Raw genomic sequence first — 143,200 nt, 5'->3', positions numbered from 1 at the left:
GACGACTAGCCTTAATCGAAAGTTCTCTCTCGTGATTGGGAGGGGTAATTAACTATAGGGGCTTGCGCCTATAGGAAACCTAGAACCAGATCATAAAGTCCTCACAAAATGAGGGCGAAATCTCTGGGTAGTGTCTTATCTACAAACCCATCTGCCTTCCAAAATTTACTCCGGAACTTATTCCGTTAAAACTCTCCTACGCAGGGGAGGCCGGGGCACGAATTTTTGGAGCCCACAGCCGGGTTAGGGTCGACCCGTTTGAACCCGACAGGTCAGTTCTTGGTCCGACCCGAACCCGACCCGTGACCCGAAATTGACACCCCTAAGTTGGATGATGATAGAAAGCTGATGATAAGCAACTTATAGTGGTTGAGTGGTAATAGTTGAGCGATGATTGTCAAGTGATAATAGTCAGATGATGGCATTCGAACAAAATGATGAATTGATTGTCATGGTTACACAATGGGGGTCAAAAGATGACAGTCGGGTGATGATGGTTGGATTACGATAATTAGTTGATGGAAGCAAAACAATGACAGCCACGGAATGGCGATGGCTAGTAGTGATCATTCACATCAAATTTTAATTAGAGCTCTAGAGTTCTTCATATCTCCACACTCTCTACAAACTCAAGTTATTGTCCCCTTCATTTAGAGAACGCTTTTTGATGAATTCGACTGAAATTTCATCCCTTCATTGGAGATTCATATTGAATCATTTAATTTAGCATTTAAGTGTCATTAATGATCTCAAAATTGAGTGATCTCAAGCTTATTTGATTCATCGCATCAATTCGCTCAATACGAAATAAGCATGTAAAATTTAGATAATGTATGATCCTTCAATCATTATTCCAAAGTTTTTAACTTTACTTCAAATGCTTGATTTGTGTTTATTTGGACTTTGATCATATCATTATGGGTGTTGTTAGATTTGTGTAGTCAAAATACTTAATTTGATTATTGATTCACACAATCTAGCCTGTTAAGGTGATGTGCGCTGGCGGTGATCAATGGGGGCTGCAGTATTGGCGAGCAGAACTTCTTGAATCCTTCTTCGGCCTTCAGGCTTCTTATATAGAACCAAGGTAGTTTACAAATTTTCTGATGGGATATTTTTTAAATATTTTTAATCATAAATCGAAATATGTAAAATTTATATATGATCATTTGGTGCCTCAAATGCTCAAGAAAAATTAATTATGCTTTTGAGCATTAAATCCTAGTTTTTGTTAACACAATTAAGACTTTTTTTAGTATTTTTATGTTTGATATATCACAAAAAATTGTTTTGATCGGATACAAATCTTGATGGAAGTATGAATTGAAAACTTTCAAAATTTGAGACCATCTAAATTTTGATTTCAGAAAGCTTATAGTCAAACTAAATGTCTTGACGAGAAGAGGCCAACGACACTAAGGTTTCATTTGGGACGGTTTTCTTAATGCTTCTTAAAGCAGCTTTCTAGAACAATAAATAAATTTTTTATAATAAAAAGTCACTTTAAGAAGAAATAAAAAAGTCGTCCCATACGAAGCCTAAGATCAGTTCATTTTGAGTCCAAATTGATCCAAATCAATGGCTTAAAACATATTTTGAAGTTTTTGAATATTAATAAGATGATCAAATGATATTCAAATATAACATGCTTATAATTGAATCAAACAACTCGACGAGACTAATCAACAAGCACAAGATCACTTAATTCTAACATCATTTAGACACGTAAATGTTGAATGAATGTTTCATGATCAAGGGAATTAGTATGAGTTTTCTGATGGATCACTCCAAAAATTGCTTCCGATCTTTTCCATATTTATAGAGCATGTCAGTTACAAAAATAAATAAATAGGCCCTTACTACCAACATGAAGGGGACATTTGGTTAGAGATTAGAGAGAGCTCTAAAGTTTCATGCATCCTAAAGCTATGCGCGTTCGTTGACTGCAGTCGTACCTTCGCTCGACCACTGACCGTCACCATACCTCCTCCCAGTCGCCAGACCCGCCCAGCCACTAACTGCTACTAGAACTTCTCGAATGTCCACCGCTGTCGAACCTCCTTCCTACCATCGACCACTACCCTGTCATCTGACCACGATCATTACAAACTTCTAAGTACCCATACAAAGTTTAACCGATACTCCAAATTATTGTAATTTCACCATTTCCAAGTTAATGGAGAATTTAACCTACTCAAACTAAGTTGAAACTTCTCATCCAGATAAAGCCCCATGGTTTCTCTTCTCAAGTATTTATCTACCGCCGCAAATGAATTAGCCATTCCATTGAAAGGATTATTTTGATTATACTTTTCCTAATAAAATTCTCAACAGGTAAAAAATTATATACTATTAAACCATCACATACTTTTAGATCAAATAGAAAAAATAATCAGAAAGAACTTCCTTTTGCTTACCAATAATACCCTTCCAATAATCAAACTAAAGACTAGAAAAACACTAAAATTTTGGTTTGTTTTGATAGGGGTGCGCCTGCCTTGGCTTTAGTGCCACGCAAAGGCGACGCCCGAAGACCCCAGCAGCAAGCTGCCGTAATGGGCCCTCCCCCAACAAAAATTAATTTAATATCATAGTGGGCCAATGGCCCACGTATCAGATATTAAACTGATAAGAACAGATACTACACTTGATCTTAGCCAAAAGGCCGAGAAAGGTATGAGTTGCTTTACATTGCTTCGTGTCTTTTATACCATGTAATCGACAACCAAATAAACGTGTAAACGATGTGGGACAAATAACAAGAGAGTTAAGCGGCTATGCCCGGCGTTCCATATGAACTGTAAATTCATCTAGAATAGGAAACTAATGTGAAGGAATGAACTATGTATGCGGTGTAAGCAATAATATGCGTGGATATAAATCATTAAAAAAAGTAATGGTTTTTTATATTTTAAAAATAAGCTTCTTATAAACTCATATTTTATGATAAATAATTCTTTATAAGCTTATTTTAAATTAAAAATAATAATTTGGTTAAAATAATTTCATCTTTTCATAAAATCAACCTCTTAATCATATAATCTATTTTTAAAGGCTAAATAATTTATTTTTTGAACATAGTCTTTATAAATGGGAGTTGTTAAAGATATAAATGCACTTGTCATTTCTCGGATTTGAGTATCAAAATGTGCGAAAAAAAAAGTTGTAAAAGTCAACCAAGTAGATGCATAGCATAATTGGCGAAACTGTTAAGTGAATGAGCTCATATGAACCATTTCAGGTAAGCTTCAAGTGTTTGGTGACTTAAGACTTCAAGTATGGGTAAAGTCGATGGCCTGACTCACATAGTATAATGAGTTGTAGAATTAAAATGCTAGCATAGTAAGTTGTGCATAATAATGTATATTCCAAACACTTAGAAATTTGAAGTAACCACAAATATGCATAAATCAAAACTTTAACATCAATTCTATATACTAAAAAAGTTGGAAGGGGATGGAGCATGAAAAAATGATTACATGTTGGTGTTTAAATATCTTAAGTTTGTTTACGTGATCAAAATCATATTTCTTGGTGATGCAAAGTTCTAAAGTTTTTATTTTTCGTTTTTAAATACATGACTATTTGCTTTGTGTCGCAATTTGAGTTCGAATTTCCATGCATTCTCTTTTGTAAATGTAGTGGATATTTTGAATTATTGCATTATGCACTCTATGTTTAGGTTATTGCATGTATATTAGATTATGTGAAGCTAAAAAATAATCTCGTACCTTCTAGGAATACCATGGCAACATAAATCAAGTAGAATTAGTAGGATAAGCCAATTAATTATTGGTTTGGCTTAGCCCTCCCAATTATATTGGTCAACTTCTTCGAATGAGCCATTCATGAGAAACCAACTTAAAAAGTAAAGGAGTTAATAGTTATAAGTCGCCTAGAAGATATAAAAATATTTCAAGAAGATATATCCACAACAACAAATCACCCACCTATACATGCTTAGAAGTACCAAGATACTAATATTTGGAATACAATGCCCAACATTTGTATTTGCCTACAAATACTTAGTAGTGATACTCAATAACACCATCAAGCTAAGTTGTGTACCTGAGTCTAGCAGACAATGAGCTAGCTCAGACTTGACTCAATAAATAGCTCATAAACCGAGCTTGATGTGCTAGCAAGCTAAGTTTAAGCTAACTCTGACTTGACTTGCATACTAGTGAGCCATCTTGTTTAAAATATTAATTTTAAAACATTTAAAATATTAAAAAATCTAATAATTTTAGTGTACATTTGCTTGAGATACAGAAGTTATATTCCTCTTACTTATTTCAAGTGATTTTTAATTATTTCATATTTAATTTCTTATTCTTTTTATCATGTTTTATAATATAAATATGAGGAATAATGATTTTCTCGTTTTTATGATAAAAGAGCCAATTCAAACTCGTAAATTAAGCTCGAGCTCGAGATTGAATTGAGTGCAAACTCCAACTGAGGGCAATTCGAGCTTGTATTGACTCATTACACCCCTAGTTGCACTCATCCTACTACACTTGTCTCGAGTACTAAGCCTTGCAACTAGTAAAAATAACATTGAATCGAATTCTTCATTAGAAGAGAAGAATGAGTATATATATATATAGTCTCGTATAAAGTTTTGTATAGCTATTCGTATGAAAGTGGTTCATCTTACATGCATAACATCATGGTGGAGGGTGGATACCAAAGGATGGTGGCCACTAGGTTGGGAGCTTCTTCACCTCCTAAGTAATATTAGGAAGGTAGTAGAATGCTTGTTTAAGCTCGGGACTTAAGATACATTTTGCATACATCGAAACTAGATCTAGTTTGGGGAAGTTATATGCAATTATCTAATTAATGTTGCATGAATTCGAGGGTGGATTAAAATTTATTTATTTATTTATTGTTTAAAACTACGTGTGATTAGATAAGGCAATGGAGGGTTATTCTAGAATACATGGGCTTATTTGGTGTGGCCTATGATGGGTTAAAGGGTCAGTTAAGGATGATTAGACTTGAAGCATGCACTGGTGCTATTTTCTTATAATAATAGAGTTACCTAGGGTGGAAGTGTTGAGCCTAGTTTAGTTATTGATTTATATTGCAATGGATGTGATAGACTGTAGAGAATATTTATATTCAACATTCTTACAAAAAGGAGGCTACATAGACTTCCTTATTGCATGAGAAGCTTGACATCATTCCAAACTACCATGTTCACGGTCAATACAAGTAAAACCATAAATACAAGTAAACCTAATTTTGATATTCTTGATCACACAAAAAGAGTTTGCAAACCTAATTTTAATCAATACAAGTAAAACCATAAAATTATTCAAAAACTACATTTTGCTCAAAATTCAAATATGGTATCATGATTTGTTCTTACAAGATAAATAATTTTATCATCTCAATAAAATTCATTATAAACTTAGATTTAATTAAAAATTGATATTAATTTCAACTCTACACATTACATTAATTTTTCTCAAATATAATATGTTAATAATAATATAACTTAAAATGAATATAAATTTAAAATGATCATTTTTAATTTTGATGATCCGGTGCAAATATTATATGATATATATATATATATACTACTTAAGAACCATATAAATAAATGCATAAAAATTCATGAAATCATAAATTTATTATTATTATTTTGAAAAAAAAATACATTAAATATTTAGAAAAATAAAATTATTATATTAAAAGCATATTTTCTTATCTTTAAACAAAACAAATCGGATGAAAGTAGCTGCCTTGGTGCATTGGGCTGCTCTTGGGTCTAGCCCAGAAGAGAGATTGGAGCCCATCGCCAAGCAGAGGGCTTCACAAGGGCACTATATAAATACCCCAGTATCCGGCTTCTAGGGTTTCTCGCGGTTCATCGACGGCAGCGGCGGAGCAATGGGTAAGATCACAATGGCACATCAATTTCAGTTACGGTTTTTGGAAATTTGAACTAGTAAGTGAATTTTTTTCATTTGTGCAGCGAGGATTAAGGTTCACGAACTGCGACAGAAGTCGAAGACGGAGCTTTTGAACCAGCTCAATGATCTGAAGGCAGAACTTGCTCTTCTCCGTGTGGCCAAGGTTACTGGTGGAGCCCCAAACAAGCTCTCCAAGATGTAAATCCGTTGCCTAACATGCGTTTTTCCTGTCCTTTTTCATATATTTTTCAACAATATAATCCATTATGACCATGTTGTGTGACATATGGGAAATCTGACAGCAAAGTGGTGAGGCTTTCGATCGCCCAAGTTCTGACGGTGATATCGCAGAAGCAGAAGGCGGCGCTGAGGGAGGCTTACAGGAAGAAGAAGTTCATCCCGCTTGATCTTAGGCCGAAGAAAACCCGCGCGATAAGGCGCAAGCTTACCAAACACCAGGTTGGAATTTGCAGTCCAAATTTTGTATTATTTCAGATAATTCCTCACCCCCAGCCCAGTTCATGTTTCTTTTTTTACCTAAGTTTTATTTGATTCATTGGTGCCATTAATATCCGGAAGTGTTTATTGTGCTTGAGGATCTATTGCAATGTTTTTGACTTATCAGGGTGTTTTTTTCTGTCTATACAACTTTTAAATCATATTTGCTGTTACAATGCATTAACAAACCTGTAAATCTTGTAGGTTGGTTATGAAGAATGGCTATTAGGTTCTGAACAGTAGACATTGAATTAAATTTTATGTTTCACGGATGCTTGAATGCCTATTTATCCGGAATCGTCTGAATTTTGATGTTCTCCAAATTTTAATCTGTACAGCGTTTCTAATAACTTACTTATACGGTTATTTAAACTATAACTACGAATTTTCACTTTTTAGAATGTAAAATATTCATGAAAACTCGACTGTTACATTAAATTACACGGCCGTAATTCTCGTTATATGAATGTAAACCAAATTCATTTGTATTGTATCCAAATTTAGTCCAAATTCATTTTTCAAAGTGAAGAATTACTTGTCTCTTTTATTTGTTGTGTCATTTCATAGACTGTTATCACTTAGTTTGATTTGCAATGGGTACTTGCTTTTTATATGGTTGAGAGCTTGATTTTTATACTTGAATCTTGGTTGTTATGTAGGCTCTATGATTAATGTGGAATGATTTATATACAACCATTAAATTTATACTGGTTGTTGGTGTTGTATTGTTGTTGTAAGCTCTGGCGTACATATCATTACTTTTGAAGTTAGGTACTTGTATAAAAACAGCTATGCGCTCAGATAAAATCACATTTAAAACAATGTTATACTGAAGTTATATATTTTTTTTGAATTGGCTTGAAAGTAAGTGATTCTTCATGTCCCATGCTGAAATCCTAAATTTCATTTAAAGAAAAAAAAAAACTTATGTTTCCCTCCCAAGTAAGATAATAATCCCAATTTCTTATTTTGTGGCGAAATATATTATTCCTATATGATGAATATTCTTTATTGGCATGTGATATTACCAAAATTAATCTCCCATTTCGGGGTATCATTTTATTAATTTAGAAGGTGTTGTCGACTGCATTAGCTATATTGAAATGTGGAGTTGATGCGTTGGATTCAGGGGTGATTCGATTGGAATAATTCGGAGTATATTCTATTTCATTTTCTTGCATTCATGTTTTTGGTGTTTGGTTTGAAGCAAAATAAACTCAAAATGAAATTTTGAGTGATTTAAATTACTCAAATTTTCTTTTATCTACGTTTAGAAATCACTTAAATCTATTGATTTACAAATTATGCATTGCGGCCACTTGTGGTTCTCGTAGACAATTGCTTGTTGCTGCAGTCGCCATCAGCAAATTCTTTGATGCTAGATTCCTTGGTCAACCATAAAAGTTCAAGATGGTTGTGTTTGCCTTGTGTCCCTAGAATTGGCCTTTTTGAGTTAGAACAATATCGCAATGAATGAAGTGTTTTAGAAAAAAAATTTTGCAACAAACTTTGAGATGAAAGATGATATTGTTCTAACTCAATTTCTTCTTGGGAAATTTGGTATAAGGTCAAAACTAGCATGGAGTGTTTGCCTTATTAAGAGAGATTATCTCTTCATGTACTATACATGTAATCATTTATAAATGCTTTCTACCTTCAAGAGAACAATACAGCAAAGATTAATCATCCTCTCTGCCTCCTCTGTTGACACTTATTTTCTTCCTGGCAGGCGTCATTGAAGACTGAACGGCAGAAGAAAAAGGAGATGTATTTTCCGTTGAGGAAATATGCTATCAAAGCTTAGGAGCAGCCTGGAACTTTGTTCTCATGTGAAGTGGGTGTTATTGATTTGATTCGGCTCAAGAAACACTTATTTAGCAGGAGCTTGCATTTCATTCGTGCTCTGCACATCAATCTTTTTTCAAGGTACTTTTTGTGAACTATAATTACTAGTTTATGGTTAAGACCAATGAATTTGAGACTTGAGATTTGAATTTATACTATTGAGGATAATTTGCTATGGAATTTCTTTTTTGTGCCAATTTTGCTAATTTAATGCAAATTTTGACTGTCATCTGTTTATGATTTGATGCTGTAGTTTTAGCTTTAGTATAAGAATTTGCATTAATAGAAGGAGACTTTTATATTACTAATTCAATCTGCCTTAATAGAAGGAGACTTTTATAAGAATTTGCCTTAATAGAAGGAGACATTTAGGCCAATTAAGGCAGACTCACACACACAATATGAACACAAAACCTCTTAGTTGGTAGCCTAAATTCCAAACCAACATAACATATGCCCCTTTTGCAGACTTTTAGCTGTTTTGTAGGGGTGAAATTCAAATTATTTTTCAGTTTTTTTATGATTTTATGTACATAAGGATGTGTATGTATTTATGTAACAATTATGGTTTCGTTTGGGACGGCTTCTTTACTGTTTTTTAAAACAGCTTTTTAGTAAAAAATTTAAAATTTTTATAGTTAAAAGCTATTTTAAGAAGCAGTAAGAAAGACGTCCCAAACGAACAAAGCCTAAATCTTCTCATCTCAAATCTGCTCTCACCACCCAAACTCTCTATTACTGCAGTATTACTGCTGTGTAGCACTGTAGCCTATATATGATGTAATGAATATAGATCACGTCCAGATCACACACAATATGCTATTCTGAGCAATGAAAGAAACAAATGAGAGAGACGAGAAATGGCAAAATAGCAGGTCATTCTGATACTCATCAAGCATCAAGTCGCCCAAGAATTTTAATGAACTCACCCAATGGAACTTATTCACACCCACACACATTGGCTATGTATCTGAAGCTCGTTAAGACAAATAGAAGTTCTTAACAGAAGAACTACTCAGGAGCACTAGTCTTGATCCCTTTGAAGCTCATTAGAAGGTCTCACCTACTGAAAATAAGTCAGATTTGCGAATACTTTTAAAAAAAATTCTCAGATTGTTGCCATAGCTAACAAAAATACAACTATTTGTAGTGCCATCGTCTTTCTCCACAAACCTTTTCAATCTCGATGTTCTAGTCTCTGAAGAAAGCTGAGGGGTGTCATGTATATTACTCAAGCTATGTTGTGTATTTCTGAGAAATCAGATCACTGAGATTTATGTTTCAGTTGGGGCGATTTTTTTTTTTTTTCTGTTTTGTAAAATAATTTTTTTATTAAAAATAGTTTTAAGAAGTAATAAGAAAGTTATCCCAAATGAAGTTAAGATTTTGTTTGAGATGGTTTTCTTACTGCTTTTTAAGACAGTTTTTTAGTATAAAAATTTTAATTTTTAAATTAGGAAATCATTTAAAAAATAATAAAAAAGTTGTCTCAAATGAAGTCTAATATTTCATTTAAAATGACTTTCTTACTGTTTTATTAAACTATTTTTTAGTGTATTTTTTTTTAATTAGAAATTTTTTTACAAATAAATTTAGTTCAAATTTTTGAAATAAAAAGCTGTTTTAGAAAGTTGTAAAAAAGTCATTCCAAATAAAATCTTAATCTCACCCACAGCTGGTTTAAGCCACTAAGTAATCTCAACAAATGTGAAATTTTGTCTAGTCAAGTACTCGAGTTCCAAAAAGGATTAAAATCAGATCCTTCATCTTTTTTTTTTTGGGAAGAACCGGGGCATAGCTCATTTTATTAAGATAAAAGGAACAAAAACCATACAAGAAAATAAAGGCAAACAAAGACAAAACAGACAAAGACTATTGTTCGACACAAGCAGCGCCCATCACAGAGCTAAACAAAGATTGAAACTAAAACTTTGGAAATCAACAAATACAAAGAAAACTTCTATAACAGCAACAGAAACAACAGGATGAATCAAAACAGCAACTTGAGATTTCCCGCTCCAGCCAGATGAGGCAAGGCCAAGATTTCAGTTGAATTGAAATTTTTCAATGAGGTGATGGTAATGCTTCCAGGTGCAAGTTTTGACCCGAATAGCATTTTTTATAGTAATGATGATGTTCTCCGAATCATTTCATTTGTTGGCAAATTTGTGATTATTCCTTTCTCTCCAAAGATGATACACGGTGCATCCTATAATTAGCCAGCAGAAATTCTTTTCCCATTTGGACATAAGTAGCTGGTTATCCATGTAATCAAAGACCTGAATCAAATTTGGTCTAAGTAAGAAAGAGTTTAATTCAGGAATAAGCTTGTTAATGACATTAAAAGTAAAATCACAGTTAAAGAAAAGATGATTGTGATCTTCCTGGACATTGTTGCAAAAACAGCAAATCGGATTGTCCTGGATAGATTTTTTGATTAACAAATCTGCAACTTTCAGTTTCTGCAGAATAGCCATCCAAATTAGAATAGAATATCTAAGCGAGTAAGATTTATACCACACATATTTGTGCCAGTTCACCTCCTCTAAATGAGCATAATAAGAATTCAAAAAATTTGTAAATTTCGGGTTTAAAGAGCCCTCCCAAGCCAAAGCCGGTTGCTCTTTAATCTCAATGGCGCAAATTACATTTCTCATATTATCGGGAATATAGTCTGGAAGGTCCCAAACATTGTCCTTAATACAACTATTAACAGATAAACCAGTGCACCTTTGATTTATCTGAAAAAATTCAGATAAAGACTTCCCTTTTATCCACGGATCCCAGCATAATGAAAACTTGGAATTAGAATTAACATTTAAAGCTAAATGATCCTTAATTTTATAAGCAGTTGAACAAATAAGTTTCCAAAATTTTGAGGCTTTGGCAGCCGGGGGCTTCCAGGGGGAGTGGTATTTGCTTTTGAACCAAGAATAAATCAAACTATCCCGAGAAAGCATATTCCAAATGAAAGTGCATTGATAACTATAGTAACAAGCATCAATAGAAAATATACCTAAACCGCCTTTTTGCTTTGGTATAACCGTATTCTCCCAAGCAATCATATGGACTTTCTTACCATTAATGCTCCCATGGTATAAAAATTTAGAACAAAGCTTGCTGATAGTCTTACAAATAGCTTTAGGTATGATAGATCCTTTGATCTAGTAGGCCAGAGTATTTGAAATAGTGAATTTAAGAAACTGAACTCTACCAGCTAAAGAAAGAAATCTCACCTTCCAGCCTTCAAGAAGAGAAATGATTTTATCTAAAAGCACTTGGAATTGATTAGCTTTCACCCTTTCAGGAGAAATTGGAATCCCCAGATAAGGAAACTACTCCTTTGCGTAATACCCAAAATGTTACAAAATTGATCTGTATCAGCAGTGTTATTGGAAAAAATAATAGAGCTTTTAGTGGGATTGATGTTGAGACCGGAATAATCAGCAAAATCAGTAAGAATATTCATAAGGTTAGAAGCATTTTGAGTTTTGGCCATCCCGAAAACAAGAAGATCATCAGCGTACATAAGGTGATTAAAATTCTTGCCATTAATATTAAAAACAGGATTATTATTTCCCAAATTTTTCGACGTGAGACTGCAAGAGAGGGCATCCATAACAATACAGAACAAAAGGGGTGATAAAGGACACCCTTAACTCAGGCCAGAGGAGGAGTTAAAAAACCCCTCCAAGGACCCGTTCAGGCAAATAGAGAAATGCACATTAGAAATACAGCATTTAATCCAATTAATAAACACATCAGGAAAACCTTTATGCCTCATCCTATTAATCAGAAAATTACGAGAGACAGTATCAAAAGTCTTCTTGATATCTAGCTTAGCACAAAAAAGATTGCTGTTAAAATTAAATTCTCTAAGCATTTCAGAAGCAAGCAGAATGTTGTCATTGGTGCTTCTGTTATGAATGAACCCCGCTTGGCTCTCGTGAATAATAAAAGGTAAGACCGTCTTCATGCGATTAGCCAAAAGCTTAGCAATAATTTTATAAAAAACATTGCATAACGAAATAGGCCTGTAATCATTAATATTAGAAGCATGCGGTTTTTTAGGAATAAGAGTAATAGCCGAAGCTTTCACCCCTTTAGGAAGGTGACAAGAAGTGAAAAAACTTTTAATAGCTTTGCATAACTTATGCCCAATAATATGCCAAGACTTTTTATAAAAATCAAACGTATACCCATCAGGACCAGGGGCAGAGGAAGAGGAACCGTTAAACACCACATTTTTAATATCTAAATCAGTAAACGGCAAAGTTAAAGAATCAACTAAATTCGAGGGTATAATGTTGCCAACAGGAATATTGAAATCATTCTCATTAACAGGTTTGGGAGAGTTAAAAACTTCTTTAAAATGTTTAATGATAGCATCAGCAATACTAGCCTTGTTATCAAACTTGCCCTCAGAGGTAGAGATCTCTTTGATGACATTAATATTGTTTCTAGATCTTATATGAGCAAATAAAAAACCAAGATCATTCTCACCATTCCTTAGCCAATTAGTCTTAGCTATTTGGGACAACCAAGAGGTCCAAGCATTGCTAAGAATATTCAGATTGTCACAAGACTGTTTATAAAGTAAATTTAAATTCCTGTTCAACGGGTTCTCCTGCAAATCCACAATATATTGTTGTTGCTTATACTTTAAATCATTAATAGCGTCTAAAAGATAGCAGGAAGAAGACCAATTTTTACTCTTAAGAGAAATTTTAAGAATCTGCAGAGATTTATAAAAAGCAGTAATAGAACTACAATTAAAATGTCTATCAAAGGAATTAAGAACAGTCTCCCAAAACCCTTCCATGTTAACCTAGTAGTTTTTAAACATGAATCTAGACGGATTTTTTTCACAGTTAGAAACAGCTAAAATTAAAGGAGAATGATCAGAGTTATGAGTAGGAAGAACTTTATAAAAAGCATCATGAAACCTCTCAAGCATAGCATTGTTCGTAAGCATCCTATCTAGTTTAATATGAATAGGAGAATCAAGTCTTTGGTTATACCAGGTATAAAAAAGTCCAACAGAAGCTAAATCAAGAAGACCACAATCAAAAATGACTTTGTTAAGCTCACCCAACTGACTATTATGGGAATTCTGGCCTCCGGATTTCTCATCCTCAGATCTATAACAGTTAAAATCACCCATGATAACCCAGGCCATAGAGGGATCCGGCACCAGATTTCTCAACTGATCCCATAAAATGTTCCTATCATTAACATTATTAGCAGCATAAATAACAGAAATTAAAACGGGAGGTTGAGTACCAACATTGACAGTGCCATGTATGATTTGTGAAGCAATAAAGAGGGGAGAGAAGGTGATAATAGACGGGTTCCATTTAATCCAGATCCTACCTGGATTAGAATGCTCAAAGTTATTAATACTTTCTTCCGTATTAAAAATCTTATGTGAATTGACAAACCAAAGGTCATTAATCGACTCATTGTTTACTTTAGCTTCTAAAATGCACAATAAACCGAGATTATTAGCCATAACCAGCTCTCTACAAGCTTTAACCTTGTTAGGGTTATTGAAACCCCTAACATTCCAACAGCCAATATTCGGAAAAAACATTAATGTTTAGAGTTTTTCCCCTTCCTGGCCGACTTGGCTCTAGTAGACATAGAGACCGGTGAAGTATGATTTTTGTTTCCAGAAGAGGAGGGAGAAGAGGAAACTTCAGTGACTAAATTAGAATCATGTAAATTACTTTTTTTCTGTTTTATAAAATAATTTTTTTATTAAAAATTGTTTTAAGAAGTAATAAGAAAGTTATCCCAAATGAAGCTTAAGATTTTGTTTGAGATGGTTCTTACTGCTTTTTAAAGCAGTTTTTTAGTATAAAAACTTTAATTTTTAAATTAGGAAATTATTTAAAAAATAATAAAAAAGCTGTCTCAAACGAAGTCTAATATTTCATTTAAAATGACTTTCTTACTGTTTTATTAAACTATTTGTTAGTATATTTTTTTTCAATTAGAAATTTTGTACAAATAAATTTAGTTCAAATTTTGAAATAAAAAGCTGCTTTAGAAAGTTGTAAGAAAGTTATCCCAAATAAAATCTTAATCTCACCCACAACTGGTTTAAGCCACTAAGTAATCTCAACAAATGTGAAATTTTCCCACTGCAGTTTTCTCTAAAATTCTTAAGTGGAAATAGGGTGGTAATTTGATTGACTTGTTGTAAGAAGTTTGGTTATTGTACAGCTGCCTTTGGCTATGCTGTAATGGCGTTTTTTCTTCTCAAGGCTTCAATGGCTGGTATGGTTGGTTTTTCGTGTGAAAATGGGCAATGATGTTAGGATTATCATTTTCTTCTTTGGATGGCAGGAATTTTGGGATTCATTTTTGCAACTAGATTGAGAGAGTGGCAATTCCTGAGCCCGTGGCTTAATTGTCTCCCTCTTCCTTCTTTGCTTTCTTCTGTTCCTGTATATTTCTTTTTGCCGCTGTTTTTCTTAATTTTATTGTTTTTGTTGTGGGTTTTTTGTTTTTTGTTTTTTGCCCCTTTTTGGATCTTGAAAGCTTTGGCAAGATCTTTACTTTTCTTTAATGTTATTTTTTCTTCTTCATTACATGTAACAAGTTTATATTAATGAAAAGGACTAAGATCATAATTTTCTCAAAAAAAAAAAAAAAAGAGTTATGAAGAGGGGGGAATTCGTTCATCTCCATCAGGGAGAGGACTTACCTCTCCCGATCGGAGGAACGAGTCGGCGCGGAGGTCAGAGCGAAGAAACCCTAGGATCGCCAAAATATCCCAGAGCACTCAGCAAATCTCTCTACAGCCAAAAGATCCTTCATCTTACAGAATATTTTTAGACGGCACATCAACACTGGCAATTTCGAATGATTTTCCAAATGAATCTTAAATGATTGAACTTTGAATTTTGGTATTTGCAATCATTCCTTTCAAGCCAAGTGAACCACCAAATGTACAATGGTATAAAAATTCCAGCCTTATATGGAGTTGAAGATTTTCCACATGCTGAACATTTCAGCATCATTCTGAAATTCAGAAATAGCCAAGTTAAAAATATCAACAAATCTCTTCCGCACCATAATCTCAGCAACATTCAAAAACACATGCGGAAAGGATTCAATATTGGAACAGCAAGCACACTTAGAAACCAAGGAAAAAATTGAATTGCTGCATCGCTTCATCCATCGGCACAAACTTTCTTAACAATCTTCAACAGAAAATAGAAATTGAAAAATTGATAGCATTTTAATCTGTTGGTTGAAAATTTTGACTACCAATCAAAAGGTCTTAAATTCGATATATGTCTATGAGTTTGTTTTAATTGGTACGAGGCTTCATTTGGTTATTCTGCACTTTTCCTAAAAGGTAGTTTTAAAACTGTTGTTTGAGAGAACGGATTTTTCTAATGGGGAAGTTAGTACTATAAAGCTTTTGAAAACAATAAAAAAATAATGTTCTCTAACAAGCATTTATGCAAAAGTGGCACATATAAACAACAACAACAATAAATTTCTGCCGTCTCGAAACTGAAAAGGTGAAATTAGATGCTACCTTTGATATGAGAACTTTGAGAAATGCATGCGCAGATTCATGGTGGACGGGACCTGGATTTTGGGGACGTATGGCTTTGATGCTATCAAGTAGCGGCCGTTGATTTGGAGGAGGCTGATGCCTAACGTCCCGAGAAGGCTGAGCGGCAGTCGCCACATCATTGAAGGCTAGCACCAACTCTTGCCACTGCCGCATCATCGGAGAAGAAATTCCCGCGCGAAATACAGCTTTCAGGGGTTGGTTCTGACGGGAGAGAAACGGAGTGTTATATTTGAGGAGGGATAGAGCTTTTAGGTGGTAGAAGAGTAAATATTAAAGTTTAGGTGTTAGATAAGTAAATAGAGAGATTTAAGTGTTATGTATGTAAAAATCCCTAAATTTTAACTTATATGCCCACGAGGAACCCACCCTTTACAGCAATTTTTTTTTTAAGAACGATAAGCACCAAAATAAAGCATAAGATTAGTAAACTGTAAAAGTTAGTGCACCCGAATTTGGGGAAAATTTCCCACCACAAACGACACGGTTTTAACAGCCTTTTCATAGCTATTAAATTAATGGAGAAATCTTTTAAACTGTAAATTACTATATGTGAAGATTATATATAATTAGTAATCCCTAAATCTGTATCGACAACATTCAATATAAATAAATTTCCAATTCAAAAGAAAAAGCTCGACTAATCATAAATCATAAACCCCAATTCTCCATACATACCTTTCATTGCCCTGACAGTCATGGCGCGCTCATCCATCCTCCTCCTCGCCGCCGTCGCCGCCTTGGTACTCCTCTCCGCCACCGAATCTTCGGCTCGCCGGCTATTTCCTGCCGGCGAAGTCGAAGTCGATGACCGCTACCACCTGGCGAGAAGAGTTCCTTCCGGGCCCTCGCTCCCGCCGCCCCATCCATGGAAGCCGGATTCTAGTAGAAATAATGCTACTCCATTTAATTCGACGCCGTGGCCTCCTCCCGAAAGGGCCAAATCCTCTTTCCCATCATTTGGCCGCTAGCGGGCTTTATTAGCCGCAAAAATCATTCGAAAAATATATTATTGGTGTTATAACCTAATGCTGTTAAGGGCAATATTATATTATTATGAATAAATTTGTTGAAATATCATCAATTATGTGTATTGTTATTTGTTGAAGAGTGTCATAATAATAAGTTTTTTTTTTTTCCAAAAAGCATTTGATTAAAATAATTTAAAAAAAATTATTTTTGGCAAAGAAATAAACAAATATTGTGATTTTATTTTGATTTTTAATAATTGAGTATTGACTTTAAAAAATAGCGATATGAAGATGGTATTGTTGGGTCCAAATTTATTCGTGGATGATATCCGACCTTTTTAGTTGGCAAATCGTTAGAGGAGTAACATGGAGCCTGTGTGAAAATGGAGACGAAAAAGAAATACTAGAGAAAATGTATAATTAAAATGCTAAAAAATTTAAACACTCCTAAAATTCATGAGATACCAAAAATCCAAAGATTCAAAATGCACCCCATCATCCCTTATAAAATTTTGAAAATTGCACGAAAAGCTACACCCTAATAGTAAAAAAAAAAAAAAAAACAGACAATGGTACGCAAATGACCTTAGTCCTTAGATATGTATCGGCTCCTAATCATTTAAGGGAGAGCATGCAAAGCTCTAATTATTAGTCTTTGTATGAGTTCAATGGTGCTGAGTATGTAGTAAGTGAGCTCCATAGTGTGGGCAAATTTGGTAGTTGTGAAAGCTCAAACTTTTAACTATCGAGATATTGTCCGCTTTGGCCTAAGAGACTCATAATTTTGCCCTTTTGTTGTAACTTCCCAATAGACCACCAATCCCAGAATTGCTCTGGGATGAGCATGCCTAACTACAGAGTTTATTTCGGAAATTTCAGCCATTACACCAAAAGGCACCTCGATGTTTAAGAGTTGGACTTTCTATTACTTAAGGAGTTTCACAATCTCCCCACTTAAGTAACTAGTGTCCTCGTCAGAATCTGTATCCAGAATCATCCACCAGGAAGATAAGACTCTAGAGGTGGCCCTACAAGCTCAAGTGGTGGCTCCCGTAATGTAGCACTTTGTACCACATAGGGTTCAAGAGGTGGCTCACATGGCGCAGCACTTTACCTTGTACGACACTTAGCTCCTATCTTCTAACTGGTGTATTGCTCTGATATCATTTGTGACAGTTCAAACTCTTAACTATCGAGATATTGTCCGCTTTGGCCTAAGAGCCTCACAATTTTTCCCTTTTGGTGTCAGGTCAAACTCTTAAATTATTTTATGAATTCATGTATCAATGTTTATACTGGTCCTTTTTTTAATTCATGTTTAATGATATATTAAGAAAAATATTTCATAAATTTGAGATAAATATTTTTAGACAACATATTTTATTGTAACTGATCTGTGCATGAATTTATCTTAATTGGTCTAAATGTCCCTAATAAAAGTAATACTTTAGTGCCAGAAAAAAAAAAAAAACCAACAATACAAGAAGCCCTCTTTGCTCTTATTGAATTCCAAACCATCCTAAGATTGAATTTAGAATTATTATTACTTTTAAATAGAGTTTGATCATTGCAAGAAATATCAATATGAATTCTCTTAACAATTTGAATAAAATCAATCAGTATTCAGCAGGTGACCCAACTTGCTAAGAATGAAGAGAATCAAAACAAAATTGAAAAAAAAAATGTACTTCAAAATTTTATTGATTTTCAAATGATTCTGGTACAGTAAAATGCAAATTCCACGAGGAACCCACCCTTTACAGCAATTTTTTTTTTTAAAAGAACGATAAGCACCAAAAATAAAGCATAAGATTACTAAACTGTAAAAGTTAGTGCACCCGAATTTGGGGAAAATTTCCCACCACAATTGACACGGTTTTAACAGCCTTTTCATAGCTATTAAATTAATGGAGAAATCCTTTAAACTGTAAATTACTATAATGTGAAGATTATATATAATTAGTAATCCCTAAATCTGTATCGACAACATCCAATATAAATAAATCTCCAATTCAAAAGAAAAAGCTCGACAAATCATAAATCATAAACCCCAATTCTCCATACATACCTTTCATTGCCCTGACAGTCATGGCGCGCTCATCCATCCTCCTCCTCGCCGCCGTCGCCGCCTTGGTACTCCTCTCCGCCACCGAATCTTCGGCTCGCCTGCTATTTCCCGCCGGCGAAGTCGAAGTCGATGACCGCTACCACCTGGCGAGAAGAGTTCCTTCCGGGCCCTCGCTCCCGCCGCCCCATCCATGGAAGCCGGATTCTAGTAGAAATAATGCTACTCCATTTAATTCGACGCCGTGGCCTCCTCCCGAAAGGGCCTAATCCTCTTTCCCATCATTTGGGCGCTAGCGGGCTTTATTAGCCGCAAAAATCGTTCGAAAAATATATTATTGGTGTTATAAGTTATAACCTAATGCTATTAAGGGCAATATTATATTATTATGAATAAATTTGTTGAAATATCATCAATTATGTGCATTGTTATTTGTTGAAGAGTGTCATAATAATAAGTTTTTTTTTCCAAAAAGCATTTGATTAATTTTTTTTTAAAAAAAATTTATTTTCGGCAAAGAAATAAACAAGCGTTGTGATTTTATTTTTATTTTTAATAATTGAGTATTGACTTAAAAAAATAGCGATATGAAGATGGTATTGTTGGGTCCAAATTTATTCGTGGATGACATCTGACCTTATTAGTTGACAAATCGTTAGAGTAACATGGAGCCTGTGTGAAAATGGAGACGAAAAAGAAATACTAGAGAAAAGGTAAAATAAAAATGCTCAAAAATTTAATCACTCCTAAAATTCATGAGATACCAAAAATCCAAAGATTCAAAATGCACCCCATCATCCCTTATAAAATTTTGAATATTGCGCGAAAAGCTACACCCTAAAAGTAAAAAAAAAAAACAGTACAATGTTACGCAAACGACCTTAGTCCTTAGATATGTATCGACTCCTAATCATTTAAGGGAGAGAGCATGCAAAGCTCTAATTATTAGTCTCCGTATGAGTTCAATGGTGTTGAGTATGTACTAAGTGAGCTCCATAGTGTGGGCAAACTTGGTGGTTGTGACAGCTTAAACTCTTAACTATCGAGATATTGTCCGCTTTGACCTAAGAGACTCACGATTTTGCTCTTTTGGTGTAACTTCCCAGTAGGCCACCAATCCTAGAATTGTTCTGGGACTAGCATGCTTAAATACGGAGTTTCTTTCGGAAATTCCAGCCATTACACCAAAAGTCACCTCGATGTTTAAGAGTTAGACTTTCTATTACTTAAGGGGTTTCACAATCTCCCCACTTAAGTAACTGGTGTCCTCGTCAGAATATGTATCCCAGAATTATCCACCAAGAAGATAAGATTATAAAGGTGGCCCCTACAAGCTCAAGTGGTGGCTCCCATAATGTAGCACTTTGTCCCACATAGGGTTCAAGAGGTGGCTCATATGGCGCAGCACTTTATCTTGTACGACACTTAGCTCCTATCTTCAGACTTGTGTATTGCTCTGATATCATTTGTGACAGTCCAAACTCTTAACTATCGAGATATTGTCCGCTTTGGCCTAAGAGCTTCCCTTTTGGTGTCAGGTCAAACTCTTAAATTATTTTATGAATTCATGTATCAATGTTTATACTGGTCCTTTTTTTAATTCATGTTTAATGATATGTTAAGAAAAATATTTCATAAATCTGAAATAAATATTTTTCACCTGTTGAGCGTTGGCTCATCCTACATTTGAGAAAATCTTTTTCAGGAGAAAATGTTAAGAAGTGATGGCTGCACGACGACCATACACATACCGTCGTAGAGGACCTCATGAAGAGAGGTTTCTTTTATGTTTTATGTTGAGTCTTTATTTTGTATTTGTGTAGTTTGTTGGAGCTTATGTAACTGTTATTGATTTAAAAGTTTTAGTAATTGTGTGAGAAGAACAGTTTAAAACAATTCAGTTGATGTTATTTAGCGGCTCTTTCTTATGATGTTGGATGATGTTTATGTACGGACATTAGAGTTTTAATGAATTTGATTATGTTTTATATGCGTTATTCATACGATCGACTGTTCCCGCTCCGTTATTATCGGGCTAGTCGAGCCGGGTCGTGACAAGTGACACATATAAATAACAACAACAAAAAATTTCCACCGTCTCGAAACTGAAAAGGTGAAATTAATCCATCTCAAACGAGGCCTAAATGTCCCTAAGAAAAAGTAATACTTTAGTGCCAAAGCAAACCAAAAATAGAAGAAGCACTCTTTGCTCTTATTGAATTCCAAATCATGGGAATATTGAATTTACAATTATTAGTACTTTTACCTAGAATTTGATCATTGCAAGAAATATATTCTAATCATTGCAAGAAATATAAATATGAATTCTCTTAACAATTTGAAGAAAATCAATCGTTATTCAGCAGGTGACCCAACTTGCTAAGAATGAAGAAAATCAAAACAAAATTACAATAACAACAACATCAAATCTTTATCCCATTACTTGAGATCTGCTACATGAATCATTTTCCTCCGTTGTGTAAAATTGAAAACAAAAATTTGTACTTCAAAATTTTATTGATTTTCAAATGATTCTGGTACAGTAAAATGCAAATTCCACGAGAAGCCCACCCTTTACAGCATTTTTTTTTTTTTAAGAACGGTAAGCACCCAAAATCTTAAGCATAAGATTAGTAAACTGTAAAAGTTAGTGCACCCGAATTTGGGGAAAATTTCCCACCACAATCGACACGGTTTTAACAGCCTTTTCATAGCTATTAAATTAATGGAGAAATCTTTTAAACTGTAAATTACTATAATTTGAAGATTATATATAATTAGTAATCCCTAAATCTGTATCGACAACATCCAATATAAATAAGGGATTTTTACATGCATACCACTATATTTGTAGTCATTTACATATCTAACACCTAAAAGATTAATATTACTCTTATACCACCAAAAAATTATACTTTACATCACTTATACCCTGACAGTCATGGCGCGATCATCCATCCTCCTCCTCGCCGCCGTCGCCGCCTTGGTCCTCCTCTCCGCCACCGAATCTTCGGCTCGCCGGCTATTTCCCGCCGACGAAGTCGAAGTCGATGACCGCTACCACCTGGCTAGAAGAATAGTTCCTCCTTCCGGGCCCTCGCTCCCGCCGCCGCCTCCATGGAAGCCGGATTCCAGTAGAAATAATGCTACTCCATTAATTGGACGTCGTGGCCTCTTCCCGAAAGAGCCAAATCCTCTTTCCCATCATTTGGCGTCTAGCGGGCTTTATTAGCCGCAAGAATCGTTCGAAAAATGTATTATTGGTGTTATAACCTAATGTTATTAAGGGCAATATTATATTATAATGAATAAATTTGTTGAAATATCATCAATTATGTGTATTGTTATTTGTTGAAGAGTGTCATAATAAGAAAAAAAAAAAACTTTTTTTTTTCTGAAAAGCATTTGAATAAAATTATTTAAAAAATATTTTTATTTTCGGCAAAGAAATAAACAAGTGTTGTAATTTTTTTATTTTTAATAATTGAGTATCTACTTAAAAAATAGCGATAGGAAGATAGTATTGTTGGGTTCAAATTTATTTGTGGATGACACCCGACCTTATTAGTTGGCAAATCATTAGAGTAACAAGGAGCATGTGTGAAAATGGAAACGAAAAGAAATACTAGAAAAAAGCTATAATAAAAATGCTCAAAATTTTATTCACTCCTAAAATTCATGAGACCAAAAATCCAAAGATTCAAAACGCACCTCATCATCCCTTATAAAATTTTGAATATTGCATGAAAAGTTACACCCTAAAAAATAAATAATAAAAAACTATACAATGCTACGCAAATGACCTTAGTCCTTAGATATGTATGGGCTCCTAATCGTTTAAGGGAGAGAGAACGCAAAACTCTAATTATTAGTCTCCGGAAGAGTTCAATGTTGTTTAGTATGCACTAGGTGAGCTCCGTAGTGTGGGCGAACTTGGTAGTGATAAGCAGGAGTTGGCGAGTCAACAAATGAGTTCCGAGCAAAGGGTGCTTAATAAGTGAGGGATGTTTGGGAGTTGCTGGCAACCTATGCTAAGCCTTGAACTTCTTAGAATGAAAGAGGAATGAGTTGAGGTTACGTGAAAGATGCATTCAATGGTTGGCTAATTATGACAGGGTGATTTGAGGACCCTATGAATAAGTGCTTCCTATAGTTGTTCTTGGAGGTGTGGGAAAAATGACACCTACCTAAGATGGGGGCAAATGGTTGTAGTGGATGCCTTCTTTCTATGAGGTTATTTACAAGTTAGTTCATGGCCACCGAAAGGGGTGACCTACCTTCATAGGCCAAGGCGAGTGGAGTATGATGTTCCTTTAACGAGTTCCTCTATGGGGCTCGTCAGACGCAAGTTATCTCCTTGTAACTCGTCATTATCCTGCTAAATACCTATGAAGACATATGCAAGTATTTATGTACTTTTATAAATAGATAATATTTAGATGTTTTGCAAATAATCAACTAAAATAAAATACATACATAACATTCAAATTTTGATTATTCAAAACACTTAACTTGCAATTAAAAGCAAAAAAGTGGCACATTTGATTGTAAATTTCAAAACATAAATGCTAATACCATTATAATTAACTTTTTTTTTCTTTCACAATCTTACAAAAATAATAAGTTTATTTAAAAGCAAACAAAAAATAATTATGTCCTATCAGATCATTCTGAGGTCATTAATTAAAGCTACTCAAACCCAAAGATTACATAATCTTTCATTCATTATTTTGTATATGCGGTATTAAATATATGAATAGTAAATAAATTTATTATTATTTGAGAGTACTAAATTTTATGTTAAATAAGATAAAATGTGATTTGACACAGAAATGAATATCACTAAAACTTTGAAGCTTTTAATAACCAAATATTTTATTTTGATAGCCATACTCAAAATACTAGAAAAACATAATCATTATTTTAATAAATACATTCAAATAATAATAATGAAATTCTTAATTTTGATAATTTTTTCTTTTAAAAAAAATTAAAAATAAATTATTGTCGAAAATAAAGTCTTAAATGATTACATTTTGTGAATTTAAGTATATTTTATACCTCTTATGCTAATCTATTCAACTTCCAAATCTTGACCATCTAATACAAATATGGATTTGGAAGATTCCAAAAAAAAAAATTAAAAATGCCAAATTTTGATATTTATATAAATATGCATTGATTACATTTGGTTGGACACATGAAATAGAGCTAAATATCTATTTCATTGAAGGGCATCCCATTCTCTCTCCTATCAAGAAAAAGAACATTCTTCTACTTGCCCTTAATAGTCTATTATCCAATCCCTCTTCTTCTTTCGAGGAGATGGTCTGATCGAAACAAATCTCTTATTTCTTTACTTTTCAAATCATCACCATAATTTTATTTGACTATTACTTTCTCATTGCTTTGAAGAAATGTTGTGCTAGAGATTAATTTTTCACAATAACCTCCCAAAAACTTACATTTCACACAATAGCTTCACAAAACCATCTTAACAAAAAACTATAACCATCCCAAATAGGCCCCACATATCTCAATCGCCGTGCACGTGCATTAGCACCTCAATATTTTATTCATCGCATCCCTAAGAAGCTTTCACTACAACCTAAGCTAATAATAAAAATTACAAATCTCAACTTTAGGGGGGAGAGCCACTTTATAATTCAAAATTAAAGAATCATAAATCAAAACCAAAATAATAATTTCTCCTTGTATACCATCACTATATTACAACACACAACAATGATCAAACATTCAATTTCCTACCTTTACATATGCTACAATTATAAAGCCTTCAATCCTTTCATACATTTTTATCAAATTACACACTTTAAAGTCACAGCAACTTACATTTGGTTGAAAAATATACAAAGCTGAGAAAATGTTAGTCGAACCTTCTTTGTTAAGTGAGCTCTAACAAGATGCATAATTTGTGTGCATTCCATACAGATTTGTCTGTTGAATCCTCAGTACAAGAACTCCATGCTTGACATGAAGAGGAGAAAGAAAAGCTTTAATTAGACTGGATTCCCACTACAGTTCTTCAGGATGACTATTAGTCTACATATAGATAAGCTCTTTAAGTAGCTGATCGATGAGATGTTCGGACAACATATTCTCCAGTTCTCTACCTACCACTTCTGAGTCATTCCTTACTTCAAACCATCTTTGTTCAATGAGATTCTCTTCTAAAAAGCTGTTACTTACCTCTTTCCTGCACTTGATCACAGCCTGCCATATTTTCTCAACAGGACCTTCATGAGCCATCTTGGACTGCCAGCATAGGCTTGATTTATTCATAAATAACATAGCAGAAATGTCAGCTAATGTAGAATTTATAAGATCAAATAAGAGTTTTCTTTCTGATGTTGACCATGACTCTACTGATTTGTACTTCTTCTCAAGCTTGTTGAAGACATCTACAGAAACTGGAAGTTCAGACAATTGAAGTGCATTGAAAAGCCCGATTTTCTCTGACTTAAGAAATCCAGAATCAATGAGCATGTCAAGAAGGTATGAGTAGTCTCTATCCTCTTCATCTCTGAAGGCTTGGAGTATGTCTCCTAATTGAAAGACGGGATCTCTAGAATCCTCATCAAAGGAGATAAATGCATCAATTTCCTCTGCAAAACTATCCGTCGAGTCGAAATTCAGAAATTGAAGCTGCATCCGAAGCTCTGCGACAAAGGAATGGTTTATGTAACAATTTGAAATAATGCAAGATAATGGGAAGGATTTAATGACAGAAGTCCAGCTACTCTTATTTACCTTGAAGATCGGAGCTAATGTTCTTAAAGCATCCTGAAGTAGACTTGTCCTCTTTAGATGAAAGCTCTAAAACTGAAACTGGACTTGGTTGGTCTGCCTCCTTGTACATATCAGAAGAAATTGATACTGATTTAGTGCAGTAGGAAGGGAAAAGCTCATTCATACCATGATCACTTGATGCTTGCTGCATGGAGATATACCACAAGATTATTGAGGAAAAACTTTTAAGAATTTGCTCGTTAATTTGAAGATTTTCCCAGTCCCGAACCAAATATATATGCAAGCAAGTTTTATACCAAGGTCACAAGACTCCTTGCTAAAAGAAAAATGATCTACAATAAAGCAAAACATACGAGTAAATGTACTGGCGGAAAAAGTCACATACACATACGCATGAAGAATTTTAGCAATAAGTAAAACTCTTAACGCCTTAAACGATAATTATCTGGATGTGTAGAAGTCATTTGTTATATCCTAAGGCCAATTTGGTTTCTCGAGATTAAAATCATATTTGGAAAAATAATGAATTTAATTGGTTGTTGTTATTTGAATGTAGCAAGAAATGATTATTGCTTTTGAACTTAAAAAAAGTTCAAAATAGTCCCTCTCTATTCATAGGTAGATCACGTTTTTCCAATTTAGTCCAACTATACAAAATTGATCTCAAAAGCTCATCTGGTAGAAAATAATAGAAATTGGGATACAAAATTAATCCCATTTTAGTTCATGGACTATATATAAAATTGAACTCCCCAAATACTTTCAAAATCTCTCAATGTAATTAATACTAATTTACACAAAATAAGTAAAACTGAAATCATTACTTCTTAAAATATAATATAATTCTTACCTTCGTGCAATTAAATGAGCACTAAAAATAAATTTAAAAGTTTGCTAAGGATTTAGGTCTTTTCTAATAACTGTATTGTATTCTATAATATAGTTTAGTATGCTATAGCTTAGTATATATAATATATAATATAATATATATTATATATATATATATTAATATTATAATATTATATATATATATAATAAAATAAAGCAGAGTATAATTAATTAGTGTAGTACAATACAATATAGTATTAGTACAATATAATATAATATAATTATATAATAATATACTAAAGTATAGTAGAATATATAGTAGAGTAACAACATTAAGCATTAATAATATATATGTTGTCATGGACTATGGTATAGTAGTACAATTGTACATTCAACTATCTACAAAATCCAATTCAAGCTAAGTCAATTCAATTCAAGATAAATCAAACTAGTTGAAGTCATGATAACCCAATATACTTAATCTAATATTGTTGGCTTACAAGAGAATTTGCCTTAAGTAGGTGATCATAATAAAAAAACTTGTCTCATCGAACAAGCAAAGTTCATTAGTCAACCCTAATGACTACTATCAATATAGTTGGCTGATAGGAAACAGATGCATTTTAAGCAAAATCAACGGAAAAAACACAAAAAATTGAAAGGAAAAATGCATAGGAACAATTTTATTGAAAGAATTATGAAGATAAACTCAAGATATAGCTGGATCTTTAATTGCAGAGAAAGATTCGGCTCTCTCCCAGACGCCGGCTAGAGCCCAAAGCACCCTAAGAACACTACAATCTTAGCAAACAAAACATAACCATAACCTTAACCTATGGAACTAACACTTAAAGCAAACACAAAATAAAAGTAATTCCCAAATAGCCCCTTTCATATTAAATTCCCACCTACTCCACCCCCCCCCCCCCACACAAAAAAAAAACACTCCCTTTTGAAACCTCCCTAGCCCCACTGCAAGGGAGTGGGGATTGCCCCCTCTTTCGCTTGCTAAGGCAAATCCTGTGCAGTACTTTTTCTTTGCCAGACCTGTAGATGAGGGTCTCGCCCAAAAAAAAATCCCTGGAACACGGCTAGAGCCCCAAAGCACCCTTAAAGAACACTAAATTTTAGCAAACAAAACATAACCTTACCCTAGGGCTAAACTACTTAAAGCAAAAAAAATAATGCATCTTGAAATAGCCCCTTTCATATTAAATAGTCAACCTAACGACTACTATCAATATAGTTGGCTGATAGGAAACAAAATTTAAGCAAATTCAACGGATAAAAACACAAAAAATTGAAGAAAAAATGCCTAGGAACAATTTTATTGAAAGAATTATGAAGATAAACTCAAGATATAGCTGGATCTTTAATTGCAGAGAAAGATATGGCTCTCCCAAATCCCTAGACGTCGGCTAGAGCCCAAAGCACCCTAAGAACACTACAATCTTAGCAAACAAAACATAACCATAACCCCAAGGAACTAAACTACTTAAAGCAAAACAAAATAATGCAATTCCCAAATAGCCCCGTATTAAATTCCCCACAAAAAAATCCCTGGACACCGGCTAGAGCCAAAGCACCCAAGAACTAAAATCTTAGCAAACAAAACATACCTTAACCCTAGGGAACTAAACTTACTTAAGCAAAACAAAAATAATGCAATTCTCGAAATAGCCCCTTCATATTAAAGTCACCCTAACGAACTACTATCAATATAGTTGGCTGATAGGAAACAAATGCATTTTAAGCAAAATCAACGGATAAAACACAAAAATTGAAAGGAAAATGCCTAGGAACATTTTATTTGAAATAAATGAAGATAAAACTCAAGATATAGCTGGATCTATTTATGCAAGAAAGATATTGCTCTCCCAAATCTCCTAGACGCGGCTACGACCAAAGCACCCTAAGAACACTACATCTTAGCAACAAAACATACCAAACCCCAAGAACTAAACTACTTAAGCAAAACAAATAATGCAATTCCCAAATAGCCCCTTTCGTATTAAATTCCCACGCTACTCCCCCACCCCCCCCCCCCAGCCAAAAAAAAAACTCCCTTTGAAAACCCTCCCTGGGCCCCATTGCAAGGGAGGTGGGATCTGCCCCCCTCTTTCGCCTGCTGAGGCAAATCCTGTGCAGTACTTTTTCTTTAGCCAACTGTTGAAGGTCGACGGTCTAACAATCTCCCCCCCCCCAAATCCTTAGACGCGGCTAGAGCCCAAGCACCCTAAGAACACTATCTTAGATAACAAAACATAACTACCTAACCTTAACTAGGGAACTAAATACTTAAAGCAAACAAAATAATGCAATTCCGTAATAGCCCCTTTCATATTAAATTCCCCTCCTAATCCCCCCCACAAAAAAAAAATAAAATAAAAAATACTCCCTTTGAAACTCCCTGGCCCCTGCAAGGGAGGCGGGTTGCCCCCTCTTTCGCCTGCTAAGGCAAATCTTGTGCGGTACTTTTTCTGTAGCAATGTTAGATGAGGGTCGCGGTGTAACAATCCCCCCCCCCCAACCAAATCCCTGACGCCGGCTAGAGCCCAGCACCTAAGAACATTACAATCTTGCAACAAAACATTAACCTAAGCTTAACCCTTAACCCTAGGAACTAAATACTTCTAAGCAAAACAAAATAATGCATTCCGAAATAGCCCCTTCAATATAAATTCCTCTCCTAATCCGAACCCCCCCCCCCCCCACCCAAAAAAAAAAAAACAAAAAAAAAAAAAAAACTCCCTTTTGAAAACCCTCCCTGGGCCCCACTGCAAGGGAGGCGGGGTCTGCCCCCTCTTTCGCCTACTAAAGCAAATCCTGTGCGGAACTGTTTCTTTAGCCAACTGTAGATGAGGGTCGACGGTGTAACAATCCCCCCCCAAAGACCCACCTTGTCTGCAAGGTGGAAAGACAACTCCCTCCTCAATTTCCTTATCATCACAAACGGTTAGAACCTTAAGAGATCAATCCTTACATCGGTGCCCTAGTGTATACCTCTCCTCACATCTGAAACAAAGCCCCTTCGCCCTCTTCTTTTATAACTCTATTTTTGTGAGCTTCTTCAAGTTTTCCCCAGGTCTCCCTCTTATAGTCTTCTCCTTTGGGGTCTCCCTAAGAGTACTTGGTGTCGACTCCTTGGGTGCCAAAAAGGTGGTGGTCATCCTGTACAAACCTCCTGAGCTGCTGCCTCCAATCCCTCTCTTTAAGTGCCTTTGATCCTCCACTAATTGAGCTAGCTCCATGAACTATCCCAAATCACGAGGCCTCGTCACTCCAATTGTCGCCTGAATCTCGAGTTTGAGCCCTTTCATAAAGTTCTCCTCCAGTACAATCTCCAAAAGCTTGTCCAATCGTCTAGCCAGATGCTCAAATTGCTCACGGTACTCCACCATTGTCCCTTCCTGTGTCAGGGCGAATAACTGCTCATAAAATTCTTATCCCCTACTAATTGTAAAACACTTCAACAGACAATACTTATAAACTCCCTTGAGGTCCATATGGGTCACCTCGTATCCCTCAATCGATACCATGCCAATGCTTTCCTTTCCAAGCACATCTTGACTGCATTCAGTCTTCTCCTCCTCCGTCAACCTATTGACGGTAAAATACATTTCCAACTTGTATATCCACCTATGTGCCCTCTACCTAAAAAATAGACATCTTCAGCTTCCTCACCCTAGGATCGCCTCTGTTCCCCTTATTTTCTTCATAATTTCTCATTCCCCAAGAGGGTGGTTCCCCTCAAGTGCCCCAATCATCTCTTATACGCTCGTACTCAAACCTTACGTCAAATTCTCACATTCTCCTTTCAAATTCAGCACCACTTGAATCATAATCAGCCCTCTTCAGTCATAATCAATCCCTCGCCTTCTAAATTCCTCCCCTCTTCTCTCAAATTTAACACCCCTTCTTTCACGCCTGACCCCCTTACGCCTCACCCCAAACCCTCTACTTGATTTCTCCCTAGGAAAAGGCTCTAGGGGAGGCATTATCTCTTATCCCTTCAAAATCTCCACCTCCCGATCTTCTCATTGCCTTATTCGATTAGGGTTTTCCTCACTTTCTTAACCGGTGAAGGCTTCCCTTGCCTCCGAAGATGTCGTTTTGGGTTTGGGCCTCGAGCAACTTTTTCAACATCTCCTCCAAGATGAAAAACTTCCCATCGATCTTCTAATGGTTGACTGAAAATTATTTTTCGAAATTGAATATTTTCTACAAAATCTGATTTCAATTGTCTTATATCTCCTTCCAACACTTCTAACTTTCTTCTAGCCATAGGTACCCAGATCGATTGATTTGATACCAATTTGATAGGAAACAAATGTACAATTTCATATTAAATTTCCCTCCTAATCCCCCCTCTCCCTTTTGAAAATGCTCCCTGGGCCCCACTGCAAGGGGGTGGGATTTGCCCCCCTCTTCTGATTGCTGAGGCGAGTCCTGTGCAAGACTTTTTCCTCCACCCGTTGTAGATGAGGGCCGATTCAGGAAGGACCGACCCAATGACCGATCCAGGAGGGACTGGTCTAACATCAGCCTAGGTGACTACTCAAGGAGGGATGACTTCTCAAGATTCTATTAATTAGCTGCTCGACTATCAATATCTACTGAGTCGATGACTTTTTTGCTTGGCAAACAACTTTATCAAGTAAGTATTTAACTACATACATTTCCATTTTTTATTTTTATTTTTTATAGTCATGTATGTAGTCAATTCTATAATGCTCAACTCAAACCAAATCTAAAGATAAGAGGTCAAGGGGTAAGCTCAGCTGAGCAATTTTACTTAATTTATTTTCAAGACTCAATTTTTTGTACTCAAGTTTATTTTACTGAAATTACATATCTTTTTTCTCTATAATTATTCTCTCTTTGCTCTCATATTCTCTTTTTGTTACTTATTATTCTTAGTAAAGTTTGGTGTGATTCAGGGGCAATTATGGATCCAACAATAACGTAGTATAGTATAATACAAAATTGAAAGGCATAGTACAACATTATATAGTATACCATAATATGTTATATAAAATTTTTTATGGTCTAAAAACACGCTTCATTAAAATGCAATGACACTTGTATGTCTATGAGCATAGATGAATAAAGGAGGTTAGGAAAGTAAGGCAATACTAAGCAATATTTTTGTTTAGAATAAAAAAAAGTGATGTGTAGTAGCAACCTGACCTTTGAAAGCATATCACCGAACCCAAACTCAGAATGTTTACCATTTCTTTCAGATCTTCTAACTTTATGAAGCTTCTCCAATCCCTCGTCTTTCGTTAAGAGAGAAGGCACAGCAATGTTTCTAGAAGGAACTGAAAAAATATTTACTGCACCAGTGTTATGAATATCAGAGAGATTACAAGCTGTATGTTCCTCTTTAGCAAGGGAAACCACAGAGTTTTTATGCTTAAGTTCCACTGAACTCACATAAATCTCTCGTGTAGGTAATCTATCTCCTTTTCCATTTGAATGAAGCTTACTTTTGTTTTGGTGTTCTGGAAGACTTCTTAGTGAAGAATTCGTTTGCTTAATTAGGTCTTCATCTACAAACGTTCCATTTCTCACATTCTGTATATTCTTGGGCATAAACCTGCTTTTACTGCCGACAAATCTGTCTCTAGAGCTATGTTGACAATTTTCATAAACTAGAGATGATGCTGGGTGAGATTTGGACCTTGGTAGATTCCTAGATAATCCATCTTTCCAACCATCCTTACTACTGATACTCAAAGGACAAGCTTTCTTCACAACTGATGAAATATGTGCTGTATTTAATATCTCTTTGTCAGATAAAGCTAGCATCTCACCCAATGTACTAGACTCTCTAATAGAAAGGCCAATTTCGTCATGGTTCAACCTCCACCGCTCAGACCTGTGTTTACTAGCCTCCAAATTAACAGATGAGTCAATGGAAGAAGATGATAAGGGGCTGAAACTCTTACCATACTCACAGACATTATCAGAAATACAATAAGAGGTTAGAGAGTTAATCCCATTTGTGATGCTTGGCATAGGCCACAGACTATCATCCTCAACATGGTTACTGTATTTTGAAACAGAAATCTTCCTTCCTATAGCTGAATTATTCATCTCTCGTGTAGCATCTTTCGGAAGTTTATTAGTGCCCTTTTCCCTCAGTCTACTATTTTCCAGAGTGTCAAATTTCAGCCTACCTCTGTCTTCTTGATATAACTCCATTATTTCTTCCTTCAGAAATTCTCTGTGGTTCATAGCGTCATACATACTATTATCCCAGGATTTAACAGATCGATTAGTTCTTTCAACCTTTCGAGTCTTCGGAAGACTTGGTTTTAGAATAACAATATGTGTGGCTTGGTCCTGATTTACAGGTTTTTCAACATACATTGAGTTAGAAAGCCTCTTAGGAAGAGAACACATAGGTTCTTCTCTAAAGGGATGATCATTAGAGTTAGCTGCAGGTTTCTTCAGTGGTTGTGAATCACTTATTTGTAGATTAATGGGCCTCTTATCTTTTATTTCTGATCTTAAGGATGATTCACAGCTTGCAGTTAGACTATTTCTTGATGACTTCTGAAGCAAGGCATGGCTTGCGTGTGGAGAGGGAGGAGAGTGACTTAGGTCTTGAAGGTGTTTTGAGAACAAAGAGTCGGGTTCTTGAAGTAATTTCAAGAAAAGGTCCTTATTGGATTCAAGAACTTCCAATGCATTATCAAATTCCTTAGATCTCCGAATCCTGTCATCGGTGGAGAGGCGCTTTGCATTAATGAAGCTCTGACGTATAAATGCCATGCCCATCTCACTCTGTTTTACGTTGGGCCTTCGCTTACAAATATCCGGGTTCTTGTGATTCTCAACTTCTGGCACTTCCACTTCAAAAACATCTTTATATTCTTGGTGCGCATCGTTGTATTTTTGAAGAAAGCAATCATGTCTGGCGAATTCTTTTTGGAAATCGTTGGAACGGAGCTTATGGGAACAGTTTTTCACTTCCTTCCGTGATTTATGGGATCCAGGAGAAGGTAATGTGTCCAGGCCCATAAGTCTAGCAATTACAGTAGGTGAGGATCGCCTAATTTGATTTTCAATAGACATCTCTTCAGCCAGTGGAGCTCTTATTGGTGCTTTAGTTTTCTTCTTAGAAGAACTGCTCTTGAAATCAAAGGTGATCTGGCAGCATGAGAAACCAATAATTGATGACAGGCACAACCCAGCAAAATATTTGAGAGAAAGGAATGGATAAGAAACTAAATGAACTTTCTATTTAGTAGAACCAAAAAAAAAAAATCAAGAATCAATCACTTACAGACTTGGCCTCAGTTGGGGGGCGGCATGAAAAATTAAAATCCAACTCTACCATTGGCTCCTTAATATAGTTCCTGGGTTGAATATATCCTGAAACAAACCAATATCATTCTAATGTAAAAATAGATCAAAAGTCATCCGAAATTTATGCGGAGAACTCAAAACTAAGAGTAATATGCGTACTTAACAAGTCCACTTGATAAGCTGAAGGTGGGACAGAGCAAATAGATGAGTTGTATTATGTTGGAAGATACCTTCAGTAAATTCTTCAAGTAGGAACTTTAGGCAGGCACACTTAATGGTTATTTAGAGCAAGTAGGCTACTTCATGAGAATTTCAACCGAGTTTAGTAAATTAGTTCTAAGGATCAAATTGAGGCTAGCTCTTAGGCAACTCATTGGTAATCAAGCAACTTGCCAATATCAAGGCTTCAACTGACTCGTCTCGTAAGTAGGCATGGTTAATGATAAAAGTTACTAGATAACTATTTGGAGAATTGTTGCACTTTTCACCAAAGCCTGTTACTAGATAACTATTTGTCATTATTCTTTCTTTTTCTTTTGTATATCTAAACAAGTAACTTGTGAAAGAAAATCTTTGAAATGCAAACATGAGTTCTTGGATTCAATTGTGTAACATACGAGAACACGGTATAACTCTTGTAATAGTTTACATAGTTACATATTAAAATCGGCAGTTACACAAGCCTTGATTTTTAATTCATATTATATCTGTTTAGGATAAGTTAACCCCTTTAGGATGGGTTGCACTTTTCACCAAAGGTTACGCATTCCCAGGATACCCATCTCTAAGACTTGCCACAATAACAGGCTTTTCTTTCACAATTTAGAACTAATCTTAAAGGGGGAATTAGAGTTTTAGAGCTCATTATTTAGTCCTTTGAAATTTTAGATTCAACCGCAACACTTGTGATACGACTTAATGATTATATGAGAGTAGAGATAGAGAAGTCGTCCATCAGCTTATTGATATCCAAAAACATGAATGACTAGTAGATATGTGAGTTGCAACTTGTAGATATAGATGATTCATTAACATAGCAATATACAATAAACATGTTTAGATTGGTAACTTGTAATTTGTTGGATAAATATGATATTGTTTAGAAGTCCAAATTTATTTTTCTCTTTAAATAAAACTCACCCTTTGTTGTACATGTACAAACCACCTATGCTCATTTTCAATCATCTTATCTCCAATAAATGTCTCCAATCTTCCTCTAATATAATAATTCTTTAATTTACCTCTCAACTTTGCAATAAAAAAGTAATTTTGATGCTACTATAATCAACATGAAACTTCAATGGAAGCTGCTTGAAAATGTTATCAAACATGAACATCATATTCAGTAATTCAGACAAATCTCAGTATAGCTGTAACAGCGGAAGTAATTCAACATATGGGGCCATGGTCACAGCTAAACTGACTGATGAATTCTGAAAAGGTCTCATTGTGAAAATTTAAGGTTCCAGAATCCCGATAATCTAACTGCTTCGCAAGATGACAGAAAAAAAATGAAAAAAAAGGTGACAAAAAACACTATAACATGACAATATCATGGCACGGAAGCGGGATATATAGAAGCTCTCCCAGAACACACTTTAAAAAAAGGAAAAAACAGGATAGCAGAAAAAAGTAAGGCTAGCGAAATAAACAAACATCTAGATCACTTAAAAAAGTACTGAGTCAGGTTTAGAAATAAAAAACTTAGCTGAATACAAATTGCACAAGTCAAAACATGTCACAAATAGCAAAGCAAAAGCAATTAAATAAATAGAACAGGGACAAGCTGATTTGGGTTATGAAGAAGAGTTTTATAATAATAATAACAACGAAGCACGCCTCATTAGAAAAAAGGAGCCCCCTTGTTATTATAATCTTAAATTGAGAACTGGGAAAGAAGCAAAGAAAAACATGTGCGTCGTTCAAGCTCTACAGCATCTCATTTCATGAATTGTTTCTAGCAACTTTTTTTTGTATGTGTTCAAGAAACAAAACTGAAAAAAAAAAATTTCACATCCCTATCAATGAGGAACTGCTCCGGTAAAAAAATCAAGAATCCAGAAAACATTCAACGCGAAAGCTTTACGAAATTCCTTCCATTATTCAAGCTCAAAGCCGCATTCACGGAATCCAAATTCTACTAGGAAAAATCAATAAAATCATGACATTTCATCATCTTGCAGCCCTAGAATGCTCTGCAGTAGATTAAAAAAAAGCAAAAGGAGAAAATTGAGACAGACCTTCAGCGTCCACGGGTTTTCCTTCGGCGTTGGACCTCGGATCGAAGGCCATGCTAGGCTTGTCCCTGCTCCGTGATCTATGCATTCTTCTCCAAGGCAGTCACCGGAAACCCTAATGAGAAGAAAAAGCTCAAGCGAGCGTCCGACAGCCCTAGAAACTGGCCTCGCCAGCCACAGGAGGTCGGGAGCCCTCCCAAAAGAACTAGAGCAGTAGATCCCAAGCTAAGCTGGACGAAGAACGAACCAGAGACCAAGTTGGAGAAGTGCAACGTGCAGAAGGGATTTATGAACAGGATTCGCAGGTATGGCAAAAATTCCAAAGCTGAAAGCGGTAGAGAGATCGAGCTATGGTAAAGACTAAAAAGGAACATAAACGGCTGAAGTTGCTGCAAGAAGACGCGAGCAGGAAATGGATCACGCACACACTCTCTCTCTCTCTGTTTCTCTCTCCTCTCTCTCGCTTCCCCCTATCTCAAACCTTCGCACTGAGACACAGCTGCAGCTGTGCGCCTCTGTGGGATTCTGATTTCGAAACGACGAGGCGGTCTTCGGGCTTGTTAATTTCATAAAGACGTTGGAGGCTAAAATTAAAGATGGGAATTTTTTAGTCATTATTCACTTTTAAATAATTAATTATGTAATGAAAGTAAATTTAATACTTCAAATAAATATTCGGACTAATTTTGAGCCAATTTATCTGAATTTTTTAAATAATAGGTATAAAGTGATGAGAGTCAATTTTTTAAAAGAATTTTATAGACATTTTTATTATCTTCGATATTACATAAAATTTGAGAAGAAATAAATCCTAGCAATCAAGAGATTAGGAACTAAACTCATAAATTTAAAAGGATTTTATAGATATGAAAACTTTAGAATTTAAGTTTATATTTCAAAAATAAAGAATACAAACACCTTATTTTTGGTTGGAAAAAAAATTTTTTTGACTCCTCAATTCTTCATGGAAATTATTGTATTTATAACAATTATAAATTTTTATAAAGGATAATTAATAAAATTACTTCTTTATAAAAAATTACAATAGAAAAAGTAGCTTCTTAACATAAAAATGTATTAAAAGCAATTAAAAAGTAATGATAAATAAAATTTAAGACTTAGGTTTCATTTGTGACGGCTTTCTTATTGTTTTTTAAAGCAACTTTTAGTATAAAATTTTAATTTTTGCACGAAAAAACTGTTTTAAGAAGCAGTTAAAAAACCGTCCCAAATGAAATTTTAGTTTGAAACAATTTTATATCACTCTTTTTTCTACTTATAAAAAATTTTGTACTAAAAATAGTTTTATAAAATGGGATAACTTTCTTACGTCTGTATAAAATAATTTTTTAATAAAAAATTTTTAATTCAAAAAATAAAAATAAAAATTGTTTTAAAAGTAAAAAAAAAAAATTTGTTCCAAATAAAACTTAAATTTATAATAATCAAACAAAAAGAAAATTATTACAGGGGAAATCTTAGTTGAATATGTAGAGTAAAATTTTAATGGTACTTTTGCTAATTTTTTTTAGCGACTCGCAAATTAATGCCGACATTTATCCCAACTCACAGGGAGAATGCAAAAGCCCTCCAATTATTAAGCACAGGACTGCTACAGTAATTTTAACAGCCAAACCTAGGTGACAAGACCATGAACAAGGACCAGCAAACTGACCTGCAATAAATGGCTTGGCCCTGGCATCATTTTCAGCCATCCATTCCACCATTAATGGTGGCACATGCCCTCTATGAAAATCACAACAGATTATTTTTTAGCTATAAAGGTCATCTCCAACCGAGCGTCAAACGCTCGTTTGACGTCGTTCGGTCGCGTTCGGTCGCTCCAGCCGAACTCCAAAACGTCCGTCATTTGCTTGCGGATTACCCACGCTATTTTCCTCTTTCAACCGAAAAAACGCGCGAAAGGAAAAGGATCGTTACCTTCGCGCGGAAGCAAAATAATGGCATTCGATTGGAGCAGCACCACGCCATTTTTGCGTTTTGCAGTATTTTGGCGTGACAAATGGAGTTCTCCGTTGGAGATGCCCGAAGTATATAATATTCATCATATTTGGTGGAGATATACATTTGATTCCTAATATTGCTGTAACTATGATTTATTATGAAACATGAAATGATAATATATCAAATTGAGATGTGTTTGGATAACTTTTTTACTATATTTTAAGATTGAGATTGCAACGGATGGAAAGGAAAAAATCACGTGATCTGGATCGTTTGCAGAAACATTTTTTTTCACTATTGAAGAAGATAAAAATATAAAGATCAAATATTTATCCCCGACAATAAGATCAAATATTGACTGTATTCAAGAAATGTTGATGATTTCTGGTGTCGATTGTCGGTGATGATGATGGTTGTTTGTGGTAGTCGATAGCAATAATAGTTTAAAAATGTATGAGAGCTTTTTAGCTTTTTTCTTCCTCCATCAGTGAAGAATGAGAGATATATTTATAGTTTGTGTGAGTCTCATGACTAGTAAAAATTAAGAAGATTATTATATCCCTTAGACTATCCATGACAGAAGAAGATCAATCACCTCCTTCGTAAGATGATGGTATGAAAAGATCTAACAGTAATAACACCCAGAGGAGACTCGATGACTGTCAACAGACGGGCAAAAGTTCGGCGATGATTGATGATTGGGAAGTGTGATCCGGTGATCTTAAATTGATCCATTGGTACAAGGAGTCAGAAAGTACATCGATGAAAGCCTAGCGAAGTTGGTTAGGTGATATTCCAACATTGGCACTCCGACGATAAGCTGAAGGAAACGATTGGAGGGTATGCTGCTAATGATAGTCGAATGAAGGGATAATGATGGTTCAGAGGAGGTGAAGGACTAACAACGATGGTTTAGAGGCAAGTGGCCAATAGTGGCCATCAAGCGACCACCACCGCCGCTGCTAACCATCACTAATGTCGCCCGTCATTGACCACTGTTGCTCGATACTGCCACTCAACACCACACACCGCCGCCGACAGCCTCCATGTAGTGCTTTACTCTACATTCATTGCTTTTAACAAAAAAAATAAATTTATTCATACGTCTAACAACTCTAAAGTATTTATTTAACATTGCATTCGTTTTTCAGCAAACCAAACACTTAGTGCATTTGGAATACAAACTCTAATATCATTTTGATGTAATTTATAAAATAATTATCCCAAATATTATTTAAAGATGCTTTTTTAAATTAATGAATAATGATCTTATCTTTTTTTTTTTTTTTTTTTTTTTTTTTTTTTTTTTTTTTTTTGCTGAAATTTTTTTCCAAATCTCGCAGTGAATAAATGGCATTCATTATTTCTGATAATATAATTTATTTAAATTAATAAAGAATTTAAAGGAAGCATAAACGGTGAAAGCTGCAGATTATAATAATTGGGATGTAATATTAGGCATTATAATACTTAAAATACCAATGTGGCCTTATCCTTTTTAACTAACGAGATCTGACGGTCTTTGTCGGACAGATCCCCAAAACGTGCCGTATGTTCGGTGGATTATCATTAATATAATATGAAACATTAAAACTAATTAGAGTTTAATATAAATGATATAGTTAATAAAGAAAAAAAATTAAGATAAGAAGGATAAATTTGTTAAAATTAAGCATGAAACTGATTTTCTTGGCAAAAAATCTTACATCCTTTAATAAAATTCATTGAAAAAAAATGACCGTTAAAATAAAGAATTATAATATTTTATTTTAACATTATAATAAAATTAAGCACTTAAAGCATAGAGTTATTATTTTTAAAATAGATTCATATATATATATATATATAAAAAGTTGGAATGAGATTTATATCAAAACTAAAGTATATATGATGAAAAATTTTGTTCTTCTCGCTAACTTAACAACTCCTTTCTTATTTGAAATTTTTATACTAAAAAGCTATTTTAACAAGCATTAAAAAAGCCGTTCCAATTGAAGCCTTATATTTCCTTTGGGACAATTTTCTTATTGCTTTCTATAATAAATTTTTAGTACAAAAATTTATTGAAAGCAATGTAAAAATAATAACCAAAATCTATCCCAAACGACGTCTCAATTTATTGCAGTGAGATGTCCGAATATTATTTTTTAAGAATTTATGATAAACATTCTTTTTCATTAATCATTAAATATTATATCATTTCACCAAATCATTCCCTCTAAGATTTTTTAATAATAAAAACAATAAATAAATTTGAAGACATAATATTTATAACAACAAACGTTTAAAATTGAAAAATAATCTATTTAAAATCTAAAAAAACTTCTTTTCAAATCTTTCAAACCAAACACAGCCTAAAAATCTCCTTCCTTTTTAATTCCTATCAATCTCAACCTTTTCCATTGCCATACAATCAATTAATTATAGTATTCTCAAGAAGCTACTGAAATGGGATTCGACCAAACCCACATAGCTCAGCTAAAGCAGCTTAATCCCTTATTCAACTTTTTTAATGATAATTAATTAGCTAATCAAGCACTCAATTGGAATAAATGCCAACCTTACAAAGCAAATAGCTTTGTAGCTTTGCTACTTGTCAGCTTTCAGAAAGACCATGTTGCTGCATATGTCAACATATTTGAATAGCTTGTCTCAGCATTTCTTGTTTCAGAAGAAGCAACAGATGGATGAGGTTGGAGGTCTTATTCAACTTTACCAAACCTAAATTTGACTTTAAGTGTATTCGATTGAGACGCTGTTAAATCGATCGAGTTTGGTTATTTATTTATTATTTAATTCAAGTGGAATTTGATTTTGATTTTCATTAACAGATTCACAAGCAAACAAAACGGGTGAAGCCCAAATCTGGATGAAATTCCATCAATAACAAAATAGGAGGAAGGTATGGAAAAAAGTTTCCATTACTACGCAGATCTCAAAAAAAAAAAACTTTATTGTAAATTCTCATGAATTTTAAACAAGTAATGACATAAAGTTTGAACAGATATAACAGTTTCAAATTCAAAATATAAGACCGTTACATCTTCCCTCATCCCACAATATGCCAATCTAATACAAATTCATTGGTAAAACCTTGGATACTTTTCTTGCACAAGGCAAGCCTTATTGTAGCATAACAAAATTCTATTTTCCACTGTTCGTTTCTTCCATAATAGGTGCTGACACATAGAAAAGAAAGATAAGTTGATCTGACAAATAAGCAGTCAAACCTCCTTCTGTAACAATAAAGGTTCCTGACTGGGGTTAGATTCATCACCAGTTCTGTGTCGCCACTGCCTTTGTGAAAAACCTCTTGTTGGCCTTTGAGGTGATTGGTCTCCAAACCTTGGACTGCTTCCAGGTAAGTTTGGCATTTCTTGTAAGCAAGCTCTTACGGCATCATGGACGCTCACAAAATACCATCTTTTGCCTATTAACTCTAATAAGCCAGCTCTAGAGAGTGTCTGAAGAACTTTACGGTTTGGGTTGGAAATGGCTATCTGAAACAAATTTTCCATCAGCAAGACCTGTGTATAATCAACAATAAGATTTGAGGGAAACTGAAATTGGTGATCTTCAAACCTGTATTTCACGTGATTTGTATTCTTGATGCAAGTCCTTGAGAGCATGTCAAGTTAGTATTGTATCCACTCAAAATCAAATTATGCAACTCTTATGTGTAACACAAAATTATTCTTATGACATTTATTAGAGTTTACAACTTAATAAATTATTATTTTTTAACTCAATAACAAAGGGGCTCAAAGGGTACTTATTATATCACTAATTTTGTATCTTCTCATTCTTATTAATTTATCATGGCAATTTTGTTTAGGAAAAATGAGAAAGGAACTATGCCACACACCAACAAAAACAGTGACAATCCAAATTTCCAGGAAAATAAAAAGAAACTACTTCATCAAATATGGAAGAAAGGCTAAGTGTCCGAACTTCATTAATAGAACTAACAAATTAGAGGTTAGGATTATCTAATAATGATTTAAGGACTTACGCGCCATCTCAATTATAACAAAATAAATTTTTTCATCAGATGATCCATTCCAAGCAGATCCTGAGACAATTAGTTCATACTGTCGTAGCCTGTAAAAAGAAAAAAAAATGCTGAATGCAATTAAGAATATGAAGAAAAGTAACGGAAGATTAAAAAATAGTTACTTCAGTATATAGAGTTAAAGCTTTCACCTGTCTTTGATGTAACTTATATTTGCAAAATATAAAGGTGCATCAATTCGGACAACAACAATTCCTATGTATACATAGGCTTCTGGATACTGCTCAATAGTTCTGTAAACTGTTGTTCCAGGCAGTCTTCCCAATACAGCTGCATTAAAATAAATTAAGTATAATCAGAAGCTAAAGCTTAATCTGGACTAAGGCCTCATTTGGGACAGCTTTTTTGCTGCTTCTTAAAGCAGCATTCTAGTAAAAAAATCTACAAATCTGCTTTCAAAAGCTGAAAGAAAGTCATCCCAAACGAAGTCTAAATAAGAAAGCATTCTAGACAAAATTCAAATCATTTACAGTGAATAAAACAGAAAGAAAATAAACAAGAATGGACGCCAATAATTTTATATAGATTTGCTCAATTGATATCTGTTTCACATTGCTGCTACTATAGATTTCAGTATGATGGTGAAGCTTTATGGAGAAATGCACAATCTTAATCGCTCATGTGTTTCATATTTATGTGTGGAATATGATTTTGTTGATCAATCGGGTTATTTTGTTGTCTCATACCTCAAGTTTGTCGTGCTTATTGGGGAGTGCGGGGTGTTTACCCCCTGCTTGGGCTAAAAAAATTTTCTTCGTACAATGCCCTGACACTGTGTACCCAAGCACCCCGGCGTTGTGTTCCCGAGTGCCCCAGCGTTGAAGAAAAGAGAGCGGAGCGCTGCAACGGTCTAGATACGACGCGCAGTGAATCAAGACAAAGGTTTGAGTGCCGCAGCGCTGCAAAACAGATTTGACGATTTTCTTTCTAGTTTTTCTGAAGGGTTGTGTTAGGCCGGCTGAACCGATCCAATATGGACCAGCTCTATACTACGGGCGGAGGTCCAAAGGGCTGGGTGGAATCATGGGGAAGAAAGAAAGGAGGACACTAGACAGATGGGGGCCCAAAACTCAATTAAACCTTGCTTTGGGAGGGAAAATTTGAATTATGGGCTGTTTAGGGATTTTGTAATTGTCCTCTTTGTTTTAATTAATTTCTCTTGTGAGGATTAGGGTTTCATCTTGAATTCGGGATCTCTTCTGTGGTGCTAGGGCTCTAGTATTTGGCTAGAGATTTGGAGAGTTAGATCTTCCTCTCGAATTGAAGATCCTTATATCGTTTGCAGATTTTCTTGTTCTTTTGTTGAATTGGAGACTTAAACTTGCTATTTTCTCGACTTAGTTTACAATTTCTGCATCATTCTTGTTGAATTGAAGAAATTCAGCAATTTCTTGCACTTAGGTGGCTGCGTTCTATTAGGTTCCGTCCCTTGGGTTATTTAACTTGACTTTCTTTGTATTTCGTGAAAGAAGACATAGAAAACGGTGCCTGTGAGAAGAGAAGCAATTAGAGAGTGAGAGAGAACAAAGATCTGTACTCATTTCTCCCAATTTTCATAGTGAATTTCTTGGTGTGGTGTGGCTCCGTGGTTTTTTCCCTATTTTGATTTTTTTCATGGGTGTCCTTTATTATTCCGCTGCTTTTACTTTCTTGTTTGTTCCGTCATTGTGGTATTTACTCCTCATCCCCAACATCATATGATGATGGTGGCCCCTCTCTCATAATAGAAAAAAAAAAAAAAAAAAGCTAAACCGAAAATTGCAGTGGATTTTTTAAAATGCTCTTAATGAAAAAAATACTCCCAAATATTGGATCTTTTCTGTGGCGCTGCAGGGGAAGGCTGAAAAAAATAGTCTAAAATAAAAGTGGATAGGAAAAGGAAGAACATATTTATTATCAGGATTATTTAGCTATAACCATAAGAACTATTTATGTACTTCTGATCATTAAAATTGTCTGATAGCTACAGGAATACTTAAATTTTAATATGTTAGTCATATATTACAATGAATTAAAAAAATAAAATCTCAGCTTGGGGGTTCCAGTAAAGAAGTGTTCTCACCTATGTGTGGGTTAGCTGATTCATGAATGACAAATGCAAGGGAAGAACTAACCTGCAATAAAATTTTCAAATTAGAGGGGAACATATTTCCTTGCACAACAACAAATATAGTAGATAAGATAAATCAGAGTCAGGATATCCCGATGAAAATTTTATTATGATGTATCTAAAAAATTTTGTATTTTCTTTAAAATTAGTGCAAGAGATAGGGAGTTAATAAAAAATTATATTGCACTCATTTCATAATAAACCCAACCTAACAATTTTGACACCATTAGTCCGAATATCATGATCCAATTTTTTTTTTCACGTACATATCCAACCTAGAATATCCTTAAGAAGCTTAGTCTTCTAAAGAATCTTACCCCAACAAGAACACCGATTTCTATTCCAAGAAACAAAGTCATAACACATGTTATCGTCCAAAGAAGAAAATCTTTCTTTTCTACACGCCACAAGAACAAAGCTTCCTCATAATCCACCTGGAAATTTTGAAATGAAAAACATGTTCATTTAATTTGATGTAAAAGATTGTTATGAAGAGAGAAAAAACTTGTTATTAGAGCATTCGATATGTGAACCAAGTATGAATTAAGCTAAAAACATAAATTGCATGCATTAAAATTAGAAATAGTATGTTGGATCATCACCAAAGGATGAACTTGAACATAATTGAACTATCCTATGGATAAAAAACATTATCTTCATACGTGTTGAGAAGTTTCAGAGACACATTTGTGGAAATAAAAAGTTATGGTAGGAGGATTGAAAAGACAATAATTACCTATATGTTTATTAATATGCTTAGTGCAATTAGTTTCATCTACGCATTGTTTTCAAGTTCGATAAGTTTGATTTCTCATTGCATGCTTATGCCACATACTTTTAAATTTGCTGGTTGAGAGCTTTGACTCATCCAAAAGGCCTTAGATTCAAAGATTGACATAAGTGTTTGTGTGTGCTAGTTGTGTTATGAATCTCGACTCTCCCCCTCTTCCCCAAATAGTAAAAAAAGTATGAAACATGAAATCAAACCTTCACATAAACTTAGAAAGAGAAGGAGCAAAATTGATAGATCACCCGTTTTGAGCATTGAAAGCCCCAATATCAATTTAAAAATGAGTTTTCAACCATCAAAAGATAAAAAAGCAGTTAAAGCTAAGGACAAAGGAAAAATATCACTATTACCAAAAAATACCAATGTCTCCATTCCACCACCAGCCATTCCTCATTGAGGGAGTGGCACTAAAGGGAGTGAGGAAGAGATCTTCCTCATGCAGCCAAAAGGAACCAAGAGGCCATCAACCTAAAAAAGCAATCCTAGGAGGACTTGAATTCAGATTTGGAGGATAGCCAACAAAGAAGCTGTCGTCACCTTAGTGAGGATAGCCAATTCCTTGCTCTCCGACAATAAACTTCAAATCACTCTAGTTCCTCTTCAACACTACAAAGCAGTGCCCAATAGGTTATTCCTCTATAAATAGTGCCTTTGAGGGAAGAGCTTGACACCCCATAACCATAAAAAAATAGAGAAAAGAGGGAGATAGGGCATCGTCAGAGAGAGAAGAGAGGATTTTTTTCATATGCTTGTACAAGAGAGGTCTTTCATTCTTTAAAGACGGAGGTGGCAAGGTGCTACTAGTTAAGGTTCTTTAAAAGAAGAAGTTTTCGACCATAGCAGGGACGACATCTCATTTAGACTCATGTAGTAGAGAATGAGATAGAGTAATAGCATTAACAAAAACATCTTCTTCACCTTCAACCCTCATCTTCTCGGTAAGTGGTTGCATTTCCTCGTAGTCATTGACATACACAAAGTTATATCTTTAACTTCGTAATAATACAAATTCTTGATGCACTCCTCTCTTGAAGCTTGATGAATTATTTGATCTCCATCCAAGCATAGGCGTAAGTGGATCTCATCGAATCACACAAAAGTTATGTGTATGTGTTTTCGTATTTTCTACATTTGATTTCTTGTCTTCTTCTCCTTTTTTTTTTCTTTTTCTTGTTACTATTATCCTAATAGGACTCACTAATATTCAATGTAAAATGGCTTCAGTTTAGTTGGACCTTATTTCCACTTAGTTATTTCCATGATTTTCAAGCCTTGTAGAATTCATCTTGCATCCGCTTTACAAACCCTCTTTGCCTCCATTCCTGTCACTGTTTAGTTTAGACCAAACATTATTTGTCCATTTCAATATTAATTTTCTATGTATTTATATTTTCAGAAATTCAGACCTTATATGCTAGAGCCTTTGACCTTCAGTACATAGAACAGAAGTTCTAGATTATATAATGAAAAATCATCCAATTCATGAGGAAAAAAATGAAGCAAAATCTATGAACAAAAATATTCGATCAATCACTTGCCAAAATCTGTTTATAATTAACAAGTTTAAAATTGTTAATAATGACTTAAGCCAAAAATGGAAATGGATCAAGAGTAGTATAACAAGACTCATTCAATTGCTCTCACGAGTAAATCTAAAATAGTAAAAATGTATCTAATTTTGCAGTCTTACCAGGCTGATTCCAACTGAAATTACTATGGCGGCCAGTGCACACTGAGACATACAAACATACAACATTGATAAGTATAGCTACTAAAAGAAAATGAAGCATATGCTATGATCATAATCATTATCATTAGCCTTATCCGAACTATCTGAATTTGACAAAGTGAAGCCTTTTTTTGTTCTTAATTTTTCTTGCCAAATATAAACCTATATTTACTTGTACTGGCATGATAATTCAGTAAATATGTAGTCATTTATAATTCTCTCACCCTTTTAACAATATAACATAAAAATAGGTAACTCAACTCCCTTGTCCTAGTGGTATCATTGAGAAGAAAAAAACCGATAGTGAAATTTTCTAAAAATGTACCTGAGGAATATCCTGAAACAATGGTGTCAAAAAGTAAAGAGCGCATCCCATTGTTATTCCTGTTATGATTCCAGATAGTCCAGTCTTTGCTCCACTCTCGTGATTCACAGCTGACCTAGAGAAAGAGCCTATATAGGGCTGTAATTCTGTCTGAATTCTCTTGTGAAATACTTGTAGAAATGTTAAGAAACAGCAAAGGGAAAATCATAAAAAATTTAGGGGATGTGAGGATTTTAATTTAGGTAGCATTTAAGTAAGATTTAACTTAAAAATCCTGTTAAACTTATTTTTGGGGACTTAAAACCTACTGTATTGATAAATTCAGTTTCAAATCTATTATTGATTAATCCAAGATTGATTAAATCCCATCAATCACATGGTTGACTAGATTTAAAAATTTCTTCCTCTCATAAATCTTAAATTTCAAACAAATAGAGAAATAATTTAACAGTATGTAACAATATTTAACATTGTCATGTCAAATTTAGATTTACAGGATCTACTAATTTCTTTTAAAGTTAAATCCTAATTGCAGCCAAACAGCCCTTTAGAGTAGTAAATCCTTCATAATTCAACTTAATATTGGATAATTAACAATAACTATTGGCATATATACCTGTGGCAGGATAGGCAGAGAAGAATGAGCCACATATATTTGCCATTCCAAGACCAAATAACTGCACATAAAAAAAATAAATCAATATATATCTAATCAAATTACAATGAAATAGTTAAAGCACTAAAATAATATGAGGTCCAATTGCAGACATTGACATTCTGACCTCTTGATTTGAGTCCAGCTCATATCCATTCTTTGCTGCCAATGCTTTGGCAATACCAACAGATTCCTGTAGTTAAAAAAAAAATCAAGTAAGAACTTAACAAATAGACAAAACATGGAGAAGAATGAGAGTTTCAATAACTATTTTACCAAAATGGCCACACCAGTAATTAGAACTGCAGTTGATATAAGAGATTCTGCATGATCAAATTCTCTAGGGATGTGAAACTTTGGAAGGCCTTGTGGTATTTCACCTACCTGAAGGAACGAACAGTCAGCTCACATGATTAAATTTTAAATTTTTTTTTTCACTGGGAAAACAGCCAACAAAATATAATATCCGATTGGATGACAACTTTTCATTATTTTTTCACAACTTTGCCTTTAAAAAGCTCCTTTTGCAAAAACATAATAAAAATTATGGTAAAAAAAAAAGCTTCTAAAAAAAAAAAGCCCCAAATGAAGCCTTAAGTATATTAAATCAAACTAATGAAGTCAACACAACCAGATTTTGACTAGAATCATTCTAATAACTCTCTTTTTAACAAAATCATATGCATTAAAGTTTCTTATTAGAAGCGTTCATTCCAAATATAAGATTAATAATGTTTGGATTCACAACATCAATAAAAAAAATTACTAGCGCAAAAATTTATCATATCAAATAGCTCAACTATTGATTATTGAATCAAAACAAACTTTACCACTGTAATTGAAGGTGGATGAAATATTTTAACAAAAGCTGTGCCTAGAATGACAGCTGTGAGTGGGCCCGACGCTCTAAGAAATCTCAGGTTCTTCTTTGAACTCCCCTGTGTCATTTATACAATAAAATAAAGGAAATATCTTACCTCCACTGAACAATGTTTCAACTTCCATTAATAAGCTCCTACCAGGTGTTTCATGAGAAGAATGATTGCAAGAATGATAGATCCCATCAAAAAGGGGGGCCATGAGAACTACAAAAAACTATCCAATATTATTAGTAAACATAGATGTCTTAGCATGTTAATACTTGCATACATTATGGAACAAAAAAATTGAATCACAAAAGCACAAGCAATGTGTATGAAAAAGAAAAAAAAAAGGACACATAAGTAAGTGCATTACGATCGTGCAATGAAGGGTTTGGAGAAGAGTTAGTGTGTACGTCGTTAGCTCTACATTTAGAGATATGCTATTTTTAATTCGAACCTGATCTCCCAATCTCATGAAGGGAAAAATATTTCCATCTATTTTAATTTAGTGGTAAGATAAGAGATGATCATTATAACCTTTTAGTGAATTGTTTGATTTGGCACATGAATGAATTTTCCTTTGAGGTGGAAATATGAATTTCAAGTTAGAATTGTTCCATTTTGAAGATTGCATATATTAAGACTAGTTAGGTGGACTAGACATTCTTAATTGCAGTTGTTTTGTGTTGTATTATTGCAGAAGGAATTCCCACGGATGAAGATTTCTGCAGCCAATCTTAGGATGAGGAGAATGATGAGAATGATATATGTTCATATGAAGAAGAAACCAGAAGACGTTGGACAACTGACAAAAACTTTCTACCCTCACATTGCAATAAGAAGAAATATATTATTGTATTAATACATCAACATCTTCAGATCACACATGAAACCAAAATGAGCAGAATAAAAGGTCAACAAATTATGAATTAAACTGAAAAATACCATAAATGTATCAACAAACCGAAACACTAGATGAAAGCCTTCTTAACATTAAACCTTAAAGTTGCAAACAATAGTCATTGTCATCACCATTATCATTGATCTCATCCCAAATATTCACATGTGCAAAATATACTCGTGCTTGAGCTAAAGTTATTGATAAACATTTGCTAAAATGTGAATCCTTCTAAATATTTATATCATAATGAAGGGCTATAAAAGAGAAAAAAAAAAGAAAATTCAACAGAAAATGTAAAATACACTAATGAAATATTTGGAACTTAAAAAATTATTTGGGTTACTGAAATAACACATTAGTGTGCTGAAAAATCGTGATGTGGAGATGTTTCATAAATAAAAACTGTATTCCAAGTTAGAAAAAATGTGAAGAGCTTACATTTCCAACACCAGCAATAATGCTTTTAGCAAGTGGTACTATTTGACTGCTTCTTTCTATGTTATACCCCAAGAAATACTTAGCTTGTGACAATGCAATAATTATAGCTGAAGAAGTTATGAAACCAGAAATTACAGAATGGCTGATAAAACGTAGAAGCCATCCAAGCCTGAGAAAAATAAAACAAAGTCAGAAAAAAAGATTAAAAAAAAACAGCAAATTCCTTTTAAACTTCAGAAAAAGGGTCAATACCTCAATAGACCCATTGTACACTCCAAAGCACCCACCATAAATGCCAACAGTATAGCAAGCTCTGTATAGAGCTCCTCTTTAGGGGAAACAATGCTGCTCAATACATTGGAAACCAATAAGGATACCAATGTCACTGGGCCAATAGCAAGTTGGCGAGAAGAGCCAAATATACCATATACAAATATGGGAATGAAACCAGAATCTGCATTAGGAAACCTATGATTTCATGAAAAGGGAAGGGAGCACAAAATATAATCATCATTTGGAAAAATTTTATGCCAATGAAAATACTCACAAAGACCATAAATTGGATGAAGCCCCGCCAGCTTTGCGTAGGACATCGCCTGGCCATTCATGCTTATATTTTAGATTAACATAATCGTCATGGAAAGTTAGCAATCATTCATGGGCTCATGAGAGGGTGAAATGAATATAAAGCTGGATGGTTTAGGCTGTAAAATAGGAGAGATACGGAGTTGAGATTGAGAGAGAGAAAAGTTTAGCACAAATCAAGTTTTCAAATTTGTCTAAGGTAAACTGTACTAGAGCATAAATTTGTGATATAGGAAAAAAATGAATGACTCTACAAATTTTTTTAAAAGGATATAATGTGGTGACCGCTTCTGCAGTATTTAGATCTACTTATAGTGATATAATTTGGATATGATAAAACTTGTATGGTTATTTTCTGTGAATTTCACTATTGGTTTTATGCTTAGTTTATTTGTCGATTTTTTTTTTAATTTGTGATATATTGAAACCATTGTGAATATCTACATTTGGTTTTAGATCTCGGTATGGTGATTGCATCGGGTTGGGTAAGGACACAAAGATTAAGAGAACAAAGAATTAATTAGGCTGCCTTCACAAACATTCCTATGTCAGGATCTATGAAGCATGGACACTTCTACTCAAAGACGCATGCAATATCCGACACAACACGTGTCTGACAAGCCTCCGACAACAAGCCTTCGACACATGTCAGACAAACCGAAAATATGTCCATTAAAAAATATTAAATACAAATTCAACACGTTCCCGACACACGTGTCTTAAATATTTTATGAATTTTTTTAAAATATAATTTCTTAATATTTTATGAATTTTTTTAAAATATAATTTCTTGTATTTAAATTTTTATTTCTATCCACAACACCAAATCAATTGCTCTGACACAATACCTCTCATTTTCATTTCTCTTTGGCGAGTTGCGACTTTAGTTTTACAATAATGTCCGATTTCATCTCAACATCGAAATTTGACATCGTTACAACATCAAATTTTCAAAACCATCTTAACATCGAAGTCTGAGACTGTCTTGACATTGTTCATCTATGCTAGAAATTTCTACACCCACAATTTTATAACTCATCTTTGTCCAACATCTTCTTAAAATCGACGACCAATGCCCTCTCAATATCGACGAAAGATGCCCTCTTGACATCAACGCCTAATACTTAATGCATAAGATTGATGCTCGACTTACAACAACATTGTCATCTCCTCTCTTGATGTTTGATACACGATTGCGACGCCCGACTCTCAACATCATAATATTAATCATTTTAAGCACAAATTCTAGTTAAATGATTTGTTTTTTCCAAATTATTTTTAATATTATACTTATTCAATTTTGATACACTATTTTTAAAATATAAAAATTATAATAGCGTGTTCAACCCGTGTTCGTGTCCAATATTTTCAATAATTAATGTTTCTTGTCTGTGTCGTGTCATATCCGTGTTGCCGTGTCCGTGTCTGTGCATCATAGGTTAGGATAGTCTTCTCCACAAGCTTGGTCAGCCTTCTCTAAAGATGATTGAACAATAGGAATCCTTGGACAACCCTTCACTGTGATTTTGCTCTTGATATTGAATATACTTTTCACAGACAATTCATCATTATTAATTAGATCTCCAAGCTCAAGGTAGTCCATTTCTTTGCCGAAATTACAAAAAAAAACTATATTAAAAAAATAAATTTCAGTCATACATCTTTTCTATGTAGCTATTATAAAACTACATATATATAAACTCATGCATATAATGAATCAAGATACGAGGAGAATACCAAAGGGTGACTGGGAAAGAATTTTGCATGGTATTGAATGTAAGAGGGATTTGAAGAGTCATTATCAAATTTTAAGAATAAGAGGGGAGGCTTAGTTAATGCATGGGAAAAGGATGCATTCATGAAGGGAAGGTAAAGATTTCATATTTTGAGTAATGTTTTGACTTTTTTTTTAGTTTTTAAGGTCTAGATGACAGAATTTGGGAAAACTTTCTTCTCAAAAGCTGTCAAGATTATGAAAATCGACTGTGTATGTAAAATTAGATATAAAATGATAAACTTAAATAGTCAAAATAGCAAAAATTAATTATATAAGAAATTGGGTTGCTGTTGACTTCAAAGAGATTTGGTTAAGGTTTGGGTGATGAAATTTGATGATATTTGAAATGATTGATAAGCTCATGATATTATGCCTCATGCCTCAATTCATTTTCTAGACTCTTTAACAATAATATTATTCTTAACTATATATAAACTTACTCTTGCAAACTAAATAACTAATCTTAAAAAATGCTCCCGCATCAATATGTCTTTGACTTTCGGGGCTTCTATAATATACATAGTTGTAGAAGTATTTAAGGGTAACTCTTTCCTATCATGTACGACTACATATGGGTTTTGTTAATCTAGTGGCGTGTGGATGGGACGGATGTTGAATCTAACATATTTAGAGTGATCCATCCTAAATTTGAAATAAACTCTAAAAATTTCAAAATAGGCCTTTGTCTCATGCCTCAACCAAACATGATTCATTTCCATCCCAATTCTATTCAAAATTCAAGTGATCACCATGTAAGTTTTAAGTTATGAAAGTTGTTATTAAAATCCTAATATTAATATATTCCATGAACCATTTATCCATGCGGAAAAAAAATTATAACCTGACTAACGATTGAGAGTAATGGGAGCCATCTTCGAGGATGACTCCGCTCTGCGTGGTTTCAGCTTGCGTCTTGCGATTTTCTAGGGTTTTCGCTCCTCGATGCGATCTTGGTTGGGTACTTCCTTAATCCCCTTTTCTCTTGCGATTTTCTTCCATATGATTGCGGATCGTTTAAGGGATCTAGGGTTTTTGGATGGTAAGCCAAAATCTAGGTCGTTTAGAGATGTTTTGTCGGGTGAATAGGCTTCGTCTAACTTTCCTCCGCTCTAAGTCTCTTGCCACGATGGTTTGTCTACTTTACTGATTTCGGAGGAGGAAATGTTATCTCTTGCTGAGCCATTTAAGTTTGCCTTAGTCGGGAAGTTTTCGGGCCGGCACTTGCCTCTTGATTCTATACGCAAATTTTTTTTTTTCAATCTGAAGCTGTGTGGTGCACTGGTGCCTTTTCAGTTACAGTTTTGAACCATAAAAATATGTTGATTAAACTTGTGAATGATTTAGATTATTGTAGGGTTTTTTCTCACCGCTCCTATTTTGTTAGCAATTGCTACATAAACTTTTAAGTGGTCTCCCCATTTTGATGTTAATGTGGAGTCCACTATAATTCTCATTTGGATTTCATTTCCTAGTTTACGCTCGCATCTCTTTTCCCCCCTATACTTTATGGGTTGAGGTCTCTGTTTGGAAGACCTTTGAGAACGGATAATGCAACAATTAATGGTTCTAGAATTTCTGTTGCTATATACTTGCTGAATTAGATGTTAATAAAAGATACACTTCTCAAGTTTGTCTCAGTTCTGAGTCTATGGGGTACATTCATTTGATTGAAATGGAAGAGTTTCATTCGTATTGCTTTCATTGTAAAACATTGGGTCATTTGAAGGATGGTTGTCCGATTTTATTTCCTAAGTTGAATGATGCTCCTCTTGTAAAGGAGGGGTCTGGGGTTGATATTCATGCTTCGTGTGACCTTGATGATGTTATTCCAGACAATGATTTGGTTGGGATGGCCCAAGGTGAGTTGTTGTTGAATCAAGCTGTGAATTGTGATCATGATGAGGAGGTTGTTTCTCCTTTGCCTAATGTTGTGGGACATGAGGCTATGCTTAATTTTGCTAAGGAACCGGGTGATGTTGTTTTTCATAGCTTTGGTGATTTTTTATCTCATGTTGTAATTAATCAGGAGGTGGCGGGTGGTCTTTTGGTTGGAACTAAGGAAGTAGGGGTTGGTGTTATGGCCTTGTCTCATGATGAGGTGGACGTTGAAAATGAGACAGAATGGCATGTTGGTCAAGCCGATGTGTGTGTTGTTTCGTCTAAGGCTGTGGTTACTTCGCCCTGTTGCTGGGACGTTTTCTCCTAATTTTGTGGGGGCGGGTGGTGGTTCTATTTCTCCAACAACTTTTGGATCTTTGGGAACTGAGGCTCTAGTTGAGGTGCCTATTGGTGTTATGTTCCCTAACGCTTTGAATGCTAATTTTGTTTCTAATTTGGGGGTTGTCTGTACTGGGCATTCGGGATGGCTTGGAAGGTCTCCCTCATCGCCTGGTGTGGTGAGTGATGATCTTGGTGATGTTCAGGACGATTCTTGTCATGACTTGTATTATGGTTTAGATGTTTGTAAGGTTGTTAAGAAGGCATTTTCGCGTGGCAGTAAACGTAGTCAAAGAAAATCTAGAAAGTAGCTATGTCGTTTTGTGGAGTGGATTTTTCTTCGATTTTTTGTTGTTGGCCTGTTTTTTTGTTGGTTTGGGTGGTGGCTTTGGGGAGAGATGTTTCTCCCCTCCATCTTCTCTATTTTGCTTTGTAGGTTTTGCAGGTTATTCCTATCCTTCCTGGATAGGTTCCGGGTTGTTTGATGCTCCTGGTAGCTGCTTTCGGGATACTGACTTGGATACTTAGTGATGTTGGTGATTCTCTTTTTGGATTTCTTTTTCATTTGTTTTGATTTTCTCTTCCTATAATAGATAGGATCTGAAGCTCTCATGTTTTAATTCAAATATTATTCTTTTTGGCGAGCTTTAGATCCTTTAAGTACATGTAAATTTTTAACAGTATTAATGCGTAGGCCCCGCCGTGAGTTTTCTCAAAAAAAAAAAAAAACCAATGCGGACAACTTAATAGAAAAAGATTTAAAAAACATAAGCACACCTATTGTAATTGCATTTTGAGAACTGAAAGGCCATTTTACCTGAGGAACAAGCATAACTCCTACAGTAATTCCAGCCATGATATCCACCTGAAGGTACTCAGTCCACTGGTATGTCCGAATCCAGCGAGTGCAAGGCAGCAACAGCTCCATCCAATCCCTGGCTGACATTCCTCGAAGCTTAGCTCTCCACTGAGCAAGCAACGGTGAAGGTGGCGGCAATCCAGGAGAAGATGGTGTTGGATGATCAAGAGGTGCCACTCTCACCTGTCTCGTAACTCCATTGACAGAATCACCTTCAGCAATGTCAAGATTGCTTGAAGTTGCATATGATATCTCCATTTTCACCCTGTTAGGGCAGTTTTGTTTGTGAAAGTATAAGTATGGCGGGAATATATATCAAAACTGGTACTGAAGAATAATGGAACACGTGAAAGATGAGGAAAGGAAGAAATGGGATTAACAAGAATTTTACTTACAGATAATAGCACGTGGATGGTGCTTGTTGGGTGGATTGCAGGTCTCTGTAATGAGAAATTCAGCAGATAAGTGATAAAACCTTCGGATGCTTTCCCTTCTTGGAACTGGCTAACGGTCATATTGTATGGAAAGCAATGAATAAACTTGTTATGGTTAAAGCTCCAAAGTTGTAAAAGTTTCATTGCCTGATCAAAAACCAAAACATTACATGATTAAATTAAGATATTGGCAAAAAACTATTTTTATAAGATTGAATTTGATATTTTATGCAAAAAAACTATTTAAAAAGTCTCCTTCGATTTACATATTGGAATCAGAGTCTGTAAGTGAGATATTGGCTTCAGTACTTGAATAGGAAGCTTCCTGGAACTTGCATAAGACTCAATAAGTGAGCAACGGACGCCTGATTAATTGAAATGGATCAACTTGACCTCTGTATTGTTTTCCATTATTAGGAAAAATTGTAAGTTATTTTAGTAAGATTAAATGGATTTCACCATCAAATGTATTAATTACCTTCGTTGCTTTTGGTGTTAGTTCCTTACTGATGCTGCAGCGCGCCATCAAATTTTGTTTGATCTTTTGAGCCTATTTCTTTTTAATTTTCTTTTAAAACTTGAATATCAAAGCATGAAATTGATGTAAAAATGATTTGATCTCAAAATTTTGACCATAATTTTTAAAACTAGCTGACACTTACTGCAAGGCTTATTTCTTTTTCGCTGTTTTTAATCATCTATTAGTGCTGCAGAGTCCTCTTCCAATACTAATTATAGCTCAGAAGGATTTTTTTTAATTTTAATAAGAGTTTTATAAAAATTGTTTTATTGGCCATAATTTTAATTTTACGGTCTAAAAAAACTTTTTTTCCTAATAAATTATGAAAAAATAAGAAAAAAATTCAACTTTTCATCCAAAACAGTTCTTTTTATTTCCCCTAACAGCTTTTCCTACTAGGCTACTATTACTTGAGTAAAAGGCTGAACCAAGTACAGCTTTAAGCTCTATTTGCCATTTTTATAATTAATCAAAGCAATTTAAATATTTATTTGCTAAATAGAACACATGAATCTTATGAAAATGACTAAATGAGAAGTCATATAAGGCTTCGTTTGAGACGGCTTTTCTTACTGCTTCTAAAAGTGAGTTTTAAATATAAAAAATTAAATTTTTTAATAAAAAGCCGTTTTAAGAAGCAGAAAGAAAGCCGTCCCAAACGAAGCCTAAATCGTCATTTAGAGAAACTGCTTTCTAACTTTCAAATAACTGAACTTCTTCTCAAATTGTTAAACCAAACGCCAAAACTTATTCTTCTGTTAAAAAACAATAGAAACACAAAGAAGAAAGCATTGCCAAACAGATTCTTAATCCATTCGATCCCCAACAATTCTATTTAGAGGCCTGTACATCTGCTTCTTAAAAACGGTTGCCCACAGTTCATAACCTTAAAGCACTAAAGAAGTATTTTTTATGTCTTTAATGGACTGTGAGCCTTATATAATCAGCCTTTGTTTTGCAGGGTCTCTTTATTTTGAAAATTTTCATTCTTTCCTCCCAGCTTTAAGGCGTTCTGATATCTGATCTTTATGTGAATACTTGTATCAATATTAAAATTATTTTCTAGAACATTACCATGAGAATTTCTGCAGAATCTAATCAGTATCCCCAGTAGGATCATAGAGGGTAGCAACTAGTTGTCAAATGTTGCTTATGAAGGGTAGGCTGCAACAAATTATTGGGTTACATAGACTAATTCAAAGTTACATTTCTAAGAACACAGCTCACCTTCGCATATTCGTTGAGAGCTTAGGCTACAAACTAAGAGATATTGGATTCAAATCTTTCTGTATGCGATGTGTATATGAATTTGCTTTAATTGACCTAAATGTCTCAGAAAAAAAATTGCATTTTTACCTTGCAATTAACAGCAGATGTCACATTTCAAATGAAACAGAATCAAAATGCCCCACAAACTAAAGCTAAAAAAACAACCAGAAAGAAAAACTCACAAATAATTTATTCCGACAAATAAACAGAATTAAAACCAATTAATTCTCACTCTCCAAACTGAACGGAGTACGAACTCCGATTTTTTTAGTCTCGCGTTAGGGTTTCAGCACGTAAAGCTTCCTGGTCTGGCCAAAACACCCAAAGGACTCCCGGCGCACTGCGGCGACCACGGAGCACCACAGACGTGGAGGAGATGCCAAACTAACTTCTTCGTTTTGGCCCATCGGTACCCGAAATCAGCAACAATAGGAGCCATACTATGCAGGTCGGTTTTTAGTCCCACATCGAAAAATCCATTTGGTGCTGAAGAATTGTTTGGTATATAAGGAAGTTGCTCTCCTTCTTTAAAATTTGCCTTAAACTAATGAGTAAGGAAAACAAAGCGGGTGGTGGGAACTGCCCGCCGCGCTAACCCAAAATTGGGCGCAAGAATTTATGGAGGGGAAATAGGCTGGCCGGGTGTTGACGCTGCTTACTTTTGCAGAACTCTCTCGAGCGGGCCTCCCACCCGCAATTCAGTGGTTCAAATTAATAGTGTCAATACAATTCGTAATACAATTTATTAATAGCTTCTTAAATATTTTTATGTTTTGAGTACAATTTTACGTATTTTGGGTTAATTAGTAAGGTTTTGGTTACATAAACGTGGATATATAGGTTTTTATCATCTATAATTTCTCTAAGCTTTTATTTTTTAAAAACGTTGTGAAAGAAATTCATTGTTGATATTTTTAAATATATGTTATTTTAATATAAGCAAAAAAAATTTCATCTAGAAGTCTCTCATAAGATATGGTAAATGATTATTTATAATGTTCATTGCAGAAAATACTCGTTCGATTGTTGTTGTAGCAATTGACAATATAAAAGCAAGTTTAATAAGTAAGAATACTTAAAGATAAATATCATTTTTTGGAGTCTTCACTATTTTCTAAGCAAAGTTCTCCAAGTTATTGTAAATTCAGAACAGCGTTGCTCGATCTTAGATCAATAATAAAATTTTTCAATTTGATTGTCTAATATGATGATATATATTCTGAAAAATCTGACTCATAAAATTTTGCTAGATTTGGTCATCGTTTTGTATCAAAAATTGAAAAATGACTAACATATATTCAAATATGCGACACATATAAGTAATTTTGTATTAATTTCATCAAATATGTTATTGAGTTCCTGAAGTTGTAGATATATAACAGTGCAGAATAATTCGATTTGATAATGATGTTTATTTGTTATACATTACGTACGACGCATTAATCTTCAATGACCAACTTTAGTGTAAGAGTTATTGATATGAACAATCCAAATAAAATGCTCAATAACACATCATCGTGTATTAATGTAACGTAAAGCAACAATAACTTGTTATTTTACTGATAGTCTTGAGATTCATTAAGTAAAATTATGAATACATCAATTTTCAATTTATTGATTATAACATTTGAAACCACAAATACAGTAACTTTTATGATTTCTTTTTGGATTTATGGAGCGAGGAGCATTATCCAAAATAATTTTACTTATGTCTTTATAGTGGTTAGCAAGAAAGTGTAGAAGTTCAAGAAAATTTTCTTGATTATCATAATCATCTGAATCATTATGCCCACGAAATGCTAATCCTTATTGTAAGAGAAAGCGTACACAATTGATACTTGCATTTAATCATTTACGATAATCTTTGTGATTTTGTTCAGAATGTTTTTTAAAAGCAAATTCGTTATACCTCTCTTCATTCATTAAATCTTCACATTTTCATTTAGCATTGTTGTATGCACAGTTCATATTACCAACATGAATATGAAATATATCTTTTTTTTTCAATTTCTAAAAACCCTTTATATCGAAATTGTCATCGCAAACATGTTCTCTAATATGAGGTCTATACATATTAAAAAAAAAAGTAAGCTACATCCTTGATTATACTATACTCTAACCAAACTTTATGATCATCAAATTATGCAGGGTTAAATCTACAAAATTTATCTCCAAATAGTTAACGTGGGAATACATGATCATACGATTGACACAGTCATTTCAACAATTAATGTCTCCTGACACTATCCCTCTAATTAGGATGATAATAAAAAAAATAATTTAATCCAGAATCGGCGGGGATATCCTTTAAAAATTTTTTTTGCACGTCTTTGTTTGATTTGTGTATTATTTTCTCACAAAGCATTTTTTCATTTCCTTCAACTTTTCTTTTAAAATATTTATCCATAATAAATTGAATGAAAATAATATTAACAATTTGATCATAATATCAATCGATTTTCATAACATGCTGACTATTCAAACAAAATGAAATCCCTTGCTCGTAACAACAAAGGTCGGGTGAAAGAGACGTCGTGAGATCTTTGGGAGATTGATTTAAGTATGAGTAATGGATAATGGAGGTGTTTTGGCAGTTGGTGTTTGGGAGTGTTGATATGTAGGTAATAAGGATATGGAAGAGCATGAAGTGGGAGTGAGTAGAAAAGGATTAGGGGAAGTGGGCTTGAGACTTTTAACTTGTGGTGGTCGGAGAAATGGAAATATGGATTCATTGAATTATACACGTCGATACATGAATATTTTGCTTGAGGATTGATCAAGACATTTATATCTTTTGTGTGTGTATGAATAGCCTAGAAAGATACATAAAATGAATCTGGGTTATAATTTTTGCTTGGTGGATGGCGAAAATCATGGGAAGCATGTGCATCCAAAGATGCGTTGGTGATTGTAGGATGGTGGTTGATTAAAAAAAAAAGTTTATGTCATGATTTGTGTTTATGTCGTGATTTTGCATTTGATTAAGTACACTGTTGTGAGAATTACATCTGGCCATAAATGATATGGAAGATCGACGTCTTGAAGTAAGGTTCATGTGGTTTCAATGATGTGGCGGTGATTGCGCTCAACTAGACCATTTTGTTCAGGGGTATATGGTATGTTACTTTGGTGAAGAATATTGTGAGTTTAAAAAAATGATTTAAGAGAGTGATTAATGTATTCGACATCAGTACCACAATCAATGTGAATACATTTTATTTAAGATGAAAGTTGTTTTTTTAGTAAGTTGTTTGAACTGAATGAAAATGTGTAACTTCTGATTTTCCTCTCATTGGAAACAACCATACATAACGGGAGAAATCATCAATAAGCAGTAACTAATATTTGTATCCATGACAAGATAGAGTTGGGGAGGGACCCATTCATTAGAGTGTAAGAGAGTTAGAGATACATTTGTGATTGCTAGAAGGTAAGAAAGATAACTTGTGGCTCTTAGAGGCCATACAAGAAAAACATGAAGATAATTAAGCTAGAATTTGAAGCTCCAAATTGTTTCTGGACATAATTGATGTGGTTCATATGTGAGGATGGTCGAGATATTTGTGCTAGTGAAGGTCGGGTGAGAGAGACGTGGTGAGATCTTTGGGAGCAGACTAAGAAGAGGAATGCAACAGGTTTAGGCCATTACGGGCGGGTCCCTGAAGGATACAGTTATGATGCTGATCAATACTTTTGAAACTCGAGGCATCAAAATAAATGGAAAGGTTATTATCATAAGTGAGCTTGTATATTGAGAGTAGACTATGAGAGATATGAGGAGTATGAAGAAGCTGAGATAACAATAACTTACATGTAGGAAGAGGTAGTAAGCCTTATCCGGTATGAAATATGTGAGTATTATTACTGTTTCTAGCAGTAACTTGATCAGCTCCTGTGTTGGTTGTGGGTTGGATAAAAATTTCAATGCTTGATGTAAGGTGAGATGAAGCACCATGCATTTTGAGGGAGAGTGGAGAAGGCTACCATGGATGAGTTTTTCATGGAGATGTTGTGTAGCTCATTATTTAGATGTATAACGTGTGATCTGTTTGTGGCCTGGAGACGGTGTTCTAAAGTGTTCCATATGTCGCAGCAGGTGTTAAGATAATGAGCATATGGAAGAATGGAGGAGGTAAGAGTGGAGCATAGAGTAGCTTGCAGATTTTGGTCGATGAGAAGTCATTGTATGTAAGCAAAGTTTATACTAATGGTGGAATATGGATTGGAAATGTTAGATGGATGTATTGCGGTAGTACTATAGAGAAATCCGAAGAACCCATTGGCTGAAAAAAGCTTGAGAATATGAGATTTTCATATGGAGTATGTATCATTTGAGAGTTGTGTGGGAACTATGATTTTGATATTGAAGATGACAAATTTTAGAAAAGAAGAGATGTGAGGATTAGAGGAGTTGGAGCTGTGTACCGTCGTCGAGTTGTGAAGTTGCAGACCGCTCCATACTGTATATACAGTAAGGTATCACGGTTTTGATTCCATGAAAAAAACTAATGTTGCATATGTTTATCTTTTGGATTATAACAATAGCAGAATACATCAGGTTAATTGAAATTACCATTTACACTTTATTGTGTAAAAGAGTGTATGTAAGGACTAGAAAAAAGTTGTACTCTTAAGCATAAGGTTGATGTTTATTTGGTTGTTATGATTCTATGGTGTACGTAGATATATTTGTGCTACTCCACGAACTAAGGTGAGTGACACTCACTATTACCCATAACTATTATTTTTTAGGTTTTATTGAATATTGCATGAATTGAATGGGGCAATGAGAGCTGGTGGTGGTGGGGAGCTGTGGTTCGTGGCAGCGAGCGATGGCCAAGATGATTTTCATTTTAAAATAACTTGTTAGGAAATGAACCCATGTTTCATCATATGATAATTTGTTAGGATTAATCCTTAACAATCAAAGTATTAACCATAAAGATTAAGCCTTAACAATCTCACCCAAGACAAGCAAAGCTATAGATGTTTGATTCATTCATGTTGCTATGTGTTGATGATTCTGGTTTATTCTTCTCTTAGTCCTTAGCATTTACTGACCAAGAAAAGCAATAGATGTACGAATTAATGATTAAATTCATTTAAAAGATTAAAGAGAAATAGTTTTCAATCATATTTTTATTGAGATTTCAGTCTTTTAGCAGTCAAGCAGTGCCAGCAGAACTAATCATCCAAGGCCTCTTCTTCTTCCTGTAAACTGCAACAACATCATAAGAACGGTGTTAATGCTAACGGTCTGTGATCCTTCATTACAATATTTTTAAAATGAATAGTGGCTTTCTGTTATCTTAGATTTATATTAATTTGATGGATTAATGAAAACAATACGAAGAATATATATAGGTAGATAGCAAGCCTCCTGATAAATGATCAAAAACTAATTTTGGTTGTTTAACACTGTGATAGAATTAAAAAAAAAATGTTCTGTAAGCACAGACTAATCTAAAAAAAATGAAATAGGGGAATCTCCTCCCACAAAAACTCCACAGGCCTGAGTGGCAAATTGAGATCAAACAACACCGCCTTCTTCTCCTCGTCCTCGACATCAACCCTCCGATCAACCGCCGCCGCTGTCGCAGCGTCGGAGTCGCGCCTATGCCGTCTCATATGCCCTCCCAGCGCTTGCCCCATCAAGAACTCCATTCCACAAACAGGACAGCAATGTACCTTCTTCCTCTCCGGAAACGTTGCCAGCTCGAGCTTTTTCCCAGCTCTTATCAGCCTGTTGTGACTTGTCCGGTGTCCTCCGAGCGCCTGAAAAGTAGGAAATTTACGGCTACAGGTCTTGCACTCGAACAATCGCCGGCGCCAAAGCGCGGGCTTTTTTACTCCGCCACTGGAGCGAAGCAGAAGGAGATTCGCCATTAGTTATTGCTTGAAGAAATGCCTCGACATGGATATATATAGGTAGGGATGGACCAGTGAACTCTGTAAGGAGAGTGGAGGCTAAACAAAAATTAAAAAATAAAAAACTATATGTTTTGTCCAAAATTATTTTTCTTTTCATTTTTTATAGGTACAATCAAATTTTAAATATTATTGAACTTTAAATTTTAAATATGATATTTTTATACATAGGATGCTAATTATTTAAATAAAAGCTTCATTTTGGACGACTTTCTTTATCTTTTTTATAACAATTTTTTAGTTCAAAAAGTTTTATTTTTTAACTAAAAAATTATCTTAAGAAGCAGTAAGAAAGCCGTCCCAAACGAAGTCAAAGTCTTATAAGTTATTGCTTATAATAAAGTTCCTCATTACTATTCAACACCTTTTCTATTTTGAATAATTATATTGCTAGTTTTTTTTTTTTTTAAAATTTTGCTCTTTTCCCTTTTTTTGGATGAGTATGTCCATATGTATGTTTCTCTCAAAAAAAAATTCTTACAAAGTTCTTTCATTTTGATTTTTGAGAGAACTTTGATTTTGGATATCTTATTGCTAAAATTCTTATGTTTCCCTCTATGATGAATTTCATCGATCACATTAGTCATTAAAATTTTATGAAATTTTTTTTTGTCATTATATTCTTCTATGACTTTCTTACTACTCTATTCTGACGTAGGTATATATATATATATATATATATCAATCATGTACGATTAAACATGAAGCTTGATGTTTGATTGGATACCCCTCTCAAAGTTTGTGAAGATCGAGTATGAGTGAAGCTTAAATGTTATAACTAGAAATAAGAACTCTAAAGATTCAACAAATAAGACGTCAAACTTAAATTGTGGTTTTACGAATCTCTCTCAATATCAAGAGGTTAATCGTAGCTAATCAAAAGTTGAAGGTAGGTTTAAACTTGAAGTCCATAGAAATCCTCATGGGAAAGGGATTGTCCTCCTCCTAGAAGCTGAAACTAAGAAACAATTTGATGGCTGTAGCCTGTAGAAGACTTCAAGAGACCCACATCATATCATTGTTTATTGAAGCGAAGGACATGAAACGCCAAATATAGTGATAGAGATTTTTTAAGGCTTCTTAAAGAAGTTTCATTTGGTGTTTCATCGGGCTAGAGTCATCATCAAATGAATTTTAGCCAAGAATCTTAAGACTTCGCTTTGGACATTGAAGATAATGTAAAAGAAAACTAATCGAGTTGATCCTTATTGATGTGATGTAAAATATGCTAATATTCTATAGATTCAATTATTCTATCACATATTTAATAATTGCATCGAAATTCGTGTTTGAGAGGATTAATTTTCTAATCAATATTTCTAATAATAAAATTAACAAAAAAAATTACACTAACATAGAATAAACTATAAGAAAAATATCACAAAATGATCCTTTTATAAAAAAAAATCAACAAATTGCTCATTAAAAAAGAATAAGCATATTCCAAAAATAAATAAATTTATTTAATCATTCAAATAAAAACACATAAAAAAAATTTCATATCATATAGCACCGAGATATAAGGAAAAGCCCAACGCGCAGATTTGTCCTTCTCTTCACTCCATTCACATCTACAAGTCTGCAAGTTCACACTCCTTAACCAACATATTGAAGACTTGAACTTTCCTTAGTTCAAAAAAAAATTTCTTTGTTAAGTAGGATCATTTTCTCTAATTGCCAGCTAATAGAAAATAACGAGGGATTTGATGTCTTGATTTGGCATGCGGGTCCTGCAAGCTAGCCTTGTTAGTTAGTACGGGGTCACAAGTTAACGCGTCCTTATGACTTCTCATTAGTTCCTTCAGTCCTTCACTTGACATTGACATAATGAACTATTATATTTGCATGATAGTGTTACAATAAATAATAAAATTTTGTTTGAGACAACTTTTTTATTGCTTCTTAAAACAGAGTTTTCAATGAAAAAGTCGTCACAACGGAGCCTAAAGCATGTTATACGTAGCTTATTCTGGTTTATTGATAGGGAGTTTTGACTATCAACTAAGAGATTTTGGGTTCCAATTTTGTGTATGTGATGTGTGCATAAATTTGTCTTAATTGACCTACATGTCTCAAAAAAAAAATTCATTGATAAATGTTAATATGTAGGTTTATATATATAATTTTGTGAATTATAAATTTTTGTACTAGAAAGCTGCTTTAGAAAGCAGTAAGAAAGTAGTCTCAAATGAAACCTGAGTTAATTAAATTATACTACCGTCATAAATTAGTTCAATCAAGTCGGCAAGCCTCTAAAAATAGATTTAATTCATGATAGAGTTAAAAGCTTAGGGAAGAAGGAAGTTGATAAACTTGACAATTGAAATTGTTATGGCTAATTGCTCGCTAATTATGTATTGACTCGTAAAACTCTACTGTTGAGGTAATACAAACATTTTAAACTACTTGGTAGCTTGGACTGAAGTTGTTGAAGATTTAGATTTTGTTTGGGAAAACTTTTGATAAAATTTTTTTTTTGAGTAATTAGAAAATTGTCCCAAAAGAAATCTCAATTAAGAAATCATTCTGAAAAGATCCTGATTAAGGAGCTCGTATCAATTTGTATACTTGTCACTCGCAATCTAATACAAATTTTAGTTTCTCTCTCTAAACTCTCTTTGTCTTGATAAATTTGAGCTAAGTTTTATAAAAACTGAGCTAACTTAGGTAGTCAATTTAAGATAAATCAATAGAAAAACGAGCGTAGAATTTTTTTATTTATTATTTTATAGAAATTCTAGACGAAGCAAGGGGGAAAAAGGGCAGGAAATTAAATAATATGCTTTAGTCCTAAATCAATTATCTGTTCTTGGAAAACGCGTGTACTGTTAGCCTAATCACCGGCAGTGATACTTCCAAAATGATTTCCAATCCGATTCAAACTTACTTTAGGTTTTAGATTCAAACTTATATATATATATCACCAAAAATCACATTGATTTTACACGAATCTCAAAGCATATTTGAATTGAAAACAGTTAAAATTTAATTTGTGATCATCCGAACAGTGATCTTAGCAAACGTATTATCAAATTGAACGTTTCGATAAGACGAACCCGATGACATCAAAATTGGTCCAATCCGAGTTCAAATGGGATTGAATTAAAGGATTGAAGCTTATTTGAAAACTTAAAAGCATTAATTGGATGACAAATTATTATTCAAACATGATATGATTATAGTAGAATCAAGTGGCTCAATGAGATGAATCTAACAAGCTCAAGATCACTCAATTTAGACGTCATTAAGTCATTTAAATGCTTGATGAAAGTTCTATGATCAAAGGAATTACTATGAGTTATCTAATAGAACACTCCAATTTTATCCTGGATATTCTCCATATTTATTGAGCATGCATGTCACTCCAAAAATTATAAATAGACCTTCATTCTTCAAATGAGGAAAAGAAGAAGAGAAGAAAGAAAAGCTTTCTAGCATTTTCCAGCCATCTCGCTGCCGACTACCATTAACTATTGCTGCCGACAACCACCAGTTACTACCACCAACAACCACCGTCATCTCCTAATTATTATTAAGATTTTACCTTGTTATTGGGTTTATTTATCCGTCTGTGAAAACTTTATAAAATTGCTCCTAGGAAGATTAAATCTTGTTATTAGATGTAAATATTTGATCTTTGTATTGTTCCTCTTCTTTAACAATGAAGAAGGGAAGATCTTTGTATCACTTACTACATAGTGGATTTTGCAATAGGTTTAGGCCATGTGATTTTTTCAATATCAAGGTTTTTCATGTAAAAAGTTATATGGTCTTACCTTTTTTATATATTCGTGTTGAATCTTTATACGCCGCTAAGACGTGAAATATACACTCTACCAACTCAAATTTTCTAGCACGCATATATATATATATATATGCCTAATCAAATTGATTTTTGATGATTTATCGAATGCAAAGTAAATTTATAGCATTCAAAATACTTTTAGAGTCATTTGATTGAGTGTAAAATAATTATAGTTCATCATTTTTTTTATATTTGCCAATAGTAATAATTGGTAGCGGGTGGTGGCAAGCAGAGGCAACGGTCGGTGGTGGAATGACAGTTGGTGGGGAGCTGGTGAATAATGGCCATCAAAAGCGATGACCAACTATAAATGGATGTTAGAGGTGAGGAAGATGCGATTTTAAAATTTTAGAATAAACTAAAAATCAGCTGAGATTTATGCTTCGTTTGAAACAGCCTTCTTATTGCTTTCTAAAACGGCTTTCTAGTTTCAAATATTTTTATACTAAAAAGCTGCTTCAAAAAACAGCAAGAAATCTGTTCCATACAAAATTTTAGGCTTTAAACTTATATTTTATCCAACCAACACTAATATTTTTAAAACTTAAGTAGTTAAAATAATTCATACAAGAAATTACCCCAACTAAATAACCAATTAATTTTGGGGCTGTGTGTAAAAAGGGGTGTTAAATAGAATGAAATTTCTAACTTAAATAAGTGATCAAAAGAGGTTGAATGATATTTTTTGTCCAAACAAAATCCTTAAGATGATTTCAAATGTCAGCTCTTTTTTTATTTTTTATTCCATTTTGGATCTTCACAGCATTTTTTTATTCTTTTTAAGAAGAGACACATTTTCTTAGATCCATTTTGATGTTTCATACATAATAGATAAATAAGAGAATGTGTGTTGCTTTCTCACCTACTCATTCATTATGTTCAAAGCAAGTCTTCACTACATAAATTTATTGACTTCCAACAAAGCTAAGTCAGTATTTTAGAATAAATTTATTGCATGTTTCTCAATTAAGGGTGGATTTTTATATTATAGATAGTTTTATAAATTTTTTCCCAAATCTAGAAGTGATTCACCATCAATCTCTCCTATATTCCTTTATTGCATGTGAATTTTGACTAATGGATCATGTTGGAGTTGCCTCGAATTTAGCTTAATCTTTATTTGTTCATATGCTTGATCGTCGTATGCTTCTCAGATATGTCGAGGGTCCAAGGGGGGCAACGCCCCTGGTAGGGTTCGACCTGCCCCGGGAATGAATTTTGATTGTAGGGGAATTTTTGGAATTCTGGTTGTTTTTTCGTTGCCCTATTTTTTTTTTCTATATATAAATATGTTGTAAAGGGCTTTGGGTTTGTAAGCCGTTTATACTCTGCGTCTTCTCTATAGTGAAGTTGTTCTCCCTTCTCCCTGTGGTTTTTTCTAGATTCGAATTTTCCATGTAAATATCTTGTGTATGTGTGTGTTTTGTAGATCGTAATTTATTATTTCACTTTGTGTTTGGTTCATCGTTCTCTAAGAACTACAAAATGCTAAAAATTACAGATAAAAGCAAAAGCAATTTCATATTAAGGTTTCGCTTGTGACGATTTTCTTGTTGCTTCTTAAAGCAGCTTTTTAATACAAAAAATTTAATTTTTGTACTAAAAAGTTGCTTTAAGCAGCATCAAGGAAGCAGTCTCAAATGAAGCCAAAGTCGTTAAGCAAAGCGGACTTTTGTAAGAAATTTATTTAGCTAAGTGTTAAATTTGAGATTTCATGATTGCATAAAATATTTGGGATCACTTTGATTTTTTATTTTTATTTCTTTCAATATCTCTAATTTGCTTTTTATTTATTTTTATTTTTTTAAATAAAAAAGTTGTTTTAAATGCTTTCAAAATAAAATTTAAATATTTTGTTTATTTTTAAAAAATAATTATCACTGTCAACTACCTCCACCGCCGATAGTCAACTATCATTGCTAACTACATGCAAACACCTTGGCCTTCGACAACCACTGCTATCATCAAAGCCTAATTAAGACTTCGTTTGAGACAACTTTCTTACTGCTTTTTTACATCAGTTTTCTAGTACAAAATTTTTTGTACTATAAAACTGCTTTAATAAGCAATAAGAAAACCGTTCCAAATGAAGCATAATTGTGAAAGCAACCTCACCAACAACCGGCACATTTACAACATATATAAACAAACAAACATACTTTTAGATATCAAGTATGTTGTATTTTATTTTTATTTCATAATATTAATAAACTTAAATTAAAATTAAGAACAAAAGTAATCCTAAACTAGCACTAAATAAATAATCATAAATGGGCTTTGTCCAAACAAGCATAAAATTGTTTATGGATAACATCATCAAACATTTATCCCACTTCATGAGATGAATCATTTTTCTCTATTGTCTTATTAAGAGATAGAGTTATTAGTTATTTATCAAGTGCACTGATTTATTTATAGCTGCATAAGTAATACAAGAAACTTATCTAAATCGAACTAATATCTAATTAATTCTAATTACAATAATAATTCATGTTAAAATAAATTCAATGGCGGTAAAGCTACTGCAAATAAACTTTTTCCCAACTTATTAATAATTTGGGCATGATTTTAATATTAAATATGTAAAGTAATCATTTTTTTTTCATAATAATATTGAATTTTTCTCAAAGACCAAAATTCTTGATCAACGGAGGAACAATATTATCATTTTTGTTCAAAAAGATATCAAAGCAGGTGATTGACACATTTCATACTAGAAAGAATCCTAAGAAATCCTTTGATAATACAGATTCCTGTTTATCAATGATATCCCACAATCGAGACGATTGGCTGAATCCCATGAAACCATTTAATATAAGCTCATTGATATCTTCTTTTTATAAAACAAATCGACTTTGATTCTTAAATGATCCACATCATTTCTGATTCTATTGTTAAAAACTTCTAGATATTTATCTAGCAATAGTTTTGATCTATTAGTTTATGAGAGATTTACCTACGTACTGTCATATTTATTTATTTTTAAGTAAATTATATTTTTATGCATATATTTTTATATAGTTGAAATACTCAAATGTTATTTAAATAAAAAAATAAAAATGAGATGCTATACGTGTAGTCCCCTTGGCTTATTTAGATGGAAGCAACAATTAAAGCCCACAAGGCCGCCCAATGGACTAGGTCCATGGGCTTCTTTAGTACTAGGCTTTCAAAAGAGGCCTGCTACACAAGCAGGCTAGCTCATGTCCGGCTTTCTTGCACAATTCACGTTGAAAACTTGTTAGGGTTTTTTCTATTCTGCGATGGATGCTTCGAGGCTTCTCAAGGAGAAGAAGTTCTGGATTGCTTCCTTCATAGTTGTTTGGGCTGCAGCTCTTCAGGTCTTCGTGTGTAATGATGATTATTCTCGTTCGAAATCTTTCTATTTCCTTACCCCAAAACATTTGTGTTCAGTTTCTTCTTCTTTCGCAGGGCCATATGATGTGGATGCAGAAGCAAGATGCTTTCAAGCATAGATTTGGTGATCTGAGCGGAAACAAAGAGGAGGAGGATTTGAGTGCTTCTTAATCGGAGGTGATTGCCTTTGAAACTTGAAAAAGAATCGATCTTGTAAAGGGAAAGGGTGCAATATTTTTTTAATTCCGCTGGTGGATTTAGTTCTCTCTATCGAAGTTTCTGAAGTTGGTACATTATAAATGTGATTATTTTTTATTTTTATATTTCTCAAGTTGGGTTATAAGATCAACAAGAACAAAAAATATTCGGTTCTGATAATAAATTGATGATCTGCAACCATGGGTACCCGAGAAATAAAGGATTTTTATTAGGGGTGATTTACATATACATATAGGTTCTAATAGGATGAGGTATCTGATGATTCATGATGGCCATGAAATATAAGATAGATATGCAATGTGAGAAGCCATAAGTAATTTCATAGTAACCTATAATCTTGTAATAACAAATGCATGGTTTATGACATGAGAAGAGTATTTGATAACCTGCACAAACTAAGGCTTCGTTTGTGACAGCTTTTTTACTGCTTCTAAAAACAGCTTTTTAGTACAAAAATTAAATTTTTTGTACTAGAAAGTTGCTTTAAACGGAGTAAAAAAGTTTAGAAGCAGTAAAAAAGCCATCCCAAACGAAGCGTAAGCCACTTAATCAGAATTAGACTTCATGTTATTTAGAAGGAAAGAAAACAAAATGTAAGATTATAAAATGATTCTAGAAGATAGTTTGACCTCATAGTATAGAGTAGATGTTATGTATAAGAGCATAAAGAAAAGATCTATAGAAATAATTGCCATCAGACAGTGAAATTTGAAAGGTGAATAGTTATTAACGTTTCAACATGTGCTTTTTAGAGAGACAAATTAGAATTCTTCATTTGAGCTAAATTTGATGTGCAATAAGATGCCTAGTTTCATTAAAAAAAAATTTTTGCAAGTTTTTTGAAAGTCTAGAAGTAGTCCATACAGTTATAAGGATATTTGATAGCAGAATGAACAAATACAAATTTTTATTCAGGAAAATAAAGAAATGTGCTTTAAAAGTGGTGAAAGTTAAATATTATGAAGACTTATAATTATTATAAACAAACTATAAGTTTTTCAAAATGTTTTGAGCAAATAAAAAGCTATAGTTGGTGTAATTTATCTATCTAACAAGTTTGGTGTAGAAAAAGTGGAAATTTAGATAAATAAGTTTTCTATGACAAAAGATAAAAGATCTAGAGGCTTTGATAGGGTAGGTAAATTAGAAGCAAGATGGTAAAATCTTTAGTTAAATATGAAGGTGACATCAAAGAAAGGTGAAAATACTATTTTGAAAAAACTTTAATTGAATTTTTAGGAGAAAATTATTTTTAAAGCACATAATGAGCCAATAATGAGTTATATTATAGATACTTACAAAAGATAATATGTGAGATTACTTAGAGTATGCTTTCTGCTTATGACAATTATACTTGGCAAAACATGTGCTAAAATTAGTGAAAATTAGGATAATTGATAATACTTAGAATATATATGGCTTTGAATTTGTCAAAAAAAAAAGTATATAATATGCAATTTTAATGGTTATAATATTAACACTTTCTAGTTAAAAGCTTTAGAACATAAGGTGATATCTAGGTACTATAGGTTTAAATGCCATATATTTATGATTTAAAAGAACATGAGATAGATGAGAATATAAATCAGGAGTTAGGCTTAACGATTAAAACTGAGAAGTACTTTGGGAATATTATGTGATATGAGGATATTATAGAGATTTGAAGGCAAATTTTATGAAATTAAAACTAAGCCAGCTATTTTTTATGTATAAGAAGTTTCTGAAGTTGGTACATTATAAATGTGATTATTTTTTATATTTATATTTCGCAAGTTGGATTATAAGATCAACAAGAACAAAAATATTCGGTTCTGATAATAAATTGATGAACTGCAACCATGGGTACCTGAAAATTAAAGGATTTTTATTAGGGGTGATTTAAATATTCATATTGGTTCTAATAGGATGAGGTATCTGATGATTCATGATGGCCATGAAATATAAGATTCTATGCAATGTGAGAAGCCATAAGTAATTTCATAGTATACTATAACCTTGTAATAACAAATGCATGCTTTATGACATGAGAAGAGTATTTGATAACCTGCCCAAACTAAGGCTTTGTTTGGGACAGCTTTTTTCCTGCTTCTTAAAACAGCTTTTTAGTACAAAAATTAAATTTTTTGTACTAGAAAGTTGCTTTAAAAGGAGTAAAAAAGTTTAGAAGCAGTAAAAAAACCATCCCAAACGAAGCGTAAGCCACTGAATCAGAATTAGACTTCATGTTATTTAGAAGGAAAGAAAAAAAAATGTAAGATTATAAAATGATTCTAGAAGATAGTTTGACCTCATAGTATAGAGTAGATGTTATGTATAAGAGCATAAAGAAAAGATCTATAGAAATAATTGCCATCAGAAATTTGAAAGGTGAATAGTTATTAACGTTTCAACATGTGCTTTTTAGAGATACAAATTAGAATTCTTCATTTGAGCTAAATTTGATGTGCAATAAGATGCCTAGTTTCATTAAAAAAAAAAAAAATACAAGTTTATTTAAAGTCTAGAAATAGTCCATATAGTTATAAGGATATTTGATAGCATAATGAACAAATACAAAGTTTTATTCATCAAAGATAAACAAACTATAACTCTTTTAAAATGTTGTGAGCAAATAAAAAGTTATGGTTGGTGTAATTTATCTAATAAGTTTGGTGTAGAAAAAGTGGAAATTTAGATAAATAAGTTTTCTATGACAAAAGATAAAAGATCTAGAGGCTTTGATAGGGTAGGTAAATTAGAAGCAAGATGGTAAAATATTTAGTTAAATATGAAGGTGACATCAAAGAAAGGTGAAAATGCTATTTTTTTTGAGAAAACTTTAATTGAATTTTTAGGAGAAAATTATTTTTAAAGCACATAATGAGCCAATAATGAGTTATATTATAGATACTTACAAAAGATAATATGTGAGATTACTTAGAGTATGCTTTCTGCTTATGACAATTATACTTGGCAAAACATTTGCTAAAATTAGTGAAAATTAGGATAATAGATAATATTTAGAATATATATGGCTTTGAATTTGTCAAAAAAAAAAGTATATAATATGCAATTTTAATGGTTATAATATTAACAATTTCTAGTTAAAAGCTTTAGAACATAAGGTGATATCTAGGTACTATAGGTTTAAATGCCATATATTTATGATTTAAAAGAACATGAGATAGATGAGAATATAAATCAGGAGTTAGGCTTAACGATTAAAACTGAGAAGTACTTTGGGAATATTATGTGATATGAGGATATTATAGAGATTTGAAGGCAAATTTTATGAAATTAAAACTAAGCCAGCTATTTTTTATGAATCTATTAGTTTATGAGAGATTTACCTACGTACTGTCATATTTATTTATTTTTAAGTAAATTATATTTTTATGCATATATTTTAATATAGTTGAAATACTCAAATGTTATTTAAATAAAAATAAAAATTAGATGCTATACGTGTAGTCCCCTGGGCTTATTTAGATGGAAGCAACAATTAAAGCCCACAAGGCCGCCCAATGGACTAGGTCCATGGGCTTCTTTAGTACTAGGCTTTCAAAAGAGGCCTGCTACACAAGCAGGCTAGCTCATGTCCGGCTTTCTTGCACAATTCACGTTGAAAACTTGTTAGGGTTTTTTCTATTCTGCGATGGATGCTTCGAGGCTTCTCAAGGAGAAGAAGTTCTGGATTGCTTCCTTCATAGTTGTTTGGGCTGCAGCTCTTCAGGTCTTCGTGTGTAATGATGATTATTCTCGTTCGAAATCTTTCTGTTTCCTTACCCCAAAACATTTGTGTTCAGTTTCTTCTTCTTTCGCAGGGCCATATGATGTGGATGCAGAAGCAAGATGCTTTCAAGCATAGATTTGGTGATCTGAGCGGAAACAAAGAGGAGGAGGATTTGAGTGCTTCTTAATCGGAGGTGATTGCCTTTGAAACTTGAAAAAGAATCGATCTTGTAAAGGGAAAGGGTGCAATCTTTTTTTAATTCTGCTGGCGGATTTAGTTCTCTCTATCGAAGTTTCTGAAGTTGGTACATTATAAATGTGATTATTTTTTATATTTATATTTCGCAAGTTGGATTATAAGATCAACAATAACAAAAATATTCGGTTCTGATAATAAATTGATGAACTGCAACCATGGGTACCTGAAAATTAAAGGATTTTTATTAGGGGTGATTTAAATATTCATATTGGTTCTAATAGGATGAGGTATCTGATGATTCATGATGGCCATGAAATATAAGATTCTATGCAATGTGAGAAGCCATAAGTAATTTCATAGTATACTATAACCTTGTAATAACAAATGCATGCTTTATGACATGAGAAGAGTATTTGATAACCTGCCCAAACTAAGGCTTCGGTTGGGACAGCTTTTTTCCTGCTTCTAAAAACAGCTTTTTAGTACAAAAATTAATTTTTTTGTACTAGAAAGTTGCTTTAAACGGAGTAAAAAAGTTTAGAAGCAGTAAAAAAGCCATCCCAAACGAAGCGTAAGCCACTGAATCAGAATTAGACTTCATGTTATTTAGAAGGAAAGAAAAAAAAATGTAAGATTATAAAATGATTCTAGAAGATAGTTTGACCTCATAGTATAGAGTAGATGTTATGTATAAGAGCATAAAGAAAAGATCTATAGAAATAATTGCCATCAGACAGTGAAATTTGAAAGGTGAATAGTTATTAACGTTTCAACATGTGCTTTTTAGAGAGACAAATTAGAATTCTTCATTTGAGCTAAATTTGATGTGCAATAAGATGCCTAGTTTCATTAAAAAAAAAATTTTGCAAGTTTTTTGAAAGTCTAGAAGTAGTCCATACAGTTATAAGGATATTTGATAGCAGAATGAACAAATACAAATTTTTATTCAGGAAAAAAAGAAATGTGCTTTAAAAGTGGTGAAAGTTAAATATTATGAAGACTTATAATTATTATAAACAAACTATAAGTTTTTCAAAATGTTGTGAGCAAATAAAAAGCTATAGTTGGTGTAATTTATCTATCTAACAAGTTTGGTGTAGAAAAAGTGGAAATTTAGATAAATAAGTTTTCTATGACAAAAGATAAAAGATCTAGAGGCTTTGATAGGGTAGGTAAATTAGAAGCAAGATGGTAAAATCTTTAGTTAAATATGAAGGTGACATCAAAGAAAGGTGAAAATGCTATTTTGAAAAAACTTTAATTGAATTTTTAGGAGAAAATTATTTTTAAAGCACATAATGAGCCAATAATGAGTTATATTATAGATACTTACAAAAGATAATATGTGAGATTACTTAGAGTATGCTTTCTGCTTATGACAATTATACTTGGCAAAACATTTGCTAAAATTAGTGAAAATTAGGATAATAGATAATATTTAGAATATATATGGCTTTGAATTTGTCAAAAAAAAAAGTATATAATATGCAATTTTAATGGTTATAATATTAACAATTTCTAGTTAAAAGCTTTAGAACATAAGGTGATATCTAGGTACTATAGGTTTAAATGCCATATATTTATGATTTAAAAGAACATGAGATAGATGAGAATATAAATCAGGAGTTAGGGCTTAACGATTAAAACTGAGTACTTTGGGAATATTAATTGATATGAGGATATTATAGAGATTTGAAGGCAAATTTTATGAAATTAAAACTAAGCCAGCTATTTTTTATGAATAAGAGTGTTCTACAATAAAAAAATTCATTGATAACCAAGTTGAGTCTGGTAAAAAAAATTTATATAAGATTAAGATAGATTTGTGATAAAACTATGAAGGGTAATTTAACTCATGATTATGTTAAAGGAATGGTTGGTGTGGTCTCTATTGAATTTTTTAATCAATTTGACATCATACTGCTTTCATGTTGAAATTCAAGTTGAATGGTCTTAATTTGCCAATTAGATGTTGCATTATCAAAAAAATAAACAAAAATGAAATAAGTTGAGAAATGCCATTATCCATATAGAAGGTTGTGAATCTTATGTTGATTCTGTGAAGCTATAAGGCAGGTTCTCTAGTGAAATTATTCTATACGGATACGGATGTCATCCGGAGGCGAATCAAAATGTACCACATCAACCATTTGTTATGTACCGGGTGACATGACGCATTCTGATTCACCTCCGGATGATTCGGTGTTCGCACAGAATAATTTATCGGTTCTCTGATATTTTAACACTTTTACTTTATTCATGATCTGACTAGTTTGACACCAGCTGTGTGAGTTGTGATTTAGATAGTATATCCCTACAAACCAGGCAAAAAGGAAGTACCCATAGGGCAAGGGTATCTAAATGATACTAGAAGAAGGCTCAGGAAGGAGGAGGCAACGCTAAAGCAAAATGGTCAGCATTTATTATGAAAATGTTTGCTTGAGTTTGAATTGACACCAATTGTATCCTGAACAAATATATTGCCTTAAAGAAAACAAGCCAAACTGGAGATGGCAAGTGATGATACTGCTTTACATACTGAAATGAATCATAGTGTTGAATGATAAAATATTTTCATCTGCAACCCTGGAGTTCATGATTAAAAACTGTAAGAGCGGCAATTATTCTGAAATGATAGACGATGGAAATGATGTTCATTTGCTCTTAAGCTAATGAGCTGGCTGAATCTTGACTTCTGAGCTCATCGAATGTAATAATGTACTCACTTAAAATGTTAAAAAGAATTATAGAAAAATTAGCGAGATTTTTAAAACTGTTTTAATAACTATGTACATAAGCTCTTAAATTTTAATGTATTTTAAGTATCTTTAATCTTATATTGTTAAGCAAGTTTCGCTCATGAAGTAATGAGTTGAGTCAGGATTGATTCAATCTTGACTTCTTAGTTCATCAAATTTAATTTATAAGCCACTTTTTGAGTTGAGTCCGAGCTGACTCACAAGTCATTGACTCAACTGCACTCCTCTCTACAAATTAGCAAAGAGTTTGTGCTAAGCACATGAAAAGAACTACCCCTATCCTCTTGCAAGGCTACTCTATGCAAAACATTTGTTGTTAAGTTGGTCAAATGAACCTATTGGTAGTCATGTGCTCCAAATTTCAAAAAATAGCCCTATTGTGTTAATCCACCTGATTTTTTCTAAGAAATGAGTTTAGTTACTTGTAAGTGAGATTGATAATCTTTTGTCTGTAACTAGTAAAAAAAACTGCATTCGAACTTGTAAATTCAGTGTTCAAAATGCATTTTCAGGCTCTTCTCCTCCCTGGAATGCATATTGTATGCCATTTAACTAGTTTTTTTTTTAATAATTTTTTTCTTGTAATTTAGGATATATTTGAGATGGCTGTTATAAAGTTAGTTTTCAAGTTCTTGTAGAGAAAACAACTTTGCTATTATGATTGTAAAAATCAGTTTTTCATCAAAAAAGTTTCTAAAAACAGTGAGAAAGTATTGCCTAAACTGAGGCTTGGTTTGGGACAACTTTCTTATTCTTTTTATGATAGTTTTCTAGTAAAAAAAATTTTTTTAGAGAATTTTTGTATTAAAAAATAGCTTTAATAAGCAGTAAGAAAGCCGTCCTAAACGAAGCATAAATTTTGATTTATGTTTGAAAAGTATAGCAACTGCAAATTTGTTCCAAATAGACACTTATATTAAAACAATGCTTACGTTTGAGAATGCAAAACAAAAATTATGATATAAAAAGTTTTTTCACAGAACTCTTTCAATAAAAAAACATAATACCATAAGTTAAAAATGATATATCATCAAAAAAACTATCTTGATCGAGCATGAATCTTTAGGCAAAATCAGTTGGAAGCTTCAAAAATTAAATCTGAGAACATCTGAACTATGATTTCAGCAAACTTACAGTCGAACTGAACATCTCGAAAATACAAACCCAATGACACCAAATTCAACCCAATCCAAGCTAAAATGAGTCAAAATGAAAGACCTGAAGCGCATTTGAAAGGTTCAATACTTCAATCCATAATTTGGATTACCAAATAGTTTCCAAACGTGACATGCTTATAGTTGAATCGAGCGGCTCGACGAGACGAATCCAACGAGCCCAAGATTGTCAAATTCTGATATCATTAAGACATTAAGGGAATCAACATCGGTTGTCTATTCAAACCACTCTCAATTGACATTCGATTTTTCTCCTATTTATCGGTCATGCCACTCTCAGAAAACTATAAATAGATCCCTCATTTTTCATAAGAGGGTGCTAAGTAAGAAAGAAAAGGTAGAAATAAAAATTTTAGCTCTAATTATGCATTTTTATTTATTAAATTATGAAGGAGTTCAATCTATTTGTCTTCTCCACTCTAATGATATTTTTCAATTTTCTATCTAAGTTTATTTTTAAATCAGGCATTTTTTTTTTGTATTTTATACCGATTTATTTTCTTTCTATGTTTTTTTTTTTTTTCCGCAGGGGACAATTTATGCCTAAAAGTTCTTCAAATTATCAATTATTGTGATTTTTTTAACCTTTAGAGTCAACAACAACAACAACAACAACAAAATAATTGTCAAAATTGTGGGAGAAATTAAAACTATTGCTCGAGGATCCTTAAAGGGCCTTAATGTCCTCTCAGGTTCTCCTCATTGTCCTAGAAGAACATGCATTAAAGAAATCTCAAGACGATCATTCCATCTCATATTCTCATTCAATGATTATGACATGAAGGGGATTCATACTCCACGATAAGATCCACTTATTATCAATGCTGACATTGGTGATCCTTGTTATAATGTTAAAAGAATTCTTATTGATAATGAAATTTCCGTTGATGTATTATTCTACCCTACATTTCTCAACTTGGGTTTGGTTAGTAAGCAGTTGGAGGATCATTATACGGATTTGATAAACGATCGGTAAAGGTTGAAAGAACAATCATGCTTCCAGCAATTTTAAGTGAATTCTCTCGACAAACAACACATATAATTTAGCTCATAGTAGTTAAATTTGAATAAGCATACAATGCTATATTTGAGAGACCCTTATAATTAATCTTTGGAGTTGTGTCGCTTCTAAAAATAAAATTTCTAAATCAATAAAAAATAAAATAAAATATAAAAAAAATGCCTTAATGAAGTTATATAATAAAATACATTTTAAAACAAAATATAAAACCATTTTCTCTCTCCCCCCTCTCATCTATCTCTCGCGACCACTCTCTATCCCTACTCATCTCTCTTCACATCACTCACTCTCTCTCTCTCTCTCTCTCTCTCTCTCTCTCTCTCTCTCCCCCCACCCCCATCTCTTTTTCTCTCTTTCAATGGAAAAATTATTAGGTGCAGGTCCGGATTTATTCCGAGACCAATAAAAATGTGCCACATCGCCCCACAAATTTATCACGTTTGGTTTGTGGTACTGAGCGCGGAACCAGAATGTTCTTCCGTCCAGTGTCCGCACATAATAATTGCTCCAGCTCCTCTCAATGCCATCTTTTGCGCCTTACAATTTTTTTTTAAAAAAAGGGCTGCACCAAAATATTTTGCGTAGTCTACATGGGCCAAACAGTTTGGGGCATTTAGTAGAATGCGTCATTTAATTTCACATAGTTACTCATATTTAAATTTTTATTAATCTATGCTCCTATTAATTATGAAGATTAATCCACTCCTTTATAAAATATGCTAATTATGAAGATTAATCTATTCCTTTATAAAATAGGACCTTTCTTTATTTATTGATATAATTATTTATGATAAAAAATTTTTTGCTCTAATATGCACTTCTATTTATTAATATTTTCTTTTGAAGAGTATGATGAATGAGTTCAATCTATTAGTCTTCTCCCCTCTGCCTCTAATTATATTTTCAATTTTCTATCTAAGTTAATATTTAAATCAGACCTTTTTGTATTTTATACCGATTTATTCTTTCAATATTTCCGAAATTCCCAAAAAAAATCAATATTTCCGAAAAAAAAAACATTCAGGTGCAGACTAGCTGGCATCACGTGAGAGCTGGTTTATCATAGCCACATGGACGACTCTTTTCCAGATCTCGTCTTCAACTGTACATCCAGCCGTCGATCATAAGCATCTAGCCATTCGTTTTTCGCCACGTGTGAATCTGATAAAATCAACGGCCCGATGTGCGCCATACACTCAGTTGTCCTTCTCACTAAAGAAAACCTACCAATTTGGTCTACGGACAAAAGGAGTTTCGCCAGCCTTAACGGAAGACGTCGCCACCACGCCATTCTCGATGGTCCCCCACAGATGAACTTTTATTAGGTCCAGTGTAAGGACGTAGAGGAAGGTTCGGTCGGAGTTAAAATCCCGCCAAAAAACTCGGTATTTACTCGGTATTTACTCGGTAATGCTATGTATTATTTGATAATAACGAGGAATACCGCTCTGTGAAGACTAATACCGAATTATACCGAGGTATACCGAGCAATACCGAGTTGTACCGAGTTTTAAACTCTAGGAAAAACTCGGTACAAGTTTTATATAACTCGGTATTGCTCGGTATAGCTCGGTATAACTCGGTATTGCGTTTTCACGTGATGGTATTCATCGTTATTATTTGGAATTGCTCAGTATTTACTCGATATTTCTCATTTTTTGGCGCGATTTGAAAGTGAAGACGTAATAATTGTTCCACAGATCGAGTCTCTACCGTCCAATCCGATCCTAGTACCGTCTCTGAGATATTTGGACAATCGATCAGACGCACTGGTGTTTGTAAGAAAATCAATGAATCTTCTTTTATATCTATTGGATTAGTTTCAAAAGTCGTGCAATTACCTTTTCATCTTTAGACGTGGGAAGCATACCCTCTCACGACCACGTAGTGCCACGTGTACACGACTCCATTTTGGTGTTTTGGATATTCGCGCAGTTGATGCTTTCTCTCGCTTGCATACGGCAAGGATCGGGGATCGACCAGCGTTGTAACTTTGTACCTTTAAATAGGGGGGAAGAAGCGGGAACGCAAGCTGAGCCCGATCACCGATTCAGTTCTTTTTCTCCGCTAACCTCGTCATCTAGGGTTTCTTACCCATCGACTGCTTGTAGATTCGAGGTTCGATCTTTTTTTTTCTCTTATTGTTGTTGTTGTTGTTCTTCTTCTTCTTCTTCTTCTTTTTGGTTCGTTCTCGTGGATCTAGCGTAGTTTCTAACATAGTTTCTATTCGTGAGGCCTTTTCTGGCGTTTTTGGTATAGTCTAAAGATCTCGCGCTTTATGGTTCATGTTAATGATTTGCGAGAATCTTTTTCGTGTAATTGGAGCTAGAGTTCATTCATTGTACTTATGCTTTAGCATTGAACAAACACATTAGGGATCTAGGATATACAACTGTCTCATTCTGCTTTGGAAGCTTTATTATTGTTTTTTTCTTATAGTTAAATCGATCTAGATTCCGTAGTTCTGGATGATGGTTCTGCATAATGGTTTTTTAAGTTTGCGCTTTGATTCCCCCTTTTTTTTGTAGTGGATTTGTTTTTTTTTTTTTTGGGGTAATTCGAATATCATTTGTATTAAATTGCATGTTAAACTGGCCATGTTCTATTTTAAATTCTCCGAGATTTCGCATTCCCTTCAAATCGTTTCTTTTGGAATGTGGATTGCCCATGTTTTAGAACATTCGAAATACAAACGATCTTTGAATGAGCAAATGATAGCAATGCTAGCCATTATTTCGATGGGCAATGTGGACTTCTTTTCCTTACAAGCCCCAGGGTAGTTGTATAGCTTATAAGCTAGAACTTGGGGACTAATCGTGTTTTTCTCTTTCTATATCCAACATCTTTTTCTACCCTTCACCTGCACTTTGTTGGTATTTTCCACTGTCAGCTGCTTATGTGGGTCGGGTTTCTACTTGAGGATGGACTAATTGTTATATTTAATTTGTAGCACCTTTATGACAAGGTGAATCAATAAATATCTTAACTCGTTGAATCTATTTTCTATGTTAATGGACATATGCAAGCATGCATATATGTATAACAAATGATAAGATGGGATGAGTTGGATTAACCTGACTCCAACTAGATTACAATGGTAAATAGGTTTCTCTTAGCTGGAAAAAAATCGTATCAATTCTAATATTGTAAGACATTTGTTCAAAATAAGAAAAAATTTGTTTGAAATTACGTGGCTTACAGATTTGATATATCTCTCGAAGAAACTCCTTATATTATACTGTGTTTTTTTTTTTTTTAACATCATGTGCTTTATATAGAATGTTTTCTTATTTTAAGCAATTTTCTTTCAATTCTGGTATAATTTATTATCTAGATATCCATATACAATTTTTTCTCACTTAGCCAAGCCCGATCTATCCTATGGCCAAAATTACTCTATAGGAACGTTTAGGATCAAACAAGTATGGAGGTAAAATCTATTCTTTATATAGTAGCTATCCTCCTATTACAAGCTAGAATTTCAACCTATAACCAATTGATCAATCGGTTAAAATCTGGCCTAGATGTTGTGAATCCACAACATCCAAAATTTTGTGAATCCACAAAATCAGACATTTACTTAGAAATTGATTAGTGAGTTGTTGTTGGTTAGTTTGTGATAGTCTTGTTTTCTACAAATACTCATAGTTAGGGAGGATGAGGTTATGACATGAATGAATAATTCCCTTGGCCCCCAATATGCTCTTCATTTATTACTTAATTTTTGGAATTTTGAGCAACTTGAAATGCTCAATAGCATATAGGATCTTATAAATGATTTTCTTGTTGATATATCATTGAAAGTACCCTATTCCATGTACAATTATTATGTTGATAAAACAAATCTATATCTTTCTCAATTCCATTGCATTGAAGAAGTGCTTTCCGTCATCCCTACGAGTCTTCAATCGCGATCACCAATTTCTTATTTTTGTATAGTTTGCATCATCCTTGCTTTTTTATATATTCATCTTTGGATTTCAAGAAACTTCCTTGTCCATGAAACCTTTTCTTTCATTACCTCACCATTTCTACATGCAAATGTCACTATTCAAATCTAATTTCTAATTGTTGTAGTGTCCAAGAGATCTTCTCTTTCGGACTTCCGATGCCACCCCAAATCAATCTTCTCCAAGTTTGTCTTCTTTAGTTACGATGCAAGTATGATTTGTCACCTCTTTATGCACTGATGCTTAATCTGGCTCGCAACTCCAAGCCTTTCCTTCACTATATATATTTTCTCCGGCTATAATTTACCGCTGCTTTGCTCCATCACTACTAGAAATCACTCATGGTCAGAGCTTGATCTAAAGACATTGTGCACTTTGTGGAACCCTACCAAGCTCGTTTTGAGCCTGCCTTTGCTCTCTTTCAAAACCCACTAACTGCTTCTTCGCATTTGACTAGATTCTGCGACAAACTCCCTTCTCCGTTCTCATATTCCTTGCAGATCCGTCTTTGAGATTCACCATTCGTTGTTGGATCTTCTACAATTCCCATTATGTCTTGTTGATATATTTTCTCATGCCAGTAAAACCCCTAATTTATTCTTCTAGCATCCCACTGGAAGGTCGTAGCAATTTCTTACGACTTTATATGTTGTCAAGTACACAATGACTCACTTGAGTAAGTGATGTAGAACGGGAAAACGGCTTTGCTAGGGACAAATCTCCTCTCCGAATTTTGAGAACACTTTCAGCTTTTGTTCCCCAAAACCTGAGAGAATTCAGATTTCCTCTTATTTGTCTTGCTTAGACCTCTTGAGATGAATGAAGGTGATGCTCTAGAGAATAATCGAAGAGAAGAAGTTTCTCTGATAATTTTGTTGGTGAGAGAGCCCAAAACCCAAACCTGAAATACGTTTCAGGTTTCTGTGAAAGAGGAGTTTGGAGAAAACAAAGAAAAAAAAGAACAAGACAAGGGGCAAGAGGGAGTTCGGCCAGCAGCAGAGAGGCTTGGACAATTCCTTCCAAAGTGAATTGCTACAATTGTGGAGAAATTTCCAATGGCCAGCAATAATGGGAAGGCAGGCGGCGTGATATTGAGGAGTTAGGAAAATTTTATTATTTCCTAAACCAAGGCTGTAATTTAGGAATAGATTTAGGAAATTGGCTTAGGTAAATTTCGGCCAGGGAGTTGGAATTAGAAATATTCCAATGAGTAAGGAAAAGGAAATAGGAGAGAAATCCCAATCCCAACTCAATGGAAGGAGGCCGGCATTATGGGTATCCAAGGGGAGCTATTAATGAGAGCAATTACAGCTTCCTAAGTTGGTTTAGATTTAGGAAAGATTTAATTCAAATCCTCTTGAATTTAAAGTTCAAAATTAGATCTGAATCAAATACTCTCCTACAATAGAAGAGCTAATTTAGGAAATATTTTGAATTCAAATTTGAATGAATTTGAATCACAAATTAATTCCAATTGATCCCAACCGAAATTAGGAAACAAAATAAGAGAAACAACGGGATGGGCCCGGCGGCTAAAGGGGCTAATTAAACTCGATTTGAATTTCATTGAATTTGAAATTCAAATTGAGTTAATTAAGAAACTTTCCTAAAATAGACTATTTAAATTAGGAAAGATTTTGAAAATTCGCAGTGATAAATTTTGAATTTCAAAACTTTCCCACATTCAATTTAATCTAAAATAGGAAATAAAATTGGATGGGGGAAAAGGAGGGGAGTGGTCGGCGGCTAGGAAGATGAGGGGGCCGGCGGTTGTGGTCTTTGCCGGTGGCCAATTGGGGACGGATGGAAGGTGGCCGAGGCTATGGAGAATTTTTAGTAGGCTTGGTGTATGGAGGAAGTTGGGGGAAATTTGGTGGAGTTGATGTGACGAGGACGAATGATGGAAGGTGGCGAGGGAAGACGAAAATACAAAGACGGTAAAGAAAACAAAAACCAAAGATAGAGGATAAAACGAAAGAGAGAAAACAAAAATCGAAGATAAAACGAAAGATAGAAGATAAGAACCGCGAGCCTCGGACTCTTCTGACGACTGACGGGTGATCCGATTGCCCTTCTCCAAGGGACTTCAAATCACGAGCCCGGACCCATCCTGTGGCTGGTGACAACTTCGATTCCTTCCCATAGGAATCTCACTCTCGTTCTCTCCCAAGAACAAAGAACACAAGTGTGGAAAACACAAAATTTTCATATACAATTAACCATCCTCTTACAATAGCTTAAGGCCCTATATATAGGCCATAACATGAGAAAATAAAAAATTACAAAAATGCCCCTTGTGCCATAACACTCAAATAAACTAACCTAGGGGTAAAACAGGAAATAACATAAAATAATAACTAAAATTCATAAAATAAATTTTAAATAACAATTTAGAGCCGTCGATTTATGACGCCTCCTGTGATAGATGCGTCAGATCTTCGTACCGATGTCCGCATCAGTAAGTGTGGCCGAATGGATGGTCATCATTTCCATTGAATTTTTCTGTATTATTTCTTAAACCTTGATGGCAAGGCCATTGTAAGTGGGTGAGTAATGTTGTGATGAGTAGTCTATAATATTAGACATTTTGTTAGAAGCTATTTAGCAGTAGTTAGTTTGAGACTTTGAGTTAACCTTGTATCCTATTAATACTTTTAGTTAGGTTGATGAGAATATAAAATAAATGAATAATTTTTCTGTCTTATCAATTCTTTTTTTCTTTTCTAATTTTTTTAGTGTTAAGCATCTCGAAATGCTCAAATAGATTCTTGGATAAAACATGTATTAAGCAAATCGCCATCTTTAAATTGCCTTATCCCTATTACTTGAACTTAATGTTCTTTCCTTCTTCCGTTTCAGTGTTCTTTCATAAAAGTACAGGCATGCATTCAAGTTTGATTACCGTTATGATTCAAATTTCGTAAAACTATGTAGTGAAATTGGTAGGAATTGAATGCGAAAAGCCTTGCAATAGATGGCAAGTTTTGTCGAGGTTTTTTACTTCTGGATCCACACTAAATATGAGAAATGCTTTCTAGACCAACTAATTGATAAAAAAAAGATATCTGCATCTAGTGGGATGGTAACAAGTGTATTATCGAGCACGCTGCCTTCCATTTTTCATCGTTGCATTAGGGTAGAGGATTTAGGTAGTAATAAAACTTTTATTATGATTAAATATTGTTTGCATTCTTTATAGTTATAGCAAGTCGTAATCATGAATATATTCCAAAAGGGTCTCTATTACCAACTATGCTCGATGCTTCATTTCAACGCAGAATTTTTCCATTTTTAAGCAGAGTAATTAGTATCACGTAAAAAAATGGCATCAAATTAGAAAATAAGAACTCAGCAAGTTTAAAACTAGTATTGCCTGGAAAGTAAATGTGGTTTAGTAGTTTGATCACAAGAAAAAAGACCTATATCTTTCAAGCAAAATAATTACTTAGGATTATTTCAATTTTTTGTGATGAAAGCACGCCAGCTGGCCTCAAGAAGTTGGGATGAAACTAATGAAGATATGATCTAGAGTGTTTTTGTGATGAAAATTCCTGACTCTTATATATGTGCAGCTGTATTCTGCATGAGCAAGAATCTAATTGATATTGTGGGCGTTCCTCAGAATCTCTTTGACCAATATTGTTTTTGTAAAACTTCAAGGCCCTCTTAAGCTGCATGCTTGGTTCATTTATTTTGTTACTTAACTTTATCTATGGCTTGCCGAAATTCTATTTCCAATTTGTGTTAATGAATCTGGAACCTCTGTTGTTTGGTTGACGGGATAACTAACAGCTGTTGTAATTCTTTTATTAGCCACTGTCAATGGATCCCATTAATGAATTACCAATTACTTCATCGAAGTCTCTTCACAACCATCCTCCACTAAATGAAAGGATACTGTCATCCCTGTCTAGAAGGTCTGTTGCTGCTCACCCCTGGCACGACCTTGAGATAGGTACTAATGTTTATTCTTCTTCTTTTTTCTTTTTCAATTGGTATAGTTTTTCCCTTCATTCAACACTTTGAATACTTGAATTATTTTTTAATCCACGATAATTCCCTCTTATGCAGGTCCTGGCGCTCCACAAATTTTTAATTGCGTAAGTCTGTGAGCCTCTGTGGACTCTGCATAAATCTGAATTTGATATTTCATTATTCCATCATCACTGTCTTGATCCAACTTCTGGATACAACTTTTTATATTGGAAGTATTTCACTTCTATTTAATTGCTAGTAAGGTTCCATGCTAATCTTTATCTGAGTCTTGCGCTTAGAAACTTACAGAGATGACCTTTGAAGGCTATCCGTCTTGGCTCTGAGTTAAAGAAGATATTTGCTGTTACTTTTGTTGGGAAATAAAAGTAGCTAAATACAAACACAAATAGGAAATTAAAATAAAATAAAAAGAAGATCATCTCTGTTATGTCACAAAAAATTTACTAAGGTTAACCCAATTGAATTTACTCAGGTTATCCCAATTGGTTGGTGGTTGTTGTAAATATCACTATTGATTGAAGGGCATAACAACTCTGATTTTTATAATGAGAAAATTTAAGTCAGGTGGAAAATTATATACAATTTTTAAAATGTTCTTAATGAAATAAATACCTTTTGACCTTACCTTAAGGTCAATCTACGCCAAGTCTGGGGAGAAGAATTTCCACAACTTGACAACTTCTAGTCCAAATGGGTTTCTAATTTATTATACATTGTGATGCTTTATTTTTTATTCAAAAAAATCCTGAGAAGTTTCTATGCGTCCTCATGTGTGCTTGTTGAATGATATATTTTACCTTTTGGATTTGTATCTATTTGTAATTTCCTTGCTCAGGATCATTCAACCTTAATTTTCTAATTTCTGCAGGTTGTGGAGATTGGAAAAGGGAGTAAGGTGAAGTATGAACTCGACAAAAGGACTGGGCTGATAAAGGTAAACCAGGAAGTCCTCTAAAATAGTCAACTCCCTTCACTCAAAAATAAGAAAATAAAGTTGAAAAGAAAAAGGAATTGTGCCTCCTCTTGTGCAGGTAGATCGTGTTCTTTACTCATCGGTGGTGTACCCCCACAACTATGGTTTCATTCCACGAACGCTCTGTGAAGACAATGACCCTCTGGATGTTCTGGTTCTCATGCAGGTATGCTATTAGGAAAATGTATTTTTCATTTGTATAATATATGTTGAAATTATCCTATGCTTACAAGGATTCTTCATGTGGATTATTCCTGATTCTTCTTTGAACAGGAGCCAATCCTCCCAGGATGTTTCCTTCGTGCAAAAGCCATAGGCCTCATGCCTATGATTGATCAGGTTTTATTTTATTTTTTCTCATATGCAAATCAAACTTATATCATCTTGATTCTAAAATTTTGCCGTGATTGGTAAAGCTGCTGATTTGGTATATGCGTTGTTCAAAAACAGGGAGAAAAGGATGATAAAATAATTGCTGTTTGTGCCGATGATCCTGAATATAGACATTATACAGACATCAAGGAGCTCCCACCTCATCGCTTGGCTGAAATCAGGCGCTTCTTCGAAGATTGTATCCTCAAAATTTAGCTAATTTGCATATACTATGTTTTCTTTGCTATTCCTCGTCTTTCATATTTATAGTATATTTGAAATTTTTAGCTTAGCAAGTAGTAGTAATAATGGCTCTTCACTTGTAATGAATATTTACAGATATATAAACAGACTGGATCTAAACCTTTGCTGTTAATAATGGTGATTGATATCACTCTGATTAGTTTGATGTATCTCCGTACATTAAGTAGTATGTGAATTTTATTCTTCATGTACGATTACTTATTCTTTTCTAGTCTCTAACATGAGTACTTCCTTGACCCTAATCAATCAGACAAGAAAAATGAAAACAAAGAGGTTGCTGTGAATGACTTCCTGTCTGCCACCTCCGCTTATGACGCGATACAGCACTCCATGTATGATATTTCTTTCAGTCTATACTCTAATTTTTCATACGTTGACTATTTAATAATATTTGCATGGGGTCTATATATATATATATAGTGAGAGCTCTGCTAGGGTTTTTTCTCCCTAGCCTTCCTTCCCGCCACCCTCTTCTTCGGTTCTTCCCGCCGCCGTGTGGGGAGGGGTTTTCTCCCCTCCCCTCTCTTCCCTTTCCCATGGATTCCTCCTTTCATGAGAATTTTCCTCCTTTGCCAGGAGCGGCTCGCGCTCCTTTGCAGGTTTTCCCTAATCCTGCGGGGTTAAACTTCGCCTCCAACTTAACCAAGGATGATCCTGTCGCTGGGAACTTCAACCTCTCCTTTGTCCCTCCTGTGAGTAAGATCCCTTTTTCTGCTGCTGAACTTGCTGTGGGAGTTCCCGACTGGAGCTCCTCTCTTGTTGGGTACTCCATAGGACCGCGTCCGACTTACCTTAGTCTTCTCAATGCTGTGAAGAAGGCATGGAATCCTAAGGGAACTGTGGAGCTTTTGTCTCTAAACGACGGGTTCTTTCTTTTCAAGTTCTCCTCACCTGAAGACTACCAGGTGGCTTGGTCGGGGGGTCCCTGGTTCTTTTTTGGCCGGCCTTTCATCCTTCAGAAATGGACAACCAAGTTCAAACCGATACGAGATGAGTTCTCTTCCATTCCTCTGTGGATTAAAATTGTTGATTTGCCTCTAGTTGTTTGGAATCCTGCTGGGATTTCTAAAATTGCTAGTTTTGTTGGACATCCTTTGGCTGTAGACGCCCTTACTGCAAGGAAAACCCGTCTTACTTTTGCTAGAGTGTGTGTTCTGGTCTCTAACACTTCCACTCTTCCGGACGAGATCCCTATTTCGCTGGATGGGGACGATGTTAATCTGAAAGTGCTTTACGATTGGAAGCCGTCATCTTGTTCTGGCTGTGGATCGATTGTCCACCCTTCCTCCCTTTGCCACATTAACCCTCAACCCAAAGTTATTCAGACTCGCGGAAGGAGCTCTTCTCGAGCTCGGCCCTCCAGGCCTCCTCCTCCGGTTAGTAGACCTCCTCTACCGCAACCACCCCCTCCTTCTACTACACCTGCCAACCCGGTTAGCACCAACACCATTAACCCACCTCTCATTCCCCAGATTCCCCAGATTCCCCCTCCCCCTGCTTCTGAACCGAATCTACCTCTAAATCCTCCTTCGCTACCTGGGACGCAGCTTCTTCCCTCTGCTCCTCCTGGGTCGCAGCCCTTGATTAATATCCCGAACCTGAACTCCCCTACTGAGGAAGTTTCCTCCTCTGACAATTGCCCCTTTGTCACCAACATAGCCTCTTCTTCGGCTTTCGTCCCCCAATACCCTCCTTCTCCTGGACCGTCTGCATTACCTGCTAACCCTCCGGTTTCTTCTCCTAACCGGTTTGCTATACTGCAGCCAGAAAATGAAGCAGATCCTTCGGATGAAGACCCACCCACACCCACCACCCAACAACCCAACCAGCCTGATTCCACCTCTAATTCCAAGTCTGGAAATAACCCTCCTAAACAGCCCAAAGTGCAAAATGCCCCCAAAGGAAAGAATGCTAAGAAGACTAGGTCTTCTAATTCTTCTCGCAAATGACCCACTGCCCTTTTGGTTGCTGGAACGTCCGGGGATTTAACTCCCCCGATAGAGTTCTGGCTTGCAAACAAATGGTCGTTAAGCATCATCTTGACCTGTTCTGTATCTTGGAAGCAAAGGTTCCTCTGGACTCTGTATCTGATCCTTGGTTCTTAAATTCGCATAGAATTTTTGATGAAGAAGCTAGCTGTCATAACTTTGGATGCTCTTCCCCGGGAAGGATTTGGATAAAATGGAACTCCAAAAATATATCCTTCTCCCCGATTCTTACCACGTCCCAGCTCATTCATGGGACTGCCATTTCTACTTCTATGCCTAATGTCATGATTTCTGTGATTTATGCCGCTAACTCTCCCTCTGAGAGAACCTCTCTGTGGCAAAACTTACTTCAAATTGCCTCCACCATTTCTTCCCCATGGATCATCCTGGGGGATTTTAACTGTTGCCGGTTCATTGAGGAGAAGTCTGGTGGGATTCCTCTGCATCACAGTCGTTTGCAGGAGATGAATTCTTGGATTTTCAGTGCTGGGGTGTTAGATCTTCCTTCCACTGGTCTGTTTTTCACGTGGAACAATCACAGGGCTGAGGACCCCATTCATATTAAACTGGATCGTGCTATGGTTAACACAACATGGTTGGACTGTTTCCCTAACTCTTTTTATAAGGTGCTTGCACCTTCTTGCTCGGATCACTCTCCTTTGCTGATCCTTCCGGGGTCCTCTCCCAACGTGCTTGCTCGGTTTCAATTTAAGAACTTTATGCTCAATCTGGATGATTTTTGGGACGGTCTGATTACTGTCTTTGCCTCTCAGAATTCTGGCAGCCCGATTTCGGCTCTCTACTCCAAACTCCATTCTCTCAAGGATCTCATCAAGAGAAAAAATTGGTCTAATTCCTCTTTTATATCCAATAAAATTAATGAGATTTCAGCTGCTCAATCACAATGCTTGGCTCAACTCCAGCTCTCCCCCCTTGACCATAACCTTAATGTAACCCTTCATAACATTAATGCTGCTATTGACCGGCTTCATAAGGCCTGGAGTTCCTGGGTGATTCAAAGGGCTAAAGCAAACTGGCTTACTAGGGGTGAAGATGATTTGGGGTTTCTTTTTGCTAGAATCAAATCCAGAAAAGCTTATTGCCAGATTAAGGAACTTATCACTGAGGAGGGGCATTTTCACTCCACTGAAACTATTGCCAGGGCGGCGGTTAATTTTTTTCAAAAATTATATAACACCCCCACTTCCCCCTCCCATGGGGCATGCCCTCTTCCAATTGGATCTTCTATCCCTGCCCATATGGTTGCCCCTCTCATTTTCCCGGTGTTTGACATTGAAATTTATAATGTGGTGTTAGCTGGTTCTTCCTCTAAGGCTCCGGGGCCGGATGGTTTCACTTTTGAATTTTATAAAGAGGCTTGGCACATTATTGGGGGTCACGTTTGTCGGGCTATTAAACATTTCTTCTCCACTGGTTCTCTTCCTAGGGGTGCTAAGGCTACTGCTATTGCCTTAATTCCTAAGGGCTCCCATGCTTCTAACATATTGGACTATAGACCTATCTCTCTTTGCAACGTGTTTTATAAAATTATAGCAAAGATTCTCTCTAATAGGATGAAAGAGGTTATGCCTCATATTATACACAATAGCCAGACTGGCTTCATTAAGCAAAGAATGTCTACGGATAACATTGTGCTAGCCTCTGAAATTCTTTGTGAGTTTAACAGTAAACAAGGGGAGAAATATTTTTGTGCTAAGCTGGACATTAGGAAAGCCTTTGACACAGTTTCCCGGAATTTCCTCCTCCAAAGACTTTCTGATAAAGGCTTTCCCCCGTTATTTGTTAGCTGGATTAAGGGGTGTATTGAAGATGTTTACTTTTCTGTGGCTATCAATGGGGGACTTGAAGGTTTTTTTCCCTCTTCCTCGGGCTTAAGGCAAGGATGCCCTTTATCTCCTTTGCTCTTCTCTGTGGTGATGGATGCTTTCTCATGTGGACTTAATGATAGCAATTTTTATGGGATCACTTGTGATGGTTTTACGGTTAACCATCTTCTTTATGCTGATGACATTCTTGTCTTTGGGAAGGCCTCTCTCCTTAATGCCAGCACTCTTCATAATGCCTTAACTTCTTTTGGTTTGCATTCTGGCCTGATGGTTAATAATGCTAAATGCTCTATTTTGTTCTCTAATAATAACCCTCAAGCGAATGAGATCATCCATCTACTGGGGTTTACCCATACTGAGAGCATCCTTACTTACCTTGGAATTCCCATCTCTCCAAAAAAGCTTAAAACTACTCACTTCCAACCACTACTGAGTAGGCTATCTACTCTACTTGATGGTTGGAAAGTCAAATTCTTGTCTTTTGCAGGTAGAATTCAGTTTCTCAAATTTACTATTACAAATACTGTGGCTTATTGGATAAGGGGGACGGTTCTGCCTAAAGGGGTTTGCAAAAATATTGAAAAAATGTGTGCCAAGTTCCTTTTTCATGGTACACACTCGGGCAAGAAACTTCATCTCATTGCTTGGCATCAAACTTGCCTACCCAAGAGGCTGGGAGGGCTCGGCCTGTCCTCTATTGCTTCCCTTTCTTTTGCGTTTGGTTGCACTTTTATTTGGAGGTTCTATAATTCTAATAGTTTGGCAACTGGTTGGTTTAAGCACAAATTTTTGTCTCCCTGGAAGCCCTTTGGTACCAAAGTTTCAAAATTTTGGAAGGTGATTTCTATGACTGCTCATAGGATTAAGGAAAAATTGAATTTTCATGTGGTTGCAGAAAACTGTAATTTTTCTGCACTTTGGGATCCTTGGTGCCAGGGCACTTCTATGACTGATTTGGTTCAACCGGAATTTTTCAGTGGGTGGTTGTGTGATTTTATTGTTAATGGTAGTTGGTCTGTGCCTCCTCAGCTGGGCCTGGAGGCTAACAGACGTATTTCTAATATTCCCATTCTTCCACAGTCGCACCCCCTTCTTTCTTGGAATCCTACTGGGAACCCAACCTTCAACACTTTCTATAAGTATTTTTTTGATAATTTTGAAGATGTTCCCTGGTACAAATATATTTGGCATTCTCATTATGCTTTACGTTTTTCGGCTTATACGTGGATGGCTTTGCTGGATGGGCTTAAAACAGCTGATGTTTTAGCTAAAAGAAACATTTTAATCCCTACTACTTGCTCTTTCTGTAGGAGGGAGGATGAATCGGTTTCTCACTGTTTCTTTCAGTGTGATTATTCTTTTGCTGTCATCTCTACTCTTATACCTGCATTGCGCTCCTTTCTGCTTCATCCCACGTTGCTACAGGTTTTTGAATTTTTTGATGGGATTCACAATCTGAGGAGTTTTGAGAAGAATTTCTGTTATTTTGTTATATGTTGCTCTCTGTATCACCTGTGGAGAGAACGAAATGAGAGAAGATATGGGAATGATGAGAATGACGTTGCTGCCTCTGTTAAGAAAATCTCTCATGCCATTGCTGCTAAAACTGAATCCTGGAAGCATATTGATCGGATTAAGCAGATGTTCTCTTTCTGCTTTATGGACCACTGATGTTATGATGCCTTCCAGGTTTTTTTATCGGATGGGTTTTTTGGTGGAGAATTCTGTTCTCCATAACCGGACGATGATGAGTAGAACTAGCAATCTTCGTGATGATGGTCTCTTCCCTTGGATGGCCTGCTGGGAGCTTCGGTTCTTCTTGTTAGCTGATTTTCTTTTGACTGATATGGATGCTGGGAGATTGTTATTTTTTGGGTTGCTTCCCAGTTTTTCGGCCCTGTGGTTTCTCTATTTTGAACCCGGATGCTTCTTTTGGGCAACCAGGGAGGAGTGGTTTTTCGGGTTGCCTGTTTTGATAAGCACTTGTTGCTTTTTTCTGTTAGTTCTGTATACCTGAGTCCGGTTTAATTTTTGGTCTCTTCTCTTTTTGTTAGTTGTATTTGAGGGTCTTTTTTATGCCCTCCTTTTCTTCCCCACTGGTTGGGATGTTGTTCTTTTTGTAATGCTTTAGTTATTAATATACGGGCTACGGCCCCAAAATTCCCCAAAAAAAACTAACACAATGATTGGGAGCTGAGGGAAGAAAGGAACGGCTCTGAGGAGAGGAGATAAATTATGGGGGAAATACATACCACTTTATATTACTCTATTTACATATTTAACACCTAAAACTTTAATATTACATATATACCACCTTATATTATTTTAATATCAAATATGTCACCCATATTTCATTCCCGCCACCTATATATTTGATTCCTACCACCCATATTTGATATGAAAATGAACTATGGGTGGTATGAATGTAATATTAAAATTTTAGGTGTTAGATATGTAAATAGAGTAGTATATAGTGGTATGTATGCAAATCTCCCATAAATTATTTAGGTTCATTTTTCATGATTGCGAGTTGTAATAGAGAAAAGAAAATGATTCTTTCTTCTCTTGATTGAGAGTTGAAATACGAGTACGCATGTGCTTAGATTTTTGTTGTTATGGTTAAGGAACGTAAAAGTATTTGGTGTGGTATTATAGCATGAGAAAATATTTTGGTGTAGAGGATACAAAGTGATTAAATCTCCTTTCTCATACACTTAAGCTTTAAAAAAATTGACAAGTGTATCAGGCCCAACTTTGGCTTCCCTTTAATCAACATTCCTTAACAAATGGCATCAAAGCAAAAGGTCTGCTAGGATCATGTGGTTCATGCATTTTGTGACTCCATTGGGTTTTTTGTGTCTTTTATTATGGTTGAATGATGTTTAATGACAGATGATTCTCATGACAGCTCCATATGATTTAATGAGATTTGGTTGTACACTCGATGATATTAAAAAGATCATCATTTGAGGGGTAATGAGTTTTTTTCCCATATTTCAATGGCAATTAGCAGGCAACTGTTCTACTTAGGGTTACAGGAGGTTACAGACTCTGAAATAAAAGGCCTGATAAAATTGGGGATGTTTGTAGCGATTGCATACTATATCATTTATAGAAATATATCTTTTTTGAGCAATCTCTGGCCTGGGATTTACCTTTTCGTTTTACAGTTTTACTACACAAAAGGGTTCTCTTGTTTATGTTTCTCCTCATTTCTATCAATTTTTGGACGAGCATTTTTTTCTCTCCATCCCCTTTGGATTTGGGGATTTTAAGATTAGAGGTGTCAATATTTACTCCAACTAGAAATTGACTCAAATCCGATCCGAAGTTTTTTGTGTTCAAGTCAATTTGTTTATAATACAAGTTGGGATTGAGATTTCAACACATTTATCAAATAGGGTTGGGTTCGGATTGATCAGAAAATCTTAAATGACTTGGATTTGCACACATGCTTGAGATTCATGAACGCTTGCAGCCCTCTCGCTCTCCGCATTGCATGTGCACAGGTTGTGCTCGCATCCACACCCAAACGGCCAGGCCCGCATTGCGCTCGTATTGCGCTCGCCGCTTCCACGCACCATGCTCGCCCAACTCTCACGCGTGCACGCCCGGACTTGCTCGCCACATCCTAGTTGTTTGGACCCATATAACCCAGCGAGTTCAGTGAAGGTCAGACCGTTTAGACTCGGGTCAATTCCGGGTTCTACCGAAATACCCATCTTGACACCCCTATTTAAGATTGTCTAACAAATTTTTTTTTTTTTTATCATTTGGGTAAGTTTTCAAAATTTTATTTTGTTATTTGAATGAAGATGAATTATTTAAGGTGATCTGTAAGATTGGGGTTTGTTTAGCTATTGATAATCTTATTGCCTCAAATCTTGGTTTAGCTTCACCAAACGTATGTGTTCATGTATCTTTTTCATTTCCTATACCAAGGTTTAAAATTGCGCAATTGGGTATTAAGTCGTTTTTTGTTTGTGAGGCGATTCGTAAGTCTCAATGTGTTTTGAGGTGTAAGTTTCAAAATCTTAAAATTGCGTGAAGTCAAAATAAAAGTTAAAGGTGATTTTTTATATAATATTCAAATAGTATGTTAAAAGATGACATCTTAACTTTCTATTGAAATATGAAGTAATAAATTTACATGCATATGAAACTAAAAATTGTATAAGATGTAAAATGTTAAATGAAAAATGATGTGAAATAGAATTGAAATCCAAATATTACTCGAGCAAAATAATATAAAATATATAAATTACATAAAATTATCATATAATATCAAGTTTAGCTCTTATGGCGGTCGAGGCGAGGCGTGCACTAAAGTGGGTCCATCCAAGATCGAGGCGTAAGTCTCATAAAAAAAGCTAGAGGCATAAATCTCGATGCATTTTTTAGTGGAATTGCGCTATGGTGGGCCTCAAGGCGAGGCTCATATTGTGTAATTTTAAACAATGTCCTATACTCAATTTTATTCTTGGTTAATGACACTAAGATGCTCAGGAGATCATGATTGAGAGCAAAACTTTTAGCACATTTGCCCATGATGGAGTCAGTCATGTTGTTTCTCTCGGCTGCAGGCCTTTCATACTTCAAAATTTCAACCTTCTTGATAAAGGATAAGTTGACGCAGAAGATGGTTTTTTTATGCTTGATGCTCAAAATGCTATTTACTGAAATTTTGGATCTGTTACGGTTTGTGGTTCATGTTGTTAGCTGCCAATTTTTATGATGGGTTCTTTTTTCTTTATTGAAATTTTGGATATGTTGCTTACTTGCTTGCCTTTTTTAGCTTCATTTTGACGGTTTGTCTGCTCACGAAAGAATATTTTGAAGTTTTATGGTTGGAACATTTTCTTGACTCGGTGCTTCTACTCATGGTGTTGGTTGATGAAGTTTGCACCCAGCGTAAAACATTTCTGGAAGGTTTTCACTTCGCTGTCCCATTGGTTGAGGTCCTTCTGTCTGGTGCAAAAGTCTTGATTTTAATTTCGGTAGGCCTTGATTTTAATATCAGGAAAGCTAATTTCATCATTATGATTAAATCCCACCTCCAACTTTTCATCTCCAATCAAATATTCCTTGCATGCGTTGCTCCTGATATGCACTCCAGACTTGCATCACGATGTGATGAAGTTGACAGCAAAAATTTAAAACCAAATAAAAAAAGAAAAAGAAAAAGTTTGTGAACCGAAAAAGAAAGGGGGAGAGAAGCATATACTGAGTAGATTCATCCCCACCTCATGGGTGCGAACTATGTCCCACAGGCAGCAAAAACTTCTATTCCCTTTCTTCTATGTCTATAAAACTTGGATCCACTTGTTCAATAAGATGCCTTCTCCTTCCTCCCACATGTAGAAAAGCTTCCCAGCTTGGCTTCATGGCAATAGCCATGGCCTGTTGCAGGCCTTCGCTGCAGTACAGGTGAGGAATAAAAAGCTGAAGCTGTGCTGCTATTATGCAGCAGGGCAACTTAGAAACTTTGGCAAACGGAATGTGATTTTTCAACAGCTTAATGTCCTTTCTTGATCAGTCACTGTTTCAGTTTGTATATCACACCAAAACAGAATTTGCTGTTGCGGCGGTGATGAACCAGCTGACATGTTATCTTCTTTGAATAATAAGAAACAAGGCAAGGCTCTTGTTTGTTGTCAGTTTGCTAAGTCATACCATCTTTGAGCACTTCAGCTAGCTTTTAATATTATGCATGAGATTGGAAGTAAAACTTCAATTTATATTGTTGATGTGTTGTTGTTATAAGCGTTTTTCATTAAAACTGTAATAAATATGAATTTGATTGCCATTGGAAAGACATACAGTCAAATAGAATAACAACTTATTTGCAGTGTCAAAGAGAATGAAGGATTGTATCAAAAGTAAATTTAAATTATATATGATAAGCATAAAGCATTGATCCAGGATTTTATCTCTTTATATTGTCTATGCAGGTGTTTGCAAAAATTTTTATAAAAGAAACAACTTTATATAATAAAAGCGTGGTAGCTTTACGAAATTATTCTTCAACTTTTACACAACAACAATAACATCAACATAAATCCTTTGTCCCACTACATGGGGTTGGCTATATGGATTCTTTTTCTCCATTGTGTATTGTTAAAACTCAAATTTTCGTTTAAATCTAATAAAGAAATAAAATTTCTAATATTTTTTAACAAAGTATTTTTAGGTCAATCTCTACCTTTCTTAACATAAGTCAAATTTAATACGTCTACTATCCTAACCGGGTCATCGGAAAGCCGTCGTTTAATGTGACCAAATCATCTAGGGCGATACTCTCTAATCTTATCTTCCACTCGAGCTACTCCAACCTTTTCACGTATATGCTCATTTCACACAAAATATATATATATATATATACCCTCATAATAGGTTATCAATTTGTATAAAAAATACAGCCCTGCAAAAAGTTTAGCCGAAGACAAAAGAAGCCAAATGGACTTGAAATTTATGAGCAAAGGCAAGTCACGCTTCAACTGTCAGCTAACATTTGAGAATAAATGCCCAATGTTTCTGATACTAAATTGTATGCAAGAAAACACAAGAAAAAGAAATTCAAAATCAAACAGGTTTACTTGGGTGGTAAAGTTTGAGGATTACCAGCAATGATAGAAATTAAAAAAAAAAAATCCAAAATAGCTAGAATTCTTGTAATCAACTGGCAACTCAGCTTGATATTTATTTCAAACAAATTTAGTAAAAGAAGCCAAGCACTTTTCCACCAACATTCTTCCTCCTCGCTTCCTCGTGGTCCATGATACCAGCAGAAGTAGTCAAGACTATGTAACCAAACTGCCATTTTTTTTTATCACAACACATAATTTCATCAGCACTATCGAAATAGATACATATATAGGTTTATCACCAAAGAAGCTAACCTACCTGTCTTGAGGGAAGCAATCTAGCAGTCCAGGGTTCAATATCCTTGACACCAACATCAAATCGAGGACTAATAACCCCACATTTGTTCAATCTACCATTCAGTTCAACCACAATTTTCCCAGATCTGTGATCATCTACATATTCAAACTCACCAATGTATCCTGCAAGTAAATGGAAGCAGGTTAGGTAGTAAAGTACCGGCACGCAGAGTACCATAACCATGTCAATGACATGGAACTAACCATGCTTCTGCATGACCAAGAGGAACTTGATGATCACTTTTGATGATGGTCTGATCTTAACCTGTCGCTTCCCACGTTTCTCAGCATTATACATGCTCTTCAGAGCATCATTCAAAACACTTACTCTCACCATGCTTTAAAAACCTGAAAACGACATAACAATCAAGCGATCTCTAAACAACACTGTATAAATCTCAACGAGAGATTTTATACAAGTTACAATATTGATCATTACAATGTTACAACATAAAAAAAATACATAAAATTTATAAACTTTTTAAACTTTCTTCTTCAAATTGCAACAAGGTTGAGAACAAATATTGCAACACTGAGTCATATCATCACCATTATCTTTTGCTTTGTCAAGTTTAACTGGGGTCAGTTTTTATAAATCGTAAATAAAAATAATATTTAATGTTTTTAATAAGAAATAAGACGGGTATACAACTAATTATCTGTGGCCATGTAAAGACATGGTCATAACATCGTAGCAATGAAAATATAGCTAATAATGTGAATTTAGTAATCACACTATGGACAACGTATAAGCACAGATACACACGAAAAGCTTGTTAGAGGAAAAAGAGGCGCACTAGTTTCTTAGAAAAATGCACTGCATCACGGAACAACCATCTAGAGTTGAATCTAAAATTCATAACGCCAGAATCTATCACGATCAATCTCCAAAAGAGCATCACTTATATTAAAACTGGACCAATCTGCAAAAATACTAACATCTGTTAACTTGTTGTCAACAGCAAGCCGCTCCGTTCTCTTTAAAATAGAATAATCACTTTTAATGTATCTTATAATACAATCAAATAATATCCTTGAATCTTACACAAAGTTTGCTTTTATCATGATTAGAATTAGATCTCATCTCAGTAGATCTCACCCTAACCATCCATCCCTATACAAGATTATCATCCCATGTATTCTCAAGTTTAGCAATCACATCTTTAAAGTGAATTATTGACGTCCTCTAACATGATGACATCTCAACCATACAACATAAAGTCACAAAAAACATTTTCAAGAATGAGATAAATAGCATAGTAGCAAAAAAGCTTAATGTTCATCAATGACCACATCAATATTCCACTAATAATGAAAATAAGTTAATTCATATGTGAGTTCATAAGTATAACCTTTTTTAACATTTACATATGTAAACCTTACAAAATGTAATTCAAATAGAATCTCTGCAAGTAATAGAATTTGTTGGAGAGGATTTTGATCATACATAAAGACTCCGGTTTGAGACACAAGACCTTCACAGTTGTTTCTTCCAAGACCTTCATCAAGCCACATCAACCAAAATACAACAGAATCACCAAGTGAAAATTTACATCAATTTCTATTTTCTTCTTCACTTATTTTTCCTACATATTGGTACACCCATGACTGCCTCAACAAGTCCTTGATGGACTAGAACACTATGCAACTTAATTCCCCAAAGTGCAAAACTCTATAAACCATCAAGCTTCTTGAACCAAACTTCATAACTATCATATTACTAGTTAACCTTACTCTAATACCACTTGCTTGAACAAAAAATTTTTTTTTTTTTAATGTATCAACTACAGAGCAAATATGATGAACCACAAAACAATTAGAAAAAAAAATCAATCACACAAAAGAACATCAAGATTTGTGTGATTCAGTTTAGAAAAGCTAGCATCTATACTAAAATGGAGTATATAAAATAATTGGCCTTAATATCTTCTTGTATGCCCTAAGAAAACAATTTACAAATCACCAGTATATATATAGATATATATATAATTCATCTTCCTATGTTACCACAAGGTACACAGCATCTACATCTTGGATGTGAACTAGATGTTAAAGGTCCTCGTCAACTGTCGAAGCAAACATATATTAGCATCCTTTTATCAATGGAAACAACTTATCTGAGATTTAGTCAAATTTGGTAACCAACTCATTGTGATTTAGCTAACAAATTTGTTTTAGATATAAACAATAATTTATCTCATCTTTTACTCCCAAACAAGCTTCATAAAATCATGATGAGGAAGTTAACTCAAGAAATCAAAATAATAATAGTAATCCCCACCAATATGCTGCTAAATTCTTGAGGTATTATAATTGATTGAACGGGATGGTGCGACTTGTTTAAAAATTAGCAATAAAGTATGCTATAAGCACTCACAACATTTTCGATAAGATGCAGATACTAGGTTCTCACCCTATTTAGTAGAATGAGGAATGGCATTTATTGCAATGATTGGTCCCAAACTAATTTAATTATAAGGACCAAAATCCACATTCAAAAGGGTAGAGAAGGATTAGATGGGTTTAGGAATTAGACAAAATGCTTTTATTTAAAAATAAATAAAAGTTAAATTCAGGCTTCATTTTCTCATTTTAGAATATTTTTTCCTCTTTGATTTAAACTTTGAATTGTTCTAGTTGTCTTCTCATTTCAGGTTTTACCTTGTTCTTGTTGTGGACTAAGTTCCTTCTATGACTTTCTTTTTTGCTAAACAGCATGCCAATTTTTATTTTCTGCAGTTGTAAGTTGTAAGAAATAGTTAGGACTTCTCTTCCATGCTATTTTGCACAATATATCATTGCTTTCTATAACTAGTTTGTTGTCTTACATCAAATAAGAAACATAATCCTTTACAAGTTCTAGCTGAGTATTCAGCATCAACAAAATAAAGCAACAACCGAAAATTTTAACAATCAACAGCTATGCCACAATGATGAGCATTGTACCTACAATATCGTAGCACCTGCAACAGTTGGTTATAGTTCCAAGTCATTCGTTGTACTCTAGCACTAGAGATCTTTGATTGGAAGAATTAGAGACATTAGGTTATTTTGTAGAGTTCTTGATTGAATTTACTCAAAATTCAGGACTTTAAATAAGCAATTACATAAGGGATAAGATCTAATATACTCCTTAAAAAAAAAAGAGAAAACATTATCTATAAATATCAAATTAGCCATTGTATGGAGCATTGTAACTACAATGCCGAAACACCTGCAACTGTTTGCTATAGTACCAAGTCATTCGTTGTACCCTGAAACTAGAACCTTTGATTGGAAAAATTAGAGACAATAGGTTATTTTGTAGAGTTATTGATTGAATTTACACAAAATTCAGGCCTTTATAAAGCCATTAACATAAAGGATAAATATCTAATCCGATCCTAAAAAACTCCAAAAATAAGAGAAAACATTATCTATAAGTATGTAATTAGACAAATTTAAAGTAGGAGATAATTACACAAAAAATGTCATAGATTGAAACTAAATACTAATGCAAGCTTATCCAAAACAAGTTTATAAATTACGAATTCATCCTTATCTTATTATAACTTGGGTTTTTATCCAATGATATAATTTCCAAAGCCTTGATCTCCCTCATATAATGCCCATTCACAATTTAATCACATCTACAGACTCCTGGTTATGTTATCTATGATCTCACTGTTATAATCCAAGAATCACCATTCTCAATGGTTTCAACAAAAAAATAACAAAAATTAGAATCACTTATCCCGATCTCTTGACACCTCCACAATTTTATGAACAAATTGTGAGGGTAGGTCTTGTGAACTTCTTAGTGTATCATTGAGTTGACCATTCCAATCTCCATATCAAGCAATCAAAACCTAGACGGGGTTTATAGGTCTAATTTGGATATATTTTCCTAAGTGTTAAATTTTAATGTTCAATGGATAAAAAGAAATCAAGAACAAATTGCAATAATATAAAGGATTTCCATTTTGCATGTACTTGCAAGGGGCGTGAAAGTTGCAACCATGTGGCAACAAATGAAACTTTTATTAAGAGGATAATGATTCAAATGCCAAAAAATAATAATAATAATAATAATTTTTCCATCGCAAATGACTAAGCGTATATCTGATTTGAAAAACCTTGCAACCTTTAAAAATGTTAAAATAACAAGAAAAAAATAATTAAAATTCATGACAACTTAATTCATTCTAAAGTAGAAAACGCTATAAATCATTCCCTGGACAGGATTCAGTGAGATCGAATAAGAAGATGAAAGCCTGTATAGCTGTATTGTGATGCTGTTGTCTTGGAAAACGTGGGAACGAGTATGAAAATAGTTTTTTTCTTCTCGAAGAAGAAAGATAAAAGCAGCGTTAAATATGAAACAAACAGATCGATACAGACTCGTGGCACGAAATTGAAGCGGAAGAATAGAGGATCACCTGCGACTCGATGGGAGGAGAACAGTAGGTTCGGTGAAATGCGGCGATGCAAAAACCCTAACAAGAAACGAGGTCGCAGGTGATGATAAATTGATAATAACCCAAAACTAATTCACACTTAAATGAGTTAATTATGCTTAACTTATAATTATCGTTATATATATCTCTTTCATGTTTGCTTCATTCTAGTGTGTCAAAATATGGATTTGGGTCGAATTCGGAATTGATTTGGGTTCCATTTAGGTGATCCGAATCATACCATATTTTATAAATGGGTAAAAAAATTCATACTCTGATCCGACCTACTGGATTACTGGGTTGACCTAACCAAATCCCATGTTAACCTAACCCAATCAGAACAAAAATGCTATAACGAGCTTGGGCGCTGACATGAGTGCAAAGGGGGCGTGGCGAGTGCTGGGGAGGGCAAGGTGCTAATGCAGTGTGGACGGGAGCGCTAGAGAGTGAACCCGACATGCGCTGGAGCCGGCATGAGAGTGTTACAGCGCGGGAGGGTTGCAGGCGGTCGCGACGGCTAGATCCGGGTCAATTCAGGTCACCTTCGGGTTTTCGGGTCAACCTGACCCCGTATGACAAGCATGTTGATCCAAACCTAGAATTTTTTAATGTCGGGTCCGGATCATGTCAAATATTGACACCCCTACTTCAGTCATAATTATTTGTTTTCTAACTACCTTAGGTCATGGATTAAAATTAAGGGGATTTATATAATTGCACTCAAAGATTTATAACTTCATTATTTGTATAATAATAATATTTTTAAGGAAGTTAATGAAACCCTCAACCACAAAGGTAAAATTGTGAAGGTCGAGATGAGATATAGAGGTGTAAAAGATTCGAGCCGAGCTCAAGTCACACAGGCTTTTGCTAGAACTTGATTAATTAACCAAGTTCGAGTTGGCTCATGAGCTTGCTCTTTTATTATGAAAGAGAGAAAATATTTATTGTTTCTTGCAATTATTGTAAAAAAAATTGTGAATTTTGTGAAATTAAAATAAAATTAATGAAAAATTACTTAGGAGTTGTTTGGTTTGTTAAAAATGGAGTATAGTGTGGAAGAATTATAGTGTATTTGAAATACTTTGGAGTTATTTGAATGAGTATAAAATAAATGCATGCTTTATATTTTTTTTGGTTTGGCTTGAAACAAATTGAATGTAAAGTTCAAAATGATGGAGGTAGGTGCAACCGACGGTGGTAGGAGGGGGGCGGTGGTGTTTAGGTGACCGACAGTGGTCAGCGGTGTCTTGCAGAAGGTGGTGGTGTAATAATCCATATTTTGACTCAATGAAATATTTTTTTAGAGTAGTTGTGATATGATTGTATATATTTAGAGTACTATACACGATTTTTATAAATGCATACATGTGTATATATTAATATTTTGATTGATAGGTTTATTTTTGCTGTTATTTATATTGATAAAATAAATTAAGTAAATTTAGTTATAATATATTAAAAGATAAAAGAATAATTCTTTTAAATTATATTATAGGGCATCACAAACTTGGTATTTGAGCTATAGAAATTGATTGTTAGTCATGTAGTCTTGGCAGATTAAGGTGTATTATTTTGCATAAATAATTGAATGTCATGTGATAGAATGAACTGCATGATTATGTTTTTTTCAACGAATTTCGATATGAGTTTTAATAGTACAAATTTTTTTATATCGATTTTATGTCTAAATTCTTAAAAGAAAAGTGGAGGAAAATATTTTTTAAGGTGGTAGATTGTAATAAAACATATTTTGACCCAATCAAATATTTTTTGTTGTTGTTGTGACATGATTGTATAGAAAGTGTGTAGTTTATATGATTTTTCGGAAATGAACACAAATATATAATTATATTTTGATTGATAATTTTTTTTTATTGGTATTTATATTGATAAAAGACATTAGGTAATTATTGTTGTTATATATTAAAAGATAAAAGGCTACTTCCAAATTAGATTATGGGGTATCACATGCGGTGTATTGCAGAAGGCGGCAGCTATTGGTGGTTAGGAGGACACCAGCGATAATCGACAAAGGTAGCCGACAATGGATATGGGTGGCCAACGACTGGCGACGGCGAGTTTCCAGTGTATTTGGAAATCATACAAATCGGTGGAATTTCAAATACAGTGGATTTGAACTAGAGATTGAATTCCTTTTACTTCAAATTTTTACTCTGCAATCATTTTACTTCAAACCAACGCAACATTCCTAAAAGGCTTTAAAACCCCTACATTTTGAATACTTTACTCCTCTTTTGCAACAAATCAAACAACCCCTTAATATAAAGAAGTGAGTGTAATTTATAAACATTTGTAACAAATTTGTACTTAAAAATCTTGAATACTAATTTATCTTAAATGCATTTTACATTCATATTTTTTAAACATGTCAGCTGGCACGCAAACTTGTCGAGTTAGAGCTTGTTCAAGCATAGCTCAATAGCTCATTGCACTTGGTTCATGAGCCATTTATCGAGTCAAGCTCAAGAGACTCATGATTCGGCTTAACTCACTTATACCCGTAACATGATCTCGTACTTTTCCTTCTAAGGATGGAGCTTCCACCAATGACAGGAGTGACATAATATACAATGCACAACTTTCACCACTTCGTCTTCAATTCATTTGACCTTTCGTTATCCCATCGTCATCTCAATCTCTACCCATAGCTTCTACCATCTCTCATTCCCTCCCGAAACCCCGCCATTTTATTTGATTTTGTCACCACTAACATTTTCCTCATCATCGGTGATGCATTATGAGAGGGGGTGAGGGGAGTTCTAATTTTTATGCTATTTGAAATTTTGAATGTTGTATATGTAAATAATGAAATTAATTTATTAAATATATAAATCCTATAAATTCTAGTGATATATAGGTAAATCCTCTAAAATTAATTGCGATATACTATAATATATAGCAGAACCAAATATCAGTATGATTTTATAAAATAAAATTTGTATCATACATTTACAAGCTTTTGGCAATCTCAAAAGTGATATGCTTGATTACACCATTAATGACTGGCACACAAGATTAGAAGAAGGTTCCTTAATTTTATCATCTTAGATTCATGGATTATTTTCAAAGAATTTAAGACATGATTATAAGGTGTTATGATATAAATAATTATTTTCTTATGATTTTTTAAATGGATAAATCATAGACCATTTTTTAATAATAGCTAGGTGTGTCAATTTCGGGTCATAGGTTGAGTTCGTGTTGAACCAGAGCTGACCCGGTTTTATTCAGGTCTACTCGAACCTGACCTGTTTTTACAAACGGGTCGATTTTTCTGGACTTGAACATGAGCTGCTTCGGGTTCAGGTCAACCTAACCCGACACGTAAGTCTTAAACCTTATTCATTTATTTTGATTTCCCATAACTCACGCGCGCGGTTTGGTTCTCCGGTAGCGGGAGCTGGCAGCGGTTGTGAGTTGGGCAACAACAACGGTGCAGGCGACGACGCGACAATAAGCAGACGGGCAGACGCTATAGCGACTCGTTGCGATGCAATGCAACGCGGGCATCCGGGACAGGCGGGGCATGCAACACAAGCATGGGCGATCAGAGCAAGCAAACAAGTTTTTTCGGGTCATTCCGAGCCATTTCCGGGTTTTAAGGTCAACCCAAATCCTACCAGGTTTTGCAAACTGGTCGATTTTCCAGACCCGCTGCCGGCTCGGGTCAAACCAAATCCAAAATTTTTTGGTCGAATTTTTTGGATCGGGCTTTCGGGTCGGGTCCATTATTGACACCCCTAGTAATAGCATACAAAATTTTGATCAATTTCAAATGATAAAATACTTCTCTTTAAAAATAAATAAATATTCAATTATAAATACATTTAATCATACAAACAAACAAGAGGTTAGGGTCAAATCCCTCGACCAACTAAATTAGATATGCAAATAAAATATTTTGACTAAGAAAAAAAATATTTAAATGCTTAATTTTATTTTGAGGTGAAATTTTGAGATACTCGAAAAGCATATAAACCAAATGATGGGCCTTCCAATATTTAAATATTCGGTGGCTATGAATGAGCCTATAATACCAGCAGATGGGCCCCTCCAATCCTCCGGCCCAGTTAGCTTCCATCACCAAAAAATTCTCTCCCAACTTCCATCAGTCATCTCTAAAAGCCAATAAACCCTAACCCCTCCCCGCAGAGAACAAGAAACAAAATGGCCAACAAACCCTACTCGTTCCCTCCTTCCTCGCCCATGGATCATCTCCTCATGCAAAGCCTCATGAACCGGCTACACCTCCGCTCTCCATCATCTGATGATTCTCCTAATTCTCTCTTCCGAGACCTTTTCCCCCAACTCTCCGACGAACATTTTCCTCTCTCCGATGACGACTCCAACGACGCCAACGACGCCAGCGACCTTTCCGATGATAGTCGTCGTCGTCGCAATATCGCGAAGGAGGAAGCGAAGCTTGAGAGGGAGATCATTCGAATTATCCGTGCAGGCAACGCCGAGGAGGCGCTTAAAGCTAACTCTGGTCAATCCGTCGCCGTCGGCGAGCACAACATCTGCGTCGGGGCTCACGAAGAGGCTGATGGTAACTACAAGGTCTGGGAGTGGCACGGCCATATAATGATGTTCGACGAAGAGGATGGGTTCAATGCGGAATATGTGTACGGGAATCACTTTGAGAGGTTGCCGGAAAAGAAAGGAAAGACTGGGAAGGTGGAAGGAGATGAGAAGGAAGAGGCAGAACCAAGGGGTGGTAGTTCAGGGTTGAAGGATTTGATCGGAGATTTGAAGGATTCGAGTGGCAACCGGAATGGAAGGGTTCTTCATCGGAATTTTTTCACTTCTGGATCGTCTTCAAAGTAAAGGTAACATGTGGTATGGAATTTATTATATTGCTTTGGTCTTTCTATGATGCAAGGTGGGTTCTTTATATAGTTGAATTTGAATCTGATTCCATTTATCTTATTTGTTAGATTGCATTCTTTGTAAAATACTTCATCCTAGCTACATTATTTCGGGGGATTGGCTGCTCTCGATGATGATTCTTTAAAGACAATGAGGGTTGCGATGTAGCTCATCACTTTTAGCATGTTTTTCTTATGCTCTTTAATATGTTAATTAGCCTCCGACGTTTAATATTGGTTAAGTGACTTTTGGAGTTTGCCTTAGTAATGCGTCAAATGTTTTTTTTTTTTTTTGAAGTAAAATTGTTTTACATATTTGTCATAGTTGGAAAAATCTATGCTCGGTGGTCCTCCAAAAAGATGTTTGCTCTTTATTTACAAATTTTATTGCCAATTCCCCAAAAACAAAAGATTGAAGTGAAAATAACTTCCACTCTTTTCTATTGTGTGATTAATTAGATAAAATATACGATGTGAGTTGCACGAGACAGAAAATGTGATAGCTATTTTGTAGTTTATAGGAATTCGATGATTGCACGACTAAGCTAGATCAGCCATATACTTAGGTTAAAGGCAAGAAAGATTCCACCTCTTCGTTCTATAATCCTTGTTAACTCTTATTAATATATAATTATCAAGGCTACCTTTAGTTCAATGAAATCAAGTTAAATGCATAGAAGAGAATAGAAAGAAATTTGGCTTAAAATTTTGATATATATTTCTTATGGAAGAGTATCTGTAATATGTCTCTTAGTTATAACAACTGAAGATCTTGAAACAAACAAGGTAAAGACAAATGTATCTTAATAAGAGAAATCACATAAAGTGTAATGCAAAATACTAAAATGTCAAAAATAACAAAATAAGAAATATTGATAGACTTGCTGATAAACATGTCTAGCTATTAGTCTAGCCTTCGTCAAGGTATTGATGTTAGGCCATCACCAAAATTATGAGATTTTAGTATGACCATAGCCACTTACAATCTCTAGTTGAAAGGTTCAAATTAGGTTATGCTTGTTGATAATAGATTTCTAAAGTCAAAAGAATCTCTTACCAATTTCTTATTTTAGGATCTGACTTTATTCTTATTTTCAAGATGGTGCTTTGTTGTGTGTGCATGTATTATATCTTTCGAAACATGTTGTGAAAATTATAATTCAAGAATCAAGACTATGTATCAAGAATATAAAACTTAGTTTCTATTTCAAAGGATCTTAAGGATATATTTTTATTTTGGGCATCAAGTTCTAAGCAAGATGGCCATTATGCTTTGGAATCTTTGATTGAGGATTCCTCGTTGGGTTAAACGAAGAGGGTACTAGTGAAGCCCATGAGGATGAGATTGATCGTGAGTTATGGTGAAATTGAGGAAGCCTGAAGAGTCTCTATTTAAATCTCATTTATTGTCTCCTAGCACACTTAAGGTTATTGTTTATTGGCATACAAACTAATTTTCATATTTGGTTAGAGTTAGAAAAATAATGTGAGCTCATTAAATTTAATGGGAATTTATATGCATATAGTTTCTAATGAGGGTAAGAAAGAATGTAATTTAAACTTGTGTCTCATTAATAATCATATAAGAGCTTTGGGTGGATAACTTCATAACTCATTATGCAAGTTACTAAGAAAATATTTAGCCTTCACCTATGTCTAGTAAGATATATCTTAAGTCTTAACTATAGGTCTTTTATAGGTCCTTGGTAGATCTTCATTATATTATCTGGATGTGATTAACTTTGATTGAACCAATGTTTGTGTTTTCAAACATTAATACATGAAGATTATACTGAATCCCTCCAAGCCAAAGGACATAAATAACATCTCTATTAAGGAATTGAAGGAACTTCTCCATGTATGGAGTAGACATTTTGTTTCAATGTGTGATTGTTGTAAAGTTTGCTTATGCTTTACAAAATATAGAATTTCAAGACCTTCTTGTTTGATATTTTATCTTTCTTATGGATGATAGTTAGATTTGATCTTCATTTTAGTTATTTTGTCCTAATCATTTGATTTATGAGCTACCAACTCTATATGGAAAATAATTTGTTATAAATCTATTTGTTAGGAAAGTAGAGGTATTAGATTTGACTTATGTTAAAAAAAGTAGAGGTAGACCTAAAAAGACTTGGTTAGAAAATATTAGAAATGATATTTATGTATTAGATTTAAACGAGAACTTAACTTTTAACAAGACAAAATGGAGAAAGAGGATTCATGTAGCCGACCCCACGTAGTGGGACAAAGGCTTGATGTTGTTGTTGTTGATATTTTGATTTTAAAAGATATATGGCTTGATTGCACAAGAGAAACTTAATTAGAGATAGAGCTTAAACCTTATGTCAAAAATAGGAGTTGGTGTTTTTTTTTTTTGAGAGAAAAAAAAAGAAGAAGAAGTTGGTGTATGTATTTATGGTAAAGTCATCTATTATATTACCATCAAGCACATGTTCATATACCTAAGCTTATGGTATGTTTGTTAGTCCAATAATCTTTAATATTGTTGATCTTTGAAGTGTTAATCGGCAAATATGAATGTGCGAGGAGGGGTAGCGAGTAGAATACTACTTTTAAAAAACAAAGGATAGATTGAATAGTGGTTGGCTACGCCTTTTTGTCTTATCAATGGTTCAAGCGCATTAAAAGGACTTTGAATGATTTGGTTTGTTCATTTATTGACATCTTCCTTGCCTATTAGCACCTTTATTTGTTTTGATGATATCTTGATTAGTTGCAGGATTAATAAGAACCATTGCACGTCTTTGTAAGCTTCATTGGTTTTACATTGTGTGAATTCTTCATTGATCTACATTTATATTAATTAGTTTAGTTAATATTTCTTCATTTTGTTGTTTCAATTGTTTATTTTGAGTGTTAAAATTTTTTTGTGAATATCCTAAACCTATCATTTTTTTTAGCCTAGGAGTTTCTATTGATGCTTTTACAACCATCTCTATGCGGGCATGTGAAGTTCTATTGTGCAAAGGCCTAGGAGGGTCACTCAATGACCGACCTTAGTGGTTAATTGAAGGGCAATAAGAAATAAGAAATATCTCTTTTGTAATTGAGAGTTTATTTCGTTTACAGAATTGGCATATTTACTAGTTATGACGGTTTTTTCCGACAAGGTTAGGTGATATTTGAGTTACAAAATAAAATAGGGGCCCAACATAATAAGCGGCTCTAATACTGTTATAAGATATTTTTGTCCTGTTGTTATGTGGGTGTTGAGAACAAGCATGATAATTCACTTGTTAGGGCAACCACTATCATGCATATTATGGACGTTAGCATTGTCTAATTGAAACCATCATTTCAAATTATCTTTTGCACCAATAAAACTGGTAGACAATTAATGCAAAGTTTGGAAGAAAATGTGTAAACTATGGGTAACATGGAAAAAAGATTTTAATGAACGATTTGTACAAAAGAGTTAACGCTTCATGTAGCATTAAAAAATATGATAAGACTATTCATAAAGTTGATCCTCAATTTTTGTCATAATGCTAATGATTATGTTGTTTTTGAAATTTAAGGGATAAGACTTAATGATGATGATGCCTTTGAATGATCTATCAGTCCACTCATTTTGGCATGGCGCTTTTGACTTATAATTTGAGACGTATTATTTTTCAATTCTTCAACAACTGGTGATCTGATGCGGTGCATCTCATTGTCACGGCGGGTGTCAAAGCCTTAGTGACACGTCATTTTATTTGCTTCCTGTTTTTTATTATTAACTAGTTTATTTACATGAGGTGATGGAGCAGCTTTCCGTTAGGATGCTTCCTGCTCCATTCTCTTAGCTTTTCCTTATTTAGTTACTGGTACCGTGGCCTTTCTTTTAGGCAGCCTTTGTTTTAGTAAGTTGTCAGTTTTTGCTCTTGGCCACTGGCTTTATCTTCTCCGTTGGAGGATGAAGAAGTTAGTTGATGAAATACATTTTCAGGCAAAAGTCTTTTTATTATTCTTGCCTTTATTGTTATTTTTCTGTGAACCTGCTTCTTCCAAAGTTCAATAGGTATGCTTTGGAAGAAGCAGGTTCACAGAAAAATAACAATGAAGGCAAGAACAATAGAAAGGCTTTTGCCTGAAAATGTATTTCATCAACTAACTTCTTCATCCTCCAACGGAGAACATAAAGCCAGTGGCCAAGAGCAAAAACTGGCAACTTACTAAAACAAAGATTGCCTAAAAGAAAGGCCACGGTACCAGTAACTAAATAAGGAAAAGCTAAGAGAATGGAGCAAGAAGCATCCTAACGGAAAGCTGCTCCATCACCTCATGTAAATAAACTGGTTAATAATAAAAAACAGGAAGCAAATAAAATGACGTGTCACTAAGGCTTTGACACCCGCCGTGACAATGAGATGCACCGCATTATTCTCCCCCGCTAACAGAAGAATCTAAATCCGTGGATGAAAGATTAGTCGGGGCTGCATCAGGTGGATGATAAACCGTGAGATCACCGATATTGAATGTGCTGGAAGTATTGTAGTGCTTAGGTAAATCAATCACGTACGCATTGGGATTTATCTGTTTAAGCACAGCAAATGGTCCGATCTTTCGAGGGCTCAGTTTTGAATAGGTATTGGCCGGAAACTGTTCCCTCCGGATACGAATCATAACCAGATCACCCGGCTTGAAAGCACGAACTCGGCGATTCCTATCAGTCGCTTCTTTATACTTTAAATTAGAGTTAGTGAGCTTCTCCTTCACTTCCTGGATCATCTTTGCAAATTGAGCAGCGAAATCTGCGGCGGGTTGGCTGATGCATTTCGGGATCACGGCGACATCCACGGTGTGGTTCGGGAGTTTCGTATAGACCACACTGAAGGGACTCTTTCCAGTAGATCGGTTAGTCATACTGTTGTAGGCGAATTCGGCTTGCCCCAACAAATCATCCCACAGTTTTGGATGATCTTGGACCAAGCATCGAAGGAGATTCCCTAGAGTTCAATTCACAACTTCAGTCTGTCCGTCTGTCTGTGGATGATAAGCGGAGCTGAGCTTGATGTTCGTGTGTAATCTCCTCCATAATTCTTTCCAGAAGTTGCTAACAAGTTTGACATCACGATCAGAAGTCAAGCTCCGCGGGACGCCATGTAGTCGCACAATTTCGGCGAAGAAAATACGAGCGACGTTCAAGGCATCAAAAGTCTTCTTACATGGCACGAAGTGAGCCATTTTGGAAAATCAATCAACAACGACCATGATCAAGTCGTGACCGCGACGAGTAAGGGGTAATCCCAGTACAAAATCGAGACTCAAATCTTCCCAAATAGTGTCCGGCGTGGGTAATGGTAAGTATAATCCGCTGAGTTGTCCGCCGGTCTTATAGCTTTGGCAAATGGGGCACCTCTCGACGAACCTCATGACATCTCGATGCAAATGCGTCCAAAAGAATCTACATTTCAGCTATAACCTGTAGGTAAGTGTTATTTCTCCCCACATGTGCCGCAAGTTCACCGCAATGAACCTCCTTGATGAGTTGCGGTCTCCACGATGAATCTGGAATACAAAGCTGGTTTTGGTGAAATAAGAATCCATGACGAATGGAGAAGTCTTTAATAGTGTCACCACCCGAACACTCATCCCAGATTTTTGCAAAGTCACCATCGGTTGAGTACAAATCCTTTAAGCATTCTACTCCCGTGATCTCGATCTGGAGCTGTGCAATGAGTGCATGCCGTTTGCTGAGGGCGTCGGCGACTTTATTCTGTGCTCCGGACTTGTGTTGTAATACGAAGGAGAATCTCTGCAGAAATAAAACCCATCGAGCATGCATTCTATTTATGTGCTTTTGCTGGTTGATTAATTGGAGTGCGCGGTGATCACTACAAAGAATGAATTCTTGGTGCAGAAGATAAGGTTCCCACTGTTTGAGTGCCCGAATCACCGCGTAGAGCTCTTGTTCATACACACTCCATTTTTGCCTAGATGGACACAACTTCTCACTAAAAAACTCCACCGGTTTGTGTTCCTGGCTCAAGACGGCTCCGATGCCCACACCGGAGGCATCAGTGTCAACCTGAAAGGGTTTATCAAAGTTGGGCAAAGTCAACACCGGAGCGGAAGATAATGCCATCTTGATGTTTTCGAAGCTATCTATTTGTTCTCCTCCCCAATGAAATTGTTTTAGCTTCAAACAGTTGGTGATCGGCGCCATTATAGTGCTGAAATTCTTGATGAATCGCTGATAAAAATTAGCCAACCCATGAAAACTCCGAACATCAGTAAATGATTTTGGAGTTGGCCAATTTCGGATAGCCTCCACCTTCCGGTTGTCTACTTTTACTCCTGCGGCAGATACAATAAAACCAAGAAATTTAACTTCATGGACGGCGAAAACACACTTACTTGGATTCAATTATAAGTGATTGTGTCGAAGGGCCGTGAATATGGTCGTCAAGTGTGTCCGGTGTTCCTCCAGAGATGCAATGAAAACGAGAATATCGTCGAAGTATGCGACGCACGAAATATTGAGGAAAGGCTTCAAGACTTCGTTCATCAACCGCATAAATGTGGACGGAGCATTGCACAGCCCGAACGGCATCACCTTCCATTCATACATCCCATGGCGGGTTTTGAACGCCGTCTTCCACTCGTCTCCAGGCCGGATCCGAATTTGATGATACCCGCTGCGAAGATCCAGCTTAGAGAAAATAGTGGCGCCGGTCAGCTTTTCCAACAGTTCTTCTACCTGTGGCACTGGAAAACGGAATTTGACAGTAATTTTGTTAATCGCGCGGCTGTCAATGCATAGTTGCCAACTGCCATCTTTCTTGGGAACTAATTGGGCCGGAACCGCACACGGACTTAGACTGGGCTGGATTAAATTGTTCTTCAGCAGTTCATCCATTAAATGTTGCAAAGTCTGATGTTCTTTCGAGCTCAACCTATGATGTGGTAAGTTAGGGAGTGTAGATCCGGGCACAAAATCTATCTGATGTTATAGCGCTCTCAAGGGCGGTAAGGATGTCGATGGTGTTTCAACTAGGAGATCCCGAAACTGTTCAAGCAAGGCTGCAATTGAATTGTGATCTTTACTAGTCACGCCGTCTGGAACAGCTTCCGTGATGATTAGAGAAAATAATTGGGTGTCTTCCTTCCAGCTTGACAACAGACTGTTGCCTGTGACCAAATGTAGCACGGGTCGGATGGTCTCTGAACTATCTTTTTGCCCATTCGAATGCGGTAGCAATCGGAGTCGTTTTCCCTTCCAATCCAGCGAATAAGTATTAGCTCTTCCATCATATAAGGCACCCACATCAAATTGCCAAGGACGACCAAGTATCAAGTGGCATACGTCCATTTCCACTACGTCACACAGCACCTCGCACGAATAGTGCTTACCAATGGAGAATTGTATTCGGCACATTTCCGACACCATGATTTCCATTCCTTTCTTTACCCAACCTATCTTGTAAGGATGTGGATTTTTCGTAGTCTTTAGTTGTAATGCTTAAACAACTGCCCGGGAGACTACATTTTCGGTGCACCCGCTATCGACGAGGAGGTCGCACACTTTCCCGGAGATGGTACACTTGGTTCTAAAAATAGCATGGCACTGGGAATTACCTTGTTGTCTCGGCGCCAACAGAAGTTTCTCCAGGACGCATACTAACGGTTCACCTTCATCTCCTACCACATTCTCGACTTCGATATTGAATCCGTCCTCCAATTGACCTGGATAAACATCTTCCTCTCCTTCGAGTAACTGCAGCTGCTGTCGATTCGGGCATTCATTAGACTTATGTCCAGGTTGAAAACACCTGAAACATTTGAGGCCTTGTGGCCGAGGGTACATATTTTCTCTAAAAGGAGCTTTCGGCCTTATTGGAGCTTTTGGATCCGTAATTGACTTGCTCGGGTTAGCTAACCCACTACCATCTGTCTTTAGTGGCGACTTCCGGATGGCTGTTCCAGGTGGTCTTGGACTTTCCGCTCCAATGTCTACGAATGTTCGTCTGTTTGAATGGCTCCTCAGCTGCCGTGTCAACTGGATTTCGGCCTTGAGTGCAAAGTTTACAGCTTGAGACAAGGACCAAACGAAATTTAACTCCAGCTTGTCCCGGATGCTGTATTTCAATCCCCCGATGTAACGAGCTACCAGCTGGTTTGTAGTCTCGTTTAAATCATTGCGTGCCGACAGAGACAGACAGTAAAGCTCCTCCGTGTATTCACTAACAGATCGTTGCCCTTGTACGCAATGTTGATATTTTAAATAAAGCATCTGTTCGTAATCTGTGGGAAGGAAATGTCCCCACAATAGTTGTTTCATACGCATCCAGTTGCGGACAGGACCCCGCCTCTCTCTTCGACGAGTTTGTAGCAATTGCGACCACCAAGCACTCGCCCCTCCCTTGAGCCGACAAGCAACATACTTGACTTGTTTTTCGATTTCAATTTCCATGTAGTCAAAAAAGTTTTCCACGGATCGTTCCCAATCAAGATAATCCTCTATGTGCAATCGTCCGTCGAAAAAAGGGATATCGAGTTTCACACGAAACTCACCATTGTTTCGATCACGGCCCAAATGCCGGTGATGTCTCCGCTCACCCAGGTCTACGTCCGAATCTAAAAACCCATTTGGAATGAAACTATCTCGTTCTTCATCGGATTCGGATAGCTCCGGGAGCAATGTGGCTCTTCTCCGACCTCTAACCGGAAATCCACGGTGCCCAATTGCTTGCGTTCCCACAGGTGGAGCTGGTCTTCCCCCACGTATCGGTAGTTCCCCTGTTCTAATGACTGGCGGTTCTCGGCGTAAGACTGCGGCGATCCTGTCTATTGCTGCGGCCATGTCATCCAATCTTTTCTCCATACCAGTGTGCGCAGCCCAAAGTGCCTCCAGACTTCGGTCCTCCTCGCTCGTCACACGCTTGTTGGACTCTGCCATCTCTCCGAGCCTCCGACTCTGAGAGATGCTCTGATACCATCTATCCGAGCCTCCGGCTCTGATACTAGATGATAAGATATGCTTTGGAAGAAGCAGGTTCACAGAAAAATAACAATGAAGGCAAGAACAATAAAAAGGCTTTTGCCTGAAAATGTATTTAATCAACTAACTTCTTCATCCTCCAACGGAGAAGATAAAGCCAGTGGCCAAGAGCAAAAACTGGCAACTTACTAAAACAAAGACTGCCTAAAAGAAAGGCCACGGTACCAGTAACTAAATAAGGAAAAGCTAAGAGAATGGAGCAGGAAGCATCCTAACAGAAAGCTGCTCCAACACCTCATGTAAATAAACTAGTTAATAATAAAAAATAGGAAGCAAATAAAATGACGTGTCACTAAGGCTTTGACACCCGCCGTGACAATGAGATGCACCGCATCATGATCTATAATAGGGCCAACTCTCTGTACATTAGGTACTCTTTATTAAGAGGCAGTGCAGAACTAAATAACCCATTTTGATCTATTTTTCAGGTAATCTTTATGAAAAGGCAGTGCAGAAGTTTCATTAAATCGAGTTAAAGGGGCATCTGGAAGTCCAGTATTGAAGAATATTTAGAATGCTTGCTCTCTCCACAATTCCATTGTGGTATATTTTCTCACCTGGTTTTCTTGTTTTGGAGAGCGAATGTGTTGCTTTTCTTGTAGCTATGCTTTGTGGTTTTCTCTCTAACTCTTTTTGGTTTGGCTGCAACTTCTCTCATGACTCATAAATGATGATGTTTATTTTGACATTATAAATTCGCTGAGCTTCATTTATGATGACACTTCATCAGCTCTCATGAAGTATCAGAGTTTGGTAGTTGCTTGATTCACAGATCCACTAAAAGCTTAGTTTCCACATGAAGAAGATATGAAGCTCGGAGAGATAATTATTTCTTAAGAATTATTTAATTCATGCTTCAGTGCATACAAATTTATTCTTAAATATTTTGTATTTATCTTTTTTAATCTATATTAAGTCTTTTTTTTTAATTATTCTATGTTTAAATGATTTAAGATGAAACTCGCTAATTAAAATTATCAATTATAAGAAGTATATATAAAATTAATGTTAATCCTTAACATAAATGTCACATGATGATGCCTCGATTATTCCACAAATATTTTATACTAGCATCTTATAAATATTAAAAATTTAACTGGGTTTTTAATAACCATCTTATACTAATTATGATCAGAAAACTAATTAGTAAATCTCCTAAACTAATTTTAATCGATGTTCCGAGAAAAGAAGGTTGAATATGAGTTGGCTCGACCAAAGCACAAGCTCACTTGACCTAAACTAGAGCTGCATTAATTGCATTAGAGGTCCAGCTTGATCCCCCATCTAGGAAAAATTATTAGGTCCTACCACCTAACGTAGAGATGTGTCCTCTTATTGCCAAAAAACTCGATTTTTGCTCGGTATTGCTAGGTATTATTTGGTAATAACGAGGAATATCATCATGTGAAGACCAATACCGAGCTATATCGAGCAATACCGAGTTATGCAAAAACATACCGAGTTTTTTCTAGGAGAAACTAGGTATTTTTTTGTATTGCTCGGTATAACTTGGTATTGGTCTTCACATGATGATATTCGTTGTTATTGTTTGGTATTGCTCGGTATTTGCTTGGTATTTCTCGTTTTTAGTGCGATTTTAGCTATGAGAGGACGCATCTCTACGTCAGGTGGGAGGACCTAATAATTTTTTCACATCTAGCCTCCACAACTTGGTTTCGTGATAATTTCACAAAATAAAAGGCGAATTCCAAATTTTCAAATCCTTATACAGCAAATTTGTTTATTTCCAATCACATCAAAAAAAAAAAAAATGGCAGTAGTAAGAACAAACAATCATATCGAAACAAAAAAGAGGATTCATGCATCATGGGAATCAATCTGATTTTTTTACAATGCAAACTCAATAACAGGAAATTCAAGGGTTACATTAATATAAAATAAATAAACCATAACTGAAATTTAAGTTTTTTTTGCATTTAATTGGAATAAAAATGAAAAAAAAAACTAGGACATGAAAGAGGTGATTTCATTGTGAAAGCGTCACAGCAGCATCATAACTGCAGGAATGTTGTCATGGCAGAGGAGGTGCGGAATGAAAAATTATTCTGTGTGGAGATTGGACGCAAAATATTGTCCAGAGACCAATTAGAATGTGCCATGTCAGCAATACTGAGTTGCGATACCGATCAAGCGGTTACATGGCGTATTCCGGTTGATTTGTGGTTTTTTACTGATTCTTAAAGTAATTTTTTAGTACAAAAATTAAGAAGCTGTATCACATCAAACGAAGTCTTAGTGGGATGGGCAAGCCGTATGGCATCATACACAAATTTTGCCTAAATTAGACGAGTTCATAATACAAAAAAAAAAAAAAAAAAACAAATGAGTCTCTAATTCATCAAAATTTTTCCTGGTAGTACAAACTACAGAATTTGACTATAAAATATTAATTTATGCTGCTAACCATTATGCAGTTAAGTATTACAATTCCTACCTTCAGCAACAGAAACACCAAATCACTTTGAATAAATAGGACAGAGATCCAATCACTTTCTACCTGCTAAGGAGGAGTCAATACTTTGACATGCCAAGAATGGGCTTTCGAATGCCATGATCCTCTTGCTTGTTCAACATAGTTGTTCAAAGTATGTGTGCTTTCATCTATCTTGTCAGTAGACATCGTATCTTCTGCAAGTTTAACAGCCGAATATTGAGACAACTGGAAGTTATCTCCTGAACACTGAAGCTGGCGAGCAATTTCATCCTTTCCCAGCATCAAAAGAGCTAACAGTAACGATTTAAGCTCCCGAATAGCGCCTTCAGTAAGAGCCATGCCTTTCAAATGCTCAATCAGTGCCATCTCCTCTCCAGGGCTGCCATTTTCCATATATTTATAAGCCAAAAAAGCAATCATCAAAACCAAACGCAGCAAAAAAAATGATGAGTAAAAAACCTTTTGAACTTAATTTTATGCATTTATGAATAAGGTTTTATTTGGGACAGCTTTCTTTCTGTGCTTCTTAAAGCCGCTTCTTAGTACAAAAAATTATTTTTGTACTAAAAACTGCTTTAAGAATCAATAAAAAATCCGTCCCAAACGAAGCCTAAATCGTCATCAATTTAAGAAAAAGAAGAATACAAAACAAAAATCTCAACAAATATGCATGTCAATGTGGAAACTCCAGCCTGTTTAATACCGACCTTCCAGCGCGAATTTTTCCTCCCTTACTTTCTTTGCGTCGTATTTCTCGTGCCTTCCTAAGGGTCGTGGAGGCGGTCGAAGTAACTGAATCTTTAGCAGTCCTGCCAACAGCCAAGTTTTTGGATGATAGATTAACAGCAGCAAAGAAACTTTATAATTCAAATAGTTGATTGGCATGTCAAATCAGTAAAACAGATTTTCAAGAAGCTACTTGGTACAAAGCATGGGAATTCAACTACAAGAAAGATGAAATACCTTGTGGTGTATGCACTCATCTCACTGAAATTGCTGCTAATTTCAGAAACACTATCATAATCTGAAATTTCTGTTGATCTGCCTTCAGATTGAATTTTAGCAGAAAGTAGTATCCTTCTCTGGCGTACAGCTAGGTAGCGAGCTAAGTACTTCCCAACTTTTTCGAGTGCCTCCCTATAGTCAGACATTAACGAACTCGCACATTCCAAAGCTGCATCTTGAACATGAGATTTTAAATCCTCCCTTTGATGCATATGAGTGATTCTAAGAGCCTCTTCCCATTCTCGAGCCACTATGTAATACCCGACGCATCGACCAACATCTTTACAATACTCCAATGCAATCCTTGCAGCCTCAGCTGGCTTACCTAGTGCTTGAAATTCTTCAATAAGTTCGTTTGCCAGTAGAATAACATCTGCTTCACACAGGCCAATAAGTGCAGCTACTGTGAGCACACCTTTCCAGTCACCACAACTCCTACAAGCTTTCAAGGCCTTCTGATGAGAAGAACAGCACAAATAAGCAGAAGCAGCATCTTCAAAGCATTTTTCATTATGAAGATGATCACCCCATGCCTCTAAGACTTCTCTTCTCTTTACATTTTTGGCGAACAGTTGAAGGCCAAGTGGAAAAAGTTGTGGATTATTCTTCATGAGATTTAAGCATTCTTCATAATGGCCTTCACCAGCTGAAAATATATGTTTCAGTGCACTCTCATACCTTTGCAACCTCAGATCAATTGTATACCTCATGATAACAGGCGGCAAATTTTCCAGTTCTTTGAGATAGGGAAGAAATTCTTTAGGATCTTTTTGAGAGTTCAATGCAACAATGGCAGCAAGGTTTAGGTCATAAAGGCCCAAAGCAGTTTCAAAGACAGCTTCAGGATATGCTAACCATAACAGATGCTTCAAGGATTCTTCAGCAGAAGGGTATGATATCCATTTAGCATCATGGACACCCAATACTTCCATTTCACGGATAGATTTTATTCTCTTAAGTGCTTCATCTAAAGCTGGTGGCTCGTTGCGAGCTAAAGTTGTCAATATACAGAGCTCTCTAGCTGGACTTTCTTTTACTTGTTCTTCAAGGGCTTTTCGTATTGCCCGCAAAACAGAATTTACTTTTCCATCTGCTATAGAAATAGAGCTTTCCATTTTTGCATTGGATGTTTCATCAAGTATTGACAAAGAAATGTAATCTTTATACAAACTATCCATGACATTTCCACCTTTTATTGAAGAAACAAATTCCGTGACATAAGCAAGATTATCAACTTGATTAACAAACTCTGCAGCTGATTTTACAAATGTTTGCCAGCCAAAGCAGTCAATAATGAAATTAAAATCTATCCTGTGCCTCCTCACCATAGACAATGCATCTTTGAAGCGTTTCTGCGTTAATGCATTAATTATTGAAACAAGGACCAGTTTTCTGGGATAAATACATTCTAAGCTGCCCCGATTAGCTTGTAAGATGACAGCAGCTTCATCTCCGTGCAGGGTTCCAATCAATTTTGCACCCTTCTCCCACATATTAACAAAGTCTCTATCGTTATCTTGTTTATTCTGCAAATTATTGAAGTCTTCAATTTTCATTTCCTTTTTTCCATGTAAAATATCTTCAATGCTAACAATGAATAGCAAATCCTGCTTGGTAGTGAGAACAAGATGTGTAATTTGCTCGGTACCACCACAACTACTAGAATATAGTGTAAAGCTACTGCAATTGTTGTATAATATCCTCTTACCAACCTGTAGCTTACCTTGGTAGTCAAGCCCGAAAAGTAAAGTCTTTACCATGCCATTGTCACAAACACTAGCTGCTTTCATCCAGGGACAAGATGCTGAAAATCCACATATAGGGTCAATCTCACTAAGTTGTAGTAGTCTTCTTGGTAGAGAGGCATTGGACGTATACTCGTAGATAGACCCGCCGTCATTCTGAACAAAAGCTGATGCCTTTTTACAAGGATTTGGTACAATGCCAACAACAGGCCCTTCTAGAGGCAAACTTTTAGAGAGGATTGCATGCCAACCAGAAGAGTTTACTAGTTCAGGCACAGAATCCTCTGAGCATACAACTTCAATCTCCAACAAAGAATATTTAGAGCAGTTCAATTTTTGATGAAGAAGCTCATTCTCATGTTGTGAAGGTGTTGAGAACAAACCATATTGGTTGAAAGATATGCCAAGTAAGAGGTGAGAATCTAACCACATGATGTGTGCAAATGTTCCCAGTGTGAAATCCAACCTTGAAGTTTCAATGACAAATTCTTTGTCCTCAAAATGCTCCCAGGATTCTATCCCTGGAAGCTCCATAATACATAAACTACCATCTGCAAGGCTTGCAGCCAAATGGTTCTTCGAGCTGTTATAAAGGAAAGCAACATCCTGAATGGCAGTTGGAAATTTCAAGGTGAACAGAGACATGGGAGGTGGAATGAGGGACAGATTCAGAGGAGAAACTAATAGTTTGGTGCCATCAACAACCAACGCAGTTGAATTCGCTGTTATAGCGGTGATCCACACAAAACTGTAGGTTGCAATTCTTCCATGGAGGGTCCAACAAATGAGAGTCATTGGCTTTGTCGGGTTCCACATGAACTTCACACCTTCTCTCTTTGAGTATCTTATTTCTTGTTTCAAGTACCAATGGTTGTTCCCGAAAAACCAAATTTTAATAGCATCATGCTGCGCACATGTGACAGAGGTAGCAAGGAGGTCAGAACTACAATTCCATCTTATGAGGTTGATTTTGGCTGGCTCATCTATGCATAAGGAATTCCGTTCAAGTCCATTCTTCTCAAAGAAAACTATAATTGGGTTAGTTCCAATCTCGCAATTATATGCCGTCGCCAACTTGGCACCGCTCGGCATCCAATCTAAAGCTTCTCCTACAAAAGCCTTAGCTTCTGTCTCAGAATGTAACATGCCGGATTCACGCTCCCAAATCTTCAACTTTTTCGATGAACATTCATGAAGTCCCCCAAGAGTAGCAAAATACTTCCCATCACCTCTCCAAGAAATTGGGGCATAAAATTCGTAAGGATAACCATCTACATCACCTATGGCATTATTCTGGTAATAGATCGAGAAAATTTACAGTTAAGATAAACTAACTTATATTGTATAAGTTATCTCAAATATCAAAGCATGCTCTGCACAAATATATATCATGCATCTGATATACAAGCAGCCACGTACTCAATACAAAAATCAAGTGCTCCCACTTATATTACTGTAATCAGTAATGCATAGCGAAGGGAAAAATGAGCAGCATTAATGAGCTTGCTGTGTAAAAAGTAGGCAAATCTAGTTTACAAAAATAGAATTTAGCTGATTGGCAAGGGAAGTAAAATAAGTGCATTAGAAGAGCTTTGCGGCATAAAATAGTGATTGGCAAGGGAAGTAAAATAAGTGCATTAGAAGAGCTTTGCAGCATAAAATAGTTCATAGGTAGCTGAAGACATAAACATGAAGTCATTTTGACTGCCACCCAAGAAATATAAAATGAAAACCGGATTGGGTTCATTTAAATAAAAAAAGGTAAATTTATAAAGATACAAATTTGAGGGATTTACATATATACCACTGTATTTCATGCTATTTAGTATTTACATATCCAACACCTAAAACTTTAATATTACATGCCTAGCATTCATATAATAAATATGAGTGCATAAAATGAAATATTAAAGTTTATAGGGTGGTATGTGAGGTAAGAATGAAATATAGGAGTGATATATTTGATATTAAAGTTTTACGGGAGTATTAACTATGAAATATTAAAGTTTTAGGTGTTAGATATGTAAATAGCATGAATTAAAGTGGTATGTATGTAAATTCTCCTAAAAATTTCAATTCCCTTCCACCTAAGAGATAAAAGTAGCGCCTTTATGAGAAAATTATAGCAATAGTTCAGCATGACCCAAGGCATTAGTACTATCAGAAAGGCTTAAGATTGATTGCTTACTTAAATCATCACCTTTATGTTGAGATCAAATTCATGTAAAACTTCCCAATCATTAGTAATCACAAGTAATCTCCCTATTCCAGAAGTTATGGCCAGAAGAGCTCCATCCGGACTGCCTGCAATGTATTTCACACCACCTTCCACTCTACCAACAACTTCAGTTGTACTGTCATCCACAGTATGCAGTATAAGACATCCATCGGATGTTCCAAGCACCAAAGCCTCCTTCTCCATCAAGTAATCCATAGCAGTAACGAAGTCCCCAGGCTCTAGAGTAACTGGAGCAATTTGAGGTGATAGGAGAGATTTGTTCCATGACTTACCTTCCTGATGCATGAAAATTGAAAATATAAATACAAAGATGTGGTTGAAGGAAAAAAAATGTCAAGCAATGAGTTTGGATAAATAATAACAACAAAATATCAAGTTCATGGTCTGCCATGACAAATATCAATTTTCTGAGCACAAAATCTACCCCCAAACCGGAAATTAGGAGAAGAAAATAATTTAAGAAAGGTAATATGCCATCAAGGCCAATGATAAGAAGTAAATATATTGCAGTAAAAAATAATAAGCAAATAACTGCTAATAAGCAACAAAAATTAATTGGTTAGCAAGCAATCTCAGGCACGCACGGCTAAAACTGCAGATCTCCTGAACCGATTTTACTTGTTTAAGATTGGAGTTAAAAAATGGTCTTTACCTATGCTCCGTAAGACCATAACTAGAATAATTAAAGAGGGTAAGGCAAAAAAATATTGTTTTTATGAGATATATTGCTTACATGAGACGAAGGAAGCTCAAAAAAGTATAAGATGTTGGCCGACGAGGCGAAGAACAGACGGTTGTGCTCGATATCAAAAGCAGAAATAAGAAGAGTTTCCTCTTCGGATTGCAAGCCAAGTTCGAACGAAATGAATGAAGAAAGCTTGAGGTTTTTCATCTCTATCTGCCCGACTACAATATGAGAGAAAGTGGGCAAATCCTGGTTTACTCAGAGATGCGGTACGGAGCGACGAAAGAAACTATGGCGCCAGATGCTACGGAGACAAAGAATATGTAGAAGGTCGGCGGCGACGAGCGACGAGCGACGGGCGACGAGCGACGGGCGGCGGGAGTGGGACAGAGAAATTCTGGAGATCGAGGGCACCCGAATCGGAAGTTGCGCCGCGGTAAGCACTGAACCGTGTTCGCGCGAGCCAGAGCGAGATCGGAGATTCCGATAGTGGAATATTGGGTTAGGGTAAACCAATTTGCATTTTTAAAAATTGTTTTATAGATACTATCCATATTCAATTAAATTAATATTCAAAATATTATATTTATGTGAAATATAAGTAATTAAATATATAATACATATTTTGTGCTACAATATTTGCAATAGCACAAAGAGTTTATTCCTAAAAATAAAAATGCTAAAATGTGGAAAGATTTTCGGCTTATGAACTTAATATCTTATAAAACTATCTTTAAAATTATTGTTCATAGAATTAGTCTTTGTTTGCTTAAAATCATTTCTAAAAATTAATTTGAATTTATTGAAGGCATGATATCCATCTTAAAAAGCATGAGCATCATTAAATGTTAAAAAAATTACACTGATAGAGTTGGAGTTTAGTATTGTTGCGGGCTAAAGTATTCGAGGCGGTGGAGTGAGTAAATTTTTTTTTTCTCAACGATGCATGAATATCCAACACACAAACATAGAGAGTAAAGTAAAACACTCAATCTTTTTTACGTGGAAAGCATGAAGAGGAAAAAATCACGGGCCTCGCCCAGGTGAAAAGATTTTACTAAATTTTGAGTGAATTACAAAGGTTGACCCTTATCTTGACTTATAGGCGATCAAATTACATTAGTTTGGAGAGTTAAACAGATGTTTGACGACGGTTGGACAAAAGTCTAACAGCGTTCGAGTAGAAGTTCAGCTGATGGGGAATGATCCGACAAAGGCTTGGCGGCCAAGCAGTGTTCCGACGACTGTCAGGCTAAAGTCCGGCGATGGTCGGCGGTAAGGGGCCGGGTTGAAGTCCAACGGTGGTTGGTGGCCGCGCAGAGATTTGACGACGGTCGATGGGGATTCGCCAACGATGATGCTGGAGATGCATAACTATACATCAAAGAGATGCATAAATATAATTCATACTTGATTCGGAGTTAAGTGCTGTTATCATGTACAAATTGATTTTCTGATTGCGAAATGTCAATTTTATTGTAAAAATCCTATATATGTAGTAAATAAATTCACTACAGGAAAATCATTAGTTATTGATAGCCAAAATCTGTTGATAACCATGAAATTTAGTCGAAAAATCTGATTTTTTTGGCAGAACTTCATTTGACGGTAAATCACGCATCGAAATTTTATTCTGGCGGACTTACCGGTAGAATTCTGTCAAAAAAAGCAAAGTAGAAACTCCATTTAACTGGTATTAGTTTTGACGTTTTATCCACCAGATATTTTATTGCCAGTATTTCCGGACCAATCCAACGGATATATGCTGACAGATTTATCCAAAAGAAAATCAGTCGGAAATACCAATGGCAATTTTTGTCGGAATGTCGATACATTTTGTCACATCAATTTTTTGGTGGAAACTGTATAAAAAAAGTCAACCCTCTTAGGAAAATATTTTATGCAACATAACCTGCATAAAAATATTCCAAAATATATTCATTCAAACATAAACATTTAACCATAATCATCATCGAACATTGAACATAAACATTTTAAATTCATTGACCATTCAACAATGGAGAACTTCGGTGACGGAGGCAAGTGATGGAGCGAAAAAAAAATGAAGTGAGAAGAGTAACACCACAGAAAGGGAAATAGTGCTTTTTGCGGCGGATTATTCTCCATACCTATTTACAGCAGAAATTCCACCGGATATGTTTCTTCGTGTTTAAGTAAGATAGCCGAACTTCTGTCGAAAGTGTCGCCGTTAATTTTTGATGTAATTTTCGTCGAAATCAAATGTCGGTTTTTTACACTCCAGTGATTTTCCCTCCAGTAAATATCTAACGGACTTTCCTCCAAAAATTTTGACACTAATTTTTTGATGGAATATCCGTCGATCATACCGCCGCTTATACCGGCTAACAATTATCCGTCGGAAAATCCAACGATAAGGAATCATTTTCCTATAGTGATTTTAGTTGGAATTTACATATGGTATTTATCCTATAACTATTTATCTACTTGATCACTTAGTTTTGTGATGCCATCAATATCAAATAGCACTGATAACGCAACATTTGGCTAGTAAAGATGATATCCATATTTCCCATGGATATATATTATGCTCATATTAATAAGTGATATCATGAATATGATGAGCTCATGATTTATAAATTGAGTGAGATTTCTTACCTAAGCCAGTAAATCCCTTTTCTCCTATTTACTTTGGCTAAACATAGAAAGGATTTAGGGAGTTCAGAGAGAAAGTGAGGAGAGAGAAAAAGAAAACATAGATTTGGAGATCACGATGTGATTTTTGGCAGTCGATCTTGTTGGGATATTTACTTCATCTCGTCAAAGGTGCTGAATGATCATTTTGGCCTACCTAAATAGCTTAATATCTAATCCCACTTTAATACTTTATTAAAATCCTTTTTTTCCTTAATACATATTCGCACAATAGAGACATGCTATGGAAATTTGAGAGAAGTGAGGAGAGAAAATATAACTTGGATTTTGGAGGCCGTAGAGAAATTTTCAGTCGGAGCTATTGGAAATTTTGCTCGTCTCATTGTAAGAAATCATTACCTTATTTTTTATTTTAATAATTTTATAATTTTGATATTTTTTTTATCAAATTTGTATTTTCATTATCAAAAAATGAAAATAATTTTGTACTAGTAAAACTTTTACCACATAACTTTTAATATGTGATAGATCTCGTCAATATGAGCAATTTAATTGAAACATATTGAATTTTTAATAGTTCAATTGGAAGATATAATTTTTTGAAGTAAATACATAACAAATAAATTTGATAGATTTTTCCATATTTATAATTTTTTGCATTTCATACATGATATTGTCTTACATTGCATATAAAAGATAGGATTTATATGCAAGCAAAGAAGACCGACTGTTAACATTATAATGAATATGCATTTGTTGTTTAAATATAATACCTTACACAAGTGAATAGACTCATGAGCTTTTCTTTAAATAAAAAGTTGATAGTGTAATCCAAGTTGTATCATGTAACTGATTGACTAAATTACTCCAACATGTAGAGGGTGACGACTTTTAAATGATTATTGAAAGTCACCTATAAAAATAAATGATTAAAAGAAAAATAAAATATAAGATGAAATTTACAAATTGATAGCTATAATAGATAATAGATGTGTAGAATCTTGCTCTTGAGAGGAAGAAGCACTTCTTCTTGAGTTCTTGAGGACGAGGGAGGGAAGAAGAGAGGGAGAGAGCCAAATTCAAAAAACTTTATTTATTGGCCACCTTATTACAGCCTAAAGAGCTCCTAATTATAGAAACCTAAAAGCTATACAAATAGCAACACCAATGGTAATACAAGCCATACAAGAAACCTAAACAAAATATAATCCTAAATATATGACCAATATCCAACAATCTCCACATTGGTCCTAGATTTACACAACAAAAGATTTGTTCCCAAAGAACAGCTAAAGAACAACCCACCGATTTTGCTCGCCAATAAAGTCCACCGGACGGTTAATAAATTTCTTAAGAATTGCTCCACTGTATTCTTTAGTTTCCTACTTCACAATATCTATCTCCACCTCCCGACAGATCTTCTCCTGTCACACTGCATCCCACACACTCAAATCCGAGCACCAACTGTGCCTCACTTCCGTGCCCGTGCATCCACCTGCACCCTGCGCCTCGTGCCCGTGCCCTGAGCCTCCAACTTCACTCCCGCGCCTTGCACTCATGTGTTCTGACTCAAACCACTTCATGTACATATCCACCCATGCATTAAGCCTTGCGCTTTCACCTGCGCTCCACTCATGATAATCCCACGCCCTTCACTGCAGCGTCCGGCCAGCGCCCTACGCGTCCTTTACCAGTGCCTTGCGCTCCAATGCAACCTCCTCATGCACTGCACTACCTCGCACCTCCAAGCGCCCCGCACTCCCTGCATTGCTCCCCAAGAACATGCCGACTTCACCTCAATGTCTCCAAGATTCCACCAGAAGTCCAAAACTCGACCTCAAAAAGATCTAATCCGATCTTCTGTTACAAGATCATAATTTCAAGATCTTTTATCTTCTCAACTTGCTGGATGACTTCCGATGTCACCATGACATCATCTTATGCATAATCATTTTCAGAAAAGAATTCTTGTTCGTTTCTTGGCACCACGAAAGAACACAGCCTGTGCAACGTGCAATGCACACCTTGATCAAATCCAAGATCAAGAGTCTGTTCCTGCCTCCAGCCTTCTGTGAAATTGAAACAACAAAGACCTTCATCTGGACTTGTCGATCTGCGTAGAACCGCACAGAGCTTCCTCTTCTTGGATCTGTCAAAGTCCTCTTTATCTGCACCAGCGAGCCACCAAGCCTCATGGACCGAAGCCCTCACCAGGTCGTGATCAACGTGCTTCGCTCTGCCTATCCCGCACGAGTCCTCCCGTATCCGTTTTGCTTGGTCCGACGCCCATGACAGCTCCCCTTTTCTTACGATTAAGATCGAACTCCGCTTCAGCTCGAATGCCCTATCTCTGCCCTTCACGTGCGAGCCTTTCACACCCGCGCAAAGCTAGCGACTACCGCATGAAGAAGCCATGACCAAACCCTTTCTTCCGCGCAGTCTTCTGTTTGCGGCAAGAACTAGACATCCAGCCTTCGCCACCCAACTGGAAATAACCCCTTCCGTCTCCGGCTCCCTCACACAAAGCTGTGAACGAAACCAACTACCGCCAGTGTCTTGCACAATGGCCAGCAGCTTGCCTTTGCCTAGTGCCCAGTCTGTCCAATCTCCATTGCGAACTTCAGATCGTGGCACCAGGCCGCCGCCAAAGCCACCTCCGGCTTCTCTAGTCAACCACTCCCTTCTCCGAGCCTCAACACGACTTCTTTAGAGAAGAAACCTCCTCTCTTCCACCTCGAGATTGCCACCACCGTGGCTCTGATACTAAATGTAGAATCTTGCTCTAGAGAGGAAGAAGCACTTCCTCTTGAGTTCTTGAGGATGAGGGAGGGAAGAGGAGAGGGAGAGAGCCAAATTTAAAAAAACTTTATTTCTTGGCCACCTTATTACAACCTAAAGAGCTCCTATTTATAGACACCTAAACGCTATACAAATGGTAACACCAATGACTATATAAGCCATACAATAAACCTAAATAAAATACAATCCTAAATCTAGGACGGACCAATATCCACCAAGATGTATGAAAGAAAATAACACATTAAAGCTTTATTGTCCTGTATTATTTTATATTAGCTAATTTATATATAGAACTAAAATTGTATTAGTAGTATAATTGGTATTAGAATAGTTGTTAGAGGAATCCGCTTGTAACTAAAGCTATAAGAAGTGATTATGAGTTGGGTAGTATAGATTTGTCAGTTTTGTATTTCATTGATTGAATTGCATGTTGAGTTTGTGTGTTATTGATTAGGAATGAGAATTTTATCAGTGGATAGATAGACCCTATTGATCAAAATACACATAATGTATAGAGTGCAGCAATAACTCCAGTGAGTTCTGAATGTTTGATGCCGCTAGCTAGTGTGCTTGCACAGGCTATGAGTGTTGCTTATTGTAGATATGTGGGTCATAAGGAGTTAGACAAAGACACACATATATAGATGTTTCCTAAGTTAAAGTCCCTATTGTTTAAGGGAGCTATAGAGCCAAATGCAATAGATGATTGATTATTAAGGATAGAGAAGATATTTAATAGTATGCACTACCTAAAGAATAAAAAGGTACCACTTTTAGTGTTCCAATTTGAAGGAGAAGCATAAAGATAGCGTATAAGATAGCAACGAGAGAAATTTCATGGAAAGATAAATACAGAGATCATATGGATAGAGTTTGTTGATGTTTTCATAGATTGATTTGTACCTCCATCAGCTTGATAGCAGATACATGAGGCTTTCATGAGATTGGAACAGGGGAAGATGATAGTGATGCAGTATGAGGCGGAGTTTATAGCACTGCCTAGGTATGTACCTCAATTAGTTAATACTGCTAACAAAAAATGATACAAGTTCTTGAGAGGATTAAAGAAAGAATTGAGACATCCACTTGTAGTGTTGAGGATTTAAAAGTTTTTAGAGCTAATTAAGAGAGCAAGACTAGTGAAGAATGACTTGGATATTCCATAGTTTAGACATGTTATGTGCAAGAAGAGATCGAGAGATGATATAACTAAGAGAGAAAAAATTGTAAAGAGGGATAGATTTTCAGAAAGCATGAGAGGATCTGCATTTGAGTCAAGTGTGGGTGTACTAGAGTACTCGATGTGGTAAGAGATATAGTGGACCATGTTTTCTAATGACTAGACAGTGTTTTAGATGTGTGCAGCGAAGACACAAGATGGTAGATTATCCACTACAGTGATAGGGGACATGATTTGGATTCAAAGGGGAGTAAGCCAAGTAAGGCTATAGACAGAGGACCATGTGCTATAGAGAATACAATGAAGGGTCTAAGAGCAGTACATATGAAAGAAGAGTTCAAGAGTGATTAAAAGTTAAAGAAGACTTACACATTTTGCTACATCAATACTACCACATGTACGACCGAAAGTTTATAGTTTGATCCAGCAGGATGATAGGAATGTGCCTGTAGGATCCAGTGGTAGAATTTATAATCATTGAATTGATTGATTAGTAATTTTCATATTATATTTTGCTTGAATGGTATGTGAGAGTATGATTATTTTGAATGAACTCATGATTGATTACATGCATTATTTTGGAGGTTTTAAACGAATTTCAAATTGATTTATTAGTTTTGATATTTGTTTTGAAATGTATTGCTTTATTTTGAAGAATTTACGAATTGAGTTTATTTCTATTAATCTATTTTATCTGTGGAAATGTCGAGGGCATCATTTTTCTAAGATGAGGAGATTATAATAGCCTGTATTTTTTGGGATTTTAAAAATTATAAAAATAGATCTATAAATTAACTTATTTTATTTAAAAAATACCGGTGAAATTGGTTTGCAAAATGGATACCTAACTATCCAAAAATCTCAACTTGTATCGACAAATGTCAATTTCTTAAGGATTCGCACAAGTGTCCAAAATACAATAATATTTATCTTATAATGAAGACAATTTATGATTTGGACTTAAAATGATTCATAAAAAAATTATTTGACAGGGTTAAAATTTGGATCAAGAAAAACTTACATACACACGTTAGCTCTAGCACGCGGATGGTGGTGAGTATAGCGCCCCCTTTTGCTCTGATTTGAGTTTATTTGGAGTTGGAATCAAATTATTTGTAGCGTCAGTAAGTTCTTCTCGTTGAGACGTTTAATTTGATTATAAATTTGTTTAAATCAAAATTTGATTATCTTGAATTTAATTTTGAAATTTTCCAATTCAAATATTTTCTCAAGATTCGTTAAAACTTAATTTTTGAGGAAATTCTTATAAGATTTACGCCCATCTATTGGTGAAATTGGAGCAATTATTAAAAATTATTAATAAGATTAAATTATAGTTTTGATTTATATCTTATATTTGACTCAATAATAAATTAATGTAATTAATTAAAATATTGAGCTCATACATTAAAAAATTAAGCCGAATAAACCCCCTAATTAAAATAAAAATACATTAGTAGCACAATAAAATCCTTAGCCTTACACAAATTATTTTTATATAAAAGCATTTTACTTATGGTTTTATGCCTAAATCCATCCGCCATCTTCTTGTATTACTTATAAGCCGGTTACAAAACTTTCAGCGTTCGGTCTCCTCGGCTGGAAACCCTAGATCCTTCGATTTTTCTCGCCGTCCGCCTCCGATTTAGCAGCTCGTCTCTTTCGTTCCTCTGTCTGTCTAAACATGTCGACTGCCTTGGACATGTCCCTCGATGATCTGATCAAGAAGAACAAGTCATCTGGAGTTAATCCCCGAGGCCGGGGCAGAGGAGCCGGCCCCGGCCCTGCTCGGCGCCTCCCCAATCGATCTGCTAATCGGGTTGCTCCTTATTCCGTCCCGAGGGTATGGATAGGGTTTCGTATAACTTCGCCGGATCTCCATCTATCCACTTCTTCTCCCCTTTTTTACGGATCGATTTCACTTATATCGTTGTGGACGCCATCGGATCCAGGCTCCAGATTCGGCGTGGCAGCATGATTTCTTTGCGGATCAAATGCCGGCGTTTCAGAATCCAACCGCGGCAGCTAGAGCGACGGCCATTGAGACAGGAACCAAGCTTTACATCTCCAACTTGGATTACGGTGTTTCCAACGAGGACATTAAGGTTGATATTTATGTAGCTTGCTGAAGGTTTATTAGTTTTGTTTACCACTTCTTTGAATTGTTTCCTTCCTCGAGGAAGAGTTTTTTAATTTCTTAAAAGCTTTTTTGTACTAGTTGTTTTGTTCAATATATATTCTAAGGATTTATTAATTTTAAGCGCAACTCTAGTATTACATCCTCTAGTTTTATCTCTTTTTATGCAGACTGCAATCAATGATAAATTAAGCCACAAATCTTGAATTGACTTAACGTTGTGTAGCGTTAGTTTTACTTTTTCTGTACACATTTGGTGGCTTGAACCTTTTTATTTATATATGTTTTTATAGCTTGAACTATTTGATTTCGTTGTTTGAAGATAAATTAGTTTTGCACTCTAATGCTGATGATATCTTATCCAGGAGCTTTTCTCAGAGGTTGGTGATTTGAAACGACACTCTGTTCACTATGATAGAAGTGGAAGATCAAAGGTAAATTGTTTAGATTGGTTATGCGGTTATGCACTCTCTCAGAAACTAGTCCATGTAACTTGTTTTGATATTTTGGTATTATTTGTTTATAAATAAAGGGAACAGCAGAGGTTGTCTTTTCAAAGAGGGCAGATGCTTTAGCTGCTGTGAAAAGATATAACAATGTGCAGCTGGATGGGAAACCAATGAAAATAGAAATTGTTGGAACAAACATTCCAACACCTATGGTTGTGCCTCCCCTGTTGAATGACAACTTTAGAAATTTCAATCCAATCCCTAGAAGGTATTTTTTTTTCTTTTAAATACGTATTATAATAAATGTATCTACACTTGTATATATGTATTAATGTGTCAATATGTTTAGTTTAATTTGTATATTATTCATACAAATTTGCTCCTGTTTGCATTTATATGCATTCAACTATCAATGTTCATGTGTGCTAGTATATTAATGTCTGCATGGATATGAGGCTCTCCTTGAGGCCCGCATTTGCGCAATTTCAATAAAAAACGCATCGATGCTTACGCCTCAAGTTTTTTTTATGAGGCTTGCGCCTCAACCTGGTTGAGGCCCGCCTCGCCTCACTGGCATGAGGCTTACGCCTCACGCTATATATATTAAAACTTACATAAATCTTGAAGTAAATGCCCGACATTGGACTCTATAGGAGAGGAGGAAGGGGAGAGAGCAGTTCATCATAATGATGAATCAAATGAAGAACCCCTTAGTGATGACAATGCTGATGACTTATGAGTTCTTATGTGATATGTCATTGCTATTTATTTTTGGAAATTTGAATTATATGTTAATTAAAAGAATACTGGATTTGGGAAAGATAGAATTTTGAGTTGAACTATATTTCATGTTGTCTTATTATTGGGATATTTTGATTTCACTTAATATCTTATGCTTTTTTATATTTTATATTATTCACTCATTAGTATATAAAAAATTTATCATTTTATGTTTACGCAATCTTTTGATTTTGAGGCTTACGCCTCAAAACGCCTCAAGGCTTACGCCTCGCCTCACGAATGAAAAACGCCTCAATACCCAAATACGCAATTTTAAACATTGTTTACATGATTGTATATGTTTTGTCTATCTTACTGTAGCATATATGGTCTACAAGGCTCCAAGCATTCCAAGCTATGAAAGGGATTGGTGAATCTAAGGATACCATTGCATTGTCTTTACTTTATTTGATTCAAATCTGCAACTCCTTACTCATAGTAGCAATTATGACAATGATGGACAATTTATGCTTTTATGATGATGATGGACATTGCCTTTTCTCCTTTTTTGTTTTGCATCTCACTTTAGTTTGCATTAGTAACTTTATCATAGATTGTTTTAGTAACATTATTGCATTAGGGGCTTTTGTGGGTATATAGAAGGTTAAAGCTTTGTTAGTGCTGGTATGTCAAATTTTATGTCGCCGGAAATAAATAGCAATGTGAGGGCCATTGTACTAGTATTTGTCCTCTCATTTTATTTTTCTTCCTCACCTCCTCCTTACCTTTCTTTTTATGTGTTCTGTTGCACAATTCGTGCAAGTGTGATGGTTTGATTTTGCGGTGTGCAATCTGACTATGTCTTACTCCTACATCTTATCTTTACTTATATTATCAGTTGGCTTCCTTTTTTTTTGGGTTTGGTTTGTTTGCCAGTTCATGCAGTAAATTATTATCCTTTGCTCTTCCTTTGCGCTTCCCTTCCACATAAATTTATATTAATGCATGCATGAATTTCTTTCTTTATGTATCAGTGGTCTGGGAAGAGGTGTTCCTAGTGGACGTTCACGAGGTGGTGGATTTGGTGGCGGCGGCGGCGGCAGCAGCAGCGGTGTCCGTGGAAGGGGCCGAGGACGTGGTCGAGGAAGAGGACGTGGTGAATCTGTTTCTGTCGCTGATCTTGATGCTGATTTAGACAAATACCATTCAGAGGCTATGCAGACCAACTGAATTGCTGTTTTAGGATTCCGTAGTGTACTTCAAGTGATGGTGTAATTGCAGAGGAAAGGACTGAATGTTTATCTAGAGTATTCTAGTACGTATGAAAGTTTGATTTATTTTTGTTGTTTAGATTTCAAGATCCTGTTTGGCTTTAAATGAACATCTGATGACTGTCTTGCGTGAAAAAAAAATCAAATTTGTTCTAATTTATTCTCTTTGCCTAAAAAATGCTACCATGCCTAATCATGGAAACAACTTGGGAGAGAATGATGTGTTATCCTAAGTCTCGAGGGCTTGCTTGCATTCATCATTTTCAATTCCGCTTAGCAAATTTATCCAGTACATTTCATGCAACTTCAGCTGTCTAATTTAAAGGTTAGCTTCTTCTCTTTGCAATCTGTTCATTAACCTTACTGCATCTATATTCATACTTATAAGTCATTGTGAATTTTTCATTATGCATTCCTGTTTAATTAGCTAATTTTTTTTTCATTTTTATTTTGTTCTTTTTTATTATTATTATTTTTTGTAGACTGCTAATTTTGCATTGTGAATCGGCCAACATTCAGGTCTCTGTTATCTATGGTTAGCTTTAGAATGGCAGAGAACTTGATGGATAAAAAAATTGTAGTTTAACTTCAACTTGTATGAGTTAGGTTATTAGTGAATATTAGTCAATGAACATTACATTATTTGTCTGGTTTGACATGGAGTTTGACATAAAGTGTGAATTTGTTGCTGTATAATTATCAAATTGAGTTTATTTTCTTATTAGATTGATTTTTAGTGGTGATTATCTGGATAAATTTTTAATTTTCAGCTATATTTGAATTTTTGTGTAGTAAAGCAAAGTTTTGTGAGCCTACTAACATCAGAGAGCAATTAGTTAAGTCACCCAGCTGAATATATACTGCATCTGTATTGTTTATACATCAATTGAGTCCATTATTGTTGGTCTTTTACATATAAACTGATCTCAAGTCGATGGCCACTATTACATATTGTTATGTATGGACAAATTCATATGGATTATAGCCTTCATATGTATAGATTTTTAAATTTAAATAAATTTGAGAAGTACTCCTATTAATGAAAAAAAAACCGATCAATAAATCTTAATATATTATGTTATGCCCTTAAAATCATGGCCAATACATCTCCAATTCAAAAATACGATCATCAAATATTTAGAAAATTATGCTGCAAGCTTTTTAATAGACTTTGTGCAAAATTTCTTTATCAGGGTGATACCATTACAAAGAAACTTCATCTTATCTATTAGAAGAGGACTTGTAAGCCTAAGCACTAAGGTGATCTGAGAGTTTCATCAATTCTAGCTCTTTGTCAATAGGTATAACTGCTCTCTCATTTAGCATTACTAAATTCAAATTCTCTTCTTGCTTGTTGATGCAACAAAAAATATGTACCTGCATAGAACCCTGCTACTCATAAGGCCTTCATTTACTAGAAAAACTTGAGAAAAACAACCGAATTGGTGAAGTAGAATTTCTCCTTCAACATTACTATCTCCAATTCTCTCTTTTTATTTTGGGAACCATGGTGCAGCGGTTTATCTCTGTGTGAGCTGCTTGATCCGACAGACCGACACCTATAACTCCCTCAATACCCATGAATGCTCCCATCTGTACCAACATTCTTGATAGCGGCTGGAAATTACACCCATCTTTTCTTGCTAATGTTTATTTTCTTATTAGTCGGTTGCATATATTTACTGAATCTGCTCTTTGCTCGATCTTGAAAGGTTTTGAAAAAACCCCTCATTTAAAGTATTTATCAACTCATTTTATGCTGAGGATGGACCTTGTTACTCGGAGCAAATATTTATGGTATAAAAACCTTGCTCTTCGGTTTTCCTGTTTTGCTTGGTTGGGTTTAGCTGGAGGATTAAAAATGGCTGATGTTTTGGTTAGTATTAGGCTTCATTTAGGACGGCTTTCTTACTGAGCACCTTTCTGGCATAAAGAAAATAATAATTTTTTAATTAAAAAGTTGCTTTAAGAAGCAATAAGAAAGCCGTCCCAAACAAAGCCTTAATACCAACGCCAATGGTTGCTGCAACTTCTTTTTGTGTGTTATGAATATGTTAATCACCTTTTCTTTATTTGCATAATTCTCCCTTGGACAACAACGTTTTTTTTGCCGAAATTGAATTTGATGCAACTATTTGAGTAAATCTTTGAGATGAGTCATGTTCTGCTGCTTGATCTATTTTTTTTTTTTTTTTTTTCTTTTTTTACTACATATGGAGGGAGACAAACATAGGAGATATGGAAACTCAATTAATAGCTCCTCGTCTATATGTATTAATATCATGAGAGCTATCAATTACAAAATTTGAAAATGGAGAAAGTTTTAACAGATCAAACATCTTATTTACGATCGGTTAGGTTTGATCTTGTGGATTTTCTGGACTTGATGAATGACTGATTCACCTAATCATCTATGCCGGTGGGTCTCAGTACTGCTGCCATATGTTTGTTAGCTAAATGAGGCAATGGTAAAAAAGAGTGAACTGAGAATAATGCCTTCTTGTTGATTGCCAAATTAAAAAATAGAGACCAGCGATTTTAAGGAGTTTTGGATGTATTTGTTATTATACCTTTTAGTAAAGGGTGAGTCATGCTAATTTTGTTGTGCAATATAAAGCAAAAAATAGAAGAATCACACAATCAACACAAAGTAATTTATGTGGTTTGACAAAGAATCGCCTATGTTCATGGGGAGGGGATGATCTATTATTTCTGTTTGATGAGAGAAATGGAATTACAATGCTCTTTATATAACATCAGCCCAATACAAAGAAAGGTACAAACTTAATATAGACGACTACCTCTCAAACACCAAGCCTACATCAATTGTATTTTTTAGAAATCTCATAATACTCTTCACAACCTGCCAATGACATTTTTCTAGATCATGCGTGAACTTACTCACAATATTAATTGTTTGTGCAATATTTGGTATAGTACAAACCATGATATATGTCAGACTGCCAATTGCACTAGTATAAGGAACAAATTGCATATCTTTCCTCTCATGATCATCTTTAGGACACTGATCTGAACTCAGAACTACAAATGAGATACAATGGGTAGACTCACAGCCTTGCTCGAGTCATCAACCCTAAACTTTTTCTACACCTTTGAAACATAAGCTTCTTGTGAGAGTTAAACATTCCTAGTTGCCTTGCCCCTAAGAATCTCTATACCAAGAATTTTGCAAGCTTTTAACCCAACTTCTTCTTCTCAAAATGTTTAGACAGTTGCTTCTTCATCCTATTAATCTCAATCTGATTAGCAGATGCAATCAACATGTCATCAACATATAAAAGAAGATGGATGAACTCACCACTGGTCTGTTTTTTAAAATATGCATAATGATTGTAATGGCTCCTTGTGTTTTACTCTCCCATCATGAACTGATCAAAGTTCTTATACCACTACCATGGTGACAACTTCAACCCATATAAAGACATGTCAAATATGCAAACCAAGCCTTTTGAGGCTCCATATTTAGGAGGTTATAACAAGTAGATTTCTTCTTGTAATTTCATGTGTTAAGAAGGCAATTTTCACATTGAGCGACTCCAAAATCAGATCATAGTATGCTACAAGCGCTAAGAGAATGCAAATTGAGGGATGCTTAACCATTGGGGAAAACATCTCATCATAATCAATCCCTTCCCATATTGCAAAGCTTTTTTCTACCAAATTAGCCTTGTACCCTACATCAATTCCATGAGATCATTCTTTTCATACACCAATTTGCACCTAATGGCTTTTCTTCCTAGAGGAAGCTTCACCAACCTCTAAATATTGTACTTCTGAATATACTCTAAATAGCATTCGAAAAATTATAGAAATTTTCGACCAAGTTGCATAAATATAAATAGCAGATAAGACAATTCAAATTGACCAATTTTCCATCAAAGTTTATTTGATACATGCAGTTAACCGACTCCTTTGAAGGCAAAATGATTACGTGCAATCACGGGACGCCTCTGGTGCGTGACGTCACCAATATGCTGTATATTATTAGTACCATTGTGTATTGAATGACATGATATGTTCTGATTTTCCTCCGGACGGTCTGGTAACTGCACGTAATAATCTCACTTTGAAGAGACATCAAATAAATTCAACCGGCCAGTAGTAGCAATTATCTTTATAGCCGATTGCCTAGCAGACATGGCAGCTGAAAGCCTAATTAGATCCATAATTAAAAGTGACATCTTGCAAGGATACGTCAACACCATCATTTTTGACCTGGTGACAGAGACGATCGACTGCTAATGGCTTTGCCAACTCCAGCCATGGCTCCGATAGTAATGCAGCACAAGATAAAAAGATCATCATTTGGAACCATCAATGCTCTGTTGGCCATAGCACCAACAACTTTATTGGACAGCCGGACTCGAATCGGATCGGTGTGACCACCACGGCAAGGCCTGGGCAGTAGAGAAGTAGGCAATCCTGTTGTTGCCAGTCACAACAATTGAGGAAAGCTAGAAGGTCCCAAATGGCAGTCAACCCTTCTTGCAGGATGCACACTAACAGGCAACAGCCATGATTGAATGAGGCAAAACAATTCGAACAAATTTTTAACTACTCAAGTTTATAAACCAAATTAAGCAAATAATAATAACAACAACATTAAGCCTTTGTCCCACTACGTGAGGTCGGCTACATGAATTTTTTTTTCGCCATTGTGTCTGGTTAAAAGTCAAATTCTCATTTAAATCTAATAAAGAAAGATCATTTCTAATATTTTCTAACTAAGTCTTTTCAGGTTTACCTCTACCTTTCTTAACATAAGTCAAATCTAATACCTCAACTTTCTTAATCGGGTCATTGGAAGGCCTCCATCTAATGTGACCAAACCATCTAAGGCGGCTCTCTCTAATCTTATCTTCCACTGGAGCTACTCCAACCTTTTCACATATATGCTCATTTCGTATCCTATGTCTAAGGGTCAAATCACTAATCCACCTAAGCATCATCATCTCTTCTACACTTAACTTAGTATTATGTTTCTCTTTTAATTGCCAACATTCGACACTATAAAGCATTGCATGTCTCACCACCATCTTATATAATTTTCTCTCAAGTTTGAGGGAGACTTTTTTATCGCACAATAAGCCCGATGCATTCATCCACTTCAACCATCCAATTTGAATTCTGCTGAAAATATTTTCATCAATTTTATCATCACTCTAAACAATAGATCAAAGATATCTAAAACATGTATTCTTATTAATGACTTAATCGCTCAAAGTCATAATCCCCTCACTAGGTCTATTGCTACTAAACTTATACTATATATATTCAATTTTAGATCTACTCAAGTGAAAACTTTTAGACTAATTGACCTCCATAATTCAAGTTTACCTCCAACTCGCTCTCTAGTCTTATCAAGGCCAAATTTTTGAAACAAGCTTATTTTACGTGACATTTAAGGGTACGAGCAGGTTTAAAAAAAATTTAAGAAGGAGCCAATGCGCGAGAATGA

General features: G+C 35.1%; 10 protein-coding genes, 1 long non-coding RNA gene and 2 other non-coding genes across 21 annotated transcripts; 5 read left to right on the top strand and 8 right to left on the bottom strand.

Annotated features, from left to right (window-relative positions):
- Window positions 1-2,482: 2,482 nt before the first annotated feature.
- Window positions 2,483-2,678, bottom strand: LOC114580905. Its single transcript, XR_003702578.1, has one exon. It is a non-coding gene; the product is annotated as a U2 spliceosomal RNA (small nuclear RNA).
- Window positions 2,679-5,752: 3,074 nt separating this feature from the next.
- Window positions 5,753-8,464, top strand: LOC110098328 (60S ribosomal protein L35). Its single transcript, XM_020825138.2, has 4 exons — window positions 5,753-5,905; window positions 5,987-6,122; window positions 6,227-6,383; window positions 8,152-8,464. Exons 1-4 carry the CDS (start codon window positions 5,902-5,904, stop codon window positions 8,224-8,226), a joined length of 372 nt encoding a protein of 123 aa, XP_020680797.1. The 5' UTR covers window positions 5,753-5,901; the 3' UTR covers window positions 8,227-8,464.
- Window positions 8,465-11,922: 3,458 nt separating this feature from the next.
- On the bottom strand, window positions 11,923-13,779 carry LOC114580904. Its single transcript, XM_028699796.1, has 3 exons — window positions 13,192-13,779; window positions 12,467-13,002; window positions 11,923-12,301 (listed from the first exon to the last, which is right to left on the bottom strand). The coding sequence occupies exons 1-3, from the start codon at window positions 13,777-13,779 to the stop codon at window positions 11,923-11,925; spliced, it is 1,503 nt and encodes a 500-aa protein (XP_028555629.1).
- A 1,906-nt stretch (window positions 13,780-15,685) lies between these two features.
- On the bottom strand, window positions 15,686-19,346 carry LOC110098337. Its single transcript, XR_003702577.1, has 2 exons — window positions 18,901-19,346; window positions 15,686-16,065 (listed from the first exon to the last, which is right to left on the bottom strand). It is a non-coding gene; the product is annotated as an uncharacterized LOC110098337 (long non-coding RNA).
- A 5,240-nt stretch (window positions 19,347-24,586) lies between these two features.
- Window positions 24,587-36,596, bottom strand: LOC110098333. 2 transcript variants are annotated; one of them, XM_020825143.2, is made up of 5 exons: window positions 36,054-36,596; window positions 33,791-33,879; window positions 31,687-33,654; window positions 25,669-25,852; window positions 24,587-25,577 (listed from the first exon to the last, which is right to left on the bottom strand). In XM_020825143.2, exons 1-5 carry the CDS (start codon window positions 36,136-36,138, stop codon window positions 24,961-24,963), a joined length of 2,943 nt encoding a protein of 980 aa, XP_020680802.1. In that variant the 5' UTR covers window positions 36,139-36,596; the 3' UTR covers window positions 24,587-24,960. The 2 variants fall into 2 exon arrangements, with proteins under 2 accessions (XP_020680802.1, XP_028555610.1); XM_028699777.1 differs by having other exon boundaries at window positions 33,791-33,863.
- Window positions 36,597-41,839: 5,243 nt separating this feature from the next.
- LOC110098335 (probable sulfate transporter 4.2) lies at window positions 41,840-58,405 on the bottom strand. 5 transcript variants are annotated; one of them, XM_020825147.2, is made up of 17 exons: window positions 57,742-58,402; window positions 55,732-55,917; window positions 55,295-55,601; window positions 50,446-50,494; window positions 50,151-50,352; window positions 49,899-50,067; window positions 48,716-48,781; window positions 48,527-48,634; window positions 47,973-48,080; window positions 47,824-47,889; window positions 47,658-47,718; window positions 47,042-47,169; window positions 46,678-46,719; window positions 44,515-44,631; window positions 44,150-44,201; window positions 42,219-42,357; window positions 41,853-42,116 (listed from the first exon to the last, which is right to left on the bottom strand). In XM_020825147.2, exons 3-17 carry the CDS (start codon window positions 55,592-55,594, stop codon window positions 42,005-42,007), a joined length of 1,719 nt encoding a protein of 572 aa, XP_020680806.1. In that variant the 5' UTR covers window positions 55,595-55,601; window positions 55,732-55,917; window positions 57,742-58,402; the 3' UTR covers window positions 41,853-42,004. The 5 variants fall into 5 exon arrangements, with proteins under 5 accessions (XP_020680810.1, XP_020680806.1, XP_020680805.1 ...); XM_020825146.2 differs by having other exon boundaries at window positions 57,792-58,402; XM_020825151.2 differs by lacking the exon at window positions 44,515-44,631 and having other exon boundaries at window positions 41,840-42,116; window positions 57,792-58,405.
- On the top strand, window positions 58,094-58,250 carry LOC114580906. Its single transcript, XR_003702579.1, has one exon. It is a non-coding gene; the product is annotated as a U12 minor spliceosomal RNA (small nuclear RNA).
- A 4,617-nt stretch (window positions 58,406-63,022) lies between the features above and the next one.
- LOC110098331 (zinc finger protein ZAT12-like) lies at window positions 63,023-63,445 on the bottom strand. Its single transcript, XM_020825140.2, has one exon. The coding sequence runs from the start codon at window positions 63,443-63,445 to the stop codon at window positions 63,023-63,025; it is 423 nt and encodes a 140-aa protein (XP_020680799.1).
- An 18,211-nt stretch (window positions 63,446-81,656) lies between these two features.
- LOC114580903 (soluble inorganic pyrophosphatase 1) lies at window positions 81,657-101,732 on the top strand. The gene is made up of 10 exons (XM_028699774.1): window positions 81,657-81,851; window positions 87,497-87,638; window positions 87,755-87,783; window positions 88,548-88,613; window positions 88,711-88,818; window positions 88,926-88,991; window positions 89,103-89,223; window positions 89,539-89,621; window positions 92,516-92,521; window positions 101,706-101,732. Exons 1-10 carry the CDS (start codon window positions 81,672-81,674, stop codon window positions 101,715-101,717), a joined length of 813 nt encoding a protein of 270 aa, XP_028555607.1. The 5' UTR covers window positions 81,657-81,671; the 3' UTR covers window positions 101,718-101,732.
- Window positions 99,573-104,573, bottom strand: LOC110098327 (40S ribosomal protein S15a). 2 transcript variants are annotated; one of them, XM_020825137.2, is made up of 4 exons: window positions 104,483-104,573; window positions 100,269-100,412; window positions 100,027-100,187; window positions 99,573-99,936 (listed from the first exon to the last, which is right to left on the bottom strand). In XM_020825137.2, exons 2-4 carry the CDS (start codon window positions 100,399-100,401, stop codon window positions 99,838-99,840), a joined length of 393 nt encoding a protein of 130 aa, XP_020680796.1. In that variant the 5' UTR covers window positions 100,402-100,412; window positions 104,483-104,573; the 3' UTR covers window positions 99,573-99,837. The 2 variants fall into 2 exon arrangements, with proteins under 2 accessions (XP_020680796.1, XP_028555608.1); XM_028699775.1 differs by lacking the exon at window positions 104,483-104,573 and adding an exon at window positions 102,726-102,771.
- Window positions 104,574-108,620: 4,047 nt separating this feature from the next.
- On the top strand, window positions 108,621-119,115 carry LOC110098334. Of its 3 annotated transcripts, none has more exons than XM_020825145.2 (2): window positions 108,621-109,363; window positions 118,831-119,115. In XM_020825145.2, exon 1 carries the CDS (start codon window positions 108,692-108,694, stop codon window positions 109,349-109,351), a length of 660 nt encoding a protein of 219 aa, XP_020680804.1. In that variant the 5' UTR covers window positions 108,621-108,691; the 3' UTR covers window positions 109,352-109,363; window positions 118,831-119,115. The 3 variants fall into 3 exon arrangements, with proteins under 3 accessions (XP_020680804.1, XP_028555606.1, XP_020680803.1); XM_028699773.1 differs by lacking the exon at window positions 118,831-119,115 and adding an exon at window positions 112,317-112,760 and having other exon boundaries at window positions 108,621-109,353; XM_020825144.2 differs by having other exon boundaries at window positions 108,622-109,353.
- A 1,616-nt stretch (window positions 119,116-120,731) lies between these two features.
- Window positions 120,732-126,889, bottom strand: LOC110098332 (elongator complex protein 1). Its single transcript, XM_020825142.2, has 5 exons — window positions 126,580-126,889; window positions 125,808-126,122; window positions 121,821-124,900; window positions 121,565-121,666; window positions 120,732-121,236 (listed from the first exon to the last, which is right to left on the bottom strand). Exons 1-5 carry the CDS (start codon window positions 126,736-126,738, stop codon window positions 120,924-120,926), a joined length of 3,969 nt encoding a protein of 1,322 aa, XP_020680801.1. The 5' UTR covers window positions 126,739-126,889; the 3' UTR covers window positions 120,732-120,923.
- Window positions 126,890-134,688: 7,799 nt separating this feature from the next.
- Window positions 134,689-137,899, top strand: LOC110098339 (THO complex subunit 4A). Its single transcript, XM_020825155.2, has 5 exons — window positions 134,689-134,987; window positions 135,097-135,249; window positions 135,647-135,715; window positions 135,814-135,998; window positions 137,485-137,899. The coding sequence occupies exons 1-5, from the start codon at window positions 134,829-134,831 to the stop codon at window positions 137,678-137,680; spliced, it is 762 nt and encodes a 253-aa protein (XP_020680814.1). The 5' UTR covers window positions 134,689-134,828; the 3' UTR covers window positions 137,681-137,899.
- The last annotated feature ends 5,301 nt before the right edge of the window (window positions 137,900-143,200 follow it).

Source organism: Dendrobium catenatum, unplaced genomic scaffold, assembly GCF_001605985.2.
Source record: "Dendrobium catenatum unplaced genomic scaffold, ASM160598v2 fragScaff_scaffold_1391, whole genome shotgun sequence".
Classification (NCBI taxonomy): Eukaryota; Viridiplantae; Streptophyta; class Magnoliopsida; order Asparagales; family Orchidaceae; genus Dendrobium; species Dendrobium catenatum.
The sequence above is the reverse complement of the archived record's forward strand: the minus strand, read 5'-3'. Positions and strand labels throughout refer to the sequence as shown.

Bases quoted from the DNA above. Each gene is read 5' to 3' on its own strand.
- LOC110098328 (XM_020825138.2), top strand. The intron at 6,123-6,226 runs GTAAATCCGTTG...GAAATCTGACAG, and splicing joins CCAAACAAGCTCTCCAAGAT to CAAAGTGGTGAGGCTTTCGA. The intron at 6,384-8,151 runs GTTGGAATTTGC...TCTTCCTGGCAG, and splicing joins GCAAGCTTACCAAACACCAG to GCGTCATTGAAGACTGAACG.
- LOC114580904 (XM_028699796.1), bottom strand. From the start codon at position 13,779: ATGGCTAATAATCTCGGTTTATTGTGCATTTTAGAAGCTAAAGTAAAC. The intron at 13,003-13,191 runs GTTCTTCCTACT...AAATCTCTGCAG, and splicing joins TTCATGATGCTTTTTATAAA to ATTCTTAAAATTTCTCTTAA. The intron at 12,302-12,466 runs GTATACGTTTGA...TAATGATTACAG, and splicing joins TCTGCCCCTGGTCCTGATGG to GCCTATTTCGTTATGCAATG.
- LOC110098333 (XM_020825143.2), bottom strand. From the start codon at position 36,138: ATGCATAGATCACGGAGCAGGGACAAGCCTAGCATGGCCTTCGATCCG. The intron at 33,880-36,053 runs GTCTGTCTCAAT...GGTTTGTTTCAG, and splicing joins AAAACCCGTGGACGCTGAAG to GATATATTCAACCCAGGAAC. The intron at 33,655-33,790 runs GTAAGTGATTGA...TCATGCTGCCAG, and splicing joins CCCCAACTGAGGCCAAGTCT to ATCACCTTTGATTTCAAGAG.
- LOC110098335 (XM_020825147.2), bottom strand. From the start codon at position 55,594: ATGGAGATATCATATGCAACTTCAAGCAATCTTGACATTGCTGAAGGT. The intron at 47,890-47,972 runs GTAAAATAGTTA...TTTTAACTACAG, and splicing joins TTACTGGTGTGGCCATTTTG to GAATCTGTTGGTATTGCCAA. The intron at 42,358-44,149 runs GTGAGAACACTT...ATTTTAATGCAG, and splicing joins ATCAGCTAACCCACACATAG to CTGTATTGGGAAGACTGCCT.
- LOC110098331 (XM_020825140.2), bottom strand. From the start codon at position 63,445: ATGGCGAATCTCCTTCTGCTTCGCTCCAGTGGCGGAGTAAAAAAGCCC.
- LOC114580903 (XM_028699774.1), top strand. From the start codon at position 81,672: ATGCTTTCTCTCGCTTGCATACGGCAAGGATCGGGGATCGACCAGCGT. The intron at 87,639-87,754 runs GTACTAATGTTT...CCTCTTATGCAG, and splicing joins CTGGCACGACCTTGAGATAG to GTCCTGGCGCTCCACAAATT. The intron at 88,614-88,710 runs GTAAACCAGGAA...CCTCTTGTGCAG, and splicing joins AAAGGACTGGGCTGATAAAG to GTAGATCGTGTTCTTTACTC.
- LOC110098327 (XM_020825137.2), bottom strand. From the start codon at position 100,401: ATGGTGAGAGTAAGTGTTTTGAATGATGCTCTGAAGAGCATGTATAAT. The intron at 100,188-100,268 runs GTTAGTTCCATG...ATTTACTTGCAG, and splicing joins CTTGGTCATGCAGAAGCATG to GATACATTGGTGAGTTTGAA. The intron at 99,937-100,026 runs GTAGGTTAGCTT...AAAAAATGGCAG, and splicing joins GATTGCTTCCCTCAAGACAG to TTTGGTTACATAGTCTTGAC.
- LOC110098334 (XM_020825145.2), top strand. From the start codon at position 108,692: ATGGCCAACAAACCCTACTCGTTCCCTCCTTCCTCGCCCATGGATCAT.
- LOC110098332 (XM_020825142.2), bottom strand. From the start codon at position 126,738: ATGAAAAACCTCAAGCTTTCTTCATTCATTTCGTTCGAACTTGGCTTG. The intron at 126,123-126,579 runs GTAAGCAATATA...TTCATGCATCAG, and splicing joins TTGAGCTTCCTTCGTCTCAT to GAAGGTAAGTCATGGAACAA. The intron at 124,901-125,807 runs GTGATGATTTAA...ATCTATTACCAG, and splicing joins AATTTGATCTCAACATAAAG to AATAATGCCATAGGTGATGT.
- LOC110098339 (XM_020825155.2), top strand. From the start codon at position 134,829: ATGTCGACTGCCTTGGACATGTCCCTCGATGATCTGATCAAGAAGAAC. The intron at 135,716-135,813 runs GTAAATTGTTTA...TTATAAATAAAG, and splicing joins ATAGAAGTGGAAGATCAAAG to GGAACAGCAGAGGTTGTCTT. The intron at 135,999-137,484 runs GTATTTTTTTTT...TTTATGTATCAG, and splicing joins TTCAATCCAATCCCTAGAAG to TGGTCTGGGAAGAGGTGTTC.